Source organism: Bubalus bubalis, chromosome 3 (assembly GCF_019923935.1).
Source record: "Bubalus bubalis isolate 160015118507 breed Murrah chromosome 3, NDDB_SH_1, whole genome shotgun sequence".
Lineage (NCBI taxonomy): Eukaryota > Metazoa > Chordata > Mammalia > Artiodactyla > Bovidae > Bubalus > Bubalus bubalis.
Genome location: NC_059159.1, coordinates 29,097,056 through 29,237,456, shown reverse-complemented (window position 1 = coordinate 29,237,456; position 140,401 = coordinate 29,097,056). Strand labels below are relative to the sequence as shown.

General features: G+C 50.5%; 4 protein-coding genes and 1 long non-coding RNA gene across 24 annotated transcripts; 3 read left to right on the top strand and 2 right to left on the bottom strand.

Moving 5' to 3' along the window:
- The first annotated feature begins 3,185 nt into the window (after nt 1-3,185).
- Nucleotides 3,186-10,328, top strand: ALDH3A1 (aldehyde dehydrogenase 3 family member A1). 2 transcript variants are annotated; one of them, XM_025280495.2, is made up of 10 exons: nt 3,190-4,453; nt 6,035-6,266; nt 6,570-6,655; nt 6,886-7,094; nt 7,649-7,766; nt 8,231-8,372; nt 8,951-9,117; nt 9,520-9,619; nt 9,955-10,085; nt 10,171-10,309. In XM_025280495.2, the coding sequence occupies exons 1-10, from the start codon at nt 4,292-4,294 to the stop codon at nt 10,183-10,185; spliced, it is 1,362 nt and encodes a 453-aa protein (XP_025136280.2). In that variant the 5' UTR covers nt 3,190-4,291; the 3' UTR covers nt 10,186-10,309. The 2 variants fall into 2 exon arrangements, with proteins under 2 accessions (XP_025136279.2, XP_025136280.2); XM_025280494.2 differs by having other exon boundaries at nt 3,186-4,453; nt 9,955-10,328.
- A 10,926-nt stretch (nt 10,329-21,254) lies between these two features.
- Nucleotides 21,255-41,546, top strand: SLC47A2 (solute carrier family 47 member 2). 7 transcript variants are annotated; one of them, XM_044939169.2, is made up of 17 exons: nt 21,310-22,554; nt 23,282-23,383; nt 23,590-23,658; nt 24,320-24,468; nt 25,107-25,149; nt 28,327-28,371; nt 28,546-28,643; nt 28,943-29,040; nt 30,176-30,289; nt 30,911-30,978; nt 31,841-31,949; nt 32,613-32,688; nt 32,933-33,002; nt 37,504-37,617; nt 37,708-37,802; nt 38,668-38,761; nt 41,148-41,546. In XM_044939169.2, exons 1-17 carry the CDS (start codon nt 22,276-22,278, stop codon nt 41,166-41,168), a joined length of 1,644 nt encoding a protein of 547 aa, XP_044795104.1. In that variant the 5' UTR covers nt 21,310-22,275; the 3' UTR covers nt 41,169-41,546. The 7 variants fall into 7 exon arrangements, with proteins under 7 accessions (XP_044795105.1, XP_044795104.1, XP_044795101.2 ...); XM_044939167.2 differs by having other exon boundaries at nt 21,328-22,554; nt 37,504-37,636; XM_044939165.2 differs by lacking the exon at nt 41,148-41,546 and adding an exon at nt 39,536-40,521 and having other exon boundaries at nt 21,328-22,554; nt 24,365-24,468; nt 37,504-37,636.
- An 86-nt stretch (nt 41,547-41,632) lies between these two features.
- ALDH3A2 (aldehyde dehydrogenase 3 family member A2) lies at nt 41,633-58,595 on the bottom strand. 6 transcript variants are annotated; one of them, XM_025280490.3, is made up of 12 exons: nt 58,530-58,595; nt 57,426-57,586; nt 55,466-55,697; nt 54,686-54,771; nt 53,399-53,607; nt 52,315-52,432; nt 50,549-50,690; nt 49,870-50,036; nt 47,035-47,134; nt 45,573-45,808; nt 44,857-44,962; nt 41,633-43,161 (listed from the first exon to the last, which is right to left on the bottom strand). In XM_025280490.3, exons 2-11 carry the CDS (start codon nt 57,576-57,578, stop codon nt 44,891-44,893), a joined length of 1,515 nt encoding a protein of 504 aa, XP_025136275.3. In that variant the 5' UTR covers nt 57,579-57,586; nt 58,530-58,595; the 3' UTR covers nt 41,633-43,161; nt 44,857-44,890. The 6 variants fall into 6 exon arrangements, with proteins under 6 accessions (XP_025136275.3, XP_025136274.3, XP_025136277.3 ...); XM_025280489.3 differs by lacking the exon at nt 58,530-58,595 and adding an exon at nt 57,714-57,854; XM_025280491.3 differs by lacking the exons at nt 41,633-43,161; nt 58,530-58,595 and adding exons at nt 43,574-44,728; nt 57,714-57,854.
- Nucleotides 57,916-111,117, top strand: LOC123332631. Of its 3 annotated transcripts, XR_006549542.2 has the most exons (5): nt 57,916-58,054; nt 58,647-58,738; nt 101,944-105,422; nt 106,291-106,417; nt 109,487-111,117. It is a non-coding gene; the product is annotated as an uncharacterized LOC123332631 (long non-coding RNA). The 3 variants fall into 3 exon arrangements; XR_006549544.2 differs by lacking the exon at nt 101,944-105,422; XR_006549543.2 differs by lacking the exons at nt 101,944-105,422; nt 106,291-106,417.
- SLC47A1 (solute carrier family 47 member 1) lies at nt 103,718-134,228 on the bottom strand. Of its 6 annotated transcripts, none has more exons than XM_025280487.3 (17): nt 133,697-134,223; nt 124,602-124,703; nt 122,969-123,037; nt 121,330-121,478; nt 119,939-119,981; nt 118,317-118,361; nt 115,389-115,486; nt 115,088-115,185; nt 114,868-114,981; nt 114,718-114,785; nt 113,777-113,885; nt 113,608-113,683; nt 109,931-110,000; nt 109,571-109,703; nt 106,317-106,411; nt 105,240-105,318; nt 103,718-104,345 (listed from the first exon to the last, which is right to left on the bottom strand). In XM_025280487.3, the coding sequence occupies exons 1-17, from the start codon at nt 133,829-133,831 to the stop codon at nt 104,074-104,076; spliced, it is 1,755 nt and encodes a 584-aa protein (XP_025136272.3). In that variant the 5' UTR covers nt 133,832-134,223; the 3' UTR covers nt 103,718-104,073. The 6 variants fall into 6 exon arrangements, with proteins under 6 accessions (XP_025136272.3, XP_025136273.3, XP_044795109.2 ...); XM_025280488.3 differs by having other exon boundaries at nt 103,718-104,300; nt 133,697-134,221; XM_044939174.2 differs by lacking the exon at nt 133,697-134,223 and adding an exon at nt 133,353-133,511.
- Between the last annotated feature and the right edge of the window lie 6,173 nt (nt 134,229-140,401).

The following is a 140,401-nucleotide window of genomic DNA, read 5'->3' as shown; positions in this document are numbered from 1 at the left end:
TGCTGTGATTCATGGGGTCGCAAAGAGTCGGACATGACTGAGCAACTGATCTGATCTGATCTGATATGATGGGACCAGATGCCATGATCTTCATTTTTGAATGTTGAGTTTTAAGCCAGCTTTTTCACTCTCCTCTTTTACTTCATCAAGAGGCTCTTCAGTTCCTCTTTGCCTTCTGCCATAAGGTTGGTGTCATCTGCCTATCTGAGGTTATTGATATTTCTCCCAGCAATCTTGATTCCACTTTTGCTTCATCCAGTCCAGCATTTCTCATGATGTACTCTGCATATAAGTTGAATAAGCAGGGTGACAATATATAGCCTTGATGTACTCTTTCCCGATTTGGAACCAGTCTGAGTTATTCCATGTCCGGTTCTAACTGTTGCTTCTTGACCTGCATACAGATTTCTCAGGAGGCAGGTGGTGGTCTGGTATTCCCATCTTTTGAAGAATTTTCCACCGTTTGTGGTGATCCTCACAGTCAAAGGCTTTGGTGTAGTCAATAAAGCCAAGTCAGTCAGTCAGTCCAGTTGCTCAGTCATGTCCGACTCTTTGCAACCCCATGGACTGCAGCACACCAGGCTTCCCTGTCTATTACCAACTCCTGGAGCTTGCTCAGACTCATGTCCATCGAGTCAGTGATGCCATCCAACCATCCCATCCTCTGTTGTTCCCTTCAATAAAGCAGAGGTAGATGTTTTTCTGGAATTCTCTTGCTTTTTCTATGATCCAAAGGATGTTGGAAATTTGGGAGGCCTCGTAGCATCACCAATGGCTGGGCCTCAGCCAGAGCTTCTGATCTTGTTGAGCGGGGGGGCTTGAGAATCTGCACCCCTGACAGTTTCAATTCCTTTGTTAATAGCACCTTATTAATAACTGCAATGACACATAACTTTGTTCCTGCCTCTGTGTGCCTGCTTTTGCTGTTCCAAGCCTCCCTGCTGTTCCTTCCCTAAATACCTCCCATTCAGTTCAGACTCTGTTTCCCCACTCATCCACCACGGGACCTTCATCAGAAGCCCTGCAGCATCTTGTGCAGATGCAGCCTTTGCTGCTGCAGCTAAATCGCTTCAGTCGTGTCCAACTCTGTGCAACCCCATAGACAGCAGCCCACCAGGCTCCTCTGTCCCTGGGATCCTCCAGGCAAGAATACTGGAGTGGGTTGCCATTTCCTTCTCCAATGCATGAAAATGAAAAGTGAAAGTGAAGTTGCTCAGTCATGTCCGACTCTTAGCGACCCCATGGACTATAGCCTACCAGGCTCCTCCATCCATGGGATTCTCCAGGCAAGAGTACTGGAGTGGGGTGCCATTTCCTTCTCCACTTGCAGCCACTACAGGTTTCATATTACTTTGAAATGCTCTCTGTTCGCTTCATCACATCACTCACTTATTGAGCATTTACTCTGTGCCAGACAGAGTTCTAGGTGCCACGGACTCAGCAGTGAACAGAGCAAATTCTAGGTGGTGGCCAACAGATGGCAAACAGAATAAGTAGACAAATGGCCTGTCAGAGGCTGATATACCTTCTGGAGAAGAACAGAGGAAGAGGAGGAAGTGTGGTGACGAGGGTTGGTGGGCGGCGATAAGGGAGGGGCATTCCAGGTGGAGGGAGGGGGCAGGACAATCAATCCAGGAGGGAGGCAGGGTCCCCCAGACGTGGCGAGGCTGGCGGGTGAGGGTGGCAGGCAGTGCCAGTGGGAGGCCCAGAGCCTGAGGTCTGTGCAGGGGAGGTGTGGGCAGTGTTCAGATACATTTTCCACACCTGCCTCCACCCCCCCAACCCCACCCCTGAGCAGACACCCAGCAAACACCTGTAATTAGGGAAAGGGGCTTCCTGAGCTCTCCCTGCCCAAGCGTCTCTGGCCCCCAGGTGACCACACTCAGGAGATTCCTGGCCATTGGTACTGGTTTGTGGTCCTCTTCTCTGCTGTTCAACAGGAGGGCAGACCCACATACAGTGGGGCCTACTACAGACAGTCCCGGCCTGTGGCTCCCCAGGCTTGGCAATCTCGCCTCCATGGGGCATCTTCAGGGAGCTGCGTGCACACTCACCACAGCTGTACCCTGCCCCCCGCCCCCTGCCCTTATGTAACCAGGGCGGTGGGGAGAACGGCAGCTGGCACCTGCACTTGGGAAATCTGGAAGCTGTCAGGTCAGTCTAAATCAATCCACAGCCCCTGGGCAAACAGAGAGGCTCCTCTGGAAGGTTGGACAGGCCCCACCCAAGCCTTGCGGACACATTCTTGCATTTCTGAACCGGACAAAATCAGACAGCCTAGTCCTAATCCCCCAAACTGGGAGCAGATTACAACGCCCCACGTTTGAAAGCTGTTTTGTTCTTGTTACGCAAACTTCCTGGGGAGGGACTCCCAGGACCAGGAGAAGGGTCTTTAAATGCATCACCTCTAAGCTGACACCCATTCCTGGAGCTCCATCCCTGGGAGAGCCTGTGTCGAAGGTAACCCTCTTCCCCTTCTCTTCTTCTAGAGACCTCTAGCTGCAGCCTGGCGGGGAGTGGTCCACCTCTGCAGCTGGTCCTCCCACCCCCAGGAGCATATTCTGAGCATCTAAGCTGTGTGCTGAAGGTCCGAAGCTCACATCTGGCAGCTCCAGGGAGGTGGGGCCCCTGGGGCCCTCGGAGCAGGGGGACCTGGGGACACTGGGTGAGGAGGCTTGATTCAGTCACCAGGAGGCAGAAGAGTCCTGTAGAGAGAGCATTTAATGTCTCTCAGCTTCACTTTCCTCATTGGTAATGTGGACTATAGCAGCTCCTTCTTCGTGGGCACTCCTTCAGAGTGAGGATATCTGTGAGGCTCAAAGGGGATGCTGACCTCTGCAGACATGGTGGATCAGGCGAAGCCATGGTATATATATACCGTGTATAATAATACATGCACATATACCATATGTATTGTATATATGTGGTGCAGTGCTAAGTCGCTTTAGTCATGTCGGACTCTCTGTGATCCCATGGACTGTAGCCCACCAGGCTCCTCTGTCCATGGGATTCTCCAGGCAAGAATACTGGAGTGGGTTGCCATGTCCTTCTCCAGGGGATCTTTCCTACTTAGGGATTGAACCTGCATCTCTTATATCTCCTACATTGGCAGACGGGTTCTTTACCATGAGGGCCACCTGGGAAGCCCCATATAACGTCTTTTTTTTTTTTTTTTTTTTAAGTGGAAATAGCCTTACTGTGTTTTTTCTGCTGTCAGAGATCACATTGTGTCTGAAAGTGGGTGGGCACCTCTGGGAGGATAACAGGAACTACTGGGGGAGAGGAAGGAGGGACACTTAACTTTTCTCTGTGTCCTTTCTGTATCTTTTACATTTCCTACCATGAGCATGTATTACCTATTCAAAAAGTGAACAAACGTGCAGGATCTTAGGTCTCCAACCAGAGATCAAAACTGCACCCCCTGCAGTCCTACAGTGGAAGCTTGGCACCCTAACCATTGGACAGCCAGGGAATTCCCTCCAAATTAACAAACATTTTTCAAAAATGCAAATTCGCTGCAGAAAAGTGAAGCCCTTCAGAAAAATGAAAGCAAATCCACCACCTCTAATCCACCACCACCAAAAGATCACCACACAGGGCCTGCCCCCACGGGCTCTTGCAAGTGCACACATGCCTGGTGTATCTGTTGTCTGTAGCCTGTTTCATTTCTTACTCCTCGTGCCTGGGACAAGGCTGACAGTTCAAAGACCCAGCCAGCCTGGGTCTGTGTGGGGACAAGCCACCAGTGCTTTTGAGAATGAGGATCAGTCAGAAAGGTGGGGTGTGTGTCCTGATGCTGAGTTTCCTTTACTCAGTGTGGGTGTGGAGTCAGCACCTGGGTCCTTTAATCTGATCTGGAGACTGGCCTGGTTGGGTGTGCCTGGAGAGCACTTGGAGGGTTTGCCTGGGAGTGTCAACAGCTCTGCACATAGATAGAGGTGGGCGTGGGGCTTGACAGGTGCCAAGAAGGGCCTGCCCCCAGCACACTGCCAAGACCCCACGGTGAGCAAGTGTAGACAACCTTAGGACTCCAGGTCACTGCTGCCGGGTCCCCAGTGTGAGGGTCCGTCATCTGCTGGTGGGCAGGGGTAGCCTGCCAACCAGGACAGTCCAGACTGCGGGGTTAGGGAGCTGAAAAGGCAAAAGGGTGCCACTTCCCGGTGACCCTAGGGAGATCTTCATCCTATAAAATCAGCAGCAAGGGTGGGTGTTGCCCTGGGGACCCCAGGTCTCAGTGCCCGGCGGGAGGGCGCTCTCCACGCCTGCAAGGAGCTCTCCATTCCCAGGTACCATGAGCGCAATCAGCGAGGTGGTGCAGCGGGCCAGAGCCGCCTTCAACTCGGGTCGGACGCGCCCGCTCCAGTTCCGCATCCAGCAGCTGGAGGGGCTGCGGCGCCTGATCCGCGAGCGAGAGAAGGACCTCGTGGGCGCGCTGGCTGCGGACCTCCACAAGGTGCGCCAGCCGGACCACCGGAGGCGCGGACTGCGTGCGCCCAGGATGTCCGCTGCACGCAGGGGCGGGTGGTTAAGGCTCCACCCCTTAACAAAGAAGCCACTTAGTCCCCCAGGCACTGCGCACCTCTGGGTTGGGGCGCGCCCTCCTCTCCCTGCGCGCGAGGCGCCCCAGGTCCACGCGCCCTACACAGGGCCAGAGGCTCTTTTCCACCGTCTGTCATCCCCGCTCCTGGCTTCACTCGCTTCTCCACCCAGCCCAGCGCACGTTAACCATCTCCTGCTAACACGACACCCCTCTGGCCTCTCTTTCCTCCATCTCTCAGCCCACGCGGAGCCCTGGGTTCTCCACACCAAGAAACAGCCCAGTCTGGCCACTCTGCTGGAGTCTGCACTCCCTCCCCATCCTTTCCTCTCTCTGAGCAAAATCAGACCCCTCCAAATTCTCAGCCCCTTCCCCTCACTGCCCCCAAGTCACCTGGACCTGCTTCCACCCTCCCGTCTTGCCTCGGAGGGGAGCAGAGAGGCTGGAGTCTACAAGCCTTCTGCTTCCTGGCCCTTTGCTACTGTTTTTTGTTTTGTTTTGTTTTGTTTTTAATCTGTCAAGATTTCTAACCTTAAGACAAAAACCAAAGGCAAGAAAATCCAAGTGGTTGACTTCACAACTTCCATCTTGCTCTGCACAGTCACAGTTCGAGAGAGAGCTGTTTATTACACTTTCTGCACTCCCTCTCTCCTCACCCTGCACACTGGCTTCCTCCCCACCCCACGCCTGGCCATGGGCTGCCCAGTCTGTCCTCTCCTGGCTTGAGGGTCTCCTGGATTTCTTCCTGACTCTCTTTGGTTGCATATTTCTTGTAGCCACTTTCTCAAGGTGGTCTTAGGGCTCTGTCCTGGGTTCAAGTCTTGTTTTCATCTATAAGCCTCCCTGGACACCCTTCAGCTCTGTTCCCCTGGACTTGTTGTTTAGTCACTAAGTCATGTTAGACTCTTTGGGACCCCCATGCCCTGTAGTCCACTAGGCTCCCCTTCCATGAGATTTCTCAGGCAAGGATAGCGGAGTGTGTTGCCATTTCCTTCTCCAGGGGATCTTCCCGACCCAGGGATCGAGCCCGTGTCTCCTGCATTGGCAGGCGGAATCTTTACCATTGCCACCAGGGAAGCACTCCCTGACTCACTAGGGACCCTCAAATCAGGTCTGAGGTCCCCTTGGGCACCTTGAACTCAACATGTCCAACCTGTCTGAGCCCCCAGCACTTGCAGAAAGGGGTCCCTGCAAGCTCACCACCCAAAGGTTAATCCTCAGTCCCACCCCCTGTGCCTTCTTGGCGGGTGCTCTGGGCTGGGGATTCTGCAGTGAACGGCTCCCTTGCAGCTGAACAAGTCAAGTTCTAAATGGGCCCACCTGGAGCATAAGGTCCTGTCTTGCTCCCATTTTGCAGATCTGGAGACTGAGGGTAGGAAGTTCACTTGGGGTCACAGAGCTGGGAAGCAGGACCACCACGGGCCCTGGGGCCTCTGCTCAGAGCCCCCACTGCACAGCCCTCACCCTGGGGTGAACCTCACTGAGCCCTCTCTCTAGAACGAATGGACCGCCTACTACGAGGAGATTGTGTATGTCCTGGAGGAGATCGACTACATGATCAGGAAACTCCCTGAGTGGGCTGCTGATGAGCCTGTGGAGAAGACCCCCCACACCCAGCAGGATGAGGCCTACATCCACTCGGAGCCCCTGGGCGTGGTCCTAATCATCGGGAGCTGGAACTACCCCTTCAACCTGACCATCCAGCCCATGGTGGGCGCCATCGCTGGAGGTACTGTGGGCCCCGCTCCAGGTCAGGGAGCCAGGAGGGGTCCCCATCCTTCACTGCAGAGGAAGGGGTCTGGGGTGCTGAGGACTGGGCAAAGATGGGGCCTGCGGTCAGGGAGAGGTTTGATGGAGCTAGTTCTCTTGGGAGGCTGCAAGGACCAGAGTATTCAGCCAGGCCTCTGAGTGCCCAAGGCCCAGCCAGGTTCGGATGTCCATGCAGCCCTGCCTCCCGCCATGTGTCCTGGGTCCCTTGGAGGACAGAGTGCGGGGTGGCCCAGGTGCAGTCCCAACTCTCTGTGCTCTGCAGGGAATGCAGTGGTCCTGAAGCCGTCGGAGCTGAGTGAGAACACGGCGAGCCTGCTGGCCACCATCCTCCCCCAGTACCTGGACCAGGTGACGGGCTCCCCCAGCACACTGAGAACTAAGGCCCAGCCAGGTCTTTGGGGTGGGGAAATAGTGAATTCTTGCAGCCACAGGCCGAGCCACGGGTGGGGTGAGGATAGCTTGGTGAGGAGAATGGACCCCCGAGCCAGGAGAGGGCGTCCGCTTGGTGTTGGCTGCCCGGGCAGGTGGGGAGGGGGCTGTGGCCGTGTCTGAGCCTCGCCTCCGTCCTCGCTCGGCAGGATCTGTACCCTGTGATCAACGGGGGTGTTGCTGAGACCACAGAGGTGCTCAAGGAGAGATTCGACCACATCCTGTTCACCGGGAGCACCGGGGTGGGCAGGGTCGTCATGATGGCTGCGGCCAAGCACCTGACCCCCGTCACACTGGAGCTAGGGGGCAAGAACCCCTGCTATGTGGACAAGGACTGCGACCTGGACATTGCCTGCAGGTGAGAGGCTGCCCCCAACCTAGGCGGACAGCAGGGCACCCCAAGTGACACCAACGTGGCCTTGTCCTTGGGCACCTGTGGTCCTGGCAGGAGCTGGGGTAGGGGCACCATGTTCACAGAGAGAGTTCGGGAAAGACTTCCTGCAGGGGTGGGGGCATCGAGCCAGAGCCCTACCCGCCTTCACACCCTGCATGCCTGGCCTTCTGGGACGTGGGGACCCTGAGCAGGTGACACCTGGCCGTGCAGGGCTCAAGACTATTGAAAGAGGGGTACAAAGGCCACCCACCCCAGATCCCCTGCCCCAGACATCCTCCTGCCAGTCAGTGATGAGGTCACTGCAGGCCCAGGGATCACGTCCAGGGTCATGAGTGTGCTCTGGCAGGAATTTGGAAGCCAGTGGGGCACCAAGGCGTGCCCCCCCATTCCCATGGACAGTTTACAGCTCAGCCTCTACAGCCTGACCCTGGGCTAACCGGGCCAGAGGCTTATTCCCGGGGAGCCCCTCCCACCTCCTCACGGCTGGCAGAATGCCCTATAACCTGGCGTTCTCACAGACGCATCACCTGGGGAAAGTTCATGAACAGTGGCCAGACTTGCGTGGCCCCCGACTACATCCTGTGTGACCCCTCTATCCAGAGCCAAATCGTGGAGAAGCTCAAAAAGTCCCTGAAAGTGAGTGCTGGCACTGGGGGTGGGTGACGGGCTGCCAGGCAGTGACATGGGCGTGGACTAAAGAAAAGACTGAATTTTTTTTTCTGATCATGAAAGTAGTCCACACTCACTTTAATTTGGAAAAGATTAAAAAGCACAGAGAAGGAAAAGAGCTCTACCTGGAATCCCACCCCCTAGAGGCAGTCACTGCTCACGTGGCGTGTCCCCTCTGTCCTCTGTGCTGTGGACGCATGTTTGGGCCCAATGTGATGTCCAGACGCCGTGCATGTATTTCTTTCAAACAACAGCATTTCATTCCCTGGGGAAGGTGGTGGGCAGCAGGGGTGTGGCAGCCCCGTAGTTTTTAGCAGCACTGCTCCACCAGGCGGTGCCCACATACTCCCAGTTTGGAGTTGCTATAGCCTTGCAGCCTGTGGCCACGACGAGCGTCCAGTCCTCACCTGGAGCCTGCCATCTCCTCACAGGAGTTCTACGGGGAGGACGCCAAGAAGTCCAGGGACTACGGGAGAATCATCAACTCCCGGCACTTCCAGAGGGTGATGGGCCTGCTGGAGGGCCAGAAGGTCGCCTATGGAGGCACCGGGGACGCGGCCACCCGCTACATCGGTGCGTGTGCCAGCCCTCCTGAAGGGCTGGTGGAAATGGGCACAGACCCTTGAGGGGCAGGCGAAGCCCTACGGTGCATATAATATAGCTTCTTTCACCCATGGCCCGGGTTGACTCCAGGCCTCTCCATGGGCAGGAGCTGGGCGCCACCTGGGAGGCCCCTCCTCAGACCATAGCCCCCTACCCCCAAGGCCTAAAGGAGCCCCACCTCCTCTCCATCCAAGTAGCTTCAGCAGAGGGTGCTAGCGGCAGAGACTATGGGAGCCCCAGGTGTGCCAAGCGGGAGGGGCCTCCTGCCTGGGCTCGGGGGTCAGCAGATGGGGGCCCAGTTGGCCCCCAGTTTGCCAGGAGGCTGAGGAGCTCCAGCAGGGCTCATGCGGCCTGAAGTGGGGCCCCCAGGGACCCCCATACTGGTTATGCCATTGTCCTCCCCATGACCCTCCAGGGTGGAGCCCAGCTGGAGGGCCTCCTCCTGCCCCTCGCAGAGCCCGGGGACCTCATCTGTAAAGGCCTGGGAGAGAAGGCCACGTGCCTGGGTGGGTCTGGGCACCGGCTGACTCTGGCCTCTCCCTGCCTAGCCCCCACCATCCTTACGGACGTGGACCCCCAGTCCCCGGTGATGCAGGAGGAGGTCTTCGGGCCTGTCCTGCCCATCGTGTGTGTGCGCAGCCTGGAGGAGGCCATCCAGTTCATCACCCAGCGCGAGAAGCCCCTGGCGCTCTACGTCTTCTCACCGAACGACAAGGTGGGCCAGGCGCCCTCCCCAGGGTCCTGGGAACCCAGCTCAGCACCCCTGCAAACGCAGACCCAGGGAACAGATTTCAGCCCCATACTCCCTGCTGTGTGATGTCCCCTAACCTTCCTGAGTCCCTTTCCCCTCATCTCTGAAGTCCGGACAGAGCACTGACTGAGATGCTGACCCGCTTGGTGCTATTCTCGGTGTTGTGGGAACTACTGCTTTTCCCATCTTGGCACAAATCCCCATGGGGAGAGTGGGGGACCCAGCCTGGGACTCTGGGGGCGGGGGGAGCGGCCCCAGGCTGGGGCTCGGCCTCCACTAGCTCGCATCCTTGCGGCTCCTGGACTTGCACAGGTGGGGAGGGCTGGGGGGTCCTGGGTGGAGACTGAGGCCGGGGGGCTATTGCAGGTGATTAAGAAGATGATCGCGGAGACCTCCAGCGGCGGGGTGACAGCCAACGACGTCGTTGTCCACATCACCGTGCACTCACTGCCCTACGGGGGTGTGGGTGAGTCTGGGGGCTGAGCTTGCCGCCTGCTGCCCCACCCCCGGGTGTCCCCCATCCCTGGGCTGAGTCTCAGACTCCCCCAACCCCTCCTTTGCCGGCACACCCAAAAGCCACATTGAACCTCAAGACTCTCACCTGGGCCCTGAGAGAGGCCACAGAGCCACTTAGTGGCCGGTTGGGGTGAGACTCTTCAGGCCCAGGGCTGCGGGCACCGCGGCAGACACCCCAGGGATTGGCCCAGGCGGAATCAGGGATCGGCCAGGGTGGGCGAAGGGGAGAAGGGGCACAGGAGGAGCATCAGAGTCTCGGGCTACACTGAGCCGGTGCCCCCGCAGGGGACAGCGGCATGGGGTCCTACCACGGCAGGAAGAGCTTCGAGACCTTCTCGCACCGCCGCTCCTGCCTGGTGAGGCCTCTGCTGAATGAAGAGACCCTCAAAGCCAGATATCCGCCGAGCCCAGCCAAGGTGAGAAGTGGGAGGTGGGGATGGGGGTGGGGTGGGGGAGCCGCCGGCCAGACAAGGGCCTCATTGCCCTTCGTGTCCCCCACAGATGCCCCGTCACTGAAGCGGTGCCCTGGCCTCACCGTGCTGCACCCTTGGAGGGCTCCTCTGGTGCCCCGCTGCTCAAGTGCATCCTTCCCACCCAGCCCCGCCCCCACGCTACACTAAACATAGAGCAATAAAGCTTCGGACCAGCCCCGGACTGCGAGTCTCTGCACCCCACCCCCGCCCTCTCCAGTCCCACCCCACCTCCACCCCCCATCCCCCACCCCCGAAACCCCCACCCTCTCCAGTCCCACCCCACCTCCACCCCCTTTCCCCCACCCCCATCCCCTCCCCCCCCACCCTCTCCAGTCCCACCCCACCTCCACCCCCCTTCCCCCACCCCCGCAACCCCCACCCTCTCCAGTCCCACCCCACCTCCACCCCCCTTCCCCCACCCCCGCAACCCCCACCCTCTCCAGTCCCACCTCACTGTCAGCTGAGGAGCAGCAAAGTTCTCCTCAGAGCTTCCCTTTAGCCCCAGGGCCCTGGAACTTGGGGATGTCAGCTCCATTTCAGGGAGTCTAGCAGAGGGGAGACCAAGGAGGCGGGGGCAGGGGTCCCTGGGTGAGACCCGTGGTGGATGGTGCACACGACCCCCTGGGTGACTCCAGCGTGCTGCCTCTGGGGTGGGAGGACGGGGAGCTGGGGCAGCACTGGAACCCCAGTGCGCAGCGGCTTCTGGGCCAGGGTCTGGCCTGAGGGGCCTGAGGACCCGGTTCAGGGTCCAGTGAGGACCGTGGGAAGCAGAGCGTCAGTCAGGCCGGCGGGTGAAGGGACCGCGGGGGAGACAAGCCAACCCTGGCCACTGGCTGTTACCTCGTCCACTCCAGGAGGGCAGGGGAGAGGACGGGGTCACTGGATGTTCTGTGTGTGCCTGTTACTTATTTTGCAAATATCCAAATAACTGACTGAAAACAAAAGCAAAGTCTTCCCCAGATCACTTCCCTGAGTCACTGCCCCATCCCCACTCTCCTCCCCTCCGCCCCCAACCCGGCTGAACCATCATCGGCTGAACCATCGCCTGCTCTCTGCCCAAAAACGCTTCGTCCCCATGGCAGCCCTCTGCCAGGACACCCTCCTTCCAGCACTCTCCCCCTCACTCTGGTTTCCCAGGACCCCACGCTTCAGTGCCCCCACCTCCCCAGCTTCTCCTCCCAAATTAAAGTCTCCGGCCCCCTGGCCCTGAGCTCCAGACTCCCGCATCCAGTAAGGTTTAAGCCGAATTAACAGACAGCAACCTGCTCAAAAGCAACGTGTCCCATGACCTCCCAGAACAGAGCCACCCCCAGGCCAGAGGAGGAGGAAGAAGGAAGACTTGGCTGGACCCACTCCTCCCCACCCAGCCCCCACCACCAGCAGCTCTGTACACCCTCCACAGAGGAGGAAGCCCAGACTCGGAAGGGGTGTAGCCTGGTCTCGGGGCACCATTCACAGGGTCTGCATCTCCATGTCTCCTCCCTGACACCACGGAAGTGTCACCTGCAGGGATGTGTCCTCAAAACCCTTGGCTGAGACGGTGTCGAGAGAGCTGGAAACACGCAGCTTGGAGAGGAGATGGTTCAGGGTCTCCAAACACCTGATCTGCGTCGTTCTCTGTGCTCTGGGAAAAGTCACCGTCGCCCTCTTCTCCCTCCTCCTCCTCTTCCCACTCACCACCTCTGTTACAAGACTAACAGTCTAAGCTGTTGTATTGTGATGTCCTAAACCTGACCAACAGGACTAACCTGGACTAACCCTATTTCCTAATTAGATTTAAACTCAAAAGAAAACAATGAAAAAACCTTAATCTCACTATTGTGATCCCCTCTACTGTTTTTTTTTCCTGGATTAAGGAATGTGCTGAAAAAATATTTGCACAATTGATTCAGCCTTTCCAAACAATTGCCATCGTCTAAAACGTAAATGACCAAGAACCATCCCAACTCACAGGTCACCAGTGAGAGGGGGTTTCATTCTGGGTGGCTCCTCACAACCCTCATCACACTGGACAGAGGGCACGGAGGGCACCTTGACGTCCCGGTTCTCAGCTGGGCAGCTGAAACCTTGGCAAAGCACCCTTTGGTTCCACTCTTTGGTGCTCCTAGTATTTAGACTCTCAGACAGAAAACAAGCAAGCAGTCTGCTGTGGTCACAGTCTCTTCTTTTGCTGTTGTTATAAAACAGAGGGGAGATTTCCTCCACTCATTTGTTGCTTCAGCAAAATTTTTTTAAATTATTTTTTACTTTTTTGGCCATGCCTCACTGCCTGTGGGATCCTAATTCTTGGACTGGGGATCAAACCCATGCCCCCTGCATTGGAAGTGCAGAGTCTTAACCACAAGAGAGAGAGAAAAAAAAAACAGCAATTTTTTGAGTGGACAGTCCTGGGTACTGGGGACATGGTGAAAAAAACACAGGGTCTGTGCTTCTCAGGAGGTTTGTTTGACTGGGGTGACTTAGGAAGGGGTTGATAGGGGTGACTTAGGTGATGCTGCAGGAACAGGCTGACCTCAGAGTGGCCGTGGTGAATGCCACGGGAGGCTGGCAGGGCTCTGTTCCTGGAACTTCCCCCCGCCCCTGCTAACGGTGGTCTCCTGTTCAGACCAGGCCTTGGGGGTTCACTGAGGCGGGGGTGCAGATGTAGAGGCTCATATACGGGTCACCTCTACTCACATCCTGTCTCGCAGCACCCCTCTCCCAGCGGAAGGAGGAGCATCGCTGTTGTTGTTCAGTCATGTCTAACCCTTTGTGACCCCAAGGACTGTAGCTCGCCAGGCTCCTCTGTCCATGGGGTTTCCCAGGCCAAAATACTGGAGTTAGTTACCATTACCATCTTCAGGGGGTCTTCTCCACCCAGGGATTTAACCAAAGTCTCCTGCATTGGCAGGCAGATTCTTTACCACTGAGCCACGAAGGAAGCCCAGGAGCATCGATATTGGGCAGCAAGTGTCTGCCACTTGTACGGACCAGACAATAAGCACAGGAATAAACAGACACCTGTAAAAGCACCTGGAAGGCGGGTGGTGCCTCGCAGATGATGGAGAATCTGCCCGCAGGCAGGGAGAACCATTTAGGAGCTGAGGGAAGGTAGGCCACCATCCATATCAGGCATGTCAGAACAGAAAACAGAATCCTCTGTAGGTATTTTCAATAGTTGTTCAGTTGGTAAGTCATGTCTGACTCTTGCAACCCCATGGACTGCAGCACACCAGGCTCCTCTGTCCTTCACTATCTCCCAGAGTTTGCTCAAACTCATGTTCATTTTAGTGGATGATGCCTTCGAACCATCTCATTCTCTGTCATCCCCTTCTCCTTTTGTCTTAAATCTTAACCAGCATAAGAGTATTTTCCAATGAATCAGCTCTTTGAATCAGGTGGCCAAAGTATTAGAGCTTCAGCTTCAGTCCTTCCAATGAATATTCAGGGATGATTTCTTTTAATTTTGACTGGTTTGATCTCACAAGCCTTGAGACACAGCCAAAAAGTAAATAAAAATATATAAATACATACTTACCTAAAGGGAATTAGGTCTCTACAAAAACACAGGAAAGTCTGGAGGAGCAGACACTGGGCAAGGCCTCCAGGAACAGCTCCCAGGACACATGAGAAGGGCTCACCGGGAGAGTTACCCTCTGCCTGGGGAATCAGAGCCACCTCTGAATTCACTGCTGTGGGCACCATGGCCTTGCTCATCAAACCCAGGAGCCAATCTGTGTGTAAGGACAGAACTCAGAGCTCACCCAGAGCCCAGGCTGCAAGGGAGTCTGGGAAAGGTGGGTTTTAGCAGCACTAAAAGCTGCCAGCAGGAAGGGTAGTCGATGCTGAGGGCCAGTTGAGCTATTGCAAATCCCCGGACCTGCTTCTTGATCTCCGTGAATACATGCTTTCTAAAATGAACATGCGTTTGAGCCAACTCTGGGAGATAGCCATTGTGTCCGACTCTGCAACCCCATGGACTGTACCCTTCCAGGCTCCTCTGTCCATGGGATTCTCCAGACAAGAATCCTGGAGTGGGTTGCCATGCCCTCCTCCAGAGGATCTTCCCAAAACAGGGATTGAACCTGTGTCTCTTACATCTCCTGCATTGGCAGGCAGATTCTTTACCAGTAGCGCTACCTAGGAAGCCCTTCTTGATCTATAATGGGTACTAATTTCAGTGTTTACATCTGGTGTTAGTTTGAGGATGAAATGGGAGAACTCAGGGGAAGCTCTTGGTTTGGAGCTGCACCAGGGCCTGGTTGGTGCTCATTACCACCGCTGAGACCTCCGCCCGTAGCAAACCTCACTCTGAAATGGGCTTGGAGTTCACTCTTTTGCAGAGAGTTCACTTTAGAAAGTTTAGAACAAAGGGTTTTGATAGGGTGGCCCAACAACGGGCTCCTTCATCACCAGCCACCCCAGACATGTTGCCCTTGGGCCTCTGGTCGGCTGCTCAGCCATGCCAGCCGTTGTTGACTTTCCAGCCAGGAGTGTTATATAAGCTGCATATTTATTTTGTTTATCAGAAATTCTGAAAATACCAACTGGGTGTGGGCTAAGCTGCTTAATTCCTAAAGGCAACAGAGATGGTTCCTGCAAGTGAGGCGGCCACATGCAAAGCCAGCACCAGGCTCAGAGCCAGGCCCGGCGGACAGGGTGCTGGCAGAGCTGCTCCTTCCAGGAAGATCCAGGACGGGGCACCAGGGGAAGCCACGTGCTTTCAGGTGCAGGTCTGACCATTCTCATAGCAGGGCCAAGCCCGCTGCCTCAGGGTCCCTGCCTGGCACTCAAGTTCTCTACCAAGAGGACAGCCTCCACCGGCCAGATCCTCACTCCAGGCTGCTTTCAACTACACTGCAGGCTTTTAGCAAAGAGGATGGGGGTTGGTGGGAAGATGTTCTCAGCTCTCTGGTTTGACCCAAGTTTTTGAGTCGAGAGTGGGAGAGAGAGAGAGACAGACAGACAGATGGGGAGAAACCACACACCCTTTGTTCCCTGGCATGATCACGAGGCCCTGGGGGCGCTCTGCTTCCCTAATGACTGCCGTGGCACCCAGGGAACGCTGCCTAGGCCTGGTTCCAGAGCACCAGACTCACAGAACATCTTTCCTTTGAACCAGGGCCAGACATGAGATCACGAGTCCTTGTGTGACCTTCTGGGAAATCAGTGTTCAGACTGGCAGCTGTTTTGCTGGAGAAAGATGACAGTGCTCTGTTCCCCAAAGCCCATGTGTCTGGTAGGAATTTACAAGGTCGGGGGCTGGTAGAAATTTGAGTGACCCGTCCTCTTTCCCGGGAAGACAGAGGGCAGGAGCCTAAGACAGAGGGGCCCAAGCCCAGCCAGACACCCTGGCAGGAGGAGCGTCTCCACCCCGAGGTCTTTTTCAGAGAATAGTTCAGCAGTTGCTAGGCAGACAGATAAACGTTTTCTTCCTCTTTTCCCCCCAAAACTGTGCTCACCGTGACACAGGTGGGAGAGGCAGCTACAGAGCACAGGTGCGGTGTCTCCTCTACCCACGCCATGGCAGACATCCAGGGTTGACGCCAGCACAGGTCTGCTGAGCACCCTGCAAGATGGCATCCACGTAGAGCTGGAGGGCTGGAGAAGAGCGCATTGCCGCCCAGATGGATACAGACCAGCCCCACATTCTGGCCCCACCGCTTCATTTGGGCAATCTATTTCCCTGAGCTTTGGTTCTCTCATTTGTAAAGGGAGATAAGCAAACACCTGAAAAGGTTGGGACTAGATGAAATATGACGTCGTGGCTAAAGCTGCCGGTCCAGTCAACGCCTCTACACACGGTCCTATGCTCAACACACATCCTGCAGGAAATCTGCACGAAGGAAAATGCCGTGAGGCAAGCTCATTTTCTCTTGAATCCTTTTCTCCTCCTTTTCGTTGTCCTCCATCTTCAAGCAGATCTGTTATGCAACAAAACTGTTACGCAGACTATCTCACCTACTTAAGGAAAGAAACCCAGTGTTCATTAGCGTCTTATAATTTAGTCTCATCTGGTTCATTCTTTTAGACCATCAGGAATCAAGGACCAGAGTTAAGGAAGAAAAAGAAAACAGACTCTAACACCCATTAAATGCCTATGTTGTTCCAGGCACTTCCATATATGTTAGTTCATTTACTTGCATCAGTATTTTCTGTGAGGTTTAAAAAAATTTTTTTTTCACTTTTAATTGTGGTAAAATACACATAACCTAAAATTAAACATCTTAAACATTTTAAAGTGCATATATGGGAATTCCAGGGTGGTCCACTGGTTAGGACTCCGTGCTTCCACTGCACGGGGCACAGGTTCAATCCCTGATTACAGAACTAAGGTCCTGCAAGATGCACAGCATGGCCAAGAAAAACCCCCATATGAAAAGAACTGTAAAGTGTATCAGCTCAGTGCTGTTAAGCACATTCACATTGTCCTGCAACCAGTCCCCAGAAGTCTTTTCATTTTGCAAGACTAAAGCTCTACACTCACCAAACAGCTCCCCCTCTCCCTTCCCTGAGCCCTTGGCAATCAACATTTTGCTGTCTATGAATCTGATGACTCCAGGGACCTCGTATAAGCACCTCCTAGGGTACCGCATCAGTGTTTGTCTTTTGGTGACTGGCTTATTTCACCTAAAATGAGGCCCTCTGTGTTGGTATTGTTGATGTGTGGCATCCGCCAGGACTTCCATACTTTTTAAGGATGAATAATAATAGTCCATTGACTGAATGGATAACAGTCTGTTTTTCTATTTCCTCAATGGACACTTGGGTTGCCTCCACCTTTTGGTTACTTGTTTTTGACTGGTTGTCCTTAGGTTTTTGTTTTTATGAGTTATTTCTTATTTAGCTTTTTTACCACACTGGCTTTTCATTCCTATGGGAGGGCTTTCTCTAGCTGGGGGCTCAGGCTTCTCTTTGCAGTGGTATCTCTTGTTGCAGAGCCCAGGCTCTAGGGCGCACAGGGTTCAGTAGTTGTGGCTCACGAGTTTAGTTGCTCCACAGCACGTGTGATCTTCTCAGACCAGGGATCGAACCATTGCCCCTTGCCCTGGCAGGTGGATTCTTATGCCATTGGACCACCAGGGCATTCCCTGTGCTTAGGTTTTGACCTCCTCACCTAGAAGCATTTACAGACTTAGGTGTCGGTTTGCTTGCAGACCTCCTTGTTTAATTAATTTGATGCTCCCCTTGAGCAAACAGTTGGGTTTAGCAAACCGCCTCATGTGCAGGTGTGACAGAAAGTGTCGGGAGGGGGTGTCCTCTTTGCTCCCTGGCTGGCTATGATCTGATGGGTCTGGGAGCATCCTTGGCCTTTCACACTAGCACGTCTGCCTCCCTAGCAAGACCCACATGAAGGACAGGAAGGACAGGGTTTGCTCAGTGGGGGTCACTACAAAGACATGATGCTGGGGTTGGGGAGAGAGCTGCAGGTTCAGGGGTCATGGGGTTACAAGGGACTGACCTCCATTCATCATCTCAAGTAGAACGTGAGGATGGAAGGCGGGGGCATCGTCTGGTAGCGGGAAGGAACGGCCAGGCCATAAAATGACCAGACGTGGAAAAGACACTGAAAATGCCAAACCAGTGAAAAGAAGTGAATGATTCTCTGGCCCTCTCCCTCACGGCGCACAGGGTCTCCCATCTCTGCCCCTCTGCCCACCGCTGCCCGTCTCCTCCCCCTCCCACGTGAATGCCTCTGCTGCCAGGCCCCCAGCCCTGGGTTTAGCTGGACTCCCTTCGGTCTTGCCTGGGCCTGGCCGAGTTCGCACAGAGCTGAGCCTCCAGCCCCGCCTTCTCCCAGACGGGCTCCACGCCCACACCACCGAAGTCCTGGGAGAGAATCTGATTGGCCCAGCCCGGCTAAGGCGGCCAATAAACCTCGGCGGAGAGGCAGTCACATGGCACAAGGACAGGCATGGTGGGCGGGGTCCCAGGGCCGGTTGCGTGGTGTACCGTGTGCTGCCCCTACGTGCTGCCCGTGCTCGCTTCCTGAGGGGCCCGGGGCACCCAGGCCTTAGTAATCCCTGCCCGCTGTGCACCACGCTGTTCTGACTTGAGTCTCCTTCTCAATCGAGGCCATTATCCCCCACTGGGCCATCTGCAGCCTGGGCTCAGCTTCCTGCTTGCTCTCCCACGTAGGTCCCTGGCAGGCCCTGGAGATGGTGACGGTCTTGGCTGCCTTGACCTCGGTTAAGCCCGGTGTCTGGGGCCAGCCGCTCCAAACCTGCCGACCACAGTGGGCCAAGCTCGAGGTTCGCACTCAGAGGGCTGCCTTCAGCTGGGCGCCCAGTCCCTCAGCCCAGCCCCCTGGATGGTACCCCGACTGTCGAGGCGGAGGAGTTTCCGCGGCCCGCTATGGGTAAGCAGCTGCCTCCTGACCATGCAGCCCCAGGATAAGGCCTCCTGAGCCGGGCTGCCCCAGCCCAGCAGGTGCATCCTAAAGCCTCCAGTTCAGGAGGGGAAATGGCATCCAGGGTGGGGAGGCAGTAGCAGGTTCCTGAGCCCTGACAGCCGTGGCAGTTTCTGGAAGGACCATCTCAGAGACAGCCGGGGTTAGTGGTGAGAACCAGCAGTAGGCCCAGCTCAGGAGGCCCCTGCCACAGGGGACAGGCCTGGGAGAGGGGGCGCTGTGGGGACTTGTGTCTGTTAATTTAAGAAGTAACCGTTGAGCTTGGTGCCTCTGAAGCTCTTCATCTTTGTCAAGGGAAATAGTTGGGGGTAGGCTAGGGCCGTAGTGTGCTGTGCAAGGTGGTGGAGGTGTCCAGGCCAGTGTTCTGGACCCCAGCTGCTCTGGAGAAATCACCTGGGCGGGTCTCAAAGAACGCCTGGCCAAGGAATCCTCTGGTGCTAAAACCAAGAGCATGGTTCTCCTCCGTGGGGCACAGTGACTGAACACCATCCCCGGGCTCAGAGGAGGAGAGTAAAACTGTTTCCTCAGCGGACTGCTGGTTACTCAGGTGCATTTAATTTAAGAAGATTCATAGAGCCTTAGGCTTATGTGTGCTCTTCTGTATAAATATTATACTTCAGTAAGAAGTTAAAGAAAAAGGGAAAAGAAGTTGCTGCCTGGGCCTTAATTAGGTCCGAACATCTGTGGTGGGACCTGGGTAGTGGTGTTTTGGGGAAAAGCTTCCCAGGTGATTCTAAATTGCTGTTCCGGGTTAGAACTGCTGGTTTAACCCTGAATTTGATGTCTCCATTCAGTACATTCTGGTAAACTTCTCCTCAGGCAGAAATTTAACTCGGAAGGTCCCCTAGGAGGGTCTCCGGTTACTGTTAAGGCTTGGCCAGCCGGCTCTGTCCCCCCCGCCCTTGCCAACCTTGGTGTCCATCAGGACCCGAGCTCAGACATTCCAGGGAAGTCTGGCTGGAGCAGGGAAGGGAAGGGGTGTGGAGGGAAGAGATGTCAGGAGGGGCAGAGAGGGAAGAGGCCACCCAAATCTAGGAAGTGGGGTTGGAGGGCAGTCGGGGTGGCCTCAGGCATTCAGGAGATGTCAGTCTTGCTCAGCCATTGGTCCTTTGCCCTGAAGATGTGTGAAGCTGAGGGACCAGGCCAGAGTCTCTCACTCCCCAGAGAGCTGAGGGTTTGGCGGTCACATGGCAGGGAGGAGGGGATCAGAGAGAGGGACTCTGGCCCCTGACTTGGGGATGCACGGCGCAGGGCAGCCCCAGGGCAAATAAAATGGCTTCAGGCCTGGTGAGGTGTAACCAAACAAGGAGAGGCTTACAGGGGCTGGCCCTGGCTGTGCCTGGCAGGTCACTGGGTCATCAGTTCCCGGAGGGCAGGGCTCATAGGCCAGGCCCACCCCCAGGGGGACTGTCTTCCTGCTGCTGCAGGAGTTGTAGCCAGAGTCGGGGTTCCCTTGCGATGGCTCTGTGCTGGTTCTGGCTACAGCTGGTCTGTGGTGAGAGGGACTTTTGAGCCCGCCCCTCCACCCCGCCGAGATGGCTAGGCCAATTCGTCCAGGTCACTGGCTTCTGGCTTGCTTCCATATGTGCTTCCTCACAGCCCTTCTGGGCACACTCCAGCACCTCGTGGCACAATGAGGCTGCAGGGCACTGGAACTGACTCCAGTGGAGGCATCCTCTCCTTGGTTGGGCGCCTTCCCAACCCCAGGGTCTGTTGGGGGCTTGCAGTGACTCTCCACCCTTTCCCTTCACCACCCCCACAAGTCCTGGGACCTGAGATCTTTGGGTCTTTTTTCTCTGTGAGGATCCTGGACAGGTCTGAGCCCCTCCCTGCTCTGCCCTTGCTCAGCGTGGGGCATGGGTGTTGGACTGGAGGGGAGGATGGAGATGGGACCATGGAGGAGGTGGGTCCCCAGGGTGCAGGGTCTCCAGCTCCTCCCATTAGGAGGTGGATGCTGCTTCCTTTCTCGAGCTTGGCCCAGGTGACCTTGGAACTTCCCACTGCCATCCTGGAATGTTCCCTTGTCAGGCCAGCTCCGAGCCATGAGATGCCAGGCTGCCCAGAGAGGCCCCGTGACAGAAGACGGAGCCCCAGGGAAGCACCTGCTGACCGCAGGCACCCATGGCAGACAATCCCACCTGGGTGAGCTTCGGGGCGAATACAGATAGTTATTCAGTTGCTCGGTCGTGTCTGACTCTTTGAGACCCCATGGACTGTAGCACCCCCCAGCTCCTCTGTCCTTGGGGTTCTCCAGGCAAGAATACTGGAGTGTGTTGCCCCTTCCTTCTCCAGGGGACACAGAGACACAGGTACAATAAAAACACCAGCCCGATGCTCCCAGCAGCCCATGTGATATAAATGGAGGCTGATTAAAGACACTTGAGTTTGGGGTACACAGGTGACACCATTGTTATCTGTTCAGCATCTCATCCTTTGGAGGAACCAACCTGCCCCTCCAGGTGGTCCCCAGCACCCCCTATCCCACCCTCCCCTCCCTGTTGCCATCCCAGGTTGACTCTGCCCCAGTCTTCCAGAGATCTGGCTCTGAGGGTGAAGGTGTTCAGAGCTTAATCATCTCGTGGACTTGCCCTTAAAAACCCAGATTTTCTCATTCTAGTCACTCAGCTTCTTTCCAGATCACCTGCCAACGCTGACCCCTCCTCCACACTCTCTCTCCCCCTCCTGTTAATTAGTTTCTCCTGTTTCCACCAACGAACCATGATTGACAAACATTGCCTGGAGGGAGGAAGTGGTGGGGCATGCTCCCAGAGCCAGGGGATTGTGGGGCAAGTTCTCACCTGAAAAGGGAGAGAGTCCCAAAGTCCTGGGGTCTGTGGCCCTGTCCCTGAGAATTGAATTGCTGCTCCTCTCTTTTGTGGGGGCGGGGGGGTGCGGGTCTGAGACCAAGGACACGGGGCAGAGGCTGCACGGCTGCCCCTGATAGCAGGAGCTGTGGAGAGAGGCATCTTCACCTGGCCAGGGGATCCCGCGTGGGACTGGGTGAATGCTCTGCTCCAAGACTCTGTGCCAGTTCACATGGGCTGAAATCCTGGAAAACCAAACCTGGGCCTGCAGGCACTGAACGTGGTACTGGCTGCATTTGCAGTCACCCCAACAGTAGTGGGGTCTTCGTAGAAAAAGGCTGGAAGTGGAGTTTTGAAAGTCAGCACCTGGGCGGCCCCCACCCTGGGGGGAGCAGTCCCCACACGGGTGGAAGGGCAGGGATTCCTACACACCCCCCCACCTCACCTCACTTCCTTGCTCCTGTGAACAGCAGGGGGCAGAGAGCATGGAGGGGGACATGAGGGCAGTTGTGAGTTTTCATCATACAAATTCTGGGGTGTGTTTGCAGATCCTCAGCCAAGGACCTGCTCCCTGGATGGTGGGCTGACCCTGACCTGCTTAGCACCCTGGGGAGCACCAGGGAAACCCAGAACCCTGTGGGCTAGACCACTGAGTATCCTCCATCTGTGGGGCAGAGAGCCCTTTGTCAGAACTGACCCCAGACCCCTGCCCCCCAACCCTCCTTGGGACCCTGGCTTTGCCACCTGAGTGTGTCTCTCTTTTCACCTGGACAGAGAGCCCTTGGCCCCCTCATCCCTGCCCCACACCTGCACTTCCTGGGCCTTTGCTGCCAACCCCCTGGAAGGGGGTCAGCCTAGTGACTCCGGGTGCCCAGACCTCTGTCCAGGGCCAGTGGGTTGGGCCACAGGGCTGGCGTGCACAGGGGGCAGGGCTGGTCCCATGGGTGGCAGTGGCCCCTCCTCCACCCCTTACTCATTAGCCAGGCTGTACACCCCTTACTCATTAGCCAGGCTGTACAGTTGCCCTGGCCGGCTGGGTGAGGCTGGCCAAGAAGGTGCTCAGGCGTGCAGGGTGGCTGGGTGGCCTGGGCTTGGAATGGACAGCCCCCAGGACATGGTCCCCCAAGGCCGAAGGAGCCGCTGCCCTGCCCTCCGCAGGCTGGTCCCCGTTGGCTTTGGAGCTGAGGCACGGACGCTCTTCGTCCTTTCTGGACCCCTGGTAAGGAGGCGGGGGGCTGGGGCTGCTCGAGGCCTTCCCCAGAAATCACCCACAGTGACGGTGTCCAGGTGGCACCAGGGGCCACCACCCAGAGCCTGGCGGGGTCTGACCTCTCTCAGCGGCGGGCAGCCCCCTCCCCCCACCATCAGAGGGACCAGGGGTGTCTTCCTTCAGGAACCCACGGGGAGGCTGGCCAAAAGGCCCCAGAGGCCAAGGGGAGCCCAGGCGTGCCTGCACGGGCATTTGCACTGGAAGAGGGGCCTTTGCCCATTTATTTTCAAAGGGAAAATGGCTCCAGGTACATTTTTTTTTCTGACCTAAAGACTACTAAATATGTGCTCCTTGTAAGAGTTTGAATACCAGTAAAAGAAGACACTCCTTTCCAATCCCACCACGTGGACAGAGGCTTCCTAGGGTTTTGGTGTCTTTAACTCCACTCCTCTGTGTTTGCATGCGGCCTGACGGGATGGTTACAGTAACATCACCAGCTGTATCCACTCCAGTGCCCCCAGTGAGGAACCAGAGCTCAGGGGTTGATGCTGTTGCCCCATGGGGTGGGGGCAGGACCCGGGCCTTCTGCCACCCAGCCTCAGCCACACTCTCGCTCCTCTGTTGTGGGCGACTCGCCCTGTGGCCCAGAGGGGCTTCTTGAGGGTCAGGGCCTGGAGAGCCTCTTGCCGGGAGCTGGGCTGTGAGCAGGGCCCTTGACCTTGGCCCCGGCCTTCAGTTCCTCTTCCAGATGCTGAACTTCATGGTCTACGTCGTGAGCACGGTGTTCTGCGGACACCTGGGCACGGTGGAGCTGGCAGCAGTGACCCTCTCGGTGGCAGTGAGTACAGCCAGGACCTTCTCCCCTGGGCTTCTGGGAGAAGACACGGCCTGAGGGCACAGCTGGACCTCCGGCCTCACCCAAGCACACCCCACGCACAGGCCTGGCCAGGAGGGGTTTCCCGCTGCTGGGCAGCCCCCCGGGTGCAGGGTCCCCGCCTCGGTCTCCTCCTGAAAGCCTACATTCTCTTTTGTGTGTGGCTCCAGTTTGTCAACGTCTGTGGAGTTTCCATCGGGTTTGGCTTGTCCTCGGCCTGTGACACCTTGATGTCCCAGGTAGGTGGGCCCCCGGGAGCCAGCAGGGCTGGAGCCAGTCCCACGGCTGCTGCAGAAGGGGTAGGGTTGGGCAGCCACCCGAGGCCCCCCAGTGGCCCCTGCATCTGGGAACCTGTCAGGCAGGCCTTTGGGGGGCAGCTGTCCTTGTACACCCACCCCCAGGGACCACATGCTCTAGGGACCAGACCCTCCCCTTGCTAGGGTGGCCGGGCGAGAGAGCTCTGGAATGAAAGACAGCCCTCTGACCTTGAGTCCTCTGACCTTGAATCCTCTGGCCCTGTGTGCTGAGGGCACACGGAGAGGGCCTGTTGTCCTCAGAGGGCCCACCACCTGAAGGGGCTCAGCTCCGGGGTCCTGGGGCTCACGGTGGGCCTGGCTGCTGCTCACTCCCCAGGGAGACTCACATGTGCTGCTGCTTCAGGGATGGTGGGGGGTGGGCAGTGCCTCCCCTATCAGGAGTGGTCGGAGTACTGGGCACCGTGGGTGGACAGGGGCTGGAGTTCTGCAAACAGCCGCTGCGGTCACTCTGAGCTGCTGAGCCCCTCAGAGGAAGCCCCGGGTGGGACTGGGGAGTGGTGGAGGGCTGCCCAGCACACCCGCCGCCCCCCTCAGCCGGCCAGCGGAGGGCAGGCGCGGGGCGGGCGTTACCCCTGTGTTCCAGAGCTTCGGAAGCCCCAACAAGAAGCACGTGGGTGTCATCCTGCAGCGGGGCATGCTGGTGCTGCTGCTCTGCTGTCTGCCCTGCTGGGCGCTCTTCCTCAACACCCAGCTCATCCTGCTGTTATGCAGGCAGGACCCGGCCGTGTCCAGGTGCGCCGGGGTGGGTAGGGCCGTGTCATCCCGCGAGGCCCACCCCAGCCCGTGCTGCTCTCTCTGGGTCTCCAGCCGTCCCACGGGGGCTTGGTCTGGGGACTCTCCCCTACAGCATGCTGCTCCAGCTGTGGCCAGCAGGGAGCAGACCACAGCCCATTTTAATTGAGAAAAGGCATTTGTATGGGATTTGTTTGCATCTGGTCCCAGCGTGGGCCCGAGCCCTGCAGAGGCTTAGGAAGCAGTGACATGTGCACACCCCACATCACAAACAGTGGGAACAGGACTGAACCCCATTTCTGAGGAATTACACACTGTGTTGTTAATGTAGGATATGTTTCCTTGTAGGAACACCTCGCTCGTTTCCTGTTATTGTGCACTTCGTGTAGTTAATTCTTAACGTGATGGAACCTTGTTTTCCCCCTTACAAACCTCACATCCCCCCGAATTGAAGTTCCCCAGCCCTGAGACCCCATGTTTGGGTCCTTTGGTTCTTGGGCCCCGCCTCCTGGCACCCCACCCCCACTGAGGTTCCAGATGTCTCTGGGGGTCTTGTTTTCGAGGTAAAGTCTGCCAAACCTTTCCCCACAACCAGGGCATAGGCTGCTCGGCTCAGAGCTTGGTTCTTTCTCCTGCAGGCTGGCCCAGGAGTATGTGCAGGTCTACATCCCAGGCCTGCCGGTGAGTTGTCTTATGGAGATTGGATCCTGACCCCCTACCAGCCAGGCGCCCCTCAGCCCTCATGCTGGTGGCCAGAGGGGCCGGAGAAAACTTCACATTGCGGTCGGTGGTTGGTGCAGATTGAACTTTTAAAAAGTAGCACGACACCTTTTTCTGGTTATAAAACCATTTACAGGAGAGATTCTGGAAAGCCTGGGGAAGAAACATTTCAAATCTTCCATAATCCCAGAGAAAAGACAGGTTAATCTCTCTCTCCAGGGCTATTTCTCTTCATGAGTGTGTGTGTTACCAAACATAGAGACACACCTGTAGTGTGAAATGGGGCCAGTGTGTGTATGTTGTTTTGTAACCCACTTTTTCCCTTTCAAATATATCATTAGTCAGTCTCTGCTGCTGCTGCTAAGTCGCTTCAGTCGTGTCCGACTCTGTGCGACCCCGTAGACAGCAGCCTACCAGGCTCCTCTGTTCCTGGGATTCTCCAGGCAAGAACACCGGAGTGGGTTGCCATTTCCTTCTCCAATGCATGAAAGTGAAAAGTGAAAGTGAAGTCACTCAGTCGTGCCCGACTCTTCGCAACCCCATGGACTGCAGCCTACCAGGCTCCTCTGTCCATGGGATTTGCCAGGCAAGAGTACTGGAGTGGGGTGCCATTGCCTTCTCTAGATATGCTCAAATCACTGTCCACAATTCCCATTTTAAAGGCCCCACAGTATCCCCCCCTTTGCCATAACTTATTAACTAGTCTCCATGTGTTGGATATTTAGGTTGTTTGCAGTGGTCACTCTTATAAATTAGGTTGTGATCAACATTCTTGTAGAAAAATCTTTGTGAATGTCTGTAATGATGCCTTATTGGAATTGGAGTTGCTCTGTCTGTGGCTTTCTTTACTGGTTTGTATCAATTCTACCCTCAAGAACAATATTCTCATCAGCACAGAGTATTATGAAAATGTTTTCTCCAATTAGACATAGGTTATTGTAACATGCACATTATTGCAAATGAATTTGAATGTTTTTTCATATCTTTGATCATTTGTTTTCCTTCTGTGAATTGCCCACATCCTTTGCTGATTTTAGTGGATTAATCTCTTTCTAATTATTTTAACTTGTTAAATAATATCTCACTCGTTTGACATATGTGTCACAAACGTTTTTCAGTTGCCTTCTAATTTTTTGATACTTTTTTCTTAAAGAATTTTTAATGTGTACATAACAGATCCATAAATCCCATCCTTTATGATGTCTGTCTTTGATGAGCTTAAGAACAGTCACCCCATCGCAGGATTATAGAAGCATTTGCCTTTATTTTATTTGAACTTTTTAATGGTTTCTACTTTTGTGTTTAGGACTGTAATCTTTCTAACAAATGTTGTCTAAGAGTCGTTGTTGAATGTTCTTTCTCTATTAATTTATTGAATATTAAGTAAGCAGGCCATCCACACAGATAAGTTTCTGAGATTTGAGCCCCACCCAGTGGTCCATGTGGAGAAAGCGATGGCACCCCACTCCAGTACTCTTGCCTGGAAAATCCCATGGACAGAGGAGCCTGGTGGGCTGCAGTCCATGGGGTCGCTAAGAGTCGGACACGACTGAGTGACTTCACTTTCACTTTTCACTTCCATGCATTGGAGAAGGAAATGGCAACCCACTCCAGTGTTCTTGCCTGGAGAATCCCAGGGACGGGGGAGCCTGGTGGGCTGCTGTCTATGGGGTCGCACAGAGTTGGACACGACTGAAGCGACTTAGCAGCAGCAGTGGTCCATGTGTCCACTCGGGACTCATGGCTGCACGGTGTGATTTGCTGTGGTTCAGTGCACGTGTCACCACGTGGCAGGCTGTCTCAGGGGAGTCCACCTTTCTGTCTCTGCCCCCCTCTATCCCCCCTCACACTGCCCCACTCTGTCTTCCCTCTCTGCCCCCCCTCACTCTGCCCACCCCCCATCCTCCCTTGCTCTGCCCCCCTCTATCCTCCCAGCACCAGTGACAGAGCTCTTGAGGATGGGCCTAGGAAGGGAGAGGGTTGGGGTGAGTTCAGGGTGCCTGTAGGGGACACCAGGGCTGTCAGGGAGCCCCAGCCACACCCTCCCGTCTGGAAGCCTAATGCCATGATTTCTTTGAGGCTCCAGATTTCTCCTGTATCATGGAAACCACCTGAAAAGTCTGGTCTTTCTTCTCTAAACCTTTGGCTCTTAAGACCAAGTGAAGGTGTCTTGTCCAACAGGGCCCCTGGGGCTGGGTCAGGGGAAACTTCCAAGTTATCACTATGGTAGCCACTTATCAAATCAACAAAACCCCTCCCTCCCAGACAAAGATGCTGCCAAACGTAACTCCCTGTGGGGTGAGAAGCATCACGTGTCTTAGTCATGATGCTAACTCAACTCTTGGAACTCTTAAATGTGCCAAATGCTCTTTTGTAAGCACTTTTGCAATATTAGCGTTGTGTATAAATGTATGTATAAAGAGCAAGGATTCACACGCACAGTATTATCCCCTTTTTAGGTGAGGAAACTGAGGCACAGAGAGGTTAAGTAAGTGGCCTAAGGCCATACCGCTCACAGGAGGCACAGAGCCAGTACCTGAATCCAGTGGCACACTCGCTGACTGTGCAGTCCTGAAAAGAGGTGGAGGGCTGCAGGGAGGGTGGGCAGGGGCCACAGGCCTGGGCCAGGCTTTGACAGGGCAGGAAGCACAGGGAAATGCCCCCAAGACACACACACATACACGCAGGCCCCCTCTGTCCTCCATGGACTCCTCTGAGGTCTCCACCCTGCTCTGCAGAGGCTGCTGGTGGCCTGCACCCTCCCTACCCCCACTCCCTCTGCCCAAGGCCCCTCCACCCAGAGTCTTGTCTCTGGCAGCCAGAGACAGGTCCTAGGGTAGCCCTGACCTGTGGGTTCTGGTGGCCCTTCTGTGAATAGGCCTGGTTGGCGGCCAGGGGCCCAGTCCCTTTCGTTCTTGCCGGAGCACTGAAGCCCCTCTCGGGTCCACCCTCCCTGCCTGCTGGCCCCATCCCGGCACCACCCCTCAGGCAGGGTGGGGGCACAGGCCAGCATGGCGCACATCTGTGGGTCGGGACATGCTCTGGTGAAGCAGTGGCCCCACACTCATCTCAGCAGCATCTGTCCTTGTCCATGGGGAGGTGTTGCTTACTTGTGTCTGTGTGTGTTTATTTACACAGGCAAACTTTCTCTACAGCCTGCAGGCCAAGTACTTACAGAATCAGGTACAGGGCCCTAGCTGGAGCTGCCCCCTACCCCGTACCGCGCTGTCCAGCGGGGGAGGAGTGCCTGGGGTCCCTGTTCTGACCTCCACACGGGTCTGTGAGGAGCCATGTGCCCCCAGCCTGTGCCCCCCCGGTGTCCCCCCACTCATTGAGGCCAGTTTTCCCCTATTTCAGGGCATCGTTTGGCCCCAAGTCTTCAGCGGCATCGTGGGCAACTGTGTCAATGGCCTGGCCAACTATATCCTGGTTTCTGTGCTGGGCCAGGGGGTCAGGTGAGCAGGGGGCTGCAGGGCCTGGTTGGGGGGGTCAAGTGTTGGGGGGTTCAGGTGGGTAAGGCGTTCAGGGGCTGGTTGGGGGATCAGGTGGGCAGGGGCTGTGGCGGCCTGGTCCGGAGCCCTGCCTACCCCTGAGGGGGCAGCCAGTCCTGTCACAACAAGGATTGTGGAGGCTGTCCACACTGTTCAGCCACAGAGGGGTTGTGGGGAACTGGGGATGAGCCAGGCCTGTCCCCGCCTTGCCCCCAGGGCTGGAGTCAGCCTTTGCTCCAGCCCGGCCTTCCCTCCTCTGTCAGGGGCTCCGCATTCGCCAACACCATCTCCCAGTTCTCGCAGGCTGTCTTCCTCCTGTTCTACATCGTGCTGAAGAAGCTGCATCTGGAGACATGGGCAGGTGTGGAGGGGGCCCCCACCCAGGGAGGGGGTTGCTGAGGGGCGGGTAGGCCGCCAGCACCAGCCCAGGGCCTTCACTTCATGGGAGGGGTGCCAGCTGGAGCCTTTGGAGGAGCCCTGCCCCAGGCCTGCCCCCACATCCCTCAGGGCCCACCCCTTCCCCACCCTCTGTATCTGCACCCTCTCTCCATCTCTGTACCTGCCTCTTGGCCTCTGCACCCCACCCCTAGAGGCCCGGTTTCCCAGTCCAGTGTGTCATGGGGCACAGCCCTGCTGGGGATGGGCCAGGAGCTTCCTGGCTCCTATTGGAGATTGAGTGACAACTCGGATGGAATAGTGCCAGCAGCAGGCTGCACCCATATTGCTCGGATAAGCTTCACGACTCCTCATTAACTCCATTTTTATTTACATGGAGGAAGCTGGTGCCAAGAGAGTTTGTCATTCACCGCAAATCACAGAAGTGGGCTCGAGCCTGCTCCTAGGCCTAGGTGCTGAGCTTTTAGCCCCTGAAAGCTGGCTGTGTGGACTGTGGGTCCCTCTCTGGCCCCCATGGTTGTACAACCCTGTCTGCCTTGTGAAACCTCCCAGCACCTTGGTGTCGTGCCACCCTCCCAGCAGTCCTTCAGGGAGATGGGGCAGAGATAAGAGCTAAAAAATCATCCGAGGAGGTGGGGCCCAGGAAGGGCCGGGCTGTCTGTCAGCCCAGGCTCCCACCCAGGGGTGCTGCCCGAGGTGTTAGCCGGTACCCTCCTCCTGCCCCCACCCTGCCTGGTGCCAAGTGCCTGGGCTTGCTGCTGCTGCTGCTAAGTCACTTCAGTCGTGTCCGACTCTGTGCGACCCCATAGACAGCAGCCCACCAGGCCCCGCCGTCCCCCGGATTCTCTAGCCAAGAACACTGGAGTGGGTTACCATTTCCTCCTCCAATGCATGAAAGTGAAAAGTGAAAGTGAAGTTGCTCAGTCGTGTCCGACTCTTAGCCACCCCATGGACTGCAGCCTACCAGGCTCCTCCGTCCATGGGATTTTCCAGGCAAGAGGGCTTGCTGCGTGGAGCCAAAAGCTGTGAGCCCCGGTGGTGGGCGGGCTGGCTGGGCCGCAAGGCGGACGGGGTCTCAGCCAGCTGGCTTCTGCTCCTAGGCTGGTCCTGGGAGTGCCTGCAGGACTGGGGCCCCTTCTTCCGCTTGGCCATCCCCAGCATGCTGATGCTGTGCATCGAGTGGTGGGCCTACGAGATCGGGAGCTTCCTCGTGGGTACGTGGGACGGTGGAATGTGGGGAGCCCCTCCCCCGGACAGGTAGTTCACCTGCCCGGCCTGGCTCCCTGCCAGACTGTGAGCATCCAGCAGGCAGGCCTAGGCCCAGCGCCGCCCAGTCTAGGTCTGGCATGGAGTGGACACCTGGACATGATTTTCAGTCAGAGATGGAGTGAGATGGAACTGGTGCAACCGGCACATTTTGTGCTCATCAACCGACTCAGATCAGAGTCCAAACCGCCAGGGCTGGAATGGCCCCAAGAGACCTTCCAGTCTACCCCGGACCCCATTTATAGATGAGAAAATTGAGTCCTAAGAGTAAAAGAGGCTGTCCAGAGTCACCCCAACAGGGCCAAGAGCTGAACTCGGGCTTCTTGACTTTGGTTCAGTTTTCTTCCCTCCCTCATCACACCATGTACACAGGAGAGGGACCCTGACCCTGGCACACCCAGGCAGGGGTCTCCTGGAAGGCTGAATGCCAAGTGGAAAGGTGGTTTTTGCTGTATCTGACCTTGGAAGCCACTGGCCCCTTGGCCCCAAGAGCAAGGGGCACTCTGTCAGCCCAGGGCTGTTTGGTCAGCTGGCTGGACACTCACTGTGTTCCCGCTCCACCTCTGCAGGCCTGCTCAGCGTGCTCGACCTCTCTGCCCAAGCGGTCATCTACGAGGTGGCCACTGTCGTCTACATGGTGAGGCTCATGGTGGGCACCTTTTGTTCTGCCCCCAGCCCAACCCCCTGACAGCCTGGGGGTGTCAGAGGGGGAGGGGCAGCTGTCCGCCCAGAGGCCATTTCTGTCTCCTGAGGGACCCTCCAGACCTCCTGTGTCCACCAGACCCAGGCCCTAACAGGCACACGTGGCCCACAGCCATTCCGCCAAGGGTGATACAGAACTCTCCATGTTGGAATTGTTTTGAATTGATTGGACTCACTTAAAATTGGGAGATTTCACATCACGATCTGGATTTTTGCATTTTTTTGAAAAATGGGACATTCCCTTTGGCAGTGGGCCCACATTCTTGCCCACCCCTAGTGGTGGGCTCTGGGGAACAGAGCCCTCTGGGGGCACTTCCTTGCCTTTGCCGGGGAAAGAACTCTCCACAGTTCCTTCCTCTTCAAGGACACGTGGGGTATCCCATGTCACTTGTGCAGCCTCTGCCAGCCTCCTGGGGTGCACACTCTGTGACCACAGCTTTAATCAAGGGAGTCACAAAAACCTACCTGTACAAAACTGATTTATAAGGTGATTCTTATGTTGTAAGTGGTGTCGATCTTTTTCTCACAGAGACCTTTTCTGACAGACTTACGACTGCACTCGCCTCTTTATGTCGTGTTTACTCGTGAGGTTTTGGCTGTGTGTTGATTTTGGCTGCCTGTGGTGTCTGATGGCTCAGCCAGGTGGGGCTTTGGCTGGCTTGCTTGGGGTACCCCCACCCCACCTGCCAGCCGCCAATCTCATGGCTGGTTACCAGCAGCCAGGAACACCCTGCTTCCCTCCCTCTTGGCCTGGGGTAGGAGCGGGGCTGACCGTACCTTCTTGTCTTTGAGCCCAGATCCCCATGGGGCTCAGCATCGCGGTCTGTGTTCGAGTGGGGACAGCCCTGGGAGCCGCAGACACCGTGCAAGCCAAGCGATCAGCCATCTCAGGCACCCTCTGCACAGGTGGGTAGGGTCAGGCCTAGGCCAGGGGAGGCTCTGAGAGCCACAGCTACCTTTCAAGCCTGTGTACCTGTTACGTGGCCCAGAGCAGCAAGCCTGCTGTGCCCCTTCCGGCCGCTTCCCCACCACTGGGGGTCTGGGCCGGCAGTTTCCATCACATAGTGCGATGCTGGGAGGGCCCTTCCTCACCAGGCTCCCAGCCTTCTAGGTCTTACTGTGAGCTCGGCCTCCTGGAATGCCCAGGAGCTTGGGGCTTGCTTGTGGCGACCCGCAGAAGGACCCCTCTGTATCCATCCTGTCTCTGCTTTCTGCATCTGCCAGGCTCAGATCAGCTCTTCATGGACAGCAGTGGTTCTCAGGCTTTAGACCTAGGTTGGGGGTGGGGTGGGGGAGCAGGGTGTCAAAACCCTAACCTCCCCCCGCCCCCAGCAGTTTCTGACTCAGTCGGTCGGAGATGGGGGTCTGAGAATCTGCTTCCCTAGGCAGCTGCTTGTCCAGGGACCCCATTTTGAGAACCACGGGAGGAAGGGCATTTTGCATGTTGTCATCACGGGACCACAGATGAGGGTCTTCATCCAAGTGGACATGCGGCTGGGCTGGCTCAGGCTGAGGGGAGCCAGGCTCCTCCCTTGGCTGGGTTGGCCTCACTGCCTTTATCTCTTGCAGTCGGAACCTCGCTGGTTGTAGGCATCCTGTTGAGCCTCCTGAGAAACAAGCTGGGCCACATCTTCACCAATGATGAGTAGGTCTCGCCTTGCATTGGGAGCCTCAGCTGCTGCCCGTGCACAGACCAGGCGCCGACCGAAGGGCAGGGCAGAGCTGCCGGGGCTGCTTGGGGGGTTTGGATGTGTCCCACACACACAGGGAGACTCAGGAACAGGAGTGGCCTAGCCTGGCCTGGGGCCACCACCTAGGCTCACAGAAGGTGGGGGCAGGGCGGAATAGACAAGGCCAAGGTTGTGTCTCACGGTCCCCTGTCCCTGCAGGGAAGTCGTTGCCCTGGTCAACAAGGTCCTGCCGCTGTACATCTTCTTCCAGCTGTTTGAGGCCCTCTGTGTGAGTTCCGCTCCGACCCCCGTGTTCCCAACCCCTGCCCCCACCCCAGCAGCTCAGGGCTGTGAGCTTGAGCTGCCTGATTAGGGCTGACTACAAAGTAAGTGGCAGCTCTTGTTGGATCTATTATTATTCAAAATAACGCCTCCCCCCTTTCTCTCCTGCAGTTCCAATTTACTGAGATGCACATAGATTAGCAAAATGCTGACCACTCTTCCAGTGCAGAATCATAAACCCTCTTCTTCCTTGTTCCCCAGGATCGGGTGGGGGGTGGGGAGCAGGGCACAGCTCTGACCCAGGCCCCACCCGGCCAGGAGCAGCCACACTGGTTTCCAGAATAGAGGCACCCAGAGTACGGAGGGGTCCAACTTTCCGCTTGGATCACTGAAGAGCAGGTCCCATTGAGTGCAAGTCTGAATTCTGTGAATGTTTTAACAGCCGGGCATAGAGACAGCGAGCATTAAAGTCTCATTTATTGAGCAGAATTTGAAGCCCTGGGTCGTCGTCTTCACACCTTGGGCAATCTTGCAGGAAGCTCCAAGTCTCTGCCTGGAGTGTGTGCTTAGAAAGCCTCAAGGGGCAGGACGCAAGAACCCACATAGAGTTGTCATCAGCTCTTATAGGAAGGAAAGAAAGAACCATTGGGAGAAAGTATATTCATGGAGAGTTTTCCCCAGAGCCCTGTCACTCTGGCCAGTACCCCATACATTCCAGGGCTGGCCTTCGAATCTAGCTGGGCACAGGCTTGTAGCACATTTCTGACCTCATCAGGACCACTTGCTTTGGGCTGGGTTTTGTCATCAAATTCACAGCTTTAATTGCAACACATTAAAAGACACCCTCTTCTGGGCTCTGTTATGGCTTCTGCAGGGACACTATAATTACTTTTTCTCTAGCTCCAAGGTGAGGCCACAGCTGAGAAACTCCTCCTGCAGGGTCAGGCCACAGAGGGCTCTGCATTCCTAAATGCTCCTAAGGCAGCACTGCCCACCAGGGAACCCGCAGCAGATTCACAGCTCACAACTGCTGGGGTCTTGCAGTGCGCATTGCTGTATCTACTATCTTTACTCCCGGTTATATCTATCTATCTGTCTATATTTTTTTTTTCATTAAAAAATTTTATTTTTTGGCTGCACCACACGGGATGCGGGATCTTCATTCTCTGACCAGAGATTGAACTGGTGCTGCCTGCAGTACAAGCCCCACTGCATTGCGAGAGAGAGAACTCCTTGCCGCTGCTGCCGCTGCTGCTAAGTCGCTTCAGTCAGTGTCCGACTCTGTGCGACCCCATAGACAGCAGCCCACCAGGGTCTCCCGTCCCTGGCATTCTCCAGGCAAGAACACTGGAGTGGGTTGCCATTTCCTTCTCCAATGCATGAAAGTGAAAAGGGAAAGTGAAGTTGCTCAGTCGTGTCTGACTCTTAGCGACCTCATGGACTGCAGCCTACCAGGCTCCTCTGTCCGTGGGATTTTGCAGGCAAGAGTACTGGAGTGGGGTGCTTATTGCCTTCTCTGAGAGAACTCCTTAGATCTGTGTTCTACTCCTTAGATCTGTGTTCTTTTTTTTTTTTTTAATAATTTTATTTATTTATTTTTGGCTGTGCTGGGTCTTCGTCACTTGCTCGGGTTTTTCTCTAGTTGTGGGAATGGGGGCTACTCTCTAGTGGCGGTACTCAGGCTTCTCTTGCTGTGGAGCACGGGCTCTTGGGTGCAGGGGCTCAGTCGTTGCGGTTCTAGGGCACTAGGACACAATAGTGTGGTGCACGGGTTTAGTTGCTCTGAAGCATGTGGGACCATCCCAGACAGGATCAAACCCGTGACTCCATTGACAAGTGGATTCTTTACCACTGAGCCACCAGAGAAGCCCTATATTATTCTTAATTTAAGTTTTCCATGGACCTAGTTTTTATTTTATATTTTTTATGCCTTTCTTGAGTTATAATTTACATACCAAAAATTCATGCGTTTTACATGCATAAGTCAAACCTTTGAGTAAGTGTCTACTTGTGGAACCAGCGCTGTAATCCAGTGTTGGACTGTTTTCGTCACCCCCACAGAATTCCTGGGGCCTGCTTTGAAGTCACTGCCTGCTCCCACGGGCAGCCCCAGGCAATGCACTGACCCACTTTCTGTCTGTGCGTACTTGCCTTTTCTGATTATTTTATAGACATGCAATTACAGAGTATGTGGTCTTTCGTGCCTGGTTTCGTTCACTTGAAATGTTTCTGAGGTTCGTCCATGGCGTAGCATTTTTCAGGACTTCATTCCTTTTTGTAGCTGAATAATAGTCCACTCTGTGGCTGTAACATGTTTGTTTACCCATTCATCAGGTGATGGACACTTGGGATGTTTTGAGTGTGGCCTGCTGTGACTAAGGCTGCTGGGAACATTCAAGTATGAGTCATTGTGTGGACGTATGTTTTCCTGCCCCTTAGTAGAGTCTTAAGGAGTTGAATTGTTAGGTTGAAGCCTAAGTTTACCTTTAACTTTGTAAGAAACCATTGAGCTGTTTTCCAAAACAACTGTATCATTTTACATTCCCACCAGCAATGTACCAGGATTCCAGTTCCTCCACTGTGTTGCTAATTCTTGGTATTATTGTTTGTCTTGAAATTGGAAAAAGTAGATTAAGAGCAGTTTTAGGTTTACAAAAAAATTGAGCAAATACAGAGTTCCCACAAGCCCCTCCCCTGGTTCCCCCTTTTATTTACATCATGTATAAGTACAGGACATTTGTTTACTTGATGAAGAATATTGATACATTAAGTCCACAGTTCATGGTTGGTGTGCATTCTATGGGTTTTGACAAATGTTTAAGGACATGTCCCCAACATTGTGGAATCATACAGGATTCACACTGCTATATCTGAAACAGGTGAACAACAAGGTCCTACCGTATAGCACAGGGAACTATATTCAGTATCCTGTAATAAACCATAATAGAAAAGAATATGAAAAAGACTATATGTAGAACTGATCACTTTACAGCAGAAACTTTTTTATATTATTTCTCATTTTTATTAGAGCCATCCTCATGGGTCTCTACAGGTATCTCAATGTAGTTTTAATGTACATTTATTATTTTTTTTGGCCATGCCACACGGCATGTGGGATCTTAGTTCCCCAACCAGGGATCAAACCGAGGCTCCCTGCAGTGCGGGCACAGCCCTAACCACTGGACCACCTGGGAGTCCCTGATGTGCGTTTCCTGAATGACTAACGCCGAGCCCCTTCCATCTGCATGTCTCCTCGGGTGAAGTGTCTGCTTGTGTCTTTGTCCACTGCAGACATCGGGTTCTTGTTGTCTGAGCCTGCCAGGGCTGCCCTGACAAAACACGCAAAGCCAAGTGACCTAACATACTAGAAATGGATTGTCTCACGGTTCTGGAGACCAGAGGTCCTAGATCCAAGGCACCAGAGGAGGATCTACTCCAGGCTCTGCTGAGCTTCTGGAACCCTCAGGAGCCCCTAAGCATGTAGAAGGCATTGTTTCCCCATGTCTATTTACACTGTCTTCCCCCTCTGCATGTCTGTGTTCCAGTTTCTCCTTTTCACAAGGACACCCGTCTTCTCGGGGTAGGGTCCACCCTGATGACCTCATCTCAACTTGGTCTTCTGCAGAGATGCCATTTCCAATTAAGGTCATATTTGGAGGTCCTGGGGTCGGGACTTCAAAATCTTTGGCGGGGGGGCACAAGCCAACCCATAGTAATTATCTTTTTATTCAGTGCAGTTGCTCAGTCATGTCTGACTCTTTGCAACCCCATGAATTGCAGCATGCCAGGCCTCCCTGTCCATCACCAACTCCCGGAGTTCACTCAAACTCATGTGCATCGAGTCAGTGATGCCATCCAGCCATCTAATCCTCTGTCGTCCCCTTCTCCTCCTGCCCCCAATCCCTTCCAGCATCAGAGTCTTTTCCAATGAGTCAACTCTTCACATGAGGTGGCCAAAATACTAATGTTCTTTTTTTCATTGTAGAATAGTTGATTTATAATGTGTTAATGTCTACTGTATAGCAAAGTGATTCAGTTATACATATACGTATTGTTGTTCAGTTGCTAATTCGTGTCTGACTCTTTTCTACCACATGGGCGGCAGCCAGGCCTCCCTGCCCCTCACTATCTCCCGGAGTTCGCCCAAGTTCATGTCCATTGAGTTGGTGTACATTTTAAAAAATATTCTTTCCATAGTGGTTTATCATAGCATATTGAACGCAGTTCCCTGTGCTCTATATTCGGACCTTGTTTATCCATCATGTATGTAATAGTTTGCATCTGCTCACCCCAAACTCCCAGTCCACCCCTCCCCCTGTATCTGAAACGCAGCAGCCTTGTGTGACCCTGGGCAGGTCCCTCCATGAAGGAAGGGGGACGAGGGCCCCTCCTAGCCCATGTTGTGGACTTAAACAAGGCTGAGGCCTGTAGATTCCTGAGGAAGCCCCACTGCTAAGACACACCATCGCCTCAGCATCACCAACCCCCAGCCCTTCCGCCTTCTGCAGTGTCTCTACGCTGGGGTCCTGCGTGGAACCGGCAGGCAGGCCTTTGGGGCCGTGGTGAATGCCGTCATGTACTACGCCATCGGCCTCCCGCTGGGTGTCGTGCTGACCTTCCTGGTCGGGATGGGGATCATGGGTACGTGGTGTTGGGGGAGGGGGGCAGGCCTAGTGATCGTCGATGCCCTCACTCGCCCCCGTGTCCTGCAGGCCTCTGGCTGGGCATGCTGGTCTGTGTCATGCTGGCCACTGCTGCCTTCGTCACTTATACGGCCCGGATGGACTGGAAGCGGGCTGCAGAGGAGGTGAGTGCCCTTCGCATTACCAGAGAAACCATGCCAGACACCATCCTCAGCGCCCCCCACCCCCACCCCGTTCAAACTCAAGCAGAGGGCTCCCGATGACCGCGAGGGTGAGCTGTGACCTTGGAAAAGGTACCAACAGCACCCTGTCTGCTGTCCTCTTGGGAGCACTTCTGAAACAGGCAGCCTGGCGTTTGCTTCTATGGCTCAGACCCTGAAACCCAGAGGGTGTGGGTTAGCCTTTGTATGAGGATCCAGTCCTGGCATCTGAGACAATGGATCAACCCATATCTAAAAGAGCGCCACTTAGTTTCCCAGACCGTGGCTGCGGCAGGTCTGGCCTCACCGCACTTTGGGCATTGTGGTTTCTGCAGGCTGAAGATCTGGGGCCACCCTACGTTGAGCAAGGCAGTCGGCAGGCACCATCTTCGCAACAGCATTTGTTTGCTTTGTGTCTCTGGGCCACACTTTGCTCATAATTCTCATCATATTTCAAATCTTCTCATTATTATCATCTCATTTATGGTGAGGGGTGATCACTGAACTCTGACGTCACCATCGCAAAAAATATGGCCTGCTTAAGGCTCAGGTGATGGTATTTTCCAGCCAGGAAGTATCGTTTAAACTGCGGTATGGACAAGGTGTCTTGCACACTTAGCAGACTTCAGTGTTGTGCAAACATTACTTTTATGTGCACCAGGAACCCAGAAAAGCCCTCTGCCTGCATTATTCGCCTTATTGCAGTGGTCTGGAGGCCCCGAGGTGTGGCTGTGTGTGGCCCTGTGTATCCTGCTCAGCCTGCAGGGCTCAGCTGAGGCCGGGTGGATGGGCAGCTGGCAGGCTGACCTGGCGACTCTCTCTCCTTCAGGCGCAGAAACACGCAGGACTGCCGCCATTGGGGAGCACTGACAGCATGGCCCTCGGACCCAGGCCCGGGCCTGAGAAAGCGGTCGTGTCTTCAGGTAACACTGCCCTGTGTGCTTGGGTGGCCAGGAACCGCAAGCACCCAGGCTGCTTCTCTTCCTCAATGTGACAGTGACATCTGTTCTGACACCAGGAGGGGACACTGATGTCCTGGGAAGCAGGCCCTGTCTGTCCTGGCAGGCTGTGACCCTTGGTCCTGTCATCAGATGAGGGTGTGGGTTGGGCGCTTGGATCTCCTCCCTGTTGTCCTACAGCTAGCTGCTAAATTAGGGGACGAGGTCTGAGCACCAACCATCTGATCTCAGGGCACATTGTCACCACCCAGCTCCAATGTGGGCAGGAGGCCTGCAGCCAAGGGTCGGGCAGGTCAGCCTGGCTTGATAACCGGTGTGGGGGGCCATTCCCGCCCACCCCTCCACACCCTGTCAGACCAGAGCTCTGCTGCCCCGGCTCTGGCCTGAGCCCAGGGCTGTGTGTCCACAGACCATAGCCTGGTTATCTCCGCAGCCTCACCTTGTTTATCCTGGGCTGTGCCTTGATTGGGGTGGGCATGGGGAGCCGGCACAGGCTTTGGGGGCTTCAGTGTTGCCAGAGATCGGGGGAGGCAGCGTGACAGAGCATGTCACATGCTGAGGTCGCTGGTGGAGGATACGCACCTCCAGGTCGTCTGACCCCATCTGATCTCAGCCTTGTCTGCACATCAGGTCTACAGGATGCTGTCCCACGTGTTTCCAGCTGTGAGGCAGGGGGGTCAATCCTGTGGCTCCACAGCCCCCCACCCAGGGCTGAGCCGGCTTCTGTTTGCCTTGCAGTGGCCACAGGCAGCTCCCCTGGCGTGATCCTGACGACCTACTCGAGGTCCGGGGGCCACCCAGACCTCCTCAGGACTCCAGAAGCAGTCCACGCCCTACCCACCCCTGCCGGCCGGCTGTCAGCCAAGCAGCTGGCTCTCCACCGGGGGGCTGCTCTGGGGGTGGCAGTGGGCTCGTTGATAGTGGGGCTCATCCTGAGGGTCCTCACCACCACAGCTTGAGATGAAAAGGAAGCTGAGAGCAGCTGCCCACCCCAAATTCAGTGCAGGGGGACGCCCCTGACCGCTCCTCAAGAACATTCACAGGACTTCCCTGGTGATCCAGTGGTTGAGATCCTGTCCACTGAGTGGGTTTCCCCCTCCTCCCCCCGCAACCCCACCCCCACCAACCCCCACCAGTTGGGGAGTTGGGATCTCACGTGCTGCGCAGTGTGGCCAGAAAATAAACATATTTTCAGCTGGTGCTGCATGTCACACGGCGGGTCTGAGTGGCGGTTAAATTGCCTCCTCTCACCTGGACTGCTCTTGATAAGTGCTCAGCCGACCAGAAGATGAGATTCCTGGGGTTGGTCCTGTTATTCAATAAATGGCTTTGGGTTGGAGATTTCAAATCAAGACGAAATAGAAAACGCCACTGTCACATTAAAAAGTAGGCAGAGTCTGCCACCTAGGTCTGTTCACAAAGCCTTTGTGAAGCTCTGGAAGGGGGCGGTCAGTGGGCCCCGCACACGCGGTCCACCTTGCTGAGACCCGTCTGCTTCCTGCTCTGGAGCCTCCTGCAGGTCCAGGAAGCTGGTTACCTTTCCCTCAGTCCTCTCAGGGCATCAGCATTTTCACTTGAGAAATGCCTTTCTCATAGTAGCTACAGGATATAACTAAGGGCAGTCAGTAAAGAGTCTGCTTACAATGCAGGAGGCCTGGGTTCGATCCCTGAGTTGGAAAGATCCCCCGGAGAAGGAAATGGCAACCCACTCCAGTATTCTTGTCTGGAGCATTCCATGGACAGAGGAGACTGGTGGGTTACAGTCCCTGGGGTAGCAAAGAGTCGGACACGACTAACACTTCGACAGACAGTGAAGCCTAGATCACTGGGCCAGGGAGGCTCGGGACAGAACCGGGGGCTAACCCAGTCCCAGGGTGCTTTGAGGCCTGGGACTGGGGACATGTTTGGGCTCCAGGCTGCACATGGGGCCCTGGGGGCTCAGCCTGGCCTTCAACATCCGCCCCTTTAATGTGGGTAGTTACATCCACACCACAGCGGATGCACTAAGCAAGGTCACTAGGGAAAAAGGATGCAGAGTGCAAACGCTTGGCTCCACAGAAAGGTAGGAGCCAGTGTCGTCTGTGACCTGAAGACTCAGTGAGCTTCCGCACCCAGACAGAACGAACAGGTATGGGACAGAAAGGCCGGGCTGTGTGTCCTAGGATTGCGTAAGTGAAAGGAAGGTGTTAAGTCGCTAAGTGTCTGACTCTTTTCGACCCCATGGACCAGAGCCCGCCAGGCTCCTCTGTCCATGGGATTTTCCAGGCAAGAATCCTGGAGTGGGTTGCCATACCCTCCTCCAGGGGATCTTCCCAACCCAGGGATCAAACTGGGGTCTCCTGCATTGCAGGCAGATTTCTTTACCACCTGAGCCATCAGACTGCAAGGCACTGAGGAAAGAGGACTGCAAGCCAAGTCTGGGAAACAGCGCACCTGCACAAGCCCCTGCTAGACAGAACGGACGCAGAGCCAGTTTCTGTGCAGAGGCTTAGGGGACTGGGGTCTCCTGAATGTGCTTACAGAAATGTTATACTTGTTTTAGGTCAGCAATGGGTAAAGATATAGTTAGAAAGAAACCCGTTTACTATATATATAGATGGTTTTTAAAAACAATGCACAAGTGGCAAAGTAAAACTTGAGAAAATCCAAAAATTGAGAAAATGAGAATTAAAGTGGATCAACACTACCTTTGATAAAGGCAAAAAATGGATTTCTAGTTGGAGAAAACTTATGTTTAAAGAATTGTCTTCATCAGGGCATATCTGAAAACTAACGTTATTAAAATTCATGCCAATTTCATCAAATATAATGTATCTATTATTTTGAAGCAGAAAGTACCAGTAGACAAGCAAATAATTTTAATTAGAAAGTAAAATGCACAATATACCAAATGAAAATTCCATTGTCTGATATTTTATGGCTGATTATTCTGATAAAGCCCCAGCGTAAGCAGGTATGTCCTAAGCCAGCCTAGTGATTGGTTGTTGACCCCCATGTTCTGTGTTGAAGGTGTAACGCTCTGCAGTCAGCCACAAGGAGCAGGTTCATTCAATGCTGGATCACATGTGCTGTGAAGTGAGGGACATTCTCTCACTGAGTGTGGGGGCATGGAGGACCCCCAGGGCTCTTCCTGAGACCTTCTGTTTGGCTGAAGTGCTGGGTCTGGTCCTGACTGTGCTTGGGAGGTCCCCTTCAGTGTGCTGTCCTGGTCATGGAGAGCCCTCTTCCAGATGCCCCTCACCAGCCCCTGGGGCTTGCAGGCTGCAAGTCGTGAACACCCAAGGCCTCTTGTCCAAGACAGAAACTGGTCCCCACCTTAAGTTCTGGACAGAATCTGTTCAGCAATGCCCCTTGCAGGTTTCCGAAAGTGAAAGTGAAAGTTGCTCAGTTGTGTCCAACTGTTTGTGACCCCATGGACTATATAGACCATGGAATTCTCCAGGCCAGAATACTGGAGTGGGTAGCCATTCCCTTCTCCAGGGGATCTTCCCCACCCAGGTCTCCCATATTGCAGGCGGATTCTTTACCAGCTAGCTCAGCCACAAGGGAGGCCAAGGGGATGCTTACTAGCCTCGTGGTACAGAAGCAGGAAACTTGAAGATTCGTCCCTCAAGAGCCACTGACTTGCCATGTGCAGCCTCTGATCAAGGGTGGGTATTGTCTGAGTACCACGACAATAGCAGTGAAACAGGCCAGTGGCTTTGTAAGATGCACACAGTCTACGAATGACAGATGATTCTTGCACCAAACTGGCAGCTGCCTTCCAGCAGCCCGAGGATTTACCACGTGTGGACATCACAAATGACCATCACAAACCGAGCTCAGGACAGGACAGAGAGTGGTGAGAAAGGAGGGCTGCCTCCTGGTCCCAGGATCGGGGACAGGGACCCCCCCACCCCAGTTCTAGTGCCCTGAACCCCGAGGACTCTGGGAGATCTCGCCTCACCTCTCTAGACTGAGACCTGGAAACATGTGCAGGACAGTCTCTGGAAGGCTTCAGGGGGTGCTGCCTGAAGATGGGGGTGGGGGTGGCAAGCCCCATGTCCCTGGTAAAGAGTCACTGAGCAGGTCTGGGAACGTGGGCTCACCCAGTGCACTCCCTGTCCCTGCCCAGAGCTCTAGGGATGCAGATTCTCCGACTGAGCGTGCTCAGTCCTAGGGGGCCGGGGGAGGGGGGTAGGTAAGTGAGGGACTTTGGCTGAAGCGGTGAGTTTTATTAATGGTGAACGGCGAGGATGGTGCGTTTGCATATCTTCTTTAAAAGTTCTGATACGATTTAAAAATGATTGGTTGGTTAGCCACTGAGCAGAATAATTCAGCAGAGACGATGAGGAGGTGGCTGGGGTCCATCAGTAGTATCCAGCCTGTGGCGGGGAGAAGGGATCCAGGTTACCACCAGTTTATGACCCCTCAGCCCTGCAACATGGGCCCAGGGTCAGAACCCCAACCAGCACCCCCCATCCTGAAGCCTCTGCTCCAGTGACAGCAGGGCCTACAGGCGCCTAAGGACAAGAGGTCACGCTCTCCCCGACAAACGATGACAGGATGGCGGTGGAGACGGTACTCTGTCCAACATGGAGGAGACACGACAACGAGCAAAGACATAATAAGGCGTAAGAAGGAAGCGGACTGTCCATGTGAACTCTGAAAACTGGTGAGCGATTCTGTTTCTCAAATTCCAGAGAGTAATTAATTCCATCAACACCCACTGAGGCTTAAAGCACAGCCACAGAGTTCAAAGGATGCATTTAATCCTCAAGATCCTGATGACATCAATCGATTTTAACCTTTTATTTTCTTCAGCTTTTAAAAACCCCTGCAATGCTTTCCGTAGCTTAGGCTAGCCTTTACTGGAACCCTGTGTAAAAAGGATGTGGAAAATGCCCCCACCCTGAGATTCTAATGTGCTCCCCTTAGACTAATAACTGTGGCTTTCAGCTTCCCATTTTAAAATGCTCCAAATGCATTCTAATCCTAGTAAACTGAATTATTAGAATCAATCAGAGCTACGAAGCGCAAAAAAGCAATTTCAGAAAAATGTTTGCAGTGACCACCAACAAAGATTCCGCAAGAAAATGGCCAATTTAGGCACTGAATCCTTTGCTGAAAGTAAAAGGTGATTTTATAAAAAGAGGGTATAAGTGTAGAGAAGCAGCAAAGAGAGAAGAGCCCCCAAATCTTTACCCAGTCTCACACTGGCTCCAAAACAATTGGAACACCTTGGTTCCCAGTGAGGACAGCAAGAGGTGGGGCTGCCCGCACCCTGTGGGCTCAGAAGAGGCCTCTCCCAAAGCCATAATTAAATCAATCTCCAGGCCAAGCTAAGTAGACATTTTTACAACACTGATGCATCTCTAGAGCCCACCCGACAAAGGCCTGCCAAACCCTTTTGGGAACTTTGCGTGGCGCTGCCAGCCCATCTGGCAGGGGGCACTGCCCCCTAAGAGGGGGCACGCCTGTGGGGATCAGTTTGCCTGCACCTCCGGATTCTCCACCAGGCTGAGCAACTCCACTGCAAGCAAGGAGGTACTGGTCAGGCTGGGGACCCACGACCTGGGAGAAGACAGGCAGACAGGGACCAGAGACCAAACAGTGCCACCGGCCTCAGCAAGATGCAGAACAGCACTGGAGCCCACAGCAAGCTCTGATTCACCAGGTCTGCTACGTAAGTGCTGAAGTTAAACTTTAAGGAAAGAAAAACAATTCAAAAATGAAATAAAAAGTGACTTTGAGCTTTTTGAGATGCTGCTCAGACTCTGAAGCTAGGTCTGAGTGGCTCCACGGGCACATCCTTGGGGCAGCTGAGCACACATGGCTGTGGTTTTCTGGGAGCGATGGTTGCTTCGTCCGGACCCTCTAGAGTCCAGCCCTGGACTGCACCATGGCTGTCAGGTTTAACACTCTGCTGCTCCAGGCTAAAGTCCAAAGTGCCTGGAGACAAATAAATTGCACATTCTTTTTCTGGTAACACATGAGCCTCTGAGTGTAGAAAAACACATGACCGGAAGAGCGCACACCCCATGCTGGCCCGAGTTACAGAAAGGAATAAACGGCCCTACCTCCTCTCAACACAGAGTGGGTTCTGAGACTGGCTCACGGGATGGCACGTCTGTGAACTGCCAGAAAAATCAACAGGGCCTTTGTCCTCAGCACAGCCTGGTACCTCTGAGGAAACCCAAATGAATTCAGATGCGGCTGGTGTCTCCAGCTCTACCAACACCCTCTCAACACTTAAACCAAACACAAACACGAACACAGCTGTTCCCGTTAAATTTGGCTTTGGCTCGGGAAGCTGCCTGGCATTGGCTCTCCTAGCATGTCCATGTCTGCGATGACTAATCACCAGAGACACACGCTTCAGTCAGCCTCACAGCCAAGCCACCTCCACCAGCAGCAGCCTGTCACCAGAGGCCTGTCCTCCGCCTCCACACACCAGGTCCATGCACGTCCAGGAACCAGCTGGCCCCAAGGCACCAACAGCGAGAGGATCAAGGGTTAGGCAGCTCAGCTTCGGCAAGCGAGCTCTCCAGGGCTTTAACCTCAGACCAGAGGCAGCTCATGGCTCCTGTGAGGACAGGCCTGTGGACTGGACAGTCTCTGCCGCTGGAGCCCAGAAGCAGCCAGAGATGCTCAGAGAATCAGGGGCTGCCTGCAGGCCACAGCTCCCTAGCCCTTAGTTTTAGGCTGAATGTTAACAGGATGAGACAGCACTGATTTAATAACATCGGAGGCGCTCCCAAGACAGAGCCACCCCAGGCAGCCATTGGGGACCCACCTTGATGAGCACAGTGGCCAGGACGCCCAGGAGAGCAAGCAGCAGGAGGCCAAGTCTCTCTTTGTTGAACCGCTTCACCAAGAAAAATTTCGCCCAGTCCACCTTCGACTGGCTGTTGGGAGGGTACCGGAGTTGGTTCATGCCTTCCCGCTTGAGAGTTTTTAATAAACAGGGACGTTGATGGGAAAAAGTATCGAAACTGTGTTTTCCGTGATATGCTCCCATCCCGCTGGACCCTGAAGTCAAGGGCAGATGAGACAGGCCGCTGTAGGTAACGGTGCTCCTCCTGCGCACAGGCAGGCCCCCTGCCCACCAGCCTGGAGGGCTGTGTTCCAGGAGGTCCTAGGCCCCCTGCCCATTGGCATGGGGGGAGCGCCTTGTTCCAGGTCCTCCCAGTGGCCCCCGCACAGTGGACCAGGCCCAGGACATGCTCCGGGTGCTCCTGGGACAGGCTCACACTACCACAACCCCACTTCCAAGAGGGAACAGGGCAGGTAGGGCCTTAGTGTGGCCCTGAGGGTCTGACTCTGGGAGCCCAGGGCTGAGCTGCGCTTCCTCCAGGCTCTCGGGAGGTCATGTGGTGGTGCTAACAAGCTGGTTGACACCTCTGCCCTCTCAGAGCTGTGCTCATTTGTCTGCTCAGTCATGTATGCCGGGCAGACACGTGTGTGGCTAGGGTAACCAGGGCCCAGGGCAGGTTTGGGTGAAGCTGAAGCTGCAGGGTGGAGAAGGCAATGGCACCCCACTCCATTACTCCTGCCTGGAAAATCCCATAGATGGAGGACCCTGGTGGGCTGCAGTCCTTGGGGTTGCTAAGAGTTGAACACGACTGAGCGACTTCACTTTCACTTTTCACTTTTATGCACTGGGGAAGGAAATGGCAACCCACTCCAGTGTTCTTGCCTGGAGAATCCAGGGACGGGGGAGCCTGGTGGGCTGCCGTCTATGGGGTGGCACAGAGTTGGACACGACTGAAGCGACGTAGCAGCAGCAGCAGAAGCTGCAGGGGGATTCTGTAAGATGTATCAAAAGGTGTGCCTTTTAAAGAAAAAGTCTCAATTACAAAATATGAAGTGTTTATGTCTCGGAGGTCATTGAATTTTCCCTCACAACTTTCCATAGTATTCTATTTTTGTGCCTTTTCCCTAAAAATGCAAATTGACATCCAGGTCCTCGGCTGCTGTCTGCCCTGTCCATGGCCCCATCCCCCGCCTGTCCATGGGCCCATCCCTCACTTGCCCATGGCCTGTCCCTCACCACCTCATTCATAAAGGACAGAGGGCAAGCCTCAGTTCATCTGAGACCTGATTCTTGGCCCAAGACATGCCCTGCATCTGATGAAGAACTGCAGACCAGGGAAGCAGCAAACTGTAAACCATTACAGACTGGGAAGTGCCCCTGAGGGTGGAGGGTGGGGATGGGCCAGAAGGAGACTCTGGGCAGTGGCTGGGAGGGGCCTCACCCACGCCTCCGAAGGGCAGAGAGCTGAGCATGAAGTGCATGATGACGTCATTGCCTGTGACACCACCACTGGACGTCCCGTCGATCATCCGCTTGATGAGCTGAGGGGAAGAGCAGAGGCCCCGGGTCAGCTGCGGCCAGCCCAGGACACGTCCTCCTCGAGGTCAGACCCCACCAGCAAGCACGGTACTGGTCGGCTCTCAGCTGCACATCAAGTCCTCCAGGGAAGCAACGCAGAGGTGGCTGAACACCCGTCAAACCATTGTTCGACCCCTGAGCCCACAGCCAGGGCCTCTCTTATCAGGGACTGTTCAGGCTCTATTCCAGGTCTTAAGAATTGTTAATGTTTCTTCTTTATGATCTGCCGGGAGCGGGTGAAAGGCACTCCAATCATGGCAAAGGTCATGAGGAAGGAGGCTCGGCATACGCAAAGGCGGGATCAAGCCTCAGGAGTCCCCCTGGATATTCTCGAGCATCTACCCCCAAAAAACCAGAGTCTGACTACTTTATTGCTTTGTGCTCTCACCTCTGACTTTACTGGGGGCTGTCCCCCACCACCATCTCGCTCTCTCTGACAAAGAGTTAACTTACAGCTCCAATTAATAAAGTTCCTGGGCATTAGGAGTGTTTAAATCCAAACCCCTCAGATAGCTCTCTAACTCGCCTGATAAGTTTACCCGGACTCCTACAGCTATGCATACGATTGTTTACAGTCTCCCAGCCTGACTGTTTACAGTCTCCTAGCCTTATGCATACGATTGTTTACAGTCTCCCAGCCTGATTGTTTACAGTCTCCCAGCCTGATTGTTTAGTCTCCCAGCCTGAGAGGCACGGGAAGCTTAAGATATTCAAATAGCTTAGAGCCTCTCAGAGAGTTAGAAACTGTCAGAATAAAACTAGTAAAAGATTTCATTGATGAGCCAATGCTTGCTGCCAAGTTTCCACATCCCCTGTATTGTATCTTGAATGTGTATTAATTAATATAGTTGGTATGTAGAAAAAATAAGTAGTGGCCCTGGTGTTAGCAACTTTAGACCCTTAAGGTAATAAATTCTTTCCTTTGTTGTAAACCTATTACACATCTGCCCTATAGGAATGCAACTTTATCTAACACCTTCAGAGGATGGCACCAAACCTTAAAATAATTACTCTTAGAGAAAATAAGTCTTTGTCAAGAGTCATAAAATGTTAATAGGCCTTCTGGCCAGAAGATGATGTAAATCATCTAAACCATTTGTATACAATAAATTTGCAGGAAGGAAACCCTGGTTTTTGATAAGGATCAAAGACTGCTGACTTTGCATGATTTCACATCCCCTATTATCCTCTATGTGTAACTTAGGGTATAAAAGCCCCTGTTGAAAATAAAGCTACGGGCCTTGCTCACCAAAGCTTGGTCTCCCCATGTCATTCTTTCTTTTCACATTCTGGCTGAGTCTCCATCTGGAGCTTGGAGGTCCTCTGCGACCATTTATTTGCCTGGGCTTCTAAGACCCACTCGAGAACGTGTCTAAGGTAGGGCACCTTCCGCTATTCGAGAGGGCGCCTGCGGCCTCCGTGGTCAGAGCTAACCTGGTGTCACAGGTTATATTGATTTTCCGTGTAAACCAAGCTACTCAGCCTCTTTTCTCCACTGAATTTTCCTACTGAGCTATCCTCATTCTATTATTCTTTATATCTCTAATTAATATTTAAATAAATCGCTGACGCTGTCTCTCCTTCGAATACCCTGGATCAGCCAGGGCTGCACCTCGGCAATGATCTACTTTACAGCCTGTGATTTACAGATATTTCATTTCTATGACATGCAAAAACCATTCAAATGTCCTACTTTTGAAGGAGATTGCTGGTTGGCTCACCCGGGACCCAAATGAGCAGTGACGCTTGACTGGTAAATGTTGCTTCCCTGGTGCCGACCAGCCCAGTCCTCCGTACCAAAGGTCATCACTGACCACGGGACAGAGCCTGACCTGCCACCCTCCACCCAGGCCACAGACCTCAGCTTCCACTCTGTGCTCCACTGCCTGTGATCATTTCAGCTGTAGACTGTTGTGTGCCGCTAACCTGACCCTCACTGAGCCCTGCACGCTCAGTCTCTCTGGATGGTGGACAGAGATCAGCCCCTCAACAGCTTGGCCAGCTCTGGAAGCGGCCCCATGATCACCTGTACAGCCGGGCAGAGGCTCCACAGGGGACACCTGCTCTGGAGACTCCTCAGCCTGGCCTGGCTGCACATTCTCCTCTGAGTTTTCCCTTTTCCTCAGAGGCTCCTGGCCTACTGGCCCATCTTGAGGTTACTGTCCCTCGGCAGCCAGTTACCTCTGAGGTGTGGATGGACAGGCTCGAGAGTGGTGGCAGGGCTGCCAGGCCTGGGGTGACAAGGCGTGGGTGGCCAGCCTGACTAGGACTGTGAAACTCCTCCAACCACAAGGTTGCATCACTGGAAAAACCCAAGTCTATGGTTTCCCAGCAGCTCCCTAAGCAGTGCCAGAGACCTGCCCCAGTCCACTCCACAGCCCCCGCCTGCATGGCCTTGGGGTCCTCGGGCACCCAGGGTTAACAGCGGGAGAGCTGCCAACACTGGTGCCTGGAAGTCTCCCAATTAGATGGGAGGTGTTTGTGAGTCAACAGTCACTCCGAATATGGAGCTCTGACCCCCAGGGAGTGAGGGGAAGGTTACAGTGATAACCCCAGGGCCTCATTACCCAAGGAAGAGACGGCCAGCTGTGAGCACAGCCTCAGTGGGGACTCAGGCGTAATAATCCCCGTCTGCTTTAGAGCAGGGAAGGTTCAGGAGCGCAGCTCATGACAGCACGCCGTGTGCTGTGAAGATTACCTTACTGTTGTGAGAAAACACATAGAAAGCCAGGGGCTTTTCACGTTCATTTATGAACTGTATGGCTTCATCTGCATTCTTCACAGGCACTATTGGAAGAATTGGCCCAAAAATTTCTTCCTGCATCACCTTGGTGCCAGGATCCACATCAGTGAGTATTGTTGGGGCTGTGAAAGAAAATCAAAGGTGAAAAGGCTGCAGCTGAGCCAGAAACATCCAACTCTCACTGCACGCTGCGCTCAGGGCTCCCCCACCCCGCCAAGTGTCACCTCATGAAATGAGCCCCAAGGGCATGCGTGAACCAAGCAAATACTCAATGTCTCTAGGCATGTGCATCAGGGATCCTTGTGCCACCAAGGGGGTAGACAGGCTGGAGTAAATCCTGTGTTTACCTAACCGTGTTCAGCACTGCACACCTGTGTCCTTCCCTGGACAGGCCTTCCTGGGAGCACAGATGGTCTGGTCCCTCCCAAGGACCAGACCCGCACCACTTCTTAACTCAAGTGCATTCCTGCCCTGATCTCTCTGACCTTGACTACAACTGAGTGAGGTTAGAGAATGTCATAAAGTGGTAGCATCCCCTGGGCCTTGGCTCAGGCTCTGCCTGCCCTAGTCACATGGGAGGACACAGGAAGAGATGCCGTGGACTCTGAGGAACAAACCAGGTGGGTCCCCTTACCTATGTAGCGTGTGGCCTCATCCATCTCCCCACCAAAAGCTATCTTCTGTCCTTCCAGCAGACTCTGTATCCTCTTAAAATGACGAAGATTGACGATCCTCTCATAGTCGGGAGATTCTTTTACATTTTCTCCATAAAATTCCTGTGTCAAACAACAGTATCTAGTCATCACCAAAGACCCAGTTTTAATTTAATAATTATAAAATTCACGTGTGTCCCCAGATTTGGCTTTATACCCTCACAGAATCCCATGCGCCCCCTCCCCCTCAGCCCCCAAGGACTTCGACAGCAGTGAGGTTAAGCTCTCTGTCAGGCTGAGGGCAGCAGGAGTTTACACACACACGTCTCCCATTTCCCAGTTTCTGGGGTTAGCATGGGTCCTTCCTGGGGTGGACGCAGAGTGGGTACTGCAAGTCATGCCCTGTATCAGGGCCCCATGTGCATCCCTGTCGACTCTGGCTCCTCCGCTCCCATGAGGAGCTGAGTAGTGGCCTGCAGAGCCTGGAGCACAGCCTGTGCAGCCCTTCGCAGAAAGAGTCTGCCGAGCTTCGTGCTGCTTCCTCCTGACCTGGAACCTCCACCAGCCACAGACAGTTGGGAAACCACTCAGAAGCTCAAAGCACAGTCCGGGTAAACCAATCTCAATGGCTCACAGTCAGCCCCATAGGCACGCTCCATCTCCCCTGACCACTGTCCACTCCCCACATTAACCTTGAGCTGGCTGGTAAGAACATCCCGGGCAGCCTGTGGAAACACAGGGTCTCAGGTCCCCACACTGGGGCCACAGGAGTGGCTGTCAGTGCCGGCTGCACCTGAGTGTCACCTGGAGACCCCAGACCTCCTGTGGATGGGAGGACAGGAAACTTCTCCTAAATCTCGCCTAGCAGGGCAGTGAGAGGAGAAACGCCTCCAGGGAGACAGGGACTGTCACTCCCAGGAAAACTGGCTCGTCACCACGCACCCCCAGCACAACTTCTCCAGCCGCAGTGTCTCCCTGGAGTCTGGCCAAGGCCCCTCTCACGCTGTCCTTGTCCGGCCCCACCACAGCCCCACCACTACATCCACGTCAAGATCCTCAGCCCCGTGCTGCTCACACTGTCTCTCCTGATTGTCCATGAGCCAACTCTCAGGGCTCGGTCAGCACCCGGGGAGTGAACCATGGTTGTTCCAGCAACTTCTTCACCCAGGAGGCCCATGACTCAGTGCCATCACTGAGCTGTCAAAGCTCCATCCCATCCTTCCTCCAGTCTAAGTCCCTCATTTCTCCTGGCTCACCTGGGGCCTTCCTTGATCCCCACCCTAGACTGCCACTTGAAACACCCTCAAAAATTGAGGGCTGCGTTAAGAGTAGTTAATTCACTCACTCCACGAAATAGCTGGCTTTGCTAAACCGCCTACACACTGAAGATCAGATGACCTTGATGGGCAGTGGCCACACGTCAGGGGCCCTCGACTGTGCTGCAGAAGCCTGACAGTCTTCTCCCCAGACCATAGAATCACAGCTGAACTGTTTTTTCTAAAGCCTGTGCTGCACCTAGGAGTTATCATCAACAAATCAGCTGGATGGTTTTTGGTGTGCATACCACCAGCCTCACTGTGCTCTCAGCAAATGTTCTCCGAAAATGTTTTCTCATTAGCCAGGAAGTTCAGTCACAGCTGCTACTGGAATGTTCAAGGGGGGAGGGGATGGGGAGCTGCTGCCCGCAAACCGCCAACCTCACCCGCACCCTGAGGCAGCCGTGCAACCAGAGGCGGTGAACACGCACCTTCACGGCCTCCTGCACCTTCCGCACGATCAGGTCCTGGAGGGACGGTTCACAGAGCACGTAGTCGGGGGCGATGCAGGTCTGACCGCAGTTCATGAACTTGCCCCAGGCGATGCGTCTGGGAAAAGCACCAGCAGCCGCATTCAGTCCCAGCACCTACCACCCACACTGTGCTGTTTACCAACAATGCTCGCAAACGTACTTATGAATCTTGACTGAACAATGTTTTAATGACTCGTCTCTGTAGCACTTTTAGTTGATGCAGAATATTCTAGGGAGCAGGGAAAGCGTTGTGCCTGCTCATCAAAAACAGTGCTTTAAAGGCAGAGACATCCCTGCCTGCAGCAGGAAAGGACAGAGTACAGTTTCCTGACACCCCCTCCCTCCCCCAACTCCGGCTAGGAGGACGTCTGGGAAGACGGAGTCCCCTGGCTCTGGGAAGCTGTGCCTGAGCTCTGACAGAAATCCATGCACTGGGGTCTCCTGTTCGGGCTGACACCTACCTACAGAGCCCACCTGACCCTGCCCAATGCCCCTACCCACTCTCCACCGCCTCTCCGAGGGGAGGGGAGCCATGCCGCTCTAGCACTGTGGACTGTGGGTCTGAGCACTTGCTGTGAGCCAAAATGATTCAGCACAGACACCTCCAAACCTTGCACTTTCTAGTTCTCAGATGCAAGATGCTCTTCTCAGTTAAAAGATGAGCAGTATCGGTTATCAATAAAGGAACTTAGGAGATCAGCGTAGGGAGTCTAAAGACTTTGCATTATCTACTGTACTTTCTGGATCAGCTACCAGTGGGACAGAAAGATTTCCTGGCTGATCTATTATCTTGAGAACAGAAAGAACTTGTTTTTCATTCCTAAGGATGGCCGTGTGATGTCAAGGCTTTGTATTCACCACTTCTGGCTGTGGCACTAAGAGGGAGTGTGTGAAAGTTCTACGCTACCCTCTGGCCCCAACTCAGGAGGACATCAACCCTCAAGACTCAGCAAGGTCTCTTGGAGCCAGGAGGCACAGGGGACATGCCAGCAGGCTCTCGGCTGAGCTGGGAAAATCCAGGAAACCAGAGAGCCAGACTCACCGGCAGGCGACGTCCAAGTCACAGTCTCGGTCCACATAGCACGGGCTCTTCCCTCCCAGTTCAAGGGTCACAGGGGTCAGATGCTTGGCAGCAGCCTGCATGACGATTTTTCCAACAGTGGTGTTTCCCGTGTAGAGAATGTGGTCAAATCGCTGCTTCAGAAGCTCCGTGGTCTCCTCAACACCACCAGTGACGACGGCGTATAGGTCCTGAAGGAAAGAGACAGATGCGAGTATCATCGACTTCATCCTGTCGTCCAATGTAAATACCTAACTGTCCATAAAACCAGGAAAAGGTGGAGACCGGCCCTGGTGAGGATGGGTGGGGGAGTCCGATGGCACCTGAGAATCTCGACCTGTGGCAAAACTGGCCAGAGAGACTAGCATTTCCACCTCAGCCTCACAAGGCCACAAAGGAGAGAAGGGATCCCACCCAGGACACGCAGAGCCGGGGGAAGGGTGAAGGGAGGGTGGTAGGGACGCAGCTGCTGTGGGTGAGCACAGGACAGGCCCTGGGCACGTCCACCTGGACGTCCTTCCTGAACTCAGCTCAGTGCACGGGCTTAGACCACGGGGAGACCGAGGGACGTCTGAGTCTGAACATGTGTGAAACCCAGTGAGGGCCAACAAGGTCGGGCCAGCTGCTCCCTACCCCATTGCCACCAGCTCCTATGCCCGCTGGCTGGGGGCCTCATAGTTGCCTCTCTGACAGTCCCTGAGGACCCCCTCCCCACAGAGCTAAATGGCATCACAACATTCTCTGCCTTGCACCAGACCCCTGATGGTTTTCTCTACACAGCTTCTGACACTCCTCACTGCCAGGACTTTAACCCAGAGTGAAGGGCCAGGTCTGGGTCAGCAGGCCGTTTCTTTCTGTGGTTTTCAGCCCACAAACTTGTCCATTTAAGCCTGGACATGCTCTCATACAACTGAACCTTGCTAGGAGCACCTGGCTCAGCTCCAGCCCCTCGTCAAACAACCCACTACGCGAATACACCTAAGACGGCAGCAGATCCAACATCAGATTAACTCAGAACACCACACAGCAGGGGACACTCTCTGAGAAGTAGAGGTGCTGATAAGGCCAAGGGCCTGAACAGTCTGTAACCACAGCAGCTGAACGATTCCAGTTTGTCTTGGACTTCACTTCTCTTGTCAGGTCAGTTGCGGGAGGCTTAGGGAAATGGGGCATGGAGGCCCGACCACCAAACAATGGCAGTGGGAAGAGCAGGTACCTGTTCCCCCCAACCAACAGACAGATATGCATGCCAAGGAGGGGCACTCTCACCTGGTCCAAGTACTGAGGGAGGAGCTTAGCCAAGAGCTTGGCTGTATTCTCACTTACTTCGGAAGGCTTGATAATCACAGCATTTCCTAAACAGAGCAGAAAGCAAGACAGCATTGTCGAGTACCTGAGTGACTAACAGCCCCCCAGATGGCGCTCACGTGTGGAGCACAGGCTAAGCATCACTCCTCCGTCTATGCTCGGCCTTGTTCACCGCAGGCCCAAGAGTCACCCCACTGCCTCCTTCCCAGAGGCTGATGCCTCCATTCTTACCCTCCAGGTCCCATCAGCCTCCCTACACGGCCTCCAGTGTTCCCACATTGCTCTCACTTCCACTCTTCCCACATTGCTCTCACTTCCACTCTTGGGTTTTCCTGTCTGGCCTGGGATTACTGCACAAATATGAGCCTTGTCAACATGAAGCTGTTGATGTGGATCCTGAAGAACTGAGAAATTAATCCCTTGGCACTTGCTGTGGGCCACGGAGCATGACTCCCACAGCCCTTATCTGAATGTAGAAACTGGTCAGACAGACTGGTTCATCCAAAGCCAGAGGTGGTGACTGAAACCACCTGGGAACATGGATGTCATGTGTGCCTCTCCACCCTCAGAGGTTCCCTCTCCAGGGCTCCAGAAAGCAGTGGCCACACAAACCTCTGGAGCCCACTAAACAAGTAAGAATAACGCTGCTGGCTTACACTAAGGCAACCATAGCAAATGCATGTAACTAGGCACCCTCCATAACATGCAACAATGGCACGGGGACGCAAGCTGACCCCAGACCTGCAGCGATGGCTCCTATCAGGGGCTGGATGGTGAGGGCAAAGGGGTAGTTCCAAGCTCCGATAATCAGTACGACCCCCAGGGGCTCTGGCTGGATGTAGGCCTCATCCAGCATGGTGAGCAGGTTCCTCTGAGCTGGTTTAGCAGCAGCCCATTCCGGAAGCTTCTCCAGCATGAGATCAATTTCTCCAAGCACAGTAATGACTTCTTGACTGTATGCGTTGAATTCGCTCTGTCACAAGAGGATACAGTTAACCTTCATGGGTAAGACATACTCAGGCAAGGGAATCCCCTGGTGGTCGAGTGGTTAGGACTCTGCTCTTCCACTGGGGCATGGGTTCAATCCCTGGCCCAGGAACTAAGATCCCACAAACCATACAGCGATGTACAAAGACACCAAAGTGTTGGGCTAGGCACACCTGTCAGATGGGCTGGTTTGCTGTGTAGATTTCTCTGCACCCTTCAAGCCCACAGTGCATGCCTGCTAAGTCACTTCAGTTGTCTCCAACTCTGCAGTCCAGGTTCCTCTGTCCATGGGATTCTCCAGGCAAGAATACTGGAGTGGGTTGCCATGCCCTGCTCCAGGGGAATCTTCCTGACCCAGGGATCGAACTTGCCTCTCTTAAGTTAACTGCACCAGCAGGCAGGTTACCACTAGCGCCACCTAAAGCCCATAGTATGCATTCATTAACTCCCTAATATATTCAGTCTCTCTAAATCCTTCTTTACTGATCCAAGTCATTTAAACTCAGGCTTAAATGGTCCTTAGTTAATAATGGTGTGTCCTAATCTCACTTTACAAGCCACAGTAATTATGCTTTCACCCATATCTTAATATTTCACCCTTAATACACTGCCTTGCAACTGTAGTTTCACTTTGGGCATGTTTTGTTTCTGGACCAAATTTAACACCCTCAAGGGCAAGGAATTTACTGTACTTCTTTCACTTTTTTTTTTTTTAAGTCATGTCTGACTCTTTGCAACCCCATGGACTGTATCGTCCAAGGAATTCTCTAGGCCAGAATACTGGAGTGGCTAGCCTTTCCCTTCTCCAGGGGATCTTCCCAACCCAGGAATCGAACCCAGGTCTCCCACATTGCAGGTGGATTCTTTACCAGCTGAGCCACAAAGGAAGCCCTGTACTTCTTTCATAAACCTTAAGATACACACTCAGAAATGCTGGTAGAGGGAACGATTCAGACATCTTGCTTCAGGCTACTTAAATCCACCTTCTGTGACACAGTGCTTCTCCATCATAAGTAAATGTTATAGCTCTGTTGTTACTACTGGTGGTGGTGGTGTTCAGTCACTAAGTCGTTTCCGACTCTTGTGACCCCACGGTCCATGGGATTTCCCGGGTAAGAATCCTGGAGTGGGTTGCCATTTCCTTCTCCAGGGGACCTTCTCAACTCAGGGATCGGATCTTGATCTGCACTGCAAGTGGATTCCTTACCACTGAGCCACCAGGGAAGCCCACACTTCTGTTTCTACTCCTCAAAATAATCTTTAGGGGGAAGTGAGGGATGGAGCCTCACAAAGCCAGAGCAAGGCCTTGCTCTGGCTTTGCTACCCCTAGAATAAAGAGGGGGAGGGGGGAACCAAAACAGAATAGTAACAACAGTATTACAGAATACAGGGGACTGTATTTAAACCCTGAACACTCTCCCAAAACCTTGCTACTGAAAGCATGGTTCCAGAATAAGGCAGCGGGGTATCATCCGGGGGCTTGTTACAAACTCGAGCTCTCAGAGTCCCCCCAAACCCCACCCGACCCACGGAAGCATCGTCCAGGACCTCCCGGGTAACTCGCGGGTGCACAGATCTGAAACCTAAAGTCGTGGCGGAAAATCCGGGCGCGACCATCAGCCACAAAGTTGAAAGACAGTAATCCGGCCCGCAAATTGCTCGAACGACCCAATCCCGGGAGAGGGGGTAGGGGTGGGGTCAGGTCCGGGCGCACCTTGCTCAGGTCCGCGCCGATGGCCGCCAGGATGTCCTTCTCGCGCTCCTGCACCATCACGCGCAGGGCCTCGAGCTGCCGCCGCCGGAACGTCAAGGGGCGAGAGCGGCCGGAGCCGAAAGCCGCGCGAACCCGCTGGACCTCGCGCTCCATGGCCGGTCCTGCGGGGACAGGGGAGATCCGGCGCCGTAGGCGGCGGGCGGGCAGGACGCGGGGCCGCGGGGCAGTGCCGCCCCATCCCCGCCCTCCACCCGGTCCCGGGCCCACGGCTCCCGGCCCACGCCGAACCTCAATCCCCGACGCGCCGACTCAGCCGACGCCAACTGCCCGGCCGACGCCCAGCCAGCAGGGCTCAGCCCTGAGTCGCGTGCCGATTGGCCGGCGCGGCCCACGTGACCCCCGCAGGCCGGACACTGTGCGGGCCCCGCCCCAGCCTTCGGCGGGCGCGCGGGGAAGGACGACGCGTGGGAGCTGGGGGTGGAGGGGACCTCGGCTGCGCCTGCGCCTGCGCCTGGGCCGCGCGGTTCAGACCTTGCAGACCTGGTCCCGCGCCAAGCGGCCCCGGAGGCGGCGCTTGGCCGCCCGCACCGCTCCTTCCGGGCACCGAGTCTCTCGGACTGGTCACGCAAGTCAGTGCCCTGCGGCATCTCTTCTTCCTTTACCTGCTGCTCTCCGCCGCTTCCACCCTCCGGTCGCTGGCCCCTCCCTTCCCCCACCCCAGGTCCCTGTCCCTCTCCCCCACCCCGAGTCCCTCTCCCCCTTCACCCCGAGTCCCTGTCCCCCTTCCCCTCCCCTACCCCGGTTCCTTGTCCCCCTTCCCTCTCCCTCCCCGAGGCCCTGTCCCCCCCTTCCCCTCCCCCACCCCGGTTCCTTGTCCCCCTTCCCTCTCCCTCCCTGAGTCCCTGTCCCCCTTCCCTCTCCCTCCCTGAGTCCCTGTCCCCCTTCCCTCCACCTCCCCGAGTCCCTGTCTCCCTCCCCCACACCCATCCTGAGTCTCTGTCCCCCTGCGCCTCCCCAAGTCCCTGACCCCTTGCCCCCAGAGGGCCCGGGCTCCGGCTCCCCCTGCACCCACGGTGACAGAGCCCGCTGCTGGTGGGTTCTCACCTCACTCTCCTCACCTGTGCTGGTTGGAGGAACCTTCTGGCTAGTTCCTGACTTCACTGGGACTTTATATGCCTGTCACGTGATTGCTTGTCATTTCCCTGTGCTTTGACTCCTCAGGGAGAGAACCTGTTATCTGGAGGTGAAGGACTCTGCCCCAGGATGGGGAAGTCTGCCCCTTTCCCGGGATGCGCGCTGATGCTTCCCCAGAGGTGAGCTTCCCTCCCGGCCGCGGGGTCTCCCGTGAAACCTTCAAGGGCCCTGTCGCGTCTCCTGTTTTCTGACAATATACAAAACTGTTCGGAAAACCGAGCTTCTGCACAGCGCTTTCCTCCATGTGGGGATTGCCCACCTGGGCTACAGCCCTCCGGTTTGGCCCGGAAAAAAACAACAGCTCTCTTGTAGTTTTATGAGCAAACTCCTTGGAAAAGACCCCAGTGTTGGGAAAGATTGAGGGCAGGAGGAGAAGGGGACAACAGACAATGAGATGGTTGGATGGCATCACCGACTCAACGGACATGAGTCTGAGCAAACTCCTGGAGATAGTGAAGGACAGGGTAGCCTGGTGTGCTGCAGTCCATGGGGTCACAAAGAGTCAGACATGACTTAGCAACTGAGTGACAACAGTCTTGTGAGAGAGGGTGTTGACTGATCACTTGCCTCCACACGCAGCTGCAGCTGATCATTGCCATCTCCTGGAGACCGGCTTTGCTCATTTGCCTGTTTGTGTTCAGCTTTGCTTGTTTGTGTTCTTCTGGTTTTCCTTCCTTTCCCTCACAGAGTCCTTTGGGGCTTTCTTTGCTGGATCTCTTCTTCCAGGCCTCCTGAAGTTCTGGTGCCTGAGGACTCAGTCCTTGGGCCTCTTCTCTTTCCTCAGTCACGACCTCATCTAATCTTGTGGACACTGTCGGAGAAGGTTTTCAATTCCATCTGGTCCCACCCTTTTCTTTGAACTCCAATAGGCATGTTCAACTCCATCCCTTTCATACTGGCATTCATAATAGGTGGGTTAAAGGTGACCATGGATACAATTGCTGGTTTATTTTAATCCACCTAATACACTACAGAGCTCCTCCAGTGTCCCCAGTCTCAGTAAAGGGTACCATCCTTTATCCTTTTTATTCAGGCCAAACTCCTTAGATTATCCTGATTCTTTAGCCTAGCTTGTTGATCCAAGCACTTCTGCCCTAGTTTAAGCCATGATAATTCTTACCTGCACCTTATGGAACCTCCCACTGGGTTCCCTGCTTCTGCTGCTGACTCTGGGAAATTGTCATTTCTTGTCTTCCACTTGCCCTTTTGTAACCTGCCCCACAGACTCCCAGCATGTCTGAACTGTACTTTGCCAGGTTCCCACAGCTGCTGGCTTCCAGTGGGCTCTGCCTCTGGAGGCACGAGCAAGAGTGAGCAGGGTGAGGAGGAAGGCAACCTTATGCTTCTGGGTTCTTCAGTGTGGTGGTTGCCGGCCATTCCTGTAGTGGAAGTGGAGCAAGGATGGTTCCTCCCTTGGCCCAGGGGGCTGTGTCTAGTAGACGCAGGGTGCCAGTGGCAGCCTCTCTGGGTGGCACAGGTGCTGGTGCAGCCCCCCGGGTCCCTTCCAGGGGTATTCTCAGCAGCTTCACATCTGTCCTATAGTCTCTTACTGTGTAGATTCCCTCCGCCTGCCGTAGGCTGAGTGCTTTCTCTTTTCACATCTGGATTCTGACTTTGCTACAGCCTTTCTCCACCCAGCTGTCAGTTATCAAGACCCTTGATCCTGTTAGTTCCCTGCTCAAAGCTTTCCATCCGCTTCCTGTGACATTTAGAGTAAAATCCAAAACCCACACCATGTGTCCTGCCTGCAGCCTCCTCTCCAGCCTTGTTCCAGGTGATCCTCCCACTGAGTGGAGTGCTTGCCTCGTTGCTCACAGAACGGGAAGCACATCCCCGCTCAGGGGCTTTACTCCCGGCTTTATCCTCGGCCTGGAGTGCTCAGCTCACCTAACTTCATCTCTGGTTAAATGTAACATCCTTAAAGAAAACTTCTCTTAAAAAAGAAAAGAAGAAAAAAAAAAAAAAGCTGTAGTCTCCAGTACATACCAGTGTCTTAAGCCAACTCCATCCCTGAGGGTTGCCTGTGCCTAGCAGGCTTACAGTCTCAGGTCAGTGAAGAATCCTCCCGCTTTCCCAGGGCAGGGCATTCCCGGGAGACCATCCCAAAGGAGATGGAGGAAAGCCGAGAAGCATTTAAAATGCTGAATCTGTTTTCTTAATTTTATTTTTGGCGTATAATCGCTTTAGAATGTTGTGTTAGTTTCTGCTGTACAACAAAGTGAATCAGCCATGTGTATACACAGTGAAAATCCTCTTTGGATTTTTTTCCATCAGCAAAGACAGTCAGTTCAGTTCAGTCACTCAGTCATGTCCTACTCTTTGTGACCCCATGGACTGCAGCACTCCAGGCTTCCCTGTCCTTCAGCATTTCCTGGAGCTTACTCAGATTCATGTCCTTCGGGTCAGTGATGCCACCCAACCATCTCATCCTCTGTTGTCCCCTTCTCCTCCTGCCTTCAATCTTTCCCAGCATCAGGATCTTTTCCAAAGAATCAGTTCTTTGCATCATGTGGCCAAAGGATAGGAGCTTCAGCATCAGTCCTTCCAATGAATATTCAGGACTGATTTCCTTTAGAATTGACTGGTTGGATCTCCTTGCAGTCTAAGGGACTCTCAAGAGTCTTCTTCAACACCACAGTTCACAAGCATCAATCCTTTGGTGTTCAGCTTTCTTTATAGTTTAACTCTCACATCCATACGTGACTACTGTTAAAAAAAAAAAAACCATAGCTTTGACTAGACAGACCTTTGTTGGCGAAGTAATGTTTCTGCTTTTCAATATGCTGTCTAGGTTGGTCAAAGCTTTTCTTCCAAGCAGCAAGCGTCTTAATTTCATGGCTACAGTCACCATCTGCAGTGATTTTGGAGCCCAAGAAAATAAAGTCTGTCCCTGTTTCCATTGTTTTCCCATCTATTTGCCATGAAGTGATGGGACCAGATGCCATGATCTTCATTATTTTTTGAGAGTTGAGTTTTAAGCCAGGTTTTTCACTCTTCTCTTTCACTTTCATCAAGAGGCTCTTTAGTTCCTCTTCACTTTTTGCCATAAGGGTGGTGGTGTCATCTGCATATCTAAGGTTGTTGATATTTCTCCTGGCAGTCTTGATTCCAGCTTGTCCTTCATCCAGCCTGGCATTTCGCATGATGTACTCTGCATACAAATTAAATAAACTTGACAATATACAGCCTTGACAGGAGAAGGCAATGGCACCCCACTCCAGTACTCTTGCCTGGAAAATCCCATGGATGGAGGAGCCTGGTAGGCTGCAGTCGATGGGGTCGCTAAGAGTCTGACACGACTGAGCGACTTCATTTTCACTTTTCACTTTCATGCATTGGAGAAGGAAATGGCAACCCACTCCAGTGTTCTTGCTTGGAGAATCCCAGGGATGGGGGAGCCTGGTGAGGTGCTGTCTGTGGGGTCGCACAGAGCTGGACACGACTGAGGCAACTTAGCAGCAGCAGCAGCAGCCTTGACATACTCCTTTTGCAGTTGGGAACCAGTCTGTTTCCATGTCCAGTTCTAACTGTTGCTTCTTGACCTGCATACAGATTTCTTATGAGGCAGGTAAGGTGGCCTAGTATTCCCATCTCTTGAAGAATTTTCCACAGTTTGCTGTAATCCACACAGTTAAAGGCTTTGGCGTAGTCAGTAAGGCAGAAATAGATGTTTTCCTGGAACTCTTGCCTTTTCTGTTATCCAGTGGATGTTGGAATTTGATCTCTGGTCCTTCTGCCTTTTCTAAATCCAGCTTGAACATCTGCAGGTTCTCTGTTCACATATTGCTGAAGCCTCACTTGGAAAATTTTGAGCATTACTTTGCCAGCGTTTGAGATGAGTGGAATTGTGCGGTAGTTTGATTGTTCTTTGGTGTTGCCAGCAAAGACAAGTGCTCACATAGGCCTTTAGTGACAGCACAGCGATGTCAGACAAACTTTCAAAGTGTGGGCAAAACCTGCTTCTAGAACTGTTGCAATGTCACATTGGCTCAGAGTTCACCACAGATCACCCTTTTTGATCTGACACAGGTAGACATTTTAAACTTTGAGCCAATATAAATGTTACATAAGGAACTCTGTAAACTGGCCTATGAGTCTCACCACAGTTTTTTAAACATAAACAATGAGCAGAATACCAACGTGAAAACAGAACAGGAACCAGTGTCATCTAAGGTAGGTTAACCCCTGAGCAGCCAAGGGCTGCTTCTCTTGCCTGGAGGGTTAGACCTTAGGATCTTGAGAAGAATGTATTGTGATTCTAATATTAGGCAACGTCCCTGAGGTTTGACTCCTGACCCACTCTTGAACATTTTTTTTTTTTATTAGTCAGAGAAATCAGTTGATGGCATTTTGTTAGGCATATTTTAAAACTGTTCAAATTCTTCTTTGTGTGGTTTTCTAAAATTGAAGTATAGTAGATTTACAATATGTTGTTAATTTCTGTTGCACAGCAAGGTGATTCAGTTTTGTGTATATATACATTATATGTATAATATATATTATATATATATAAATTTTTTTATTTTTATTTTTTTGCTGTGTGGCTTGTGGGATTTTAGTTCCGTGACCAGGGATTAAACCCAGGCCCTTGGCAGTGAAAGCACAGACGCCTAACCACTGGACCACCAGGGAATTCCCTGTATATATTCTTTTTTTTAATATTCTTTTCCATTATGGTTTCTTACAGGATATTGAGTATAATTCCTTGTGCTATACAGTAGGACATTGTCCATCCATTCTATGACTAATACTTTGTAGCTCTTAATTCCTATCTCCCACTGCATCCCTCCCATTTTCAACTCCCATCTTCTCAGTTCTGTAAGCCAATCAATTTTTAAATGTCAGGGACCCAGCGTTTGAATTGAATTTTTTGCCACTGGCTACCAAGAGACCTGAACGTGATAGAGAGACTTGCCACATTTCAGTTAATTCTGTTATCCAGGTCCTTAGGTCAAATCCATTGTGGGGCGAAAGAAGTTAAAAGATGTTAACAGTTTTAAAAACACATCCGTGGTCAGTACGCTCCTTGCAGTGGGGTGTAAGTCGTTTGCTTTCCACCAAGCCAGACTAGGGCCTGAAGGTGGAGGACTGGGAACACTACACAGGGAGCAGCCTGTGCCCCCTGAGGCTGAGAGAACTCAGGGGTCTGTTGCCCCCATCCCTTTAGGAGAGCCCTCCCTGGCAGCCCCTGAGGAGGTCTTGCATATTGCCTTATGTATTTTCTTGTAATCAGGATTACATTTTTACTGGATATGACATAGATACAAGAGTTGATGAATGATAAACATATACAGTGAACTATGACAAATGTAACCCACCTATTTAACTGCCACCTGGAATGTTACCAGCACCCCTTTATGTCCATATCCGGTCACTGGTACAGAATTTCCAGGTGAAAGCAAATATGTGTGTAACTGTAGCAGCCAGCTTTCCAGTGTGCTCTTGCCTGTTCGTAGTCCGCGCGCGTCTGACAGTCCGCTGGCTCCACAGCCTCGTCGGCACTTAACAGTGCCACCTAAGGGAAGTTAACCGTTCTGGTGGCTGTTTCTCGGTGCGACTTCTTTTTTAATTTGATTGGCTGTGCCAGGTCTCAGTTGCAGCACACAGCATCTTCAGTCTTCACTGTGGCACGTGGACTCTTTCGTTATGGCATGTGGGATCTAGTTCCCTGACCAGGAATGGAACCTGGGCCCCCTGCATTGGGAGCGCAGTCTTAGCCACTGCCAGACTACAAGTGGGGGCAGCTTATAAAGGCAAAAAGCAGAAAGTTGCTTAAGCTGTTTGTCACGAGTTAGGTTTGGTGCTGGCGAAAAATAAGGGTGCTGGTTAAGCAGGGGTTGGTTGGGGTTCAAATGGTTGCCTAGTTACAAGGGGGGACCTTGAGCCCTTAAAGGCTGCAGCTGGCAGAGATTGTTTTGAGAACAGCTGTTGGTGTCCTTGAGCTTGATACAGTGCAGAAAATGCACGTTATCAGTAATGCAGGATTGTGTCTGAAACCACATCCACCAAGGCTACCAGCTCCACGCCTGAACCATGGGTGCTCCTTCTTGGCTTTTAAATGATCTTAAACATGCCATCAAAACATACATCAGCATACTCATAAAGAAGCCTCTTCTAAAAAATCATGTTCAGAAAGTATCCATGGAGCCTGCTTTATTGAATGTTCCAACGAGAATGGTTGAGGATTTTGCCAGAGGACTCTTCTGTGCCCATGGAGATGGTCCTCTGACTGTTCTCGTTAGATCTGCTCTGATGATAAATGGCATTACTTGGTCTCCTCATATAGAACAGTCTTGACTGTTAGGTGCCACTTTCCTTGGGAGCTGCCAGACTCTGCTAATATTTTATGTAAGAATTTTTCAGTGACAGTTATAAGGAAGATTGGTCTGTAGCTGTATTTTGTGTGTAATCTTTCTAAGCGCTGACATTAATAGCATTAATGTTACACTGATAACATTAAGAGAATTGAAATTATTTCCTTTTTGAATGCCCTGACACAGTTTACAAGGTGTAGGTCTGATCTGTGTTATCAAGGTTTGGTGGAATTCTGTGAAATGTCACGCCTGGTGCTTTGGAAGAGTGTATTGTTACAGCTTTCACAATTTCTTTCTGAAACCAGTGTGTGTAGACTTTCTTTTTTTGGGTCAGTTTGACAAATTATATTTTCAGAAATTTATTCTATCAAGATTCTAAATGTATAGAATGGTGCGAAACAGTGTGTCATGCGCTTTGGGGTAAGTTGTTCTGTGTGTTCTGCCTATGTACCCATCCCTGCAGTCTCTCTGGATTTCCTCAGTAGCAGTGAGCTGTACTTTCTGCAGAAGTAGTCTGATTCGAGCACTGGCCACATGCTGTAGTGTGTGTTCGGGCAGCCCCTCTAGTTCTGTGTCAACCAGTCTGTTTTTACCACGCAAACAATGTTGAACCTGTCCCCAAGGCTCTGTGAAAGTTTAATCCTACAGCTCTCGTAGAACCTTCTGTGTCCACACAAACAGAAGGGCTTAGCTTCTTACCATGACTTTTTGGAAATGTCATTTGATGGTTAATGAGTAACTGTCCTCAGTGTTGTGTCTGTTTTGATGAGTGGTTGATGCTGGGGCCTGTGGGCTGCTTGGTCAGCGTCAAGCAGGACTTTGTCATTCTCTGTTTGGGACGCAGAAGTGCCAGATACTTACTTTGGTCTCATCTCCACCAAGCACTGTCCTTGACACCCTGGGAAATATCTTACCAACCCCCAGAGCCTCTGTCAGTACTCAGCTTTACTTTAAAAAAGCAAAAAACATAAAATCTCTCCTCTGTTAGACTCTGAGCTCCTTTAGAGTAAGAGCATGTCAGATTTTCCTCTTTGCATCATAAAGTGCTTCTTGCTCTTGTCCTTATTTAGCAGGTACTCAGATTGGCTAAATGTTACAACTATTAAAGCTGTAATTAACAATGTGGATATTTTGTGAAAATACATAAAAATATAACAATGAAGATTAAAATTATCTATAGATCACTCCTTAAATATAAATCCTGAGGCATTTCAATATATTTTATCCCAGCATTTAAAGATTATTTTTGTCCCAGTATTTTTTCTCTATTCACAAATGTGTTGTTGTTCAGTCACTCAGTTGAAGTACTGATTATGTAATTTCCCCTGACCACGTGTTAAACACATGGTTTTTAGTAATTCTCTATTATTTCTTTGTATCATTTATTTCAGTTCAGTTCAGTCACTCAGTCGTATCCGACTCTTTGCGACCCCATGGATCGTTTATTTAATGCTTCCCTAATAGTGGACATTTAAATTGCTCTTTTTTGAAAATTTTAAAGTAAACTATAGTTGATTTAGTGTTATGTTAATTTTCCTGTACAGTTATGCATATATATATTGAGTTGGCCAGAAAGTTCATTCAGGTTTTTCCACACCATCTTATAGGAAAACCCAAACTAACTTTTGAGCCAACCCAATACATTCTTTTTAGTGTTCTTTTCCATGATGGTTTCTCCCAGGATATGGGATATGGAGCCCCATGCTATGCAGTAGAGCCTTGTTGTTTATCCGTCCCATACGTAACAGTTTATCTCTGCCAGTCCCAACCTCCCAGCCTGTCCCTCCCCCACCTGCCTCGTCAACCACTGATGTGTTCTCTACATCTGTGCTGCTTATGCACAGATAAGTTTGTGTCATATTTTAGATTCCACATACAAGTGATATCATTTGCTCTTTGCCTTTCTCTCTCTGGCTTGCTTCACTCAGTATGTTAATCTTTAGCTGCGTCCATGCTGCTGCAAATGGCATTATTTCGTTCTTCTTAGAGGCTGAGTCATATTCCATTGTATATGTGTACCACACCTTCTTTATCCATTCCTCTGTTGATGGACCTTTAGGTTGTTTCAGTAGCTTGGCTGTTGTGAATAGTGCTGCTTTGGACATAGGGGTGCATGTGTCTTTGTGAATTAGAATTTTGCCCAGGAATGGGATTGATGGATCATATGGCAACTCTAGTTTTTTGAAGAATCTCCTTAGATTCTTCTGCAGTGGCTGCACTAGTTTAGATGCCCACCAGCAGCGCTGGAGGGTTCCCTTCTCTCCACACCCTCTCCAGCATTTGTTATTTGTAGACTTTTTAATGATGGCCATCCTGATTGGTGTGAGGTGGTACCTCAGTGTCATTTTGATTTGCTTTTCTCTAATAATTAGTGATGTTGTAAGTTTCCCCTCTCTTAAATAGCGTTGTGATGAGCATCCAAGGTATATGAATTACTAATGACATTTCTGAATCTCTCCTTAGGATGTACTCCTAGGAATAGACTTAGTCCATCAAAGGATATAAACTGTCTGTCCATCTGCTTCTGTCCACGCCCTGACCGCCTCGAGGCTCCAGGGCCTCAGGACTGCTCACAGGGACAGGTCACGTGTTCCCTCCTTTCATTGTGGTCCATAGAGACAGGATGTTAAGTCGGACCATAACCACCCCTTCGGTGACTGTACCATTTATCTTCAGACTTTAATCCTTTTATCTGGATTTAGGAACAGTAAAGGGCAGTGCAAAAAATACGTTATGACAGGTAATTTTCCATTATGGAATCGCTTAAGCTGTTGATGTACTTTTAACATAAATTTTAATAAGAGTTTTCAAAGACTGTAACTAAAATAGAAGACTCGTGACCAGGCTACAAACTGGAAATGATAATCTTATACCGTTTTATGAAGCATGTTAACTAACCTTGTCATGGTTTTCTGTCAACTGCGGGTGGATAAATATTAGTAATGTTTTCTAAGTTATTTGAAAGGTCTATAGTATCCTATTGGTGATCAAGAAAGGAGCTACAGTTTTAAGTAAAAATTTCTCCAGGATGATACTTCATCATGGGTTGTAAATGTATAAATCTGATCATGGGTGTTCTTACCTTCTTATATCGAATATTTCTTCTTCCATGGCAGTAGGTCATTTTCCTATGAGATATTAATTGCTGATCTAGTTTTGTTTGTATTGACTATTTCTCTGTCAGTGGATTTAATCTTACGTTGTGTATTTAAAGGGCCTTTTCAAGCTCTATAACTGGTAATGCCATACCAGCTTTTCTGTTTCTCAATTTCTATGGTGGTAAAATACACACAACATGAAAATAACCCTCATCACCATTTTTCACGTGCAGTTCAATGGATTAAATATGTTGATAACGTGCCACACCCCACCATTCACCCCCACCACATGGTCATCACGTACATTTGAAGCCCTGTCCCCATCACACATTCTCTCATTCCCCCTCCTTCCAGCCCCTGGAAGTCTGCTTTCCCTGCTTCTGGTTTTTACTGCTCTAAGTACCTCATACAAGTGCAATCATACAGTATTTGTGTTTTTGTGACCAGATGATTTTACTTAGTGTAATATCCTCAAGGTTCATCCAGGTAGCATGTGTCAAGATGTCCTTCCTTTTTTAAGGCTGAATAGTATTCCACTGTGAATATGTGCCACATCTTGCTTTTCTGTTCATCTGTTGGCAGAGACTTAGGTGGCTTTCACATTTTAGCTGTTTTGAATAATGCTTCTGTGAACATGAGTTCTACAGATAGAGTCCATGCTTTTCATTCTTTTCAGTACATGCCCAGAATTGGAACTGGTAGGTCATCTGGTAATCTGTTTTTAATTTTTTGAGGAACCACTATACTGTTTCCCATAGTGGGTGTACAGTTTTACATTCTAACCAGACTTGCACAGGAGACCAATTTTTCCACAATTTTTCTGGGTTTTGTTTTGTTTAATTGTAGCCTACCTAATTAATGGGTGTGAGGTAATTTCTCAGTATAGTTTTAATTTGCATTTTCTTAATGGTCAGTTGTGTTTAGTATCTCTTCCTGTATTTCTCGACCATGTGTGTGTATTCCTTGGAGATGTACCTGTTCAAGTCCTGTTTTCATTTTTTTTTTAAACAATGGTCTTTGGTTTTGTTTTTAGTATTTATTTATTTGTCTGTACTGGGTCATAGTTGCAGCATGTGGGCTCTAGTTCCCTAACCAGGGATTGAACCCTGGCCCCCTGCACTGGGAGCTTTCATCTTAGCCACTGGGCCACCAGGGAGGTCCCCCTTGTACATTTTTTAGTCAGGTTGTTGTTGTTAAGTTTTTGGAGTTCTTTATATAGTCTGGGCAGTAGTCCCTTATCAGAAAAATAATTTAGAAATATTTTCTTCCATTCTGTGGGTTGCCTTTTTACTCTTGGATATTATCTTTTAATAAACAAAAGTTTTTAATTTTCTTGAAGTCTAATTTATCTGTTTTTTTCTTTTATTGGTTGTGCCTTTGGTGTCGCATCCGAAAAGTCATTCCCAAATCCAGTGCCGTGGAGGTTTTGCCTAATGTTTTCTTCTAAGAGGTTTATAGTTTTACGTCTTACGTTTAGGCTTGATCTACTTGGAGTTAATTTTTGTATGTGGTGTTAGGTAAGGGTCCAGCTTCATTCTTTGGCATGCAAATACCCAGTTTTTTCCAGAAACATTTGTTAAAAAGATGGTTCTTTCCCCACTGAATAATCTTGGATCCTTATCAAAAATCATTTGACCACATATGCAAGGGTTTGTTTATTCAGGGGCCTTCTGTTATATTCCATTTTTCTATATATGTGTCTTTACACCAGTACCAAACTGTTATGGTTAGCTTTGCAGTAAGTTTTAAAATCATAAAGTATGATTCTCTAGCTTTGTTTTTCTTTTCCACAGTTGTTTTGGCTGTACCAGGCCCGTTGAGATTCCATGTGAATTGTAAGATGGATTTTTCTGTTTCTGCAAATAATGTCATTGAGATTTTTATAAGGATTGGCATTGAGTCTGTGGGTTGTTTTAAGTAGTGTGGCCATCTTAACAGTAAAAGGGCATCCAGTCCTTGAACATGAGATGTAATTCCATTTATTTATGTCTTTAATTTTTCTCTGCAGTATTTTGAAGTTTCCATTGTACTAGTTTTTTACCTCCTTGGCTAAATAAGTTAATTTCTAAATATTTATTTCTTTTGATGCTATTGTAAATGGGATTGTTTCATAATTTCCTTTTCAGATCGTTTGTTGTTACTGTATAGAATAGAAGTACAGCTTTTTGGTGTGTAGACATTCTATCCTGCCACAGTACTAAATTCCTTTAATAGCTCTTACAGTTTCTTTGTGGAATTATTAGGGTCTACTATATATAAGATATATTGACTTTGAACAGAGATAATTCTTCATGTCCAATTTTATACCTTTTATTTTTCTTTTTCTTCCCTAACTGCTCTGGCTAGAACTCCCAGTACTATGTTAAATAGAAGTGGTTAAACTGAGCATCCTTGCCTTGCTTCTGAAACTTAAGAGGAAAAGCTTCCGATCCTTCACCATTGAGTATTATGTTAGCTGTAGGTTTCTCATATATGGGCTCTTATCACATGATGTACTATCCTTCTGTTTTTATTTTGTTAAGTGTTTTTGCCATGAAAGGGTGTTGCGTTTTGTCAGATGCTTTTTTTGCATCGGTTGAGATGATCATGGGGTTTTTTCCCCTTTATTTGTAATGTTGTCAATGTCGATTACATTGACCTGTTTTCCTATGTTGAACCATCCTTGCACTTCAATAAATCCCACTTGGTCATAGTGTATAAACTTTTTGTATGCTGCTGAGTACTTTTTTTCTTAAGATTGATTTATTTAGTTTTTGGCTGCACTGGGTCTTTGTTGCTGTGCCTGGGCTTTTTCTAGCTGCGGCGAGCAGGGCCTACTCCTGATCGCAGTGCGCAGGCTCCAGGGCGCATGGTCTTCAGGCGTTGCAGCACGTGGGCTCACTAGTTGTGGTGGATGAGCTCAGTTGTCCTGCAGCACGTGGAATCTTCCCAGACTGGGCATCAAACCTGTGGTGCCTGCATGGACGTCTAAGCATGGGACCACCAGGGATGTCCTGTGCTGGTGAGGTTGATTTGCTAGCATTTTGGTGAAGATTTTATCATCAGTGTTCACAGGGGATATCAGTCTGTAGTTTTGTTTTCTCCCAGTGTCTTTGTCTAGCTCTGGTGTCAGGTTCATGCTGGTTCCATAGAATGAATTAGGAAGTCCTCCTTCCTCAGTTTTTGGGAGAAGTTTGTAAAGATTTGTTCCTCTTTATGTATGTGCTATATTGAGTTGCTGTACAAAAAGTTTTTTATTTTGATGAAATCCACCTTATCTATTTTTGTTACTGCTGGGCTTTTGATGTTATCTGAGAACCCATTCCCAAACTGTGGGGAAAAAAAAATAAGTGGTGTTCGAATATAAAAATGCTATGGAAGGACTAACAATAAAAAACTAAATAGAAGACTTGAGTTTTCAATCTGAAAACTGTAAGTAGCCCAGGAGTTATCATACCTGTAGGGGGAGGCAGAATTTTCCCTTCCCCTCTTAGGGTTTTTCAGCTGGACCTAATATAGTTTCACAGGTGAAAACATACGAACTTAATGTAAGGTCTGTGCGACATCAGAGCCCTCATAAGGAAATGAAGATGCAAAAATGTGGCAAAATCGACATGCTTTTCAACTAGTTTGAACAAAGAGGCAGTTGTAGAAAAGTAACTAAGCTCTGTAGAGAGGCTGAAGGAAGATGAGAGTTATTTTAACCAGGTCTGTGTAGATTCATTCACTTAGCTTTGACTCCTTTCCTGGAACAGGGATGGCATCTTTCACATGTGAATTTTTATGTCCTGTTTTCAAAAAGAGGAGCAGAGATTAAACTGCTCTTCAATGCCTTTCTGACAAAAACATCTGCTGTTTTTTCAGGTACCTTTAGTTCAGAATGATTCTTATGCCAAAGTCGCATATGCAGGGGTGGCATGTTCCGCCACCCTTCATTCCCCTTCAACCCACTTGGAAACTCCCCCAGAAGGTTTCACAGTCCTGAACTGAGTTGGTGGATTGTTTCACAGCTCACTAAACTAGTCTCCTAGTTTTGAGAACTAAGTGCAGTTAAACTCTTGTGTCTGTTTCAGGGGGCAGTGGTGCAGGTGGGAGTCCCTGTCCTAAGTTAGGTCTGTGTGTGGTGTGAGCAATCAGGCATTTATGAAAGGAGTGTCTGTGGAAACAAAAGAAAAAGATTCAGAGTTGGGAACCTAGTTTCTGAGTTCAGAGGGATCCAGTCAAGATTTCTCGATTTGAGCTTGAAGCAGCTTCAGATGGTGGAGTGAGGATGGCAGTTGTCATTAGGCTAATTTCCTGGTTTGCAGTTTGAATGGCTCTGTTTGTGAAATTGAGTATCCTGTGAATTTCCTTAGCAGCCTGGAGAAGAGCAGGTGAGAAGGTTGTCCACACATGATCTGTTGTGGCAATTCCTCTGAAGTTGACACCATGTCATGCAGCTTTAGCTTATGGTACTTCAGGGAGAGGATAGTTCTTATTCTCAGTGATTCCAAGTTAGAATGGTGGGACAGAAATTGCTGTTGTTAGTTTGAGTAGTTGTAGCTAGATATTGGAGGAGACTAAAATAATCAGGATCCAGTCCAGTTTACAGGTAGGTAATCTTGTTCATTTTCTTTGAAGTTTTGTTTTCTTATAATAACCAAGGGGGTGTGTGGTCGTTTTCCACTGAAACCTAATTTTCTCTCTGTATTTACCCTGTTTTTCTCAAATGTCATTATAGTAAGACTTGTTTATAAAATAAGTTTAGTCTTATCTTGACCTGATTGTTTATATAAATGCAGCAAGAATGGTGATTTTTCATTGGAATTATGACTGATTTATGTAGAGTGAAAGTCACTCAGTCGTGTCTGACTCTTTTCAACCCCATGGACTATACAGTCCATAGAATTCTCCAGGCCAGAATACTGGAGTGGGTCGCCTTTCCCTTCTCCTGGGGATCTTCCCAATCCAGGGATTGAACCCAGGTCTCTCACATTGCAGGTGGATTCTTTACCAACTGAGCCACAAGGGAAGCCCAAGGACATTGCCAAATTGATCATTGAACTTCATTAAAAATTAAAAACTTCTGCTTTGCAATAAAAATACTGTTAATAGAATGAAAAGATAAAATAGGGACTAGGGGGACTGCCCTGGCCGTCCAGTGGTTAAGACTCAGAGCTTGCAATGCAGGGAGTATGGGTTTGATCCCTGGACAGGGAACTAAGGTCCCACATGCTTCACGCAGTGTGGCCAAAAAAAAAATAGGGACTAGGAAAAAAATCTTTGTAAAAACATATCTGAAAGAGGACTGGTCTCCAGAGTGTACAGTAGAAAGAACAGTTTAAATTCAATAATAGGAAAATAACCCAGTTTAAAAACTGGGCAAAAGATCTAAGTAGACCTTATCAAAGTATATACAGATGGCAAAGAAGCATATGAAGAGATGCTCAACACCATGAATCATCCGGAGATTGCAGATTAAAACAACAATGAGCTGCCTCTACACACCTATTAGAATGGCCCAAATCTGGAATGCTAACAACATCCATTGTTAGCAAAGATGTGGAACAACAGGAATGTTCATATATTGTTGTTAGGAACCCGAAGTAGTAGAGCCACTTGGGGGAGTTTGACAGTTTCTTACAAAGCTAAGCATAGGCTTGCTTCCTTGGTAGTTCAGATGGTAAAGAATCCGCCTGCAGTGAAGGAGACTTGGGTTCGATCCTTGGGTTGGGAAGATCCCCTGGAGGAGGGCATGGCAACCCGCTCCAATATTCTTGCCTGGAGAATTCCATAGACAGAGGAGCCTGGTGGGCCACAGTCCATGGGGTTGCAAAGAGTCAGACACGACTCAGTGACTAAGCACACACCCCCGAGTATAGGCTTACCACATTGTCCAGTGTTCATGGTGCAGTTATTTACCCAAATGATTTGAAAACTTACACCTACACAGAAAACTGGAACACACATGTTAATGGCAGCTTTATTCTTTTTATTTTAGTTATTAATTTTGGCTGCATCGGGTCTTCGTTGCTGTGCAGGCTTTTCTGTAGTTGCGGAGTACAGACTGTACATTGTGGGCCCAGTGCTCATGGCACATGGGCTTCCCACAGCATGTGGGATCTTCCCAGATCAGGGATCGAACCGGTGTCCCCTGCATTGGGAGACAGATTCTTAACCACTAGACCAGCAGGGAAGTCCAGCAGCTTTAATTGCCTAAACTTGGAAGTAGCCAAGAAAGTAGCCACTGATTGTTTATCAGTCAGTGACTAGATAAACAATCCCTTCTACATCCATACAGTGGAATTTTACTAGGTGGTGAAAAGAAGACATGGAGGAGCCTTAGTGCATATGGCTAAAGAGAGCAGCCCGTCTGAAAAGACTGCATAGTGTATGATTCCAGCTTTATGACATGCTGGAGTTGGCAAAACTGGGGAAGGTTTATACAGATCAGTGGCTGCCAGGATCTTGGGTGTGGGGAGAGGTTAGTTCCTGAAGCAGAAAGCGTTTTTTGGCAGTGAAGCCAACTCTGTGATACTGTCATGATAGGTTCATGAGATACATCTGTCAGAGGAACCCATGGCTGACCGGGTGATAGCAAGAGTCAACCCCAGTGTGAACTATGGACTTTGGTTAATAATAATGTAGCAGTGGAAAATCACATGGACAGAGGAGCCTGGTAGGCTGCAGTCCACGGGGTCGCTAAGAGTCGGGCACGACTGAGCGACTTCACTTCCACTTTTCACTTTCATGCATTGGAGACGGAAATGGCAACCCACCTCCAGTGTTCTTGCTTAGAGGATCCCAGGGACGGGGGAGCCTGGTGGGCTGCCGTCTATGGGGTTGCACAGAGTAGGACACAACTGAGGCAACTTTTAGCAGCAGCAGCAGTGTTTATTCATCAGTTGCAACAAATTTATTAGTGCACAATGTTAATAACAGGAGAAATTGTGTGAATGTGTAAGGAGCAGCATTTATGAGAACTCTGTACTTTCTGTGAAATTTTTCTCTAAACCCAAAACTGCTCTAAAAATTAAGTCAATTGTTTTAAATGGACAAAGGGTCTATTATTCAGTGGTGTGCCTCTAAAAATAACATAAAAATGGGCAATAAGCACTTAAAGATGCTCATATATTACTCTGTAGACTCATACAAATGAAAACACAGGCAGTACCACATGCACTTGGTGGCAGTAATAAAAAGCAGATGACAGGTGTTGGCACAGGTTTGGAGAGATGTGCAGCCATCGTGGAAAACAATGTCACAATTTCTCAGAGTGAGACCAAGTCACCACATGACTCAGCAGTTGTACTTTGAGAACGTACCTGAGAGAATTGAAAACACATGTCCACACAGAAACATCTACATGAAAACTCCTAGAAGCACTATTCAGAGTAGCCGAAAACTGCTTATTTCTGTCAGATCACTAGGTGACCACTCAATGTCCATACACAATAAAGAATACTGTTTTAACAACAATAAAAAAAAAGTTTTAAAAAGTAAACAAACAACAGCAAAAACCCAGCAGTAGGAGTAGAACATATCTGACTCCAGAATTGCTGGACTGTGATAGTCAAAATTCCCAATTTTCAATACAAAGTTACTAGGCATGCAAGAATCAAAAATGTATGGCCCCCTCACAGGAAGAAAAGATAGTGAGCTTCCCTGAGAAACACTTTATTACATTTTAGAATGTCTGTGTATATATTTATTTGATTGTACCAGGTCTTAGTGTGGCAGGATCTTCCAACTTCAGTGAACGTGTGGGTTCTAGTTCCCTAATCAAGCCTTGAAGCCAGGGGCCCCGGTGTTGGGAGCATGGAGTCTTAGCCACTGGACCACCAAGGAAGTCCCCTCTGAGAAGTACTTTACTTTAACAGACTCAAATCTGCTGCTGCTGCTGCTAAGGTGCCTCAGTCGTGTCCGACTCTGTGCGACCCCATAGACGGCAGCCCACCAGGCTCCCCCGTCCCTGGGATTCTCCAGGCAAGAACACTGGAGTGGGTTGCCATTTCCTTCTCCAATGCATGAAAGTGAAAAGTGAAAGAGAAGTCGCTATGTCCGACTCTTAGTGACCCCATGGACTGCAGCCTACCTGGCTCCTCCGTCCATGGGATTTTCCAGGCAAGAGTACTGGAGTGGGGTGCCATTGCCTTCTCCGACTCAAATATGCACAGAGAGCTAAAGGAAACCAAGAGCCTGATATCTCAACAAGTAGAGAATTCTAGCAAACAAATGGGAAGTATAGGAACCAAGTAGAATTCCTAGGGGATCTGACACCAGCTGGGTGTCCACAACTCAGTTATGCAGTTCTAATACCAGCTAACTGGAGTCAGCATCAGATGCCACCTGCTGGAGGGCAGTGTCCTCCACAGACTGTACTTCCTTCAGATGGCAGCCCACATGGGGATCCCCAGGATACCCACAGTTCCCTGCCCAGGAGACTAGAAATTCATTTCCTGCAGTCTCCTCCCTTCTGTACTTGGCTGGAATGCATCACAGAACGCACTGAAAATGCTACATTTATGACCGTGAATTTATAAAAGACACAACCCAGGAACTGCCAGATAGAGGACATACTTAAGACGTGGTCTGGGGGCCAGAGAGGATGCAGAGCTTCCGGGCCATCTCCTCTCAGAATCTGGGCCCATCGCCCTCCCAGCGTATCAATTGCTTACCAACCAGGAAGCTCCCTTGGGTTTTATAGTCCAGAGTTTTACATGGAGTTTTATTACATAGATATTATGATTGATTACACCATGAGCCACATGATGGACCGTGGTCTCTAGCCTCTCTCAAGGGGATCAGAGAGGTGAGGTTGAAATTTCCAGCCCTTTCTGCATGTGGTTGGTTTTTATAGTGACGGGCTCTTGTGCTGTAGCTGTCTACAGGCCCCTCCACGTGTCACCTCAGGGTACAAACACGCTTATCACTCAGGAAAGTCCAAGGGTTTTTAAAGTTCTGTGCCAGAAACTGGGGCCAAAGCCCAGGTTTACTCTTTTTATTCTATCAGAACAGGTCAGTTGAGATTATCCAGCATGAGGAGCAGAAAGGAAAAAAGGATTGAGGATAAATAAGCAGAGACTAGAAGACCTGTAAGACAGCATCAAGCAGAGCAACATATCCATAGTGGGAGATATGGAGAGAGTAACATGGAAACATACTACCATATGTAAAATAGATAGCCAGTGGGAATTTGCTGTATGACTCAAGGAACTCAAATCGGGCGTGGTAACAACCTAGAGGGGTGAGATGGGGAGGGAGGTAGAAGGGATGTTCAAGTGGGAGGGACATAGGTAAACCTATGGCCGATTCATGTTGGTATTTGGTAGAAACCAACACAATACTGTAAAGCAGTTATCCATCAATTAAAAATAAATTTTAAAAAATCAATTAAAAAGAAAAGAACTTGGAAAGCTTAGGAAATGCCTGGAAACCCAACCTTTCCAAGGTTGTCGTTTTGAAATTAAGAACCACTAAGTAAAGGGAGAGGGTCTCTGGAAAAAAAAAAAAAAAAATATATATATATATATAAATTGTATAACAAATACACAAATACACCCCCGACATTAGTAGAATGAAGGGGTAAAAAGCCACACGAGCATCTCCACTGATGCAGAAAAGAAATTTGACAAAGTTCAATATCTTTTAATGATAAAAACATTAAACAAGGTCTTCCTTGGTGGCTCAGTGGTAAAGAATCCACTGGGTTTGACCCCTGGTACGGAAGACCCCACATGCTGTGGGGCGACTGAGGTCGTGCACCACAACTGCTAAGCCTGTGCTCTAGAGCCCATGGGCTGCAACTGAAGCCCACATGCCCTAGAGCCTGTGCTCCTCAACGAGAGAAGCCACTCCGATGAGAAACCCACACACCGCAACTAGAGTAGCCCCCACTTGCCACTATTGGAGGAGACCGTGCACAACCATAAATGAGCAAATAAATCTTAACAAACAAGGAGCAGAAGGAAACGTCTTGATGTGTTTCCCACCCTCGGAAATTCCCCTACTTTGTTGTTGTTCAGTCTTTGCAACCCCATGGACTGCAGCCCGCCAGGCTCCTCTGTCCTTGGGATTTCCCAGGCAAGTGGGTTGCTATTTCCTTCTCCATGGGAGCTTCCCGACTCAGGGATCCAACCCCCGTCCCCTGCATTGGCAGGTGAATTCTTTACTGTTGAGCCACCAGGGAATGCATTTTGTGTATTCAGTCTTTGAAATCTTTCAGCACATGTCCTGAGTTAACCAAATTTGCTGATGTATTGAAGGCAGCACTTAAACAGCTTCATCTTTTAGGATTTTAAATAGCTCAGCTGGAATTCCATCACCTCCACTAGTTTTGTTTGTAGTAATGCTTCCTAAGGCCCACTTGACTTCCCACTCCAGGGTGTCTGGCTCTTTGCTCTCCTATAGAACTAGTGATCACAGACAGCTGCCCAAGCTCTGGGGGTGTGGGTGTGCGTTTTGCCCTTTCTGCCCCAGGGACACCAGACTTCAAACATTTGTCCATTAAAAAAAAATTTTTTTTTTAATAAAGAATGACCAAAATAATCATTGCTAACATTGATTTCTGCTTTGTGGTAAATAAGCCCTTTGCTAAAGAGCTTTCTGTGACCACCTCATGTAATAGAGGCAGGGAGTGTGTTGTCCATATGCCACAGCTGGGCAAACTGAGGGCAGCGACTACCTTGTTTAAAGACGCAGAGTTAGATGGAGTCAGTGTTCTGAATCTTACTCTGTGCAAGTTCCTAGTTCTGGATAAATCTTACTGTTTATTAAGTGACTGTACTAGCTGAGATAAAATAGAAAGGTGGGTGAGAGGAAGCTAACTCTTCAGGTAATTCTGCGCAGGCTATGAAATTAGAATATCAATACTTCTAATTCTGGAACAGCCGCTAAGACTAATCGAGACAAAAATTTTCAGTAATTTTTCAAAATCTATTTCTGGCTCTGTCGGGATCAGCTGTTTTCCTAAGAGCTTGCTTCAGCCCCAGTGGTGGGATTCGGTGTCTTCTGTAATGCATCAGTTAGGGTTCAGGCAGAGCAAAGCAGCAGCAGCTCATTTACCCTGGGGGGCTGGCTGGCACAGCTTGGCCACACAGCCCACGAGGTGTGACTGCACCTGCCAGGGAACCCCAAGTGTGCAGGGCAGCTGTCAGAGAAGGAGACAGAAGGCAGATTGGGGAGGAATGAGAACACATTTGACCCTGGGACAGAGAGCTGAGCACACACGCCTGGCTGTGGAGTCAGGGCCCCGGAGGAGGAGCCAAGGAAACGTGGGCAGCCGCCGCCTCCCGGGAGAAGAGGACACAGCATCCACAAATGTGTCTTCTCGAGGATTTTACCTGCCAGGCCTTATTGGAGTTTAGATTTTCTGTGGGTGTGTTTGTCTTTGCTGTTTTGAATGTGATCTTTAACCAGTTTCTACTTGGTAATTGATGACATACAGGAAAGCTGATGGTTTTTGAAAGCTGACCTTGTCTCTTAGGAGTTTTCTGAAACCTCTGATCTGCTCTAGTAATTTCTCAGCTTTTCTGTATTTTCTGGGTTGGTGATCTTGCCACCTGTAAACCATGGGGCTCTTGTTTCTTTCTTTCAACACGTGCACCTCACATTTCTTGCTTGTCTGACTGCACCGGAGAGGCTGGCAACTTTGGCTTCTGCTCTGTTCATGCTATTACTCATTTTAATACTTTTTTCTTCCATTTGTTTCTTTTCCGAAGAACAGTACGTATATATTAGCATTAATTTTTCTGCCTTTCATATTTTCAATGTACTACCATATATATAGCATAAAATGTCATTTTAGTCATTTTTAGTAGATTTCATTGGCATTAGGTATGTTCAAAATGTTGTCTGGTTATCACCACTACCCATCTCCACATCTTTTTCATCCCAAACAGAAACCCTGTGCCCATTAAATAACAACTCGTATTTCCCCCTCCCCCAGCCCTGGTAGCTTTTATTCTACATCCTGTCTATGAATTTTCCTATTCCAGGAACCTCTTGAAAGTACAACCCTACACATTTTGTCATCTTGCATCTGGGTTGTTTCACTCAGCATAATGTTCTGAAGATCCATACATGCTGTAGCAGGCGTCAGAATTTCATTCCTTTTTATAGCTAAATAATATTCCTTTGTATGAATATAAAGCCGTTTTTCTCTGATGGACCCTTGTGTTATTTCAGTCACCAATGGTGAATAATGCTGTGATGAACACGGATGTACAGGCGTTTATTTTTTAAGTTTCTGCTTTTAATTCTTCGGGGTATAATCTAGTGGAATTGCTGAATAATGTGGTATTTCTGCATTTCAGTTTTTGAGGAACTGCCAAACTTTTCCACTGTAGCTGCACCACTTTACCTTCTTAGCAGCAGTGCGCAGGAGTTCCAGATATCTCCGCGTCCTCACCAATACTTCCTCTGAAAACATTTATCTCTGATTACAGCCACGGTGACAGGTGTGAGGTAGTATCTCATCTCGGTGTTCGTGTGCATTTCCTAAATGTCTGCTCACGCTGGGCATCTGAAGGGTCTTCTTGGAGACGAGGTTCTCACCTGTGGGGTAGGATGTTGACTCCCATCAGCGTCAGACAGCTGCACTGAGCTGTGAACGCCCAGGTGGCTTCAGGACCGCTGGCTTCCTCCTGCTGCTCCCGTCTGCTGCCGTGACGCTTCCATTTCCGGTAGCGTGCTGTTCGGCACCAGGCTTCCTTCTTGCTTCCTATACTTTGTTTCTGTGTTGACATTTTCTCTCTTTGTTGAGACATCATGCCCTTTGGTCTCTTTACTTCTCTGGCCCTTGTCCGGGCACATTCGGGGGTAATTTCTGTTATCTTTTCTTCCTGGTATACGGCCATACATTCTCAAGTCTTTGCATGGATAATTTTGTATTGAAAACTGGGGCATTTTGAATATTATAGTTTGCTCCTACAGTTTTTGGCTATTCTGAACATTCACGTAGAAGCTTCTGTGTGGACATGTGTGTTGGGTTCTCTGGGCCCACACCCAGGAGTGCAGTTGCTGAGTCATGTGGTAACTGTCTCACCTTCAGTGGTGGCTGCCCTGTTGAGGTTCCTCCCGCTAATGTCAGAGGGTCCAGTTTCTCCCTGTCTGCAGCAGAGCTTGTGTCTGTGTTTATTACAGTCGCCAAGCACACGCATACTCGTATCTCAGGGTTTTCTTCTCCATTTGTGTAATGGCTGAAACAAGTGGAGAAGTAGACTGTACTTTGTAGAGCAGTTTGGGTTTAGGGTTTATGCTAATAAAGTGACTCTTGGGGGTAGCTACCCTAGGTAGCTTTAGGAGGGTGGTTGGTCATCAGAAAGACCACCAGAGCACCATCACCTCTGTGCCTTCCCTATGCACTGCTTCCATGGGGCATATATTCCTAAGCCCTGTAAGCTGTTCCAGCCAACTGAGGGCAGGGGTCGCTGGAGGGGTGGTCACAGAAACCCCCTATTTATAGATGGTCTGTCAGAAGTACAGGTGGCCTGGACCTGCAGTGGCTTCTAAGTGGGGGCCGTCTTGTGGGCCTGAGCCCTTGACCTGTGGGCCTGACACAAACCCCACATAGTGTTGGAGTCGAGTGGCTGGATGCCCCACTGATGTGGGAAGGTCTGGAGCATCAGTTGCGGTGTGTGTGAGCCCCGCACATTTGGCGCCAGAAGAGACATGAATCCTGCTGCTCTTGTTTGAGGACAAGGTGATGCCTGCCAAGCTCCTTAAATGTCACACTAGAAACACAGAGTCTCTTACTCTTAAATTTCTTCTATAATATTCTATATTCCAACAGCACTTAAATCTTTTTCTGACAGCATGGCAATGGATTTTTAGATATGACAGCAAAAAGTAGAAGCAAGAAAAAATTGGGCTTCATCAAAATTAAAAACTTTTGTGCAAAGAGTAGACACTGTCAAGAAAGTGCATAGAAAGCTGGCAGAATTGGGAGGTGGGGAGAATACTGCAAACCATACATCTGATAGGGGCCCAGCACCCAGAGGGTATGTCCCACAACAGAAAGACAAGCCCATAGATGAATGGGCACATGTCTCCAAACCATCAGAGCCGGGCAGTAACCCTGTGAGAAGCTGAGGGATGTCATTAGTGACGTGCACTGAAACTGTAATCAAGTGGCAGTGAGATACTGCATGCTGTACAGGGTGGCATAGTAACAAAGACCACAGACGCACTGGCTAATGTTGCTGAATTATACACGTGAAGGTTACTTTCCTGTTAACGTGAATTTGACCTCAGAACTTTGTCGTGCTGCGTCGTAGCCTGCAGGTGACAGTATTGGGGTTCTCCTGCCTCTCTCCTCCTGTGGGGTGAGGGGGGCAGGTGCGTGGCCCCAGGGAGGACTGCTCTCCAGGTCATTGGTGGGCTTCATACTGGGGAAGTGCCAGTGTCAGTCATTTTTAGGACTTTCTGTTTGGTTGGTCAGATTCCTTATTAAAGGCTCTAAAAACCTCCAGCAGGCGCCGGGGCCATACCTGCCAGCACCTGGGAGCTAAGCAGCAGGACAGAACACAAGAGTCATCTTTTAATTAATACAAAAGTTTAACAAATTTCTTCAAAGGCAGTAAGCTACAAGTTAGCACTTAGAAATAGTCTGAGCACATATTTTAAAATGTTTATTTTATAAAAGCTTGCATGGCACTGCCTGAGACAGGACTTCATGCACACTCACACACGAGACTGGATGCACAAGAGTGCCACAAACACACCCATGGCCAGCAGTTACTGTTGGAGGACCTGCTCTCCTGGAAGACAGAAGGTATTAAATGGAAGGTGGGATAAAGAACACAGCCAGCCAGGGCACCAAATGTGCAGACTTAAAAACCATGATAAGAGTTAACGTTTGGGAGAAAAGTGCACTTAAAATTGTAACGCTTTTCTTGATGTCCGGAACGATAGTGTGAATCCTTAGAATAAGAACATGAAGCTCGCATCCTTTCCCTGCTTGTCTGGGACCGAAGCCACGGTCCAGGTGAAGAGCTCACCTCCCATGCTGCATGTGTGGCATATCGTTCTCAGTGGTAGTTTGGGGCTGGGATGATTCCATTTCAGCCACGGTCGGTGAAGAGTCTTACTAAAATTCCCACTGCGAGGATAGCAACAGCCAAAACTGCAGCAGCCCTGCCCTACACAATCAGCTGGGTCCCTGTCAGGACGTCATGGCAGGGGCCGCCCTGATCAGCTGCACAGTCTGGCTCTTGGGTCGGATGAGGTCCAGCAGGATGGCCCCAGCCCGTGCTTCTTTCTCCAGGATGGACAGATCTGTTTGTGGAGAACAGGGAGATGATATTTACTTATGTGGGAGTCTGAGTGAAGGCGTTCCTGGGTGTGACATGAGCCCACGTGGTTGTTGGTCACTGGCTGTTAACACATGGGCCACAGTAGCCACACCCCATTGGGGGCCTGGAGCCCATCTCCTGGTCAGAGGGCAGGCAGCAGGGGCTCCTGCACCAGCGACTCTGAGCTCCAGGTAGGAAAGACAGAAATGAGAATACTGGAGGACACCCCCTCACCTATGGCGCTGGATATGGCCTCTGTCCCCTCACATCCTGGCTCAAACCTGTGTCAGAGGTAAACGAAGTACAGCCATGCTGGCCGGTTCCGTGGTCAGACTGTGGTTATGCTTCTGCAGGAGCTACACCAGAAGCTTCCGCCCCGAGCACAGTCTTGCTCAGTCCTGACAGTGACCGTGAACACGACACTAGAAACCACTGTCGTCCTCCCCAACATCAGCTCACGAAAATAACAACGCCCTATACACTCACTGCCTTTGTGGACCACACTGAAGGGAGGGAGCACATGGCCTGTCCCCATGAGCAGTCATGAGGGCCCTGGCGGCGGTCAGGGCGTGGACAGTGGTGGTCTGCGCCCCTCGGCTCCTCCTCACGTCCCCGTATCCATGACATCTCTCCCCTCGGCCGACCTCCCACCATCTCACCCTGAACCTGACACAGTCGGCTGGGCTCACCCTTCAACCCAGAGACACCCCAAGTGTCAGGATCCCGGTCTTTCACCTGCAGGACAGGCTCTGCCCCCACGGACCTCCCTGACCACAGACACTTAGCATCTGCTTCTCAGGAAACTATGGACCAAAGATCCTTGAGACGCTAGAACTAGACAACAGATCAGGAAAAACGGGAAGCACTACTGTTCTCCCAAGATGGCCTTACACGCTAGTTTCTAAGCTAACTCTCTCTGGCTGTGCCTGCTTAGCAGAGGAGAAATTAGCTCCGTATTAAGAGGACACAGGCTTCCTTTGGCCCTCACTCTCAACGTCCAATGCCTCTTCACGAGTCGCAGTGAGTCCTGCTGCCCATGGGCTTCTTACCATCCTCACCCTGGAAGAGTCCTTGCCTGCCCTGGAATCACAGCACGCATGCACACACACACTCCCCTCCTCCAGTGGCCCCCGCGCTGGTACCTGCCCTGCTGCACAGTTCCAGTCGATCCTCCAGATGTACACCAGGTAGAGGAGGGTTTGGAAGACCATCAACCCGGACCAGAGACCTGCGGGTGGGAATGAGCAGCCCATTTAGGTGTTCTGCACTTGTGCTCCTACCACCATCGACATCCTTCTGTATCCACGATGGAAACTGCAGTTAATATAACTTCCCAAAAGTGAAAGTCACTCAGTTGTGTCCGACTCTGTGACCCCATGGACTATACAGTCCATGGAATTCTCCAGGCCAGAATACTGGAGTAGGTAGCCTATCCCTTCTCCAGCAGATCTTCCTGACCCAGGAATCAAACCGGAGTCTCCTGCATTGCTGGTGGAATTCTTTACCAACTGAGCTACCAGGGAAGCCCTCATAACGTCCTTAAAGTTTTAGATAATTACAGACCAGGATCAGACTCAGGCTTCCCACTGATCTGTCAATGGCATTCAGTCCATCAATAAACACCCCCAAAACTGTTGGCTGCTTTACGTGGGGATTTAACCAGTATTTCCTGGCTTTGTTTGCATCAGGTAGTGTATGAAGTGCTAGAAACAAAGAACTGAACACTGTTTGACATAAAGCATAGCAATTTTTTTGGTTCAGCTCCTAAAACAAAAGCAAAAAATAAACAAATGGGGCCTAATGAAACTTAAGAGCTTTCACACAGCCAAGGAAATTATCAACAAAATGTAAAGGAAAACCTACTGAATGGGAGACAATATTTACAAATGATGTGACTGATACAGGGTTAACATCCAACATATATAAATAGTTCATACAATTCAACATCAAAAAACGGGCAGAACTGAACAGAAATTTTTCCAGAGACGATCTGCAGATGGCCAACAGGCACAGAAAATAGGCTCAACATCGTTAACCATCAGGGAAACGCAAATCAAAACCACAATGAGCTATCACCCATACTTATTAGAATGGCCATCATCAAAAAGAATTTAAGTGTTGGCGAGGATATGGAGAAAGGGAGCCCTCGTGCACTGCTGGGAATGTGAGTGAGCGCAGCTACTGTAGAAAGCAGTACAGAGCTTCCTCAGAAAAACTGAAAATAAGATTGCCCAGTGATCCTGCAGTTCCACTGCTGGATATGTATTTGAACAAAACAAAAACATTAATTCAGTAGGATCCATGCACTCCAGTGTTCACAGCAGCATTATTTACAACTGCCAAGATAAGGAAGCACCTAAGTATTTATCAAAAGATGAATAAAGGTTTGTGTGTGTGTATATATATATAATAGAATATTCCTTAGTGATAAAAAAATGAAGAAATTCTTCCATTTGCAGCAAAACGGACGGACTTAGAGGGCATTATGCTAAGTGAAGTAGAGCATTCAGAGAAAGACATACTATGTGATATTACTTATATGTTGAATCTAAAAAATATAAGCAGTGAGTATAACAAAAAAAAAAAACGGACTTACAGATAGAACAAACTAGTAGTTAACCCGTGGGGAGAGAAGCAGGGAGGGGCAAGATAGGAGCAGGGGATTAAGAGGTACAAACTATTACATATAAAATAAGCTACAAGGATATATTGTACAACACAGAGAATATAGTAAATACTTAGTGTTCCATTTACAGCTATTATAATCTTTAAAAGTTGTGAACTACTATATTATACACCTGTAACAATATTATACATCATCTACATACATTATATATCATCTAACTTAAGTAAAAAATTTTAAGAAATAAAAAAGTACTGCTAGAGGAAAATATAGAAAAAAATGTTAAAATCCTATTGTAGACATTCTTGCCAGAGAAATGAGGCATAAAAATTAGGAAGGAGTAAAACCATTTCTATTTACATGACATGTAATACATTTGACAAAATGCTCAACCATTTTTGTTGGAAACTTTCAATAAAGCAGACTCCATGGATCTTTCTTGAGCATCATTAAGAAGACATGCATACATGGATTTATTAATATGTGTTTACACTGTATGTGTGTTGTTGTTTAGTTGCTAAGTCGTGTCCAACTCTTTGCAGCCCATGGAGTGTAGCCCGCCAGGCTCCTCTGTCCATGGGATTTCCCAGGCAAGAATACTGGATTGGGTTGCCATTTCTCCTCCAGGGGATCTTCCCGTGTATGTGTGTGTGTCAGGCCAAAATCCAGCATGCTACTTAGAACTAGGGCTTCTGATATTTCTCTACTAAAGTCCTGAACAAGACAAGCATTTCCACTAACACCACAACAATTTATTCTACTACAGGCATTAGGCAAGAAAAGGAATGCGTGGTATAACCTTTGGTAAGGGGAATATAAAAGTATTATATGATTGTTTGCCTCAGTGGGGCTTCCCTGGCAGCTCAGTGGTAAGAATCCGCCTGTCAATGCAGGAGACACAGGTTCAATCCTTGGGTCTTTGATCCCTGGAAAAGGAAATGGCAGCCCACTCCAGTGGGCAATCCCATGGACAGAGGAGCCTAGCCAGGCTGTAATCCATGGAGTCGCAAAGAATCAGACAGGATTTAGCAACTAAACAACAATGCCTGTAATACCCAGGAGTCAACTGAAAACTACTTGAGTTCAGAATTTTAACAAGCTGCATTCACATACAGTAGTTAACAGGCCTCATACATACAAACAACCGCCACTTAGATTATATAATGGAAGGGAAGGCCTCCGTCTGCAATGACAACAAAGGGATTATATGTCTGGGCGTAAACTTAACAAGAAAGAGGAAGATGATGAAAAGTACACTGAGCAGAGCCTAACATTTCCATAATGCTCGTCAAATATTTTAAGAGCTGAGGTTGTCAGAGGGGCGGGGCGCCCACTTTGTAAGAACACAGGTGTCCTCCAGGCCAAGGATCGCCGGGCAGCTGGACTTAGAGATCTTCTGGTGCTATCCTGAGATGAAACCCAGGAGGGGAGAATTTCCCTAAGGAAGAAATGAAGTGTCTGGAAAACAGAATCTGCCTCAAGCACCTCTCCTCTGCAGTCCCCCCAACAGGAAACTGGGTACTGAGCAAGACCCCCTTAATGAGTGTAATGAATAGCACCTGAGTGGGTGCCGTGGTTCCTGCAGATGACAAACGCTAAGATAAATGCCATAGCCCTTACAAATTCTCACCTCCTCGCCTCTGAAAGTGCAATAAGCCTGAGATCTCACAGTCAGAGCTGGCTAAGACTTGGCAGCCTGACCTGGGCAGAGTTCTCGCCTGGGGGCCTGAACTAAGACATCAGTGAGACTGCCTGCGAACATCTGGGCAGCCAGGAGCTTAGGTACCAAGTCAGGTCCAGAGCTGAGAGCCCTGGGCACCAGGCTGAACCCCACACCTTCCAAGGAGGAGAGTAGGGACAGGACAACAAGAGGATAATCTCAGCCCTCAGGGAATGCCTGCACCCTGAGAGCACAAGGTGGGGAAAGTGCCAAAGAACAGAGAGGAGTAAACACCAAGAGCCTGGGGTGAGCTCAGAGCAGACGGGTTCTTTGTGTTCCCTGGGTTCCAGCACTGCCCAGGCCGCCGTGCACAGGTGTCAGTGAGTGTGCGGGGTGAATGAGGGACTCAAACCTCGGGGAGACCACGCACACCACAGTAACTAGAGTGGCTCTAGGGGCAACTGTCTGGGCTCAAATCTTGTCTCCTCACCTGCTGTCTGTGAGAAACTGCTTCACCTGTTCAGACACCAGCTTTTCCAGGTGTCAGATGGCGCAAATGGGGGATGGTATCTGATATCTTCATAAATTTCATAAACAACATAAAGTACATAAACAGCGTATTTCTGCAAAGGCCCTCCAAGAAAAATTATCTCGCATCCTGTAAATTATAGCTGTACTTTTTTTTTTTTTTTTACTGCACCACATGGCATGTGGGAATCTTAGTTCCCTGACTAGGGATCAAACTGGCACCCGCTGCATTGGAAAAGCAGTGTCTTACACTGGACCACCAGGGAAGTCCTATTTTTTAATAAAAATAAAAGTACTGCTCTGTAATTACCTATTGGAAAAAAAGAATATGTATATGTGTAACTGATTCACTTTGCTGTACAGCAGAAATCAACACAACATTGTAAATCAACTGCACGCCAATAAAAACTTTTTAAAAATAAGTAAATGAAACTGAAAATTAAAAATGTTAAAATCCTATTTTAGAACAATAAGGCTAGAAAAAATAAAGGGCATTGAAGTTGGTAAAGAAGGAGTAAAACTATTTGTTGGTATGTGACATGACCGTATATATAGAAAATCCTGAAGAATTAATACACACAAAAATACTAGGACTAATTAATGAATTCAGCAAACTTACAAGATCAACAACAAAAATCACCTGTGTTTTAATACACCAGCAAAGAACAATTTGAAAATGAAATTAAGAAAATTTCAGGAGCATCCAAAAGAATAAAATATCTAGAAATAAATTTAACCAGGGAAGTCAAAGACATATACATTGAAAACTACAAAACATTGATGTAAGAAAGGCCTAAATAAATGGAAAGACAGTCTCTGTTCATGGGTTGGAAGACTTAACATGGCAGTATTCTCTCCAAAGCAAACCAACAGATTCAATGCAATCCTAATAAAAACTTCAAAATTCTCCACAAAGCCATCTGAAGATTCAGTGCAACCCTGATAAAAATTCTAGAATTACCTGAAGGTCCAATGGGTAAGAAGGACTTGGCACTTTGACTGCTAAGGGTCCAGGTTCAATCCCTGGGTGGGGAACTAAGATCCCACAAGCTGTACAGCACAACCGAAAAAAAAAAAAAAAACCTTCCAGTGGCCTTTTAGGGAAAATGGAAAAGCTGATCTTACATGGAACTGCAAGGGGCCCTGAATGGCCACAACAAAAAACTGAGAACAGACTTGGAAGATTGGAAGACTTCACTTTCTGATTTCAAAACTTACTGCCTAGGAATCTTAAATATGACAAAAGTGAAAGTGAAGTCGCTCAGTCATGTCCGACTCTGTGACCCCATGGAATGTAGCCTATCAGGCTCCTCTGTCCATGGGATTTTCCAGGCAAGAGTACTGGTGTGGGTTGCCTTTTCCTTCTCCAGGGGATCTTCCCAACCCAGGGATCGAACCCTGGTCTCCTTCACTGTAAGCAGACGCTTTACCGTCTGAGCCACTAGGGAAGCCCCATGACACAAAAGAACTTTCCTACAAAACAGGAACAGAGACATAGAGAAGAGATTTGGGGTTCCTAGGGGTGGGGGCCTCGGGAGTTTGGGATTAGCAGATGCGAACTATCACATACAGGATGGATAAACAACAAGGACCTACTGTATAGCACAGGCAACTATATCCAATATCCTGAGATAAATCATCATGGAAAAGAAAATGAAAAAGAATGTATATGTTTGTATAACTGAGTCACTCTGCTGTAGAGCAGAAATCACAGCATTGTAAATCAACTCTACTTCAATAAAAATTTTCATAGAAGCAACTTGCACAGCTACAGCAATCCATTGTTGTACTGGCATGAGCCAGACAGAGACAAATAGAGCACAACAGAGGCCAGAAATAAACCCTCACATCTCTGGCCCACTGATTTTTGACAAGGGTGCCAAGACCATTCAACAGAGAAAGAACCTTTTCCAAAAAATGGGGCTCACCTTGTCTAGTGATTCTAGACATGTCCCAGATCTGAGCTACTGAGTCATGACTCAGGGAGTTGTTCCCAGCCAGCTCCCTCCAGCCCATCACAGGTGCTCACAGTGTTCACATCACTTAACCCAAATGGAGTAAGTGTGTGATTACTTACTAGAGCCTGGTCTCGTCCTGAGGGCAGGGTCATGTTTATTTTCCTCAAGTGGACATTTCCAGTGTTTTTGTGTGCTTAATACACAAACTATTCTTGTATACCAAATATACAAAGTGTAAATGCTATACACAAAATAACTATTTAGGGAGGAAATAATTTTTCCTATTCCACAAGGGTCACTTTGCAGATAACTGCTTTGTATCTCAGTTTACCTCAACGTGACAAGCAGGATCCGAGGCAAGTCACCTCGGACTCGGACACATACCTGTCATCCCATGATTAGCAGCAGACATCAGAGATGTTCCAGGGAGAGAACCACACACATAGTAACCAGTGGCACTCAGGAAAGCACCCTGCTCCTCTCAGGACTCCACCAGAGGTGCCCCAAAGGGAAGGAAAGCAGCTGATGTTGCAGTCATTCCTGTGTCACCAGGTCAGAACACCACCTGGCACTTCACGCTCTGAGTACAGTCACACATCCTATCTCAAAACAGGGCCCCGCCTTAGAGACAAAGGAGAACGTATGCTTCTAAAGTTTCGTCATCAACAACTACAGCAGCTTTCATCAGAAGTCCGCCAGATAACAGCATTTAAATCTCTATAAATACAGTTCCTAAAGGGAACTCTCTGACAGTCTAGTGGTTAGGACTCTGCACTTTCACGACCAACGGCCAAGGTTCAATTCCTGGTCAGAGAACTAAGATCCCATGAACCTTATGGTTTGGTCAAAGAATAACCTATCAATTGACCAATTTAAAAAAACATAAGAATAGTTCATAAGTGTTTAAAAAATGTAGAGGTTTCATGGATGGAACTCTCAGCAAAAACTAGTCTGATATCATAGCTGGAAAATATTAATGCAGTTGGGCTTCTAGAACGCCCACAGCCAGTGGGATGATGACTATCTCACTCTGTCACATTCTTGCCGTAGCCAGTGTCCAGTCACGGGCACCAGGTCTCCAGAGTGACTGAGACACAGCAGAAAGATGGCAAGTAGACCAGAAATCATCCCATGAGGACCCATAGCTAAACCAGGAATAAGCTTCACGGGATGACCCTAGGGTTCAGCAGAAGGGTCTTCAAATACCCCTAAGCCTACAAAGATGAGGCGGGAGGAGGATCTTCTCATGGTCAGGACTGACTCCAAGGTAGCATGGCCTGCCTTGGAGGTGTCACCACATGGCCAGGGTTACAGAGTGTCCAGGCCCAGACACAGTAGGGGAGGCTGGCTAGCCCGGGGCTCTCCTACCCCAGATGCCACACATCACATCACCCACCTGTCCCTCCAATGGCTCCAACCATGTGAAGCTAGAGCTCCCTCTTTTTGAAAATTAAATCATAGGCATTTAATTAAAAACCAGAAACACAAAGTGTGCTAGTGTGGCAGACAGTAAAACCACCAGTACTCAGAGCAAGTGCATCAAACAGATGAAAAGCAGCAAAGATCAGCATTACCTGGCTCACTAGGGAAATAATGTCCCTGTTGGAGGAAAAGAAAGTAGTCGTGACCGGAAACCTGTGGCTCTGTGCAGTTGTGGTTACCTGGCAGAGTGGCCAGTCCACCCAGGCCAGACACTTCTTTCCTATTTGAGAAAATGAGGGCATCATAAAACCTCACTGGGCTTCCGTCCCTGTCAAGTGGTTAAGAACCCGCCTTGCGATGCAGGGGACACAGGTTCAATCCCTGGTCCAGGGTGATGGCACATGCCTTGGGACAACTAAGGCCATGTGCTGCTACTGCTGAAGCCTGAGTGCCCCAGGGGCTGCTCTCCAAGACAAGCACCGCAGTGAGAAGCCGGCCCACACACCACAACTAGAGCAAGCCCCTGGCATGCATCAACAAAGACCCAGCACAGCCAAAACAAACAGAAAAGGTAATAGTTCAGCCAAAGTCCGCCAGGTAGGACGAGGCACAGTGGACACAGTCCTGCTCTAAGTGGAGCTGCGAGCACTGCCTCCAGGTCTGTATGAACTCAAGATGGTGGAGGCCCAAAATGACACAGCTTCCCCAACTCCCAGCTCCATTTCCTCAGCCCAAGGACATTCCCCCGTCTGCACTTTGTCCTGGAAACTGCTCCCCTGTGGTAAGCCAGGCAATCACGGGCTCCCCTCCATGCTGCCCCTTAGATCCACGTGTGCCGCCTGTGGTCCAGAGTCTGAAAGCCATTTTTTACAAAATAGATTTTGTCTAGATTTTTAGCTGCTTAGGAGGGTAAATCTAGTTTCTGCTCCTCCAGCTGACCACCTCCTTAGTCCTGAGATTCTACGTTTTAAGCTCTGGTCTAAAATCAGTGACACGAGATGAGCACACTTTACAGCAGTAAAGCCAGATTTCTTCAAAAGCATAATCTGGGGCAACTGTGAAAATTATTGAGGTGTTTTCATCAAGATTTGGTTTATTCAGGACACTTATTAGTAACTATCTAAATAACTATGCAAACACATCATCACAGAAAATGTCGTGAAATTCAACCTAAGATTGAGTCGGTGGTCTGCGCAAACACCGCCCAGGTGATTCAGGAGGGCTTGCTGTCACAGCGTGCCCTGGACAGGAAACTGCCTGTCTGGGGCTGAGCTTTTTCCAAACTCTGAGCACAAGAGAAACCCCACTTTGGTTTGATAAATGATTGATTGGAGGGATGGAGGGGGTTTCCTCAGGCTTCCTTCATTCAAACCTGTTCAAGTTTAGCTCTGGTTCTCAATCCTGGCTGCACTACAGATTTTCCTGTAGAGTGAAATGCCACTCACCTCCCAGAGTGAGAAAAGTACAGTGAAGAAAGCAGGCATAAAATCTACACTGTAGAAGATGTACGTACATCCAGAAGATGTATATACCTGTCCTTGTAAATGCAGAGGCAACCACATCCTTTAAAGCAGCAAGTAAGATCCCATTACAAGGGCACAGACACCTGGAAAATACTGAAGAACCAACAGGAAGTAAAAGTAATCCTAGTACTGACTTCTCACGGGACACCTCTGTCAATGACTTAAGAAATCTAAGTGTTTCTTCTGACTGTCCAGGAAAAGGCAGCTAAAGTCACCTTTAAATCACCTAAAATCACTGAAGTGATTCTAACTTCTTTTTCTCATAGAAAAGATGCTCAGTAAGATGACATCTTCTCTAATTGCTCAGACTCCAGAACATTCAGACTGCCCAGGGGTCGGAGTGCAGGGACCTGGAGGGCTGGGCACACATGCTCATCAGAAAGGAGCCTGCACATGGTCACAACTGCCTTTGCAATGATTCCCTTTAGGGCCCAAGAGAACAGTATTTAGTTGGGACCTGATAACAAAATCATAATCGGGAGTTTTATTTAACTGAGTAAACTGGAGACAACATGAATAAAATTTCAGTTGAGTTTACATATGTAAACCAATTCCTGGAGAACTCGTGATACACAAATTTAACTCAGATAAAACTCAGAAGGCAGCCTCGAGCCGCGTCACACTTACCATGCACAGGAGGGTGGTGACGCAGGAGTGTCGCTCCTGTGCTTTGTTTCCCACCCCCAGGGCACTGCCCGTCTGGACACTGGCTGCCACACTGAGGCCAGGGGGCACCTGGGAACAAACAACCACAAGTCATGAGAAGTCAGGTCTGAAAGTCAGAATACCAGTGCACTAGGGTCCACCTGCATGGAAACCCGAGGTGGAGTCAGAGGTCTGGGATCCAGACCCGGTCCAGTGTGTCCTTGCTGTGTGATGTAAACAAGCGGTTTGGCCTCACTGGCTGTAACAGGCAGTGCCCAGACCACTCCCCCGTCAAAGGCAGCCAAGTAGGGGCTTCCCTGGTGGTCCAGTGGTGGAATCCACCTTGCAGTGCAAGGGACACTGGTTTGATCTCTGGTCCAGGAAGATCCCACCTGCTATGGAGCAACTAAGCCCCTGCACCACAGCGATTGAGCCCCTGTGCTGCAACTACGAAGCCTGTGCACCTAAAGCCTGTGCTCTGCAACAAGAGAAGCCACCACAGTGAGAAGCCCGAGCATTCAACAAAGGGTAGCCCCTGCTCGCTGCAACTAGAGAATGCCCTCATACAGCAAGGAAGACCTACCACAGCCAAAAAATAATTTTTTTTTTTTAAACGGGCAGCAGAATAGGAACCTCTTAAAGATGCTGGGTATGAGGGCAAAGCACCTCCCTTATTAGCTAAACACACACTCTGAAAAGTCCATTCAACCTTGCTACATTCTACAAGATTTAGTGAACTGTAAATATAGAAATAATATGTAAAAATTAAATGAACCAGGAGTTTCCTCAAGTCCAGTGGTTAAGAATCTGCCTGCCAATGCAGGGAACGCAGGTTTGATCCCTGGTCTGGCAAGATTCCACATGCTGTGGGGCAACTAAGGGCCACAAATGCTAAGCCCACATGCTGTAGAGGCTGTGCTCCGCAGGAAAAAAGCCGCTACAAGGAGAAGCCTGAGGACCACAGCTAGAGAACAGGCCCTGCTCACCGTAAGTGGAAAAAGTCTGTGTGCAGCAACAAAGACCTAGCACAGCCAAAACTAATTTTTTAATAAGAGGTTCAGTTCAGTCACTCAGTCATGTCCGACTCTTTGCAACCCCATGGACTGCAGCACGCCAGGCTTCACTGTCCATCAGCAACTCCTGGAGCTTACTCAAACTCAAGTCCATCAAGTCAGTAATGCCATCCAACCATCTCATCCTTTGTTGTCCCCTTCTCCTGCCTTCAATCTTCCCCAGGATCAGGGTCTTTGCCAGTGAGTCAGTTCTTCATATCAGGTGGCCACAGTATTGGAGCTTCAAAAAAAGAAGTAAAGCCTTTTAAAAAATTAAATGACCCATGTGAAACAAGCACTCAGAACAAACCTGGCACTCTAGGAACATCGCAAAAGCTGATGAAATCTGACCCCATCACACATTATGTGTCCAGCATTCCTTGTGTCTAATTACCCACTAAACTGAAGTATGGCCCTTCAGATGCCAAAACTTTTAATTGGGTATAGAAATCTGAAGCTCTAAGCTTGCCTGCTTTTTAAACAGAACATTACTCAACCTGCAGGATTATCTCTGTTGTTATTCCTGTGATATGGTTGCTGCCCTCAGGGGCTGTTAGTGAAACACGGATGGTAGAATAAACTGGCTTTAATCTCATGTCAGAGTTTTGCCAAGAGAACACACTGGTCATAACAAACACCTTCTTCCAACAACACAAGAGAAGACTCTACACATGGACGTCACCAGATGGTCAATACCAAAATCATATTCATTATATTCTTTGCAGCCAAAGATGGAGAAGCTCTATACAGTCAGCAAAAACAAGACCGGGAGCTGAATGTGGCTCAGATCATGAACTCCTTATTGCCAAATTCAGACTGAAATTGAAGAAAGTAGAGGAAACCACTGGACCATTCCGGTATGACCTAAATCAAACCCCTTATGACTATACAGTGGAAGTCACAAATACATTCAAGAGGTTAGATCTGATAGACAGAGTGCCTGAAGAACTATGGATGGAGGTTTGTGACATTGTACAGGAGGCAGTGATAAAGACATTCCCCAAGAAAAACAAATGCAAAAAGGCAAAATGGTCGTCTGAGGAGGCCTTACAGACAGCTGTGAAGAGAAGTGAAAGGCAAAAGAGAAAAAGAAAGATACACCCATTTGAATACAGAGTTCCAAAGAATAGCAAGGAGAGAGAAGAAAGCCTTCCTCAGTGATCAATGCAAAGAAATAAGAGGAAAACAATAGAATGAGAAAGACTAGAGATCTCTTCAAGAAAATTAGAGATACCAAGGGAACTTTTCATGCAAAGATGGGCACGATAAAGAACAAAAATGGTATGGACCTAACAGAAGCAGAAAATATTAAGAGATGGCAAGAATACACAGAAAAACTATACAAAAAGGATCTTCACAACCCAGATAATCACGAGGATGTGATCACTCACTTAGAGCCAGACATCCTGGAATGCAAAGTCAAGTGGGCCTTAGGAAGCATCACTGCAAACAAAGCTAGTGGAGGTGATGGAATTCCAGTTGAGCCATTTCAAATCCTAAAAGATGCTGCTGTGAAAGTGCTGCATTCAATATGCCAGCAAATTTGGAAAACTCAGCAGTGGCCACAGGACTGGAAAAGGTCAGTTTTCATTCCAACCCCAAAGAAAGGCAATGCCAAAGAATGTTCAAACTACCGCACAGCTGCACTCATCTCACATGCTAGCAAAGTAATGCTCAAAATTCTCCAGGCCAGGCTTCAAAAGTATGTGAACCATGAACTTCCAGATATTCAAGCTGGATTTAGAAAAGGCAGAGGAGCCAGAGATCAAATTGCCAACATCTGTTGGATTGTTGAAAAAGCAAGAGAGTTCCAGAAAAACATCTGCTTTACTGACTATGCCAAAGCCCTTGACTGGATCACAACAAACTGGGAAATTCTTCAAGAGATGGGAATACCAGACTACTTTACCTGCCTCCTCAGAAACCTGTATGAAGGTCAAGAAGCAACAGTTAGAACTGGACATGAAACAACAGACTGGTTCCAAATTGGAAAGGAGTACATCAAGGCTGTATATTGTCACCCTACTTATTTAACTTATATGCAGAGTACATCATGAGAAATGCTGGACTGGATGAAGCACAGGCTGGATCTAGATTGCTGGGAGAAATATCAATAACCTCAGATATGCAGATGGAACCACTCTTATGGCAGAAAAGTGAAGAAGAACTAAAGAGCCTTTTGATGAAAGTTAAAGAGGAGAGTGAAAAGTTGGCTTAAAACTCAACATTCAGAAAACTAAGATCATGGCATCTGGTCCCATCACTTCATGGCAAATAGATGGGGAAACAGTGGAAACAGTTAGAGACTTTATTTTCTTGGGCTCCGAAATCCCTGCAGATGGTGACTATGGCCATGAAATTAAAAGATGCTTATTCCTTGGAAGAAAGGCTATGACCAGCCTAGACAGCTTATTTAAAAGCAGAGACACTACTTTGCCAACAAAGGTCCATCTAGTCAAAGCTATGGTTTTTCCAGTAGCCATGTATGGATTTGAGAGTTGAAAAGAAAGCTGAGCGCCAAAGAATTGATCCTTGTGAACTGTGATGTTGGAGAAGACTTTTGAGAGTCCCTTGGACTGCAAGGAGATCCAACCAGTCAATCCTAAAGGAAATAAGTCCTGAATATTCATTGGAAGGACTGATGCTGAAGCTGAAACTCCAGTACTTTGGCCATCTGATGCAAAGAACTGACTCATTGGAAAAGACCCTGATGCTGGAAAAGATTGAAGGCAGGAGGAGAAGGGGACGACAGAGGATGAGATGGTGGGATGGCATCACTGACTCAATGGACATGAGTCTGAATAAACTCCGGGAGTTGGTGATGGACAGGGAGGCCTGGCGTGCTGCAGTCCATAGGGTTGCAAAGAGCCAGACACGACTGAGCAACTGAACTGAACTGAATCTCATGTCTGCTTGTAATAATTTACATGTCAGCTTTAACTTCTAGTTCCTACTAGAAGCAGCATCCTCCAAAGAACCGTCTAATTTGTTGCTATTGGAGAGCCAACTCAAGTGAAGTCGATAAAAACATATGTATTAAAAATCGTTAGGAATCTGAGAAACAATGGACCTCACTATATAAAACTTTACAAGACTTGTGGGTCCAAAGTATATGTATTGGCTTCAGCTCATGATGAATGGCCAGCTCACATGCTTATCCCCCTTCCTTCCCAAAATGCCACAAAAATGTCAGTAAAGGTACTTAACAGAAACGAAATCCATTAACAACACTGAACATGAGCAGCCAAGCTTCAGCAAGGGGGAAGGACCACAGAAAAGAAGGCTAGGTCCCACCAGTTCTTCCCAGGGGAGCCCCAGGAGGCAGTGGTAGTGGTGCTGGGGACTCACTTCTGGGTCACAGGCAGCTCAGCCAGACCTCACTGCTGACCACCCCTCCCTTGAGGTCACTGCACAGAGACTGGGCAAACAGAAAAGCAAAATGCCAGAGCTCTCTGGTTCTGTGAGCACCTCAGAGCTAAGCCCTTCTCATCCTGGGGGATAGGAGGTGGGGTGAGCTGGAGGGAGAGGGCAGGGCTGCTGCTCTCTGCCGCCACCCCCCCACCTAAACCCTAAAGTAAAGATGTCATGGGACCAAGCCCAACTCTGTACTGAGCTGCCCACTGAGCCTTCCTATGTAGTGGAGAGATCCGCTGGAGAAAAATCCACAAACAGGACAGGAAAGCCATGTCAGCCATTCAGTTTCTAATCAACGCATTTTCCTTTTCTTGCCTAATTGCACAGGTTAGAAGCGCTAATACAGTGTTATTATTGCTGAATATAATATCATTACTATCACTTCAGTCTTCTTCTGGTCTCTCTCATCAATGCCTGAATTCTGCATCCCTACCAGTAGAGCCTCTCCCTGTGGAATTCCTAGTATATGTAAAACAGGTCTCCATCTTTCACATATTCCAGTTCTACTACTTCTCATTTGTATGTATTGTGGCAAAATACATGTAATGTGAAACTCACCATGTTAGCCATTTCTCCGCTTCTTACTCCAGTCATGACTATGTGGTGTATTGTTTTAACATCATAACCATTTTAAAGTTCACACTTGAAGACTTCCCTGGTGGTCCAGTGGCTAAGACGCCACACTCCCAATGTGGTGGGTGGGAGGTTCACAGTGTCGGGACAAAAGCTCCGAGACACCTCTGCCTTCCAGGAAGAGAGAAAGATGAAGCATGTCAATCTCTCAAAGAGTTTTATATTGAATAAAAAGTCACACGTGAACCTTTTTTGGAAGTATTTTTATAAACCAACTCAAATGCTTTGTGGAACAAGGTGGGTATATAGAAATGTTCTCTTAAAACCAAATACTTTTGTAAATCCTATCATAATATATTCAGAATTTTCTCACAAGGTAAAAAAAGAAAAAATGTTAACTGTGTCTGGCTTTCATAAATATTTTTCTCAAAATGAGCCTACTCTCTCCCTAGCAATTCGCTATCTTGCCACTCACACAGAAACCCCTTATCTGAGACTGTGTCCACAGAAACGCCTGCCTTTGCAACATACCTGCTTCCCACATGCTCTTCTCAGGCCTATCTGTATAATTTTAGGTTTGTATCTATTGCATTACTGAGACCTAGTGCAGACTCTCTGGCAAGGGATGTAAGAGGACAGAGGCTAGAGAGGAGTGGACAAGAGACAAGTTTTTACAGAAAATGAGACCTGGAGACCTTTATCATAATTCAGCAGGACTAGTTAAAGCGAAGGGGCTGGAGGAGAGAGGACGGTTCTGTGCCCGGGTGGCAGGCTGGTCTCCAGAGGAGAGTGATGGTCCAGGTGGCAGTTCTTAAGGAAGAGGAAGAAGGGGTGGTCAGGCACTGACTGGCCCTGGGTTCTGGGAGGGGATCAAGCAGGGGGCTGCAGAGGAAAGAAGGGTGAAGAGATCAGGGCACAGAAGACCCCATGAGGGCAGAGGCCAGGAGACACAGGTATGAGGACTAGACGGCTCCAGGGATAAAAGGAGGTGAGTGGAGGTGTAAAGTTCAAAGCTTCTACTGTGGGTGCAAGTGGAGGGCTGGGAATGTGCAGGGTGGGGGACCCAAACTGGATTCGGGGGTTCTGGAAGCCGGTGAAATGGAGAGAGGTAAACCAACACAGCCAAGGAGACAGGCACTTGGGTCCTGAGGGTGTCAGTGAACATAGAAGAGGCCACCCAGAGATCATCAACGAGGAAAAGTATAGGATGGTGTACTGGATGGACTGTCCAAAAATGGACGCTGGGAAAGGGGAGTCCACGTGCAAAAGAATGAAACTGGACCCCTATGTCGCACCACACACACAGTTAACTTAAAATGGGTGCAAGAGCTGAAACCATAAAACTGGAAGAAAACTTGGGCAGTAAGTTGTTTGGGATCTGACATCAAAATCAAAGGCACCAAGTAAAAGTAACCAAGACTCCATAAGACTAAAAGCTTCTGCACACCAAAGGAAACCATCAAAAAAATGAAAAGGCAACCCACCAAATGGGTTCACAATAACAGACGTGAAAATAAGACGTCTGAGTCCATGTGCCAAGGTCGTCATGATTTAGGGCTGTACATCCATCTAGGTGGGGACAGAAGGGACATTTTCTGAGACTGGGAAAGACCACCTGCCATCACCAGCAGGAGTTTCTCACCTTTGAAGGCCTTGATGAAATGCAGGAGACAGGCAGCTGTCCACTTCACCAACAAAAAAGCAGGGATGTCATGGTGGTTTCTTGGTTTTGGCCATGCCATTTGCTTGTGAGATTTTAGTTCCCCAACCAGGGATTGAACCCATGCTCTCTGTAGTGAAAGGGCAGAGTCCTAATCACTGGACCACCAGGGAACTCTCCAAAATGCAGGTCTTCAAAGAAGGTATAATTTCAATCCATGGCGGATGGGAGACACTTTACTATGAGGCTGAAATAGGGACAACAGAGGATGAGATGGTTGGATGGCTTCACCGACTCAATGCACATGAGTTTGGGTAAACTCTGGGAGTTGGTGATAGACAGGGAGGCCTGGCATGCTGTGGTTCATGGGGTCTCAAAGAGTCCCACACGACTGAGTGACTGAACTCAGTGAACTAATTCTAACTAATGGCAGCCAGTCTAGATGTAGATAAGTTACCTAGTTTAACTTCATAATAAAGGGGGAAATGCAGTTTTTCATGTTCTACCTGCAGAGTTGTCTCATGGCTACAAATTTCTTGTGTAATTAGAGGTGGGGCCTCTTGGCAACCCACTCCAGGACTCTTGCCTGGAAAATTCCATGGACTGAGGAGCCTGGTGGGCTACAGTCCCTGGGGTCACAAAGAGTGGGACACGACTGAGCGACTTCACTTTCACCTTCCCCTAGGGCTGGTTTGAGAGTAAGGAAAACACCTTTCCTACGTAGTCCATAGGATCTCTTTCCAAATCTGAAGATAAGGGAACCCTTGGGGCAAGCTCTGACCCCATAAAGGTGCAAGTGCCAGACAAGACCATTTAAATTCCAGGTTTTTCCTTCTTCTCAGTCCTAATGAAAGGAATGTAAAAACCTACCGAGACAGCTCGACCTTGCCCAGGTATCCGCAGAACACCGCGCTCGCTGTGCGGCTCGGGGAACTGGTGGGCGAGGGCGGAGGCAGCGCGTTACACCGGCCCCCGGGCCCAGACGGAGCCGGACACTGTCCACGGGCCGGACAACGGGGGCGGGAGGACATGGGAGTGCCGCGGGGGACAAGGGGTCCGCGGGGAGGGCCCATGGGATGAAGGACCACGTGTGACCGCGGAATAAGGGATAGCGGGGGACACAGGGTGAGCGCCAAGAGGGGAACCGCAGGGGTGGGGGCGGGCTGCACACTCACCAGGGGCCGGGAGCACCGCCAGCCCCGCCGTCTGGACCCCAAGTCGGGCGGCAGAGGTCCTTGCAGGGCCTGCAGGCATTCGTGCCAGCGGGGGGCCGCAGGGGTCTGGGTGGCAGAGGGGGCAGGGGTGACCATGCTGGCGCCAGAGGAGCCTGAGCTCAGGCGACTTCGTTAGCCCAGGAAGCACGTGGGAGGCGGGGCAGGGGGTCGGGTGAGGAGGGGGCTCCACTTCCCACCGCCCCACCCCCCCCACCCCTGCCGACTGGGGCGGGGGGACCCCTCGCAGTTCCATGACCCCCTGGGCTTGGTGGAGGGGTGGCCTTCGTGGGGGCGCATGGGAAAAGTACTGGAAGAGGGGAGGCCTGGAGTCAGCATTCCCCCGCCGGGCACCGAGTCAAAGCATTTTCTCCTGGGCTTGCCCTCCCCAGGTGCCAGCAGTTTGCAGCTCGTTGGACTTGGCGGCCCGTGAGAAACCTCAGGCGGCTAGGGTGCGGAGTGGAGAGGGCACGACAAACCGGGACGGGGACATCGCTGGGGCCCCATTGCGAGGGCCCCCTTGGGTGCAGCCTTCCTCTGGAAGATGGCCTTCCACTTACTGACCCAAGAGGAATGAGGGCCTTAATAAGAGAACTCCTCCACCCCACACCAACACACACTGAAAACCTGCCCCGTGGTGTCTTCACTCAAGAGGCGCTCACTTTTCTCCTTTCCTGGTTACCTGGTCTTTCCCAGCAAAGGCCAGGTCTGGTTGTTGGTCCCCACCCTGCGGGCAGCGAACTTAGTAGGTCCTGACGCTTGCTTGGCTGACAGCACTCCTTCCCCCACCCCAACCCCAGGCTGCATCCAAGCTTCACCCCCTAATCCAAGGCCTCTGTCTGTCCTCCTGCCCGCTAAGAGTTAGGAGTAATGGGGTTTTCATGACTCCAAGACTTTCCCAACGATCCCCAAAGTCGAGGAGAAGGGCATGTTCATTAGAATCTCATCTTTTTGAGATGGGTCCACCCGGAATCTTCTGGATATACGCAAGTAAGTGTTAGTTGCCCAGTCATCCCTGACTTTTTGCTACCCCATGGACTGCAGCCCACCAGACTCTTCTGTCCATGAGATTTTCCAGGCAAGAGTACTGGAGTGGGTTGCCATTTCCTTCTCCAGACAATCTTCCCGACCCAGGGATCGAACCCAGGTTTCCTGCAATGCAGGCAGATTCTTTACCGACTGAGCTACAAGAGAAGCCAGCCAATAAAAGCCTGTGCCTTTTCTAAGATGAGAACCACCCAAACAAGATGAATAGGGCCTGTCCAGGATGTAGTATAGTCACGTAGTCCTGTCCAACTCTTTGAGACCCCATGGGCTGTAGCCCGCCACGCTCCTCTGTCCATGGAATTCTTTAGGCAAGAATACTGGAGTGGATTGCCATTTCCTTCTCCAAGGAATTGAACCCAGGTCTCCTGCATTTCGGGCACAGTCTTTACTGTCTGAGCCACAAAGGAAGCCCTCCTGGGATGTAACGTTCCCCTCTCCTAGAACACTCTTCATTTTTGCTGCTTTTTAGCTTTTTCAGCCCTTCTTTCTGTCAACATAGGAAAAGGTCTGATTTCTCCCTCCAGTTTGCCTGAATTAGCTCTTTGAACTCTGTATTTCTGTCGGTTGTCCACCATTTTAGAAAAACCAAGTGCTCGGACAACCCTGGTGGTCCAGTGGTTAAGAACATACCTGCCAATGCAGGGGACACGGGTTCAATCCCTGGTCTGAGAGGATCCCACATACCTTGGGGCAACTAACCCCAAGTACCTCAACTACTGAAGTCTGTGTGCCCTAGAGCCAGTGCTCCACAAGAGAAACTGCCGCGATAGGAGTAGCCCCGCAACTAGAGTAGCCCCCGTTCACTGCAGCTAAGCCTGAGCGGCAACGAAGACCCAGCACAGCTAATAAATAAATTAAAAAACAGTACAGGCCCTTCATTTCCCTCCCTGCCGCCTCCCCCCACCCCCGCCGCAACATATTGGTCCAAACCAATGATCAGACAGGCCCTGAATACAAGGCAAGCTAACTGATGCCACCTGACTCCTTTCTTCTTGGTAATCTGTCTTCTCCCCTATTATTTTCTTAAGCACATCCACCACCCTTTGGTACCTGAGATCTGGAGTCCAAAGGAATATTAACAAATATCGTTTCCCGCTGAATAATAATCTAAGGCATGAGGAAGATATATTGTAAAATATATTTTAAATAATTCAAATAGTAAGAATCTTTAAGTGCTCAGTATATGGGTTTGTGGCTTAAAAAAACAGCAAGCAGAAGAAACATCAAAGCCCTACATGATGCAGCCAGTACACAGTGGTCCTTAGTGGAAAGGATGGTGGATGTAATCTCCCAAATGTTGTCTTGGACTTGCACATACTTTTTACCTTCGTTCGTTTTCTTCATCAGAAATGTATCTTGGAACTCTCAGTTCTTGACATCCATGAGCACAGCTTAGTAACATTTGGGCCAATGAATTTCTGTTCGTTTAAGCTCAGAAGCATCCCTTGGCCTGACTTTCTCTCTCTCTTGCCATATCACGGAACTCTGACATAGACTTTCACTAAAATCCCCACCAGTAAGATGACAAGGACCGCCAGGAGCAGGAGCCCCCGCCGCAGTACCAGCTGTCTCCCAGACAACCTCCACGCGGCCCTGGGATGGACTTCGAGACACTCTTCTTGGCGCATCTGCTGATCCGACTGAGTCTCCTCTTTCTGTCCAACATCTCTTATCAACATTCCTCCACGGTTTTCAGGGCCCACTGGAGGGGAAAATGAACTCAGCACCTTAAAAGGATATTTTTCATCTGTATAAAAGGAAAAGCACGTATGCAGTACCTGCTGGGAGAATGATAATTCAGGAAGCAGTTGCTTCCTGACCATGAAGAATAAAGAAAATCCTGACTCAGGTGTTGTCCATGAACCCACAGACACTGACTAGATCCTGGTGGGGTCAGCATGGGCTCTACCCTATTGCATACAAAGCCAAGTAAGGTAGCACTTTAGGTTAACAGTTTTGTTGTTTAGCTGCTAAGTCGTGTCTGGCTCTTTGCAACCCTATGGACTGTAGCCTGCCAGGCTCCTCTGTCCATGGGATTTTCCAGGCAAGAATACTGGAGTGGGTTGCCATTTCTGCCTCCAAGGGATCTTCCCAACCCAGGGATCAAACCTGCGTCTCCTGCACCAGCAGGTGGATTCTTTACCACTGAGCCACCAGGGAAGCCCTAGTTTAACAGGCTTAGGGGAAATGTTCAAGGGGGCCAGCACTACCAAATTAGCATCTCAGAAAGAAAATAAGGTCAGTGGAGGAAAGGATGACCTAAGAGGTGATTCAAGAGCGTGACAGCACGTTGGCGGGGGAGATGCAAGCCTTCCCGTTAGAGGACCCTCTTAAAACCAGGCAGGATAGTGACCCAGACCTAAGTTTAGTCTCATGGTACTTCAGAAGAGGAACAGTAAGGAAAACACCCTAAATGCTTGCACCTGTACTGAATTGATCACCTGCAACTCTTAATCATCTATGGCAGCATGTGAGTCAACAATTAAAGCAAACAAACTTCAGCTGTTTACCTGAAGCTGGATGCTCCCTATCGTTTGTTTTGGAGGCATTATTTCCCTATTTAAATGGGAGCTCAGCACAGCAAATCTAGTTGTGAACACCTAGAGGGGCCTTTCCAAGAGCAGGGGCAGATGTATCATACCTGGGCAAAGTGGGTCTTGAGGGAGCGTGGCCATCCCGTTCCCAGCCATTCTTTGCTTCAGATTGGCATGTTCCTGAGCCTAGGAGAGGGAACGCGTCAGTCCATAGGCTCCATCACAGTGCAGCCACACACCTGGCCGTACCCTTGCTGAGGAAAAACCCAGCCATTTTCTCTCACTGACAGGTAACACAGGAGCCTCTCCAGTTAACAAGCATGGAATCCTCTTTTCTAATGATTGACGCGAGGCCAGTGCATGGGAAAGGTTGGCTGGAAAAAAGACGAGGAAAGTCGGGGACCAACTGTAGGATTCTTCCTTCCTCTTCCTTTATTCATTTTCTCTGTCACCTACTTAACACGCTGCCCTGACCCTAGAAAGTTCATAAAGAAAGATGCCCACGGGTATCTTAATGAAACTTTGTTGTTCGGTGGGCAAGTCATGTCTGACTTTGCAACCCCGTGAACTGCAGCCAGGCAAACAGGATATAGTTGCTGGCACCCCACCTTTCTCTCCACTTCTAAATCTTGTCCTGAAATGGGCTGTTCAGGAGCAAGGCAGAAGTCTAACATAGGACCCAGGGAGGAAAAGACCTTCTGTTCTTCTACTGAATGAATAAACAAAGGGGAACAGATGTCCTTCACACCTGAGTTAATAAGCCCAGTTAAAACAGCAATGATATATACTCAATATTTTGTATTAGGGAAAAGAATCTGAAAAAGAAAAGGGTCTTCCTTGGCGGTCATGGTTAGGATGTTGCACTTCCACTGCACAGGGTATGGGTTCAATCCCTGGTCAGGGAACTAAGATCCCACACGCCACGTGGTTCGGCCAAAAAATAAAAATATTTTTAAGATTTAAAGTATATATATATATCTATCTGTGTGTGTATAAATGAGTCACTGTGCTGTACACCTGAAACTCACATGACATTGTAAATCAATTACATGTCAATAAAACAATGATAAAAAAGGTAGCATTTATAATAATAATAATTATTATAAACCTTCCAAAATAAGGCAAAGAAAGGCAAAACTGGTTCTGTGTGTTTTCCAGGGCAGGACAGCAGCGTCCATAGTTACCTGCTGGCAGGCTTTTTTCCAGTTTAGCCGGGCAATGAAGCCGAGGAAACACGCAGCCTGAGAGATGGTACAGATGGTGATTCCTGACCACAGACCTGGAGGTGGGGATAATTAACAGAAGTTAACTCGGTGGAAAGCCAGCTGCCCTGGGGAGCGTGTTTCTCCTAAATCATTTCTGAGAATCTGTTTTTACAGCAAAGGAGGGGTCCATAGTGAGCCAGAAACCTCCACCCTGCTCACTCTTGGTTTCCAGGAGGTTCCAGGGAGTCCAGAACCCTGAGGCCACTCCTGGATTTGTGGATCTCAGAACAAATATCTGGAGGTGTTTTTGGCCTTTGCGACCATAATGCTTGGCTATTAGGAAAAGTGAATATTCCAGGACAAACTGCTTTCTAACAGCACCTCCAGACTCCCAATACCTTGTACCATCTTCCTCAACCAAGCAGACTCTACAAACTCTGCCACTCTACAAACGCAGACGTTGGGAATTCCCTGGCAGTTCAGGTGCTAAGACTCCACACTTTCACCCAAAAACCCTGCCCCAGACACTCACACAGGACCCAGAGGGGGACCTGAGTGACGAGGGTTCTGCCCAAGAGTGAACCCACAGCAGAGTCAGAAACTCCAAACTGTGAGAGACTGAATATCCAAGCTGACAGTAGTCTCAGTTCTCAGGTCTTACACAAAAATAGACCTCTGACCCACAATCTAAAGCAAGCTGTCTAGGAAGCCAATCCCTTACCTGTAACTGACAGCCGAGAAGCCAGTCTGCTTCACGTCAGACTCCTGAGAGGCCAGATCATTCTTTAGGGATAAGCTAAATAATTTATGCAATAACTGATGCAAAATGTCCAAGCTTTGACCTGTAACTGACAGCCTCCCTAATTTCTGTCCCGGTTTCCCACTTAAGACCACCCAGAGAAAAGCAAACGTGCCCCCTGACCAGGCACACAGGATGCCCCACTTCTGGGCCTCCCCTTTGTCCCACCGTGGCTCCCTCCCCTGCCCCTGCCATGTAGCCAGCTAGATCTGGGTAAGGTGATGGGGGCTGGATGGGACTCATGCTTTAAGGCTTGGGTGGCCAGATCTCATGCACATTTTTCAACTCTGTTCCTTGGTACCCATCAGCCCATATGGTACTTTACAGGTGTGATCAGCCTGATCTTTAGAACAGTCAACCTGTCACTCCTACAGTGGACCCAGTGAAAGCAAAGCCTTCCTCTTCTGAAAATTCCCATTCCACAGAAACCACAAGCTCCTCCGCCCATCTTAAACATTAGATAACCACCTACGTGTGTGTGTGCATGCTAAGTCGCTTCTGACTATGTGACTCCATGGACTCTAGCCCACCAGGCTCCTCTGTCCATGGGATTCTTCAGGCAAGAATACTGGAGTGGGTTGCCATGCCCTCCTCGAGGGGATCTTCCTGACCCAGGGATTGAACTCATCTCTCTTGCATCTCCTGCATTGGCAGGTGGGTTCTTTACCACTAACATTACCTGGGAAGCCCATAACCAGCTACCTCCAGCTGTATTTTGAAAGCTAGGAGTTAAATTTCCAAGGATTTCACTATACTATTGAAAAGATTCCTGTTTGACTCAAGGAGGAATGCTGAAACGGGATGGTTATCAGGATTCCCTGGGCAGGACCCAAAAAATCAATGTTGGGAAAGCCTCAGGTATTTAGGATGGCCATTGTGATTTTCTGGCCTTGCCCATGAGAACCTGTAGCTCCTGACACTTCTCAGGGCTCCTGGTGTAGGTGGACAGCACGTCCTGCCAGAAGGGATACGAGTTTCAACACCAGTTGGTACAGGGAGTGTCCACTGTCTTCTCACAGAGCCCTCACTTCCTCAGAGTCCCCAGATTTTTTTTTAATTTTATTAATTTTTATTTATTTGGCTACACTGGGTCTTAATTGCAGCATGTGGGATCTAGTTCCCCAACCAGAAATCAAACCCAGGCCCCCTGCATTGGGAGCAAGGAGTCCTATCCACTGGACCCCCAGGGAAGTTCCCCCCAACGTCTTTTATATATGAATCAATATATAACATTATATTATTTCCAGTGTATAACATCATGATTCAATATCCGTATGTATTATGAAATGACCACCTCCATAAATTCAGTTAACACCCATCACCTCACATAGCTACACAAATTTTTTTGCTTATGATGAGAACTTTTAAGATCTACTCTCAGCAATTTTCAAATATACAGTATGGTATTATTAACTACAGGCTTCCCAGGTGGCACAGTGGTAAAGAATCCACCAGCAAAGCAGGAGACGCAGGTTCAATCCCTGGGTTGGGAAGATCCCCTGGAGGAGGAAATAGCAACCCACCCAGTACTCTTGCCTGGGAAATCCCATGGACAGAGGAGCCTGGTGGGCTGCAGTCCATGGGGCTGCAGAGAGTTGGACAAGAGAGTGATGGACCGACTGTCACCATGCTGTAGATCACACCCCCACACCCCCAGGACTTATTTTCCAACTGCAAGTTTGCACCCTAACATTTTTTTAAGGTGATCCTTACCTCTCTCTATGCTGTACACTCTGTAGGTCAGCTTTTGTTAAACGGCAGAGCTGGCCTAGTACAGCTCTTGGGACATAGATCTATACTTAAAGGGAATTCCTATAATATTAATATTTTCCTTAGCTATGTCACTGGCAAACCCCAAAATATGAATAATGCCAGGAATTCTCTGGAGGTCCAGTGATTAGCACTTGGCACTTTCACTGCCAAGAACCCAGGTGCAATCCCTGGTCGGGAAACTAAGATCTCACAAACTACCAGAAAATAAGATTTAAAATGACTTTCAAAAATATGAATAAGGCCAGAAACTCAGAATAAATAATTTTCCACACCAATGACGTTTGCCTTGGCAACTCCATTCTTTGGACATCTCCCATATTTTTCATTAAAATATTATTGAACGAGAAAAATGTGCAACATACGAGACACATTGATCTGAAAGCTGAGTCTCCGTATCAGATGACGCCTCCGCCTCTGAGCTGGCCAAGAGCTGAGGGATACAGATGAGCACTGTCTCCACTGCACCCAGCTAGTATGCTCAGGTTTTAATGTAATCACGTATTAACACTGATGTACACCCAAGTATTATTTTAGAAATCAAAGCTGGGCAGTCACCCGTTTCTCTGTTCTTTTAAAGCCGCGTCTCAAAATCTGTCTCCACGCTCTGACAGCCACCTCCCAGGCCGTGATCCCGGCTCTTCCTGCTCTGGGGGAGGCTTACCCAGCAGTCCAAGCCCAGCAGCAAACATGAGGGAGATCCCGATGGGAAGACCGAGCACGTAGTACCCGACAGCGTTGATGATGGCGCCCGCCTTCTGGTTCCCGGTGCCGCGCAGGATGCCTCCACAGGTGCACTGCGGGCAGACACCAGTCGTGTGAACACGGCTCATGCTGCCCCCACGACGCCCACCCCAGCACCCCCCACCTCTGGGGACTCAGCCTCAAGTCCAGGGCCTCATGAAGTGGACATGAGAGGAATATCCCACCTCCCCGGCCGCTCTCTCCGTTAGAATCTACCATCGTCAGCAGAAACTCGTGGATCGTAAAGGCGGCTGAGGTGGTACCACCGCTCAGTACTCACAGCCAGCCCTTCGAAGAGATGCGAAACCGCGTAAATCGGGACCACCTGGGCCACCAGCGAGACGATCTCTCTGTCAGGAGAGCAAAGCAGAGCATGACTGGGAGGCGGACCTGGGCAGAGAGGAGGGCAGTGTGGTTCCTGGTGACCGTATTCTGACCGCCAGGCAGGGCTCCGCGTCCGTTTGGAGCCAACAGGCTCAGGTGTCCTGCCAACAACCTTTTCAGGGACAGTCCTACCTTGTTTTGGTCTGCAGTGGAAACTACTGTATGCAGTATCTCAAGACTTTTAGAAAACATATAGTCCCTGTGGTCAACATAAACAGTTCAGCCAAATGATTTCACTAAAAAAGAATACATATAATGTATACATGTAGCTGATTCACTTAGCTGTACACCTGAAATTTAACACAACACTACAAATCAACTAGACTCCCAATAAAATTAAAATGAAAGTCAATCAAATGATTCTGTACTCCTCTCCTGCACCCCCCCAAAATAAAATGGGGGTTATAGAGCCATCCTTCTTTTCACACAATTCCACGCATGTCCCCTCCAAGTATCTGAGAGATGCACAACAGGATCAGGGTCAGCCTCCCTCCAGGGAACCAGGCTGGCAAGTTCTAAAGGCCACAGATAGAGTTTACAGAGCTGGCCTTGACCCTCACCTCTACAGCTAGAGACAGAAAGACACTGCCAGGGGCCGGAATGGCCGAGTATTCCCAATTCCTTCAAGTGGTTAACGAAGAAACATACAATGCTGTCTGGCAGTAAATGTTGGTTGAATGAATAAATAATTAAGACATCCAGCACAGAACAGGATGGTCACCCCTCCCTGCCAAACAAGGACAGAAGTACAGTTCTTTTATTCAAATGTTATTTTGCTTTTGAATAGGTAACATATGCCAATGGTTAAGAGAAATTAAACAACATGAAAAGCATATGGAGGAAAATCTTATTTCCATTCCTTCCCCACTCCTCCCGTGACCTGCCCCCAAACCAAGGAACAGTTCTGGGCACTGTCTTTGTCCAGTGCTCATGAAAATAAAAGCAAGCACAAATATATGTTCTTCTTTCCCCTTCTGGACCTGATGTATGATTTCATGTTCTGACATTCTCTTCATGGTGTTCTGTACCTTGACTTTTCTGCCTCGTGTATTACATTCACTTTTAAAAAATCTTATTTATTTATTTTTGGCTGTGCTGTGTCTTCGTTGCTGTGTGGGCTTTTCTCTAGTTGTGGTGAGCAGGGGCTACCCTTCCTTACAATGGGGGAGCTTCTCATTGCAGTGGCTTCTGTTGCAGAGCACGGGCTCTAGGTCTCGTGGGCTGGTAGTCGTGGCTCCTGGGCTCCAGAGCACAGGCTCAGTAATCGTGGTGCATGGGCTTACTTGCTCCACGGCAAGTGGGATCTTCCCGGACCAGGGATCAAACTTGTGTCTCCTGATGTGGCAGATGGACTTTCCACCACTGAGCCACTAGGGAAGCCCCTATATTCACATTCCATCAGGATATATTATTATGCTGCTGAATCCTATCTACTCATATTTTATTTTGGATTTTAAAATCGACATTAATTAGGAAGATTGGCCCATGGATTGCTTTCTTTTTTTATGTGAATACTTCGTCAGCTTCGGTACCAACATACTTGCTTCCTAAACAGAATGAGGAAATCTTCTTTTTTCTGGAACAGTTAAGGCAGCATATCTACGTCTTAAAGATTTCACAGAATTCTCCTTTGAAACCCTCCGGAGCTGGTGCTTTTATTTTCATTTTTGGCCGTACTGCGAGGCGTGTGGGCTCTAGTTCCCCAACCAGGGACTGAACCCGGGAGCCTTTCAGTGGAAGCACAGTCTTAACCACTGGACCACCAGGGAAGTCGCTGGAGTTGGTGTTTTTTAATATGTATGTATATATTTTATTTATTTGGCTGCACTGGGTCTTAGTTGTGGCATTCAGGATCTCTTAGTCACAGCATGTGAGATCTAGTTCCCTGACCAGGGATAGAACTCAGGCCCCCTGCATTGGGAGCTTGGAGTCTTAGCCACTGGACTACCAGGGAATTCCCCTGGTACTTTAAAAATAACTATTTCTTATTTCATCTAAACAAATTGATCTATTTAGACCTGTTTTCTAGAATAATTTTTTAATTAAAAATTTTTTGTAATTTGTATTGAAGCAAAGTTGATTTACAATGTGTTAGTTTTAGGCGTTAGCACAGGGATTCAGTTATACAGATACATGTGTATATACTTTTTCAGATTATTTTCCCTTATAGGTTATTACAAAATATTGAGTATAATTCTGTGCTATACAGTAGGTCTTTGTTGGTAGCATAAGTTTTGAGAAGTTATTTCCCCAGATTTTAAATGTACTTGCAAAAGTTGTGCAAACTAGTCTCTTCCACTTTAAGAGAACTATGGTTTTCAGTCATTTGCCCGTGTCTGACTGCATAGAGGTGCACACTGCCTTTCTGCCCTTTATTTGGGCCAGGCATCTGTGTCATCCTCAGAATGTGTCATTAGTTCTGCCAGTTTCAGCTGAGCTTGGCCACGTCACAAATAATTTGATTTTGTGAGTTTTCTATGTCTCCTAATTCCATAAAAAATCCCATTGGTGGGACTCTTGTTTTTCACTCTATTCCCTGCTCTATTTGATTTTCCAAAAGTGCACAGACTGAGAATCAAACTTCCTACCAGGTTCTGCTGAAGCCATCCTGCAAGACAGACTTCTGATCAAGTGGAGAAGCTGAGCATGATCTCTGGCTACATCTGACTCACTCTGATGTGAGGGATATTCAAACATTTCACAGCAAAACGGCAAAGGCTGAAAGGTGACAGCCCACCACCAGAAGTCAAAAGACAGATTCCTGAGGCATAGTCTGAGGGTCAGTTCCGTCCACACCACCTGCTTTGTGAATCTAGGAGGGACAAGTCAATTCTGCATTTTGTAACTGCTGACGAATCCCAGGTTACGGACTTCCCTGGTGGTCCAGTGGTTAAGACTCTGCACTCCCAATGCAGGGGGCGTGGGTTCAATCCCAGGTTGGGGAACTAAGATCCCACATGTCACATGGTTCAGCAAAAATAAATAAATAAATAAAAAGAAGCCCAAGGAAGGGGTAACAGCACAATATAGCTACCGAGTCAGCATGCACTGTGGCCTCGTGGACGAAAGCTATCAAACCAACCTAACGGGATCTGCAGAGCACGGGGGACTTTGCTGGTGCAAGAATTCTTCAGTGATTGATCGATAATGTGATGTGTGGAGACAGCTCAGGGGTGAGAATTCCACTTCAGTTCAGATGGACAAACACATTACAAGACTACTGCCAGCCAGGCACTTGGGCAGCTTCTGGGCCACCAAGATGACTCATGTTGTTGGGAAGGAAGTACTTCAGTGAAGATGGAGGCAGTGGTACCCAAAAGGAGTTACCATCTTTAAAAGATGTGAGTACTCCGAAACATACATCCACCACCCATGCCCACTGAGTTGGCTTCTAGATTATAAATTAGTTCCTACATCCTATCCGTTCTTGCCAGGTAACAACTGCGTCTCTGATCTTGGAAGTGACTCAGGCTCCCCACCAAGATGCAACCACCCAGGAGGCCCAGTGTGAAAGCAGCTCCTACCGACCATCTCTGCTGCAGATTTACATCCCAGGAAAACCTCCACACTCACCGGTCCTTGGTGAAAACATAGCCCACGACATCCTTGCAGCCTAACAACAGGACACAAAAGATGACAGCAAAGAGCCCTGGAGGTCGGATGACAGGAGAAGCACACGGTGAGAAAGGGGGTCTGCAGGGAAGGGCGTGGGGGCTGTGGGCGCATCCCCGAGTCTAGGCACCTGTGACCAGCAGGGCGACGGCAGAGGACGTCTTGGCCTGCTCGATGTCCCTGGCTCCCAGTGCATTCCCCACCCGGATGCTGGCGGCCACGCTGAAGCCTGTGGGGACCTGAAATGAGGAGGGGACCTGACGGTGATGCTGAGAATCAGTCCTCCAGTTAGTCCTACACGCACACGCACACCTGTGCGTACCTTGGTCCTTCCCACACCACGGGCCCTTCTGTTCCCACCTCCCAGGTGCATTTCTAAGACGACACTTGGGGAGGACAAAGCCCTTCAGAATATCCAGCTGATGCTTTCAGTAAAAGAGAGTCAAAGGGAAGCCTTTGATGACCAGTGTTCTCCTCCAGAGCATCAGCACCCTTTTCCTTCTTCTAGCTGAACAACATCCTGCCCACGCATGGGGTCCACTCAGCCATCCCCGGGCACGTGCCTGGGCACTGGGACACTGCCATCTCTTGGCAATCGTGAACAGCGCTGCTAGGAACTTCAGTACAAACATCTGTTTTCATTCCTTGGGGGTCTAACCTACAAGTGTCACCGAGTATCCGCAGGCAACAGAGGCAGGTGGGAGTGGAGCTCAGCCCTTCCTGCCTGCAGCACCATCACCTTTATCCCCCACCTGTCCCCACCGCATCTGTGTCATGGAACAGGAAAGGAGTCGGCATGTTTGACAAGCATGCCATCAAACCGAGTCCTTTGGATTGGGACCGCGTTAGGAGTCGGAGGACCGGGAGCAACCCAGTCCTCTGGACCGTCTCCCCAAATCCCTCCAGCTCACAGGAAACACCCCCTGCCATACCAGAAGGACCCTCCCAGGCTCCAGGGTGAAATGTGCCCTTCAGGAGTCATTTTACAGCCTGTACGCGCTGAACGCCTGGGCTCAGCACGCTTTGGAGGGAAGCACACGGCCCTGCCCCAGGACAGGCTCGTACGCTCACCATGTACACAATGACGGCCAGCTCATACGCAATGGACTGGGCTCCCAGCTCGACCATGCCAAGGACACCTGTGGGAGAGGGGCAGGTGACCACGTGCTTCCCACGGGCCCTGGCTGCCCCCCAGCCACCACCGGCCGGCCCCACACTGACCGCTCAGGAAGCTCCCGATCTCGTAGGCCCACCACTCAATGCACAGCATCAGCATGCTGGGGACGGCCAGGCGGAAGAAGGGGCCCCAGTCCTGCAGGCACTCCCAGGACCAGCCTGCAGGTGGGACACAGATGCGGTCGGTTGCGACACAAACGGCCACCGGGCAGGGGCTCAAGCCGAGACAGGAGTCGTGTCCAGGCAGGAGACAGGCGGCCTTTACCTCCCCAGGTGTCCTGGTGCAGCCTCTTGGCGAGGATGTACAGGAAGAGGAGGAGAGCCAGGGTGAACTGGGAGACTGTGTTCGCCAGCGCCGAGCCCCTGGGCAGAAAAGAACACGCTGAGGGGTGACCCCCATCCCCTGCTGGTGACACAGCAGCCCCGGGTCACCTCCTCCCAGAGCAGCATCCCCTCGCAGGGTCCAGAGCGGCCCGAGGAGGAGGGTCAGCGTGGACACCCCACCCCGCCCTGGAAATCCACAGGAGGCCGCCCCGCTCCCTGACCCAGGACTCCCCGGGACTCACATAACCCCAAGATGCATCTGATAGAGGAACAGGTAGTTGGCGAGGGCGTTGACCAGGTTGGCAGCCACACCGGTCACCATCTGGGGCAGGATGATTCCCTGAAACGAGAGGCCGTGCTGGAGACCCATGGGGACCGCGACTGCCACCCAAACAGGCGCCCTCATGGCCAGCAGGGCGGCTGCCACAGGCGTCCCCGCCCTGCCGCACCTGTCCACCGGGCATTCCCTCCTCTGGGTCGGCCGGAAGGGCATCTTTCTAGCCACGGACACACGGCAGGAGAGAGGGAAGCGGCAGAGAGGGAGGACGAGAGGTGGCTCGTGCACAGGAGCAGCGTGAGCTCATCACCTTCCCTGGACACCTGGACCAATGCTGAAGTTCGGGAACTAAGGGGACGCTATGACCCTGGGGTGGGCGATGGACCCGAGCAGGTCCAGGCCTCCCACATCTCTGACTGACTGAAGGCATGAGAGTGAAGCGACACGGGACCGGGGCTGACGTCTCTCCTTGCAGCATCAGGACAGAAAATGGACGCGGAGAAAGTCGGCTGTGACGAAGGCAGGAAGCACTGCTTCCCCCGACTGGAAGGGGCCGCCCACCGCAAGGGGTCACCTCACTGTACAACATCACCTTTCAGATGAGCAGAGAGAGAAGATGTGGCATATATATACAATGGACGATGACTTGGCCATGGAAAAGAATGACATTTTGCCATTTGCAGTGGATGTGGAAAGCATTATGCTCAGTGAATTAAGTCAGAGAAAGACAAATACTATATGCTTTTCACTTATGTATGGAATTTTAAAAATAAAACAGACTCACAAGCCCAGAGACCAAACCAGTGGTTACCAGTGGGAAGAGGAAGCGGGGGCAATATAGGAGGAGGTAATTAGGAGGTAGAACCCACTATTAATATGTGTGCGTTAAATAATCTACAAGGACATACTGCACAACACAGGGAATGTAGCCAGTATGTTATAACAATGATACATGGGAATTAAAAATTACGAATCACTATATTCTACATCTGTAACTTATAGAATATTGTACATCAACTATACCCCAATTTTTAAAAAGTGCTACCTCCTTGTAAAGCATCATGCCCAAAATCATAGGCTGTTTGAAATTCTGCTCTTTGAAACCACAGTATAAATCAAACATCTCAGGACTCCCCTGGTGGTCCAGTTAAGTACCCACCTGTCAATGCAGGGCACACAAGTTCAATCCCTGGTCTCGGAAGATCCCACATGCTGCAGGTTAACTGAGCCCGGGCACCACAGCTGCTGAGCCTGGGTGCTAGGGCCCCCTCCCCACAACTAGAGGAAGCCCTCAAGCAGCAATGAAGACCCAGTGCAGCCGTCATTCATTAATTAATTTTAAAAAGCAGTCTGGATTTCCCACGGGATCCACAGCATCTCTGGACACAGCAATTGGGGAGGGAGGGCTTGGTCACTCTGCAGGGCAGGCGAACACTGGCCGCTTGCTTGCGGCTCCTCTGCTCCGCCGTCCCTTCACACCCGTCCTTCAGATCTCCACCCCACCTCCACCCCTGCTCTGTGCCTGAGACCCGCACTCCCCTGGCTGCTCTGCATCCTGCAGGCTCATGGCTGCGGGCTCAGAGACCAGACCAGGACCTTGCCAAGCACTCTGTTTACCAGGAGCCCTGGTCTGTTTCAGCAGGAGAGGCAGGTGACCCGATGTGCATTTCAGGTAGAGGCTGTGGGACCACCTGGCAGAGGGGGCCTGGGTGGGATCCCACTGAGGGAAAAGAGGAAAAACAGCAGAGGCACTAAGGAGGGACTGAGGCTAAGGCCCCCAGGCCCTGGCCTGTTGCACAGCTCCCTCTGCATCCCCACAAGCCTGCCCCTCACCTTTCCGCATCCCCCGCCCTTTAGTAACCCCGGTAACCTGTCCTTCACGTGTCACATAGGCAGCGGCTCCATCCTTTCCTTCTCTCCTGCATCTAGTCAGCCTGGCCAACCCCCTTCCATGTCCAGGCTCCCACTGCACCCCCCCAGTCTGGATTGCACCCCCCTCTCCTTCCCACCTCGGGAAACATGTGTCCTCCACCACTCGACCCCTTCCTGACCCCATGGCTCAGGACTCCTTCTTCTAGGTCGTCTCCCCTGCCTCAGGGCCTTCAGGGAGGGGTCCTCATGCCCACTCCTCACTCAAGCACTCAGGAGCCCCACGTTTGTTGGGGGACTGACAGGGCAAAGGCCCTCAAACAGGGTAACAAACTATGAGGGGACAGCCCAGAGTCCAGGGCACACGCTGGTTTCTGCCTCTTTACAGGCATTTCAAGTATACAATTCTGATACTAATAAAAATGTGGAACTAGTGGAAACCTTGTTCCATTACGAGGATAACACCTTAACTTTAAGGATGTTAAATAGGTAAAAAGCTTCCTTCTCCATCATCCTGCCCCTGTCACACAAGCCCGGGAGAGCCTGCCCTCATGGGCTGGTACCCTACCACCACCTGGCACCCTATTTATCTGGTCCTTCTGGAAGGAAGTCGACAGTCCCACACATGACTCCACACCTACAGAGCCAGGCTCTGGCCACTGCTGTTAGTCACCCACCAAGAGTCCTGATGACATGAGGCACTTTCGTGGGGAAGGGGGTGCTTTCACATCCCCAGGTGGCCGGAGCTGAAAGGTCGCCCCCAACCCCTCCGGAGCCAGGCAATGGTGCAGGGCCAAGAATCCTCCCTGCCGGCCCACCAATAACAATATTTCCAAATGGGAACCAGATCCGACTTTTCCAGTGCCAGTAACAACCTATCCTTTCCTTGACTCCTCAGCCCTGCGTGCACCCCTCGGGGAAACGCCCCACAGGGGCTCCGGATAGGCGAGCCTCTCCACCCGGTCTCCCTGACCCCTGAAAAGAGAGATGTGCTCACCCCCACAGGACAGGAGAGTCGAGTTACCTGGTTGAGCAGGTACTTCACTTGTAATGTGTAGAGGAAGGTCGCCTGCAAGACAACAGGGGACAGAGGTCAGCGCCCCAGCCAGCCTCACAGTGGAGAGCTGGGACCTCGGCCAGCCTGCCCTCCGCTCCCACAGGAGGCCCAGGCTGGGGCCCTCTCGGGAGGCTCGGGGGCAGGACGGGAACCCCAAGTCCGGACATCTCTCTTATGGGTGAACATGATCTAAGTACCCCCGGGGGAGCTGGGAGAGTGGTTTCCTTGGGTGCTTGGTTGGGACTCTCCTGGGGGCACTGGGCTTTGCAGGAGGCCTGTGCAAACTCTGGATGGGTGCCCCCTTCTATAGATTAGGCTGCAGTCCTATTTGGTGGAATAAACTCAAGAATACTCAGTTCAGGGACTTCCCTGGTAGTCCAGTGGTTAAGACTTCACCTTCCAATGTACGGGGTGCCAGCTTGGCCCCTGGTCAGAGTGCTACAATCCCACATGTCTCAGGGTCCCCCCTCCAAAAAAAAACCCAAAACATAAAACAGAAACAATACTGTAACAAATTCAATAAAGATGTTAAAAATCTTAGTAAAGAATATTCAATTTAAAAGGAAAAAATAAAGACCACAATCTCAATTATGTGGGCAAATGACTGCTTCTGAGGTCTGAATTACATCCCCTCCCAGTTCATATGCTGAAGCCCTCATGCCCAATGTGACCATATTCGATAAAGTCTTTAAAAGTGAAAATGTTAGTCGTTTCTGACTCTTTGCAACCCCATGGACTGTAGCCTGCCAGGCTCCTCTATCCATGGAATTCTTCAGGCAAGAATATTGGAGTGGCTTGCCATTTCCTTCTCCAGGAGATCGTCCCAACCCAGGGATTGAACCTAGGTTTGATCCTCCAATCTACACTGGAGGCAGATTCTTTACCATCTGAGCCACCAGGGAAGCCCAAAGTCAATTAAGTTTAAATGAGGCCACTGGGGGGGCCCTGATCCAGCAGGACTGGTGCCCTTTCTGGGCAGACAAGCAACACTGGGGGTGGGCCTCCATGCCAAGGAGAGAGGCCTCGGAGGAAACCAGCCCCGACACCTTGACCTTGGACCTGCCAGCCCCCGAGACTGTGAGAAATGGGTTTCTGTTGTCTAAGCCTGTGATATTTTGTTACAGCAGCTCAGCAGACTAATCCGACCATGTGTTTAACTGAATGAAATAGCTGTGCTTATTCACCAACCAGGTAGGGCCCCCCTGAACACTAACACACACGTGGGTTCCGTGCCTCAGGCTTAGCAAGCAAGAGCCTCAAAGTTCTAGGCGAGGCCCCTGGGGGTCCGTGGTGGCAAGGATTCACCGTCTACAGAAAAAGTCTGAGCTCCTCCCCGCGGGTGAGCAGAGGCCCCTTCTGCTACAGGAGCAGGGATCCCGGCCTCTGCAGCCCTCTTGACCCTGGTGTTTCTTGAGGAACAAAGGTTTGTGTCTTCCCCAGTGTGAGGAAAACTACACTTCCTTGACGGAGCCAACTCCTCATGTGGGCATCATCGCAGAACTGAACCAGATCCCTGAGCTCAAGGCATCTCTGCTGCTTTTTTACTCATGAACCTCAAGGAGGGACCCCCTTACCGCGTGGACACTTACAGGAAGAGCTGGAATGAAGATCATGACATAGGTCTGGGTAAGCCTGTACAAGGAAGAGGGAAAAGTGACAGATTGCTCCGTTTCCAGGGGAAGGTAGGCAGGACACAGCAACACTACCTTCACATGCTTGGCTCTTCCTAAACGTACAGGCTCAAGCTGCTGGAGCACCATCGGAATCTACACAGAACATGTAATCCTATGACCTGAGTGACCATTCTTGGTTCTCCCAAGTCTCTCCAGGTCCAGGACAGGGGGTTAAAACTGGGCACCCTGGCTGGGTAATTCTTGCCGTGGAGGCAGTCCTGTGTATCCCAAGATGTTCTGGAGCATCTCTGGTTTCTACCAGCAGCGACACCCCCATACCAGTTCTGACACCCAGAAACGTCTCCTAACATTCCAAATGTCCCCTGGGTTCAGGGCCACTGGTTGAGCAGAAAGTCATAAAAGGTCTTTATCAACTAAACCAGCGGCTCTCAAACCTTGTGTCACATTTTAGAATCATCTAGGAGAGCTTTGAAAGACATGGACGCCCAGGCTGCACCCCAGGCCAATTAAACCAGAATGCTAGGGACTTCCCTGGTGATCCAGTAGCTAAGACTCTGTGCTCCCAACACAGGGGGCCCAGGTTCGATCCCTGGTCAGGGAACTAGATCCTGCAACTAAAGATCCCACAGGTGGCAACCAAGATCAAAGATCTTGTATGCAGCCAAATAAGTAAATATTTTAACAAACAAATGAAAAGAACAACATGCTGGGGGAGGGCACCAGAGGAGGGGAGGGCGTTGTTTTTTTTTTTTTTTTTTTTCTGCCACACCATGCTGCTGCTGCTGCTAAGTCACGTCAGTCGTGTCCGACTCTGTGTGACCCCATAGACGGCAGCCCACCAGGCTCCCCCGTCCCTGGGATTCTCCAGGCAAGAATACTGGAGTGGGTTGCCATTTCCTTCTCCAATGCCACGCCATGCAGCTTTCAGGATCTCAGTTCCCCAACCAGGAATCGAACCTGGGCCCTTGGCAGTGAAAGCACAGAGTCCTAACTGCTGCACCACCAGGGAATTCCCCAGCAGTGGGCTTTAAAAGCATTCAGGTGATTTTAATATTGACCAGGGCCAAGAATCACAAAACCGGGAATCAACACCATGAACCACCATTTCACGTGGAGGGTGTTTGCAGATCATATTTCACCCAGAACTATTTACCTGAAAGTTACCCAAATGAGGACCAGGTATGTTATCCCATGGGCCAGGTATGGAGAGTCAGCTGAGGACAGCTTAACCTGCTCCTCGTGCATGGTCTGTCCCTGGCCTTGGGAACCCCCAAGAGCCTGAACCTGGCCGGCACCATCTTTCTACTGGGATGGACCCATCCTGCCGGGCAGGTGGCCCATCTCACCTGGACACGGCCGGGTCCTGCCTGAAGAGCAGCAAGATGAGCTGGGTGTTGAGGAAGAGCGCCCAGCAGGGAAGACAGCAGAGCAGCAGCACCAGCACGCCCCGCTGCAGGATGACCCCCACGTGCTTCTTGTTCTGGCTCCCAAATGTCTGGGTGCACAGTCAAAACCAACACATTAACACAGAAACGGCACCCTCACTGTCCCCCAGAGGCCTCCAATCACGCCCCATAGAGAGACAGATGGCCCCAGAGACTGCTACATTTTAGATATCAGTGGTTCTCAAACGTGGCTGCTCATCAGAATCACCTAAGGAACATTTCTTATATCGCTGATATTTCATTGTTAGGGTATAGAAACACAACAGGTTTCTGCATATTAATTTTGTGTCCTAGAACTTTACCAAATTTATTGATGAGCTCCAGGTGCTTTCTGGTGGCATCTTTAGGATTTTCTATAGCATCATGTCATCTGTAAACAGTGACAGTTTTACTTCTTCCTTTCCAATTGGGATTTCTTGTATTTCTTTTTCTTCTCTGATTGCTATGGCTGGGACTTCCAATATTATGTTGAATAAAAGTGGAGCAAGAGGGCATCCTTGTCTGATTCCTGATCTTAGAGGAAAAGGTTTCAGCTTTTCACCATTGAGTATGTTAGCTGTGACCTTATCATTGTTGTTTGGTCACTCGGTCTTGTCTGACTCTTTGCAACCCCATGGACTGCAACACACCAGGCTTTCCTGTCCTTCACCATCTCCTGGAGTTTGTGCAAACTCATGTCATTGAGTCAGTGATGTTATCTAACCATCTCATCCTCTGCTGCCCCCTTCTCTTGACTTCAACCTTTCCCAGCACCAGGGTCTTTTTCTGTATGGTCTTTATTATATTGAGGTATGTTCCTTCTGTGCCTATTTTCTGAAGAGTTTTTATCATAAATGGATGTTTAATTTGGGGAACATTTTTAAATCATTGATGACAGGGGCTTGATAAAGATAAGTCTGGACTTAACTGGTCCAGAGTAGGTCCCAGACACCAATAATTTGTAAAATCTCCCCATGTCCATGTAATCCTAATGTGCAGTCAGGGTGGCCTCACCTGGAAAGTGATTAGAAATATGATGTCCTGGGCCTCCCCCTCCCCAGACCTACTGATGCAGAAACTTGGGGATGGGGGGTGGGCACTGGAGCCAGCTCCCATTGCTTACAAAACCCACCATGCACAGCCCTCCCCAGCCAGCTCAGTGACATCTTGGGCAGCTTGAAATTAGCCACTGGGACCGGCATACACAACCAGTCAGGACATTCCCCACCCCAAACCCGAGACCTGGTTCTTCGGGCTTATGGCTGGTGGGGGGCCCCCAAGTGACTCTGACACACACGCCCGTTTGAGGACCCCTGGACATACCAAGCTCCACAATGCTGGAAGTGATAAAAGGGACTTTTACAAAACATCCCCTATCTGTCAAGACGTAGCAGTAGGGCAGTCTTGCAGAAAAACGCCACTTCCCAGAACAGAGAGACCTGTGGCCACACTTTGGAGCCAGCAGGAGAGCTGAGAAATGTGGCAAGGGTTTGCCCTGGGGGACTCCACCCTCCAACTGGGGCGGGGCGGGGGAGTGGCCTGACCTGGGGCTGCCACTCACCTGGGAGATGAGCGTGTCACACGCAGAAGACAAGCCAAACCCCACTGAGACACCAGTAACGTTGACTACCTGGGAACAAAGCAGGGAGGAGGCTGGGGGCAGGTTCCCCCTCTGCCCGTCAGAGCCCCAGAGCCCTCAGCACTCCGCCCGGAGCCTGTGCACAGACCTCCCCGTGCCCTGAATTAAAGGACAGACACAGTGTTGGGAGGAAAGGACATTCAAGGCCGTGGTGCCAACACTGCATTAGTCCTTCTTAGGCATTTGTTCCCCAGGTCTTGGGCACCTTTTTCCCAGGTTCCGAGGACCATGAACCCTTCTTAAGGGGCCTGCGGCATGGCACAGAGCAGTCCTGGGTGAGCCCACTTGCTAGTGACCAAAGATGACCCACACAACGCCCTGAAGGACTCTGCGAGAGCAGGAACAAGTCTCAGAGCCAAGACTCATGACTCCCAGCATCCACAGCATCCCCAAACCAGGGAAGTCTGAGGCCCTGCCTGCCTCCACCTGCTACCCCCTGAGTCTGCAGGAGGCACCAGGGACAGCAGTCCCCGCCAGGCCCAGCCCAGAAGCACCAGCTTTCCTGCACTTCTGTGGCCAAGAAGGATCTGCAGGAAGCTTGCTGAGTTCCCCAAATATCCAAACATCAGAGACCAAAAAGGATAATTAAACCAGGGTTGTCCACACTGCTCCCTGAAAGCAAAGCAATCCACGAGCCCCTGGGGATGGTTCAGAGCACCTTGCAGGCTCAGAGGTGGCAAGTTCAAATGCCCGATGGACCAGGTGTGGGAGGCCGATGCGGGCATTTCAGAGGACACACCTGAGGCAAGAACTTCAGCGAAACATCTGCTGGCCCAAGTGAACAGGCTGGCAGGGCCCCCAAGCCAGCAACCACGGCTGAGGGCAATGATGCCTCTCTGTGGCTGTGGGGCTCACGTCTGGGGTACAGAGAGGACTGGTGCCTCCTGATTTTTTTAATTTTTATTATTTAAATTTTTTAAAGTTTTATTATTATTCGGGGTGGGGGGGGGCGGTAGGCTGAGCTGGGTCTTTGTTGCGGAACAACAAGGGATCCCCACCAAGGATCCAGCCCATGTCCCCTGCCCTGAAAGGCAGATTCTTAACCACTGGACTACCAGGGAAGTCCCTCCTCCCAGTTTCAGGTTTGGACCCGGGCACCCAGGGTTTCATATTTTGGCATCTCGGGATAAGAGACAAATCAAGAGCTGGGGGAGGGGGGAGGGTTTCTACTGGTGAACAATTCCCTACTTCCAGCTGTGGGGTCAGGGTGGGAGCCAGAGCTCCAGGGATGGCAGACTAGCTGGCGTGGCAGACAGAATTCTGGCCCTCCAAAGATGCCCCCTCCGGAGCCTGGCACCTGAGGAGACACATACCTGGGGCAGCTCCCTGGGGAAGGAGAGGTAGGCTGAGGATGGAAACACGGTCCCAGCCCTGCCCACACCTGAAGGTTAGTCCAGTGAAACCCCTTTCAGACCAGTGGCCTCCAACAGTGAGAGATTCAGACACGTATGTGTCTTCCCTGAAGCTCTGAAACTCTGATCATCTGTAAGAGCCACAGAAGCAAATGAACACACAGATGGCTTCCTAGCTCTCAGCTGGCCAGCCCCGTACGTACAGCAATTGCCAGTGTGACAGCGTCCAGCTCCAGCTTCCCCAGGTGCCCACAGAACACAGAGCTCACAAAACCGATGAGGAACACCATCAACTGGGCCAGGAACTGGGAAGAGACAGAAAACACGAAGCTGCAGGCGAAGGCCGCCATGGCAGTGGAAGGAAGGGGCAGGCCTCCCAGGTGACCCCACCCTCCCCGGTGGGCTCGGACCAGAGGTAAGGAGGTCTGGCTTGCACGGAGCCTCCGCCAGCTCTCACAGGCAAACAAGCAGCCTCGGGTGGACTTCTTGAAAAATATGCAAGTTCATTTGCTACCACCAGTATCATGTTTCTGAGAACTTCCAACTTTTAAAATTTATTTTTCACTGTAGATTCTCATACCGTAGACTGCATGCCTATTTTCCCTGAAATTTCTAGAGGCTGCCTCCTGGGATGACCCCATTGTTATTTCAGATTCCTCCTGAGGGCTGAAGAGAACAGCTTTCAACGGCCAGCAGAACAGTCCACAGAGAGGAACTCCTGAGGCGGACCTGAGGCTACCTCAATGGAAGGCCAGTAGGGTCTGGAATGATGGAGCGAATCATCATCAGTCTGCCAAGCATCTCAGATTCCACAAAGCCTCCAATATGAGGGCAAATGCAGCTTGAGGAACACGGACTCATTCTCCCTCACCATTCCAGAACTTCCTGCCTCACCTCTGGACACTGACTTATCTCCTCAGGTTAATTTAAAACTACCTTCTGTGACCTGCCAGACCCGGGAGGTGCAGGACTTCCCAGGAAGCCCGTCGGCCCCACACGCCCCTTTCAGAGTGCACACCCGGGGCTCAGGGAGCTTGTGCAGGTCCAGCCAGCACTGCTGCCGTTCAGTCCTTCGAGGACGAAAGCTCCTCCGGTGAGCTCAGGCAAGGCTCCCAGTGACCCTCGTCCTCACCTCTGTCGACCCACACTGCCATCGGCTAGCGCCGCAACCACCCAAGATTGCCATGTGGGCATCAGACCTGGCCCTGCTGGTGACGGTACAGATTACCGCCTGATTTCCCTCCCTGCACCTGGAGACAGACAGGTGCATCTCCACAGGTGGACCCAGATCGACAGACCTTGAGAGGCCTGCTCTCAGCCGTGTGTGCACGTGTGCGTGCGTGTGCATGCATGTGCGGCGGCGAGGATGCATACATCTCCACATGGAATTCCAGACCTCAACCCAGTTCCTGCTTCCCCCACTGCAGAGACCAAAGTTTCACACTGCAACTAGAGAGAAGCCCCCACCCAGAATGCTAGAGAAAAGCCCACACAGCAATGAAGACCCAGCACAGCCAAAAATAAATAGAAATTTTGAAAAAGGTTGATATGAAAAACCCAATTCTGTAGACCCTGAAGTCAGAACCAGGGGCCCCCGTAGGCCTGTTCCCAGGAACTGGCCATGACTAAGTGCTGTCCCCACCCCACAGATATTCTGTGGTTTCATTCACAGAGTTGGTGTCTCTTTGATTGTGAATTTATATTAACTTTAAAGGGCACAGGGCCCTTATTTGGGTATATTCAGCATCACTATCAATCTTTTCGGGTTTTTTTTAAGCCTTTTTGTGCCTAAACTACATCTACTTTTGCTTTATTGACTATGCCAAAGCCTTTGACTGTGTGGTTCACCACAAACTGTGGAAAATTCTTCAAGAGATGGGAATACTAGACCACCTTACCTGCCTCCTGAGAAATCTATATGCAGGTCAAGAAGCAACAGTTAGAACCGGACATGGAAAAATGGACTGGTTCCAAATCGGGAAAGGAGTACGTCAAGGCTGTATACAGTCACCTGCTTATTTAACTTATATGCAGAGTACATCATGAGAAATGCTGGACTGGATGAAGCACAAGCTGGAATCAAGATTGCCAGGAGAAATATCAATAACCTCAAATATGCAGATGACACCACCCGTATGGCAGAAAGTGAAGAGGAACTAAAAAGCCTCTTGATGAAAGTGAAAGAGGAGAGTGAAAAAGTTGGCTTAAAGCTCAACATTCAGAAAACTAAGATCATGGCATCTGGTCCCATCACTTCATGGCAAATAGATGGGGAAACAATAGAAACAGTGAGAAACTTTATTTTGGGGGGCTCCAAAATCACTGCAGATGGTGACTGCAGCCATGAAATTAAAGGACACTTGCTCCTTGGAAGAAAAGCTATGACCAACCTAAACAGCATATTAAAAAGCAGAGACATTACTTTGCCAACAAAGGTCCATCTAGTCAAAGCTATGGTTTTTCCAGTAGTCATGCATGGATGTGAGAGTTGGACCATAAAGAAAGTTGAGCGCTGAAGAACTGATGCTTTTGAACTGTGGTGTTGGAGAAGACTCTTGAGAGTCCCTTGGACAGCAAGGAGATCAAACCAGTCCATCCTAAAGGAAATCAGTCCTGAATATTCCTTGGAAGGACTGATGCTGAAGCTGACACTCCAATCCTTTGGCCACCTGATGCAAAGAACTGACTCATTGGAAAAGACCCTGATGCTGGGAAAGATTGAAGGCAGGAGGAGAAGGGGACAATAGAGGATGAGATGGTTGGATGGAATCACTGACTCAACAATGGACAGGAATTTGAGCAAGCTCTGGGAGTTGGTGATGGACAGGGAAGCCTGGCGTGCTGCAGTTCATGGGGTCACAAAGAGTTGGACATGACTGAGTGACTGAACTGAACTGTCATAAACTGTTGCAAATGATAGTCATAGCTCTGTTTTCCCCTTTTTCATCAGACTTCAATATTTCCTTAACACAATGTCCGGTCACTCCGCAGGCCACATGTAAACTGTTTCTGTGGCTTCACAGGAAAATGCACTTGTCTCCTCCATGGTCAGGTCTCTGGGCTGCTTCCCAGGTTTTGCTGATACAAATCACACTGCACAGAATGTCTTTCTTACTTGGGTGGGGCCAGACATTTTCTTAGGGTGAATGCCTAGTGCACGGGTGGGATCAGCTGACCCTCTCAGAGCAGAGGCTGGGAAATCTAGCTGAGATAATCCATGAGTGCATGTGTGTGTGTGTGTGCATGTATGTGTGTGTGTGTGTGTGCTCAGTCGTGTCTGACTCTTTGTGACCCTATAGACTATAGCCTGCCAGGCTCGTCTGTCCATGGGATTTCCCAGGCAAGAATACTGGAATGCATTGCCATTTCCTCCTCTAGGGGATCTTCCTGACCCAGGAATCAAACCCATGTCTTATGCAGAGCTAATCCACTCAACTGTTGGGTTGAAGGTGGGTCATTCCAGTGGTGCAGTCCTTGGATGGCCAGACTTCCCACACCCCAGCCTCAGGGGCAGATGGGGTCCTGGCTCCAGAGTTCACATTTGCTAACCACACACCTGAGATCACCCAAGGGTGTTGGTCAGAAGACTCATGCCCAGTCCCACTTCAAGCGACAGAGTCCAGATGTCCATGGGCTGAGGGATCTGTTTTTCAGCATACTCCCCCCCCGCACCCCGCTATACTTGTCCAATCAAGAGGGGGCTGTCAAGGACCAGACCTACAGAACCTACAGGGCTTGCTGCTGGGCCCACAGGTTGTTCCCCCAGCACCTCAAGGACTCCTGCCTGGGGTTCAGACAGGGGTAAGTGGACAAGAGAGATGGCCGGGCTGTCTGTGCATGTCTCTGCCTCCTGTCATGGAGACCCTCGTTTTCTGGCTAGGAGGCTTTGGGAGAGTGCCCTCTGGGGCTGGATACCAGAAGGACAGCGGGTGTGAGCCTGCCTGGTGTGCCGTACCAGCCCAGTCCCCAAGGGTCCATCCTCGCCCCATCCAGAGATGCCAGGAAGGTCAGCATCAGCAGCAAAGGTCAGCCTGGCAGGATGCCAGGTCACTGGGTGCACATAACCGAGGTAAGTGCAGGCAGGGGGGCAAGCTGGACACCCAGCCCCCAGTCACACAGCCAGGTCAGAAGCGCAGTCAGGACCCAATCACCTGACTCTCAGAAGGTCGATTCTCCAGTATAGTGAAAATGAGTATACTACCCAAAGCAATCTATAGATTTAATGCACTCCCTATCAAACTACCAATGGTATTTTTCACAGAGCTAGAACAAATACTTTCACAATTTGTATGGAAATACAAAAAAACCTCAAATAGCCAAAGCAATCTTGAGAAAGAAGAATGGAACTGGAGGAATCATCCTGCCTGACTTCAGGCTCTACTACAAAGCCACAGTTATCAAGACAGTATGGTACTGGCACAAAGACAGAAATATAGATCAATGGAACAAAATAGAAAGCCCAGATAAATCCATGCACCTATGGACACCTTATCTTTGACAAAAGAGGCAAGAATATACAATGGAGAAAAGACAATCTCTTTAACAAGTGGTGCTGGGAAAACTGGTCAACCACTTGTAAAAGAATGAAACTAGAACACTTTCTAACACCATACACAAAAATAAACTCAAAATGGATTAAAGATCTAAACATAAGACTAGAAACTATAAAACTCCTAGAGGATAACATAGGCAAAACACTCTCCAACATAAACCACAGCAGGATCCTCTATGACCCACCTCCCAGAATATTGGAAATAAAAGCAAAATTAAACAAACTAATTAAAATTAAAAGCTTCTGCACAACAAAGGAAACTATAAGCAAGGTGAAAAGACAGCCTTCAGAATGAGAGAAAATAATAGCAAACGAAGCAACTGACAAAGAATTAATCTCAAAAATATACAAGCAACTCCTATAGCTCAATTACAGAAAAATAAACTACCCAATCAAAAAATGGGCTAAAGAACTAAACAGACATTTCTCCAAAGAAGACATACAGATGGCTAACAAACACATGAAAAGATGCTCAACATCACTCATTATCAGAGAAATGCAAATCAAAACTACAGTGAGGTACCATCTCATGCCAGTCAGAATGGCTGCTATCCAAAAGTCTACAAGCAATAAATGCTGGAGAGGGTGTGGAGAAAAGGGAACCCTCTTACACTGTTGGTGGGAATGCAAACTAGTACAGCCACTATGGAGAACAGTGTGGAGATTCCTTAAAAAACTGGAAATAGAACTGCCATATGATCCAGCAATCCCACTGCTGGGCATACGCACCAAGGAAACCAGAATTGGAAGAGACACGTGTACCCCAATGTTCATCACAGCACTGTTTATAGTAGCCAGGACATGGAAGCAACCTAGATGTCCATCAGCAGACGAATGGATAAGAAAGCTGTGGTACATATACACAAGGGAGTATTATTCAGCCATTAAAAAGAATACATTTGAATCAGTTCTAATGAGGTGGATGAAACTGGAGCCTACTATACAGAGTGAAGCCAGAAAGAAAAATACCAATACAGTATAATACATATATATAGAATTTAGAAAGATGGTAACGATAACCCTGTATGCGAGACAGCAAAAGAGACACAGATGTATAGAACAGTCTTTTGGACTCTGTGGGAGAGGGCGAGGGTGGGATGATTTGGGAGAATGGCTTTGAAACATGTATATTATCATATGTGAAACGAATCGCCAGTCCAGATTCGATGCATGATACAGGGTACTCGGGGCTGGTGCGCTGTGATGACCCAGAGGGATGGGATGGGGAGGGAGGTGGGAGTGGGGTTCATGATGGGGAACACATGTACACCCGTGGTGGATTCATGTTGATGTATGGCAAAACCAATACAATATTGTAAAGCAATTAGCCTCCAATTAAAATAAATAAATTTATATTAAATAAATAAATTTGAAATTGAAAAAAAAAAAAAGAAGGTCAATTCTCGTCCACTCCTTCGGAGCACAGAGTACAGGCCAAGCACAGGACCATGGATCTGAGTAAGGTGATCCATGGCTCCAGCCCCACCCCAGGGAACCCAGGGCATCACAGGGAAAGATGTTCAACACGGAGCAACACAGCGGATCACACAAGACGGGCACTGCAGACAACACAGGAACCCAGGAGTCACAGAAGTTTCTGCCGCAACCTGGCTGGTGAGCAGGCAAGTGAAGGGGGCCTGTCTGGGAGAACGTTCCAGGCAGGATGGGGTGGGGTGTGAGGGATGGCTGGGGCTGGGAAAATGTGAGGGCAGGGGGCAGTTGGATTTGTGGGATCTTAGTTCCCTGACCAGGGACTGAAACTGGGCCCTTGGCAGTGAAAGCTCAGAGTCCTAACCACTGGACTGCCAAGAAGCTACCACCTTCGGCCAAGGTTATTTTCTGCCTCCAGCAAGTCTGCTCCTGCGACATTTTACATAAGGTCACTGAACACCCCCGGCTCCTCATTCCCCACCTACAGGGTAACAGTCAGAGATCAGCCTGCAGGTTCGTGGGCAGGAAGCCAGTCTCTCAGATGCCCTTCTGCTTGGGGGGCGTTGTCACTAGTCTTTGTCCTTCAGCCCTAGACCCTCTCAACTCTCTCCTGGGTGAGCCTGTTTCCATGGAGATGGAAACCAGTGCCCTCTGTCTGGGCCTGGCTACCCCAGATCTTTTCTATCCTCACCAATGCACTGCACAGCCTGTGTCCCTGAGGAGCACGCAATCCCTCTTTGAGATTATTCTTCAGGACTGACAGTTCAGTCTGGTGAAGAGAAGCTAATGACGAGGAGAAAGCTCAGCTGAAATGCCTAAGGCCAGGTAACTTCAACAACTGCCTTCCTGCCCCAACAAACGCACAGTTTACCTAAATCTTTAAAGGAAAATGTGGCCCAGCCTCTGTTCAGATGTGCACAGCTCATCTCACGCTTGCCTTTGTGTTCTGCATTATTCTCTCTTTACAGCCCTCATTTAAAGCTCACTGCAGGTGTGGTAAATCCTAATCCCTCAACCTGATTCCTACATTGGATCCTCATGGGTCAGTGTTGATATGAGAGGCCTGGAAGGGATAGGGTGAACGGGAGACAGAAAAGCAGAGAGAGGAGCCTCAGACCAAGGTCCTACCTAATGGATGGTGGGCCCTCAGAAAGCGAAGAGGGGGACCCTGAGCAGGCAATGAGGGGCGCCTCTCCCCTGCCTCATGCCCCCAGGAAACAGAAAACCCAGAGGAGAGGGGAACAGAGACAGAGACGGACCAAGAGGGGCCCATATACAACCCATGACCAATTAAACAGGTGTCAGAACTCTACGACCCGACTGCGTAAAGCAGTCAGACAGAAACAGTCCCACAAACGGCTGCAAGGAACATTTCCCAACTCTCCGGTTATCTCAGATCATTTCAGAGATTTTTCCTTTCATTTGTCTCGGTTTTGTTTTTTCTACAAGGAACATAGATTACGCTTATAATTAACATCATCACAGGCACACACACACAGGTGTACAGAGAGAAAGGGGGGGGCTGCATGTCAGCCATGTGCTCACCATCCCTGCAGACCGACAGATCCATCAAGGGGACTGGGTGATTCTGGGGGCCAGCAGAGACAGGGGCCTGCCCTGGGAGCAGCTGCATCTCAGAGGCTAACTTGTTTAGTTATTCATTTTTGGGGGGCTTCCCAGGTGGTGTTAGTGATAAAGAACTCACCTGCCAATGTAGGAGACATAAGAGATAAGGTTTCGATCCCTGGTCAGGAAGATCCTCTGGGGAAGGAAATGGCAACCCTCTCCAGTGTTCTTGCCTGGGAAATCCCGGGGACAGAGGAGCCTGGCAGCCTATGGTCCATGGAGTGGCAAGTTGGACACAACTGAAGTGACTTAGCAGAGCAATAGCAGCTTTGCGTGTTTAGTTGCTCAAGTCGTGTCCTATTCTGTGACCTCATGGACCCAGGCTCCTCTGTCCATGGGATTTCCCAGGCAAGAATACTGGAGTGGCTTGCCATTTCCTCCTTTAGGGAATCTTCCCAACCCAGGGATTGAACCCACGTCTCCTGCATTGGCAGGCAGATTCTTTACTGCTGAGCCACTTGGGAAGCCTTACAGAGACCTTTCTCATAGTAACCTGTGAGATAATGTTGGGCCAAGCATGGTATTATTATCCGCATTTTATGGATGGATTAACAGAAGCTGGAAGAGGTTACCAGCCGACTCAGGTTCACATAGCCGTTTCCTAACCTCCCTTCTGAGGTCAAAGCAGAGAACTGGACCCACAAGTAAGATTCCTAACCAGGTGTTCTTTTCCCTCTGGCTGCCAACAGCTCCCCGCTACATGGATTTTCAAGCCATGGCTTTCTCCCGGTCTCATCCATGCCACCCGGTACAACACAATGGGCATCCCAGGATCCCACAAACATGTCACTCCTGTCTGCCTCAGCCTCTGCAGGTGCAGAATGTCTCATCACCCAGAGTCCAACAGCTTGTGTGTTAGTCACTCAGTTGTGTCTGACTCTTTGTGACCCCGTGGACTGTAGCCCACCAGGCCCCTCTGTCCATGGGACTCTCCAGGCAATAATACTGGAGTGGGGAACCATTCCCTTCTCCAGTCCAAAAGCTTATTCTCCCCTTAGAACCATCCCAGGTTCTTCTTGTCTGAAGAAAGGGCTCCCCTACCCTGTTGATTTGAAAATCACCCAGACTGGCAGAACAATGATGAGATTCTGTTTTGTGGGTGTTGTGGTTTCAAAATTCTAATTACCTTTAAATAGAAAACACAGAAAGAGTCCTAAACTGACGATGATAATGGAGAAAAAAAAAACCTCAGCCCCAAAGAGAACCACATCAAAAACGTTTTAAACACAAGAATTGGAGGGAGGGCGTGTGGGGCAGGATGCCGCCAGTTTCCTTGGGCAGAGGCTGATTTACGCAACGAAGAAATGGTCCTGAAGATGTGGGTCTAAAAGACACCGCTCCCCACCTGGAGTTACTCCAGAGACGCACGTTCACGGCCAGAATCGACGGCTAGTTTTCGGTGTTCTCCGCAGTGTTTTGCGGTTCTGGTGGCTTCTGCCTGCTCCTCGGGAGCCCTCAACCAGAGAAGGCTCCGGAGCGGGAGATTGGACGCGGCTGGTTCTGCTCCCTAGCTGTCCAGCCGCGCAGGGCGGCCAGCGCGGCCCGGGCGCACGCGGAGGCGCCGGGACCTGCCCGCCTCCAGGCTCCCAGGACCGTGGCCCCGCGCGCGCCCGCCCGCCCCCTCCCGCTAGCTCTGCGCCCGGGGACCCCCGCCCCCGGGACCAGCCCCCGGTGAGGCCCCCTACTCACCGCGGGGCCCGCCAGGAACAGGAGCGCCCGCAGCTCCCGCCGGAGGTCGGCCAGCCGCAGACAGCGCGGCGCGTGGCGCTCCGGGCTGAGCGCCCGGGCTCCCGGCCCGGGTGTAAGCTCCTCGGCCGCCTCCATGTACCGGGCGCCGGCCACGGGGAGCGCGCAGGAAGCCGAGGGGAGGACGGGCCGGGCCAGCCGCGCTCCAGTCCCCGCCCCGGGCCGCCCGCCGCCCACCTTGGGCGCGCCCCCGCCGCCTGGCCCAGGTCGCCCGCTTCGCTGGCAAAGGCCTGCCAACTCCGGGACTCCGAATACAAAGTTGAAGGAAGCTCCGGAAAGAAACAGAAAATGGAAAGCCCGGCGGGAGCTGGGTCCTCCGGCCCTCGGGAGCCAGACTCGCCGGCTCCGCGCCTCGCAGGGCTGGGGGCCTGAAAGCCGCGTGGAAGCGCTGGCGGGCTGGCCACTGAGGGCCCGCGCCCGCAGCCAGACACCTCCGCCTCCCGGAGCGCCTGTTCTGCACACAGGCTGGGAGACCGCACAGGACTTGACTGTGCGGACGCTCTTCTTCCCGCCCCACCCCGCCCGCGTGCGCCCGTTCTTTGACTTAGACTCTGCCAGGATAGCGCACAGAGCCACATTTTCAAGCGCCAGGACTCAGGTTCTCTGGTCTTAGATGTTTATCCAACAGCTGGATAAGGGTATTGATTTTTAAAATGCTCCGTGAGAGAGTTGTGAGTTAAGTTTTAGTGTGGGCAAAATGGGAACTATAGCCTGGAAGGTGACATTTCAGAGAGCTCTGAGGAACTGCTCCGAAAATGGGAGTGGGGGTAGAGGGGGGTCAGTATTATGCACTATTTTAGTGAAGGGGGCAGTGTGCAGTCAAGCACACTCTTTGGCAAAGGTTTCCTGCTGGTCAGGAGCAGATGTCCCCCTTCATGATTTTAGTGTTTTTCTAGACATGAGGAGATGCAAGAATTAGGCTCATAAAATCTCCTGAGAATATCTTCCGAAGGCTTGTTCTGCCAGGATTTTCCCAGAGCAGACAGCCTCATTCCTGATTTCCACTCTGAAATCCATGATGAAGGTTGGGGCTGCAGTGGCCAGTGACTGCATCCTGGTAGAGGCAAATGGCCAGTGCCAAGTGTTTGTTGGCAAAGGGACCAAGAGGCTGTGTGTCAGCAAACCTGGGCTCAGGAGACACCACCAGGGTCTATGGGGAGAGCGCCAGCAACTTGCTGGTCCCTCAGAGCCTCAGTTTTCCCATCTGTGAACTCGAAACCGTATCTACAACGGCCCTTTGTGGTGAGGATTAAATGAGATGGTATGGTCCAGTGGTTGGAACAAGGGTTCAGTCCTCCCCTGGGGAACTAACGTCCCTCAAGTCAGGTGGCCAAAAGAAAGAATGTTGAGATGGACTAAGAGCTCTCAGCCTGGTTGGTACAGGGTAATTGCCTAAGAAAAGTTAGCCACCAAGACAAGAGTGATTTCAGTAACAGTCAAAGTTCCCTCTGTTTTAGGAGGCCCAATTTTAGAAAAAGGAAAACATAAATCCTGAGAGGGTCACACAGCTAGAAGTCTGGCTTCAGGGATTTACAACAAGGTCATGAGTGTTCTGCCTCCCCATCTGTCTTCCCCGCCCTCTTCTCTCAACCATTTAAAAAATTAATTAATTAAATTTAATTTTATTGGGTGTATGGAGTCTTGTCTTCATTGAGGCATGTGGGATCGTAGTTCCACGAGTCTTTCATCACGGTGTGGAGGCTTCTCTCTAGTTACAGCGCTTGGCTTAGTTGCCCGGCAGTGGCATGCGGTATCTTAGTTCCCCCACCAGGGATCGAACCTGAGTCCCTTGCACTGGAAGGCAGATTCTTAACCTGGACCACTACAGAAGTCCCCTCCCCACTATTTGCTCTTCACTCCTCGGCCTCGTCTTTCTCTGTAGGCAGCCCCTCTTTGCTTGTTCGGGAGGGTAGCCTCCCCCAATCCTCATTCCCATCTTTCCTACCTTGTGATCCAGATAATAAGACCCTCCCCACTTCTCTTTGCGACCAAACAAACCAAAAACGGAGAAAATTGGTTGGCCCTGTTTAAGTTTCCTGCCTGCCTTTGCCACCCTGGCCAGGAAAATAGGGTCTTGTTTGGCTGGACCCAAAACCTTTGGCTCAACTCTATACCAGAAAGGTTGGGTGCTGTCTGTCACTGGCAAGAGTCCCACCAGAGTTACACGGAGGGTCCCGCCAGACAAAAATGCTAGGGTGTATGCTACATCTCCAAGCCCAGCTCTTTAATGGTCTTCTGGTATCCTGGCCAACGTTAGAAGTCATGAAACAGATATGTGATGTATGACTACTGAGAAGATACCAAAGCATCGTTCATGGTTATAATTCCAAATGGCCCAAAGAAATTACATGGAGATAAAGCTAATAGGATTAATTAAAGGAATTTAAAAAGTTGCTACACTTAAGTCCTTCAACATATATGATCAGTCCTTTATCTTGGTAACAACATATATGAGAATACTGGAAGGAGAAAAGCCTCTTTCACGATTGTTGTTGTTTAGTTGCTTAGTTGTGTCTGACTCTTTGCGACCCCATGGACTGCAGCATGCCAGACTTCCCTGACCTTCACCATCTCCTGGAGTTTGCTCAAACTCATGTCCATTGAGTCGGTGATGCCATCCAACCATCTCATCCTCTGTCATCCCCTTCTCCTCCCGCCTTCAATTTTCCCAGCATCAGGGTCTTTTCCAATGACTCAGTCCTTCACATCAGGTGGCCAATGTATTGGAGCTTCAGCTTCAGCATCAGTCCTTCCAATGAGTATTCAGAGTTGATTTCCTTTAGGATGGACTGGTTTGATCTCCTTGCTGTTCAAGGGACTCTCAAGAGCCTTCAAATAAACCCTCCTGTGGCATGGAGCATTCCCAACTCTTTAAAGGACTGTGGGGACTTCCCTGGTGGTCCACTGGTTAAGAATCCTCCTGCCAACGCAGGAGACACAGGTTCAATCCCTGGTCTGGGACGTTTCCACATGCAGCAGAGCAACCAAGCCCACTCACCACAGCTACTGAGCTCTCACTCTAGAGCCCGGGAGCCACAGCAACAAAGACCCAGGGCAGCCAAAAATTAATTAATCAGTGAATTTTTAAAAATAAAGTGCAACGGGACTGTGTACAGGGACCTCCTTCCAAAGAACACACCATGGAAGAATATGTGTGTGGAGGGGGAGACAGTGACTTTATAGCAGAGAAACCTGGCAAAAATGACCTCAGCCCCATGACCAAGGTTAACATCAACAGTGATAAATCAGGCTCATAATATGTGCTTAAGTATGTACCTAGGGGTGCTGTAGCTGGTGGCTTAAACCAACAGCAGTGTATTCTCTCATAGTGCTGAAGGCCAGAAGTCTAAAATGCAGGAGCTGACAGGGCTGGTTCCTTCTCTGGGGCTCGGGGAGCATCTGCTCCAGGGCTCTCTCCTGGCTTCTGGGAGTTGTTGGCACCTCTTGGCCTCTGGCAGCATAATTCCAACCTCTGCCTCTGTGTCTGTTTTCTCTCCTTAAAGGACACCAGTCACTGGATCAGAGCCCACCCTAACCCATGTGACCTCATCTTAACCTCATCACATCTGCAAAGACCCTATTTCCAAATCAGGTCACATCCTAAGGTTCCAGGGGACAGGGATTTTGGGGGAGGAGGGCATCTTGATAGGATGTAATGAAAATGGCACTTTATCTCTATGGTTTTCCTCCCCAAAACCCATAACCCTCCAGTCTAATCATCTGAAAAACATCAGGCAAATCCCAATGGAGAAATATTCTATGAAAACACCTGATAAGCACTCTTCAAATCTGTCAACCCAAACAAGAACATTCTGAGAAACTGTCACAGCCAAGGGGAGCCTAAGATAAACAAGGACAGAATGCGCCATGGTGATTGAGTGGGACCCTGGGACAGAAAAGGGACCTTAAACAAGAACTAAGGAATCTGAGTTAAGTATGGACTTCAGTTAGTAATAATATATCCATAGCAATTCAGCTCCCGGAAGTTATTGTTTACACAGACCCATAGCAACCCCCCACTGCTAGAGCCAATACCTAGAAAACACCCTCCAAAGACTCACCTCTGAGAGCAGGTAAAACCACTGTGTAGTTGCAGGGGATTTGGGGAACACTTTGAAGTTGTCTACTTGCAAAGCCACCCTTGTAGCTTTCACCTGTCTTCTGTGGGTTACATTTCATAGGGAATAACACACCTACAAAACTGTTTACCTGTCTCTGTCTTGGTGTCTTCCATTTTTCATCCACTGGGATTAAAAGAATCAAAGTGAAAGGCTCTCTGGCCAGAGCACAGGCATTTTTGTGCTGTGTGTGCATGCGTGCTAAGTCGCTTCAGTTGTGCTGTGGCAGAGCTTCAGAAACAATGTCTGAAGGCTTCCCTGCCGGTTCAGAGGTTAAGAATCTGCCAGCCAATGCATGGGACACGGGTTCAGTCCCCGGTCCGGGAAGGTTCTGTGTTCCCGAGAAGCAACTGAACCCCTGTGCCACAGAGCCCTCGAGCCACACCCACTGAAACATGTGCTCTACAAGAGAAGCCACTGCGATGAGAATCCCATGCACTGCAACTAGAGAGTAGCCCCTGCTCACTGAAACTAGAGAAAGCCCGCATGCAGCAACAAAGATCCAGTGCACCTAAAAATAAATAAATACATATTTGTTTTAATTCATAACAAGTATCTTAACATGAAATATGCCATGCCAAGTCGCTTCAGTTGTATCCGACTCTTTGTGACCCCGTGGACTGTAGCCCGCCAGGCTCCTCTGTCCATGGGATCCTCAAGGCAAGAATACTGGAGTGGGTTGCCATTTCCTTCTCCAGGGGATCTTCCCAATGCAGGAATTGAACCCGAGTCTCCTGCACTGCAGGCAGATTCTTTACCATCTGAACCACCAGAGAAGCTCCAGGAGAGGAGGTAATTTGGAGGTAATTAACGTGCCATGAGGTCACGAGGGTGGAACCTGAGGAGAGTGGTGGCTCTAACAGGGAAGAGAGATCTCCGGGCCCACGCGCGACTCTAACAGGTTAAGAGATCTCCGGGCCCACGCGCGACCGAGAAAGGCCCTGAGAGGCGGCAAAATGGTGGCTGTCCACACACCAGGAAGAGAGTCCTCACCGGGAACTGGGTCAGCTGGCACCTCCTCTGCAAATTTCAGCCTCCAGAACCGTGACAAAGGTAATTTCTGTTAAGACACTTCGTCTTTGATGTATTTTGTAATGGCAGCCCAAGCTGACTAATACAACAGCCATAAGCATGTCACATCACTGCCTGTGATTTTATGTAACAACATTCTCTTTCCATCACATCACCAACCCCCACCTTAATCCAGGACTCTGGTAAGTGCTTTCCTCTGGGAGTTCATAATCCTCAAAACAACCCTGGATGGATCACTAACCTGTTTCTTCAGGGTAGTTTACAGAGTCTGTTAGCTGAGCAACTTGCCCAGGGCTAAGTGGCTAATGAGTGGCAGAGAGGAGTCTGCAAATTACTTCTGCCTGGTTCCAGAGAAGGTGGAATAAAAGCTCATAATTTTACATCAGGTGATGAGGAGATAGGACTATCCAACTCTGCTCATCTGCTCACCTGTCACCCAGAAAATGGGTTGTGAGTATCTGTTGTTTCTAGGAACAAAACACTGACCTTGAAGAAATTCCATGGAGTCAGATGGGAGAAATGGCTCAGAAATGAAGACGTCGTTTCTCTACTGCCAGGGGGCATCCTAGCCCCTCGAGTCTATAAAATGTATGTATTTATATTCATGTGGGTTGTTTCATTCTTCCCTCTGAGGAGTCTCAAATTTATGTAGGAGAGCATCTGCAGATCACCCGGAGATGTTTTTAAAAAGCATCTCACATGTACAGATGTGAGAGTTGGATCACAAAGAAGGCTGAGTGCTGAAGAATCAGTGCTTTCGAACTGTGGTGCTGAAGAAGGCTCCTGAGAGTCCCTTGGACAGCAAGGAGATCAAACCAGTCAATCCTAAAGGAAATCAGTCCTGAATATTCATTGGAAGGACTGATGCTGAAGCTGAAGCTCTACTACTTTGGCTACCTGATGCAAAGAGCTGACACATTGGAAAAGACCCTGATGCTGGGAAAGATTGAGGGCAGGAGGAGAAGTGGGTGACAAAATGAGATGACTGGATAGCATCATTGAATCAATGGACATGAGTCTGAGCAACAAACTCCATGAGATAGTGAAGGACAGGGAAGCCCGACGTGTTGCAGTCCCTGGGGTCACAGAGAGTCAAACACAAGTGAATGATGAACAAGGGGTCAGTGGCGCTGGGGTGGGGTCTGGGTCTGCATTTCTCCTCCCAGGCAGTCTCTGCTGCAGGTTTTAGGACCACTGTCAGAGTAACAAGGCTAAAGAGAAGACTAGGGTGTTAATGCTGGATGGGCCTTAAAGAGTATCCATTGTGTCCTATTTATTTATTTGGTTATGCCGGGTCTTAGTTGTGGCACATGGGATCTAGTTCCCTGACAAGGAATGGAATCCAGGCCCCCTGCATTGGGAACCCAAAGTCCTAGCTACTGGACCCCCAGGAAGTCCCTGATATTGAAACAGGAGGGAAGGAGCAGAGCACAACCTAGATGACTCAGAGGCCTAGACCTTGATCCTCAGTATATGCTCACTGTAACACATCAGCAAG

Coding starts and splice junctions, on each gene's coding strand:
- ALDH3A1 (XM_025280494.2), top strand. CDS start 4,292: ATGAGCGCAATCAGCGAGGTGGTGCAGCGGGCCAGAGCCGCCTTCAAC. Junction 4,454..6,034: donor TGGCTGCGGACCTCCACAAG/GTGCGCCAGCCG, acceptor CCCTCTCTCTAG/AACGAATGGACCGCCTACTA. Junction 7,095..7,648: donor GACCTGGACATTGCCTGCAG/GTGAGAGGCTGC, acceptor GCGTTCTCACAG/ACGCATCACCTGGGGAAAGT.
- SLC47A2 (XM_006048816.4), top strand. CDS start 22,276: ATGGGTGGCAGTGGCCCCTCCTCCACCCCTTACTCATTAGCCAGGCTG. Junction 28,644..28,942: donor GTGCTGGGCCAGGGGGTCAG/GTGAGCAGGGGG, acceptor CTCCTCTGTCAG/GGGCTCCGCATTCGCCAACA. Junction 30,290..30,910: donor GATCGGGAGCTTCCTCGTGG/GTACGTGGGACG, acceptor CCACCTCTGCAG/GCCTGCTCAGCGTGCTCGAC.
- ALDH3A2 (XM_025280490.3), bottom strand. CDS start 57,578: ATGGAGCGCGAGGTCCAGCGGGTTCGCGCGGCTTTCGGCTCCGGCCGC. Junction 55,698..57,425: donor TCGGCGCGGACCTGAGCAAG/GTGCGCCCGGAC, acceptor CTCTTGTGACAG/AGCGAATTCAACGCATACAG. Junction 54,772..55,465: donor GATAGGAGCCATCGCTGCAG/GTCTGGGGTCAG, acceptor TGCTCTGTTTAG/GAAATGCTGTGATTATCAAG.
- SLC47A1 (XM_025280487.3), bottom strand. CDS start 133,831: ATGGAGGCGGCCGAGGAGCTTACACCCGGGCCGGGAGCCCGGGCGCTC. Junction 118,362..119,938: donor TCTTCATTCCAGCTCTTCCT/GTAAGTGTCCAC, acceptor GTTGTCTTGCAG/GCGACCTTCCTCTACACATT. Junction 106,412..109,570: donor TGCTGGGCTTGGACTGCTGG/GTAAGCCTCCCC, acceptor CCCCACCTCCAG/GTCTGTGGTCAGGAATCACC.